This window comes from Giraffa tippelskirchi, chromosome 7 (genome assembly GCF_054371585.1).
Source record: "Giraffa tippelskirchi isolate mGirTip1 chromosome 7, T2T-mGirTip1v1.2.pri, whole genome shotgun sequence".
In the NCBI taxonomy this organism is placed as follows: Eukaryota; Metazoa; Chordata; class Mammalia; order Artiodactyla; family Giraffidae; genus Giraffa; species Giraffa tippelskirchi.
Window position 1 is genome coordinate 145,066,245 of NC_137281.1, and position 120,777 is coordinate 145,187,021.

Below are 120,777 nucleotides of genomic sequence, written 5' to 3' on the forward strand. Positions count from 1 at the left end.
AGACCGGGCTAACCAATGAGCGTCTGGGTATTAAAGTGGAAGGCTTAGCTCCAGGAAGGCGGCACTTTGCGGGGGGGGGTGGGGGTCAGTGACCGAGGCTGCCTCGTCCTCTCGCCTGCCCACTATGAAGCAGACGGCCGAGGGAGCGAGGGTGTGTTGGGCTCGGCTAGCGACCAAGCTCCAAGCTCTGGGAGGCGACTTCACAGGGCCTGCAGCCCAGGGGGCTTCTGTGGAGCCTCACGCCGACAGGCTTGAAGGATCCCTGCTTCCCCAAGGATGCTGAGGGCAGTGAATGAAAACCCTCCTTCCTGTGGAGGCGAGCGTCCACCCCGCGCCGTGATGGCTGGCAGTGCAGCTTGCCCTGGAGCTCGCCTCTTCCCGCGAGCAGCACCGGTTCTCCAGCCGCAGCCGCGTGGCCCTCGGGGGTGGGATGGGGGTTTGGCCGGCCACCTACGCGGCTTCCTGCTGCCCCCTGGTGTCTACGGCTTTTTATGCGCAGGGCCTTGCAGTGGATTTAAGGACTGGACTTCGAAACTAGCTTGCTTTGCTAGCTAATTTGTCGTCTGAAAATAACGCGAATGCCTTAATTCCTTTGTTTTGCCGCCTAGACATCAGGTGGGACATTCATTCTTCTAAATCGTGGTTGGGATTTAAATTTAATCAGCTTGGATATTTCTGCCAGGTGCCCATCTTCCTAACTTCTAGTGAGGCAGAAGTTATTCCTTGTGAGCATACATCTTGCAGGTTTGTTCTTACCAAACCTAAAATTGCTTTAGTTTCTAGCGTTAAATGCTTGTCTGCCTATCTCTGCTAGGCGGAGCTTTGTGTAAATTTCACTTTTTTCGTTGTCATTTCTTGTTAAAATGGTGAGAGGATACAAATATTGTCTGTCAGTGGTGTCTGTTCAAGACCCAAAGTGACTGAGGTCACACTACATTGTTCACGCTTTCATACTGCCTTCATGTTAAGGTAAAGATGACCTTTTTGTTGTTTCTGACATACTTTAATATCGTGGAGACCTTCACCATGATGAGAAAACTGTTGTGTTATTCATTTCATAGGTCAAAGAACAGCTTATTTATAATATAAATGAGGAACCAAGGCCTAAAGTGTTTTAATCAAATCAAATTAATCAAATCAGACAGTTAGCTGATGTTAAAATCAGGATGCAGTCAAATTCTTTGAGCTCTAACTCTGAGCTTTACAAACACTGTGTGAGTGAATCAGTGAGTGAAATAATTGGGTTTTTAAGAGCCTATCCCAGGGACAGGGGAGCCTGGTGGGCTGCCGTCTATGGGGTCGCAGAGTTGGACACGACTGAAGCGACTTAGCAGCAGCAGCAGCATGGCATATCCCCTCCTCTCACCCTCAGGATCCTTAGGAACAACTAAGAATCATTTATATGAGAGATTTAACATGTTCATACTAGGGGATGAGAGATGGTAGGGTTTTTTGGAAATAGCTTATAAAGTCCTCACAGATTTCCATAATGGGAATTAATCAATTGAAATAAACAAAATTCTCAGTTTTATTTAGTGTGATAATCACATTAGAATTTTGAAGTCCATGGCTGGAAAATTCCATTGCCAGAATGATTTGAGGGTCTGTAGTTATGTCTTTTTCATGGTTTGCTTTAGGCTTTCTGGACCTAATCTTCAATCTAGACATGCTTGAGATTTATCTGATTTTAAACAGAGCAGATCAAGACATGCTGAGATATCTGAAGGTTGAGAAAACCACCTTGTAAAAGCACTACCTTAATATGTACACTCTACAACTTGCTTCTAGATGTGAGAATTTAGCAACGGTCTCTGGCACCGGAATTTTTAGGCCTCTTAGTTTGGTTTGTATCCTAATGTTCTTGTTTCTTCTTCTGTACTTACATAGATTTATTTGGCACTTTTAACTGGAATAACACAGAAGTATATATCAGAAAGAGTAGGAGGCAATTGGCTGGGAAATTCTCCTAAAGTGGTGGCTGAATAACATAATCTCCAGTAGGGGTGTTGGAAGAGAAATAGCAGACCAACATTAGGAGGATATTAATTTGACATTTTACTACCTTTCCACCCATACTGTTCACTTTATATTACACCTTCATTAGACCTTTAAAGTAATTTAAACCTTGTTTAATTACGGATTTTGGTCAGTAATTTTGACTGAATCTTAAGTTTATTGAGAGTCAAAGGGCCTTTTAAAGCTTAATGTCTTTTTTTTTAATGAAGTATTATACTTTTATAACTGGAAACCTGCAGAACCTTTTTTTAGATTTACCAGGACTTAAGACTTCAAACCAAATCATTTCCATTTCTTTGGTGCTAGTTTTCATAATTTTTTTCCCATTTCCTAGTAATTTCCTCATGGATGGGGGGTTGGAATATAAAACTATTTGTATATATGCAGCTTTAAAGTAGCCTGTTGTCTGGCAGAAAACTCGGACATAGATCACAGCAAGATCCTCTGTGACTCACCTCCTAGAGTAATGGAAATAAAAACAAAAATAAACAAATGGGGCCTAATTAAACTTAAAAGCTTTTGCACAACGAAGGAAACTACAAGCAAGGTGAAAACAGCCCTCAGAATGGGAGAAAGTAATAGTAAATGAAACAACTGACAAAGAATTAAGCTCCAAAATATAGAAGCAATTCAATACCAGAAAAATGAACAGCCCAATCAAAAGCAGCAAAAGACCTAAACAGACATTTCTCCAAAGACATACAGATGGCTAATAAACACATGGAAAGATGCTCAACATCACTCATTATTAGAGAAAATGCAAATCAAAACCACAATGAGATATCATCTCACTCCAGTCAGTATGCTGCTGCTGCTGGTACTGCTAAGTCGCTTCAGTCGTGTCTGACTCTGTGCGACCCCATAGACAGCAGCCGCCGAATAGACAGCAGCTGCCGTCCCTGGGATTCTCCAGGCAAGAACACTGGAGTGGGTTGCCATTTCCTTCTCCAACGTATGAAAGTGAAAACTGAAAGTGAAGTCGCTCAGTCGTGTCCGACTCGTCGCGATCCCACAGACTGCAGCCTACCAGGCGCCTCGGTCCATGGGCTTTTCCAGGCAAGAGTACTGGAGTGGGGTGCCAGTGCCTTCTCCACCAGTCAGTATGGCCATCATCAAAAAGCCTACAAACAATAAATGCTGGAGAGGGTGGTTGCATTCCCATCAACAGCATCAAATGCTGTTGATGGGAATGCAAACTGGTACAGCCACTATGGCGAACAGTGTGGAGATTCCTTAAAAAACTGGGAATAGAATTGCCATATGACCCAGCAATCCCACAGAATTAAATACCTGTACCCTCAATGTTCATTTCAGCACTATTTACAACAGCGATACGGAAGCAACCTAGATGTCCATCAGCAGATGAATGGATAAAGAAGTTGTGGTACACATACACAATGGACTATTACTCAGCTATAAAAAGGTATGCATTTGAGTCAGTTCTAATGAGGTGGATGAAACTATAACCTATTATACAGAGTGAAGTCAGGAAGAGAAAAACAAATACTGTATATTAACATATATATATATGGAATTTAGAAAGACGCTACTGGCAATCCTACATGCAGGGCAGCAAAGGAGACACAGATGTAAAGAACAGGCTTTTGGACTCAGTGGGAGAAGGCAAGGGTGGGATGATTTGAGAGAATAGCATTGAAATATGTACATTACAATACGGAAAAGGGATGGCCAGTGAAAGTTCAATGCACAAAGCAGAGTACCCAAAACCAGTCCTCTAGGACAACCCAGAGGCGTAGGGTGGGGGCGGGGGAGTGAGAGGGGTGGAGTGGGGTGGGGACGGGCTGGGTGAAACTGCTACAGGGAGGTTTAAAAGCTTTAAAGCTAAACCTACGTCACTCCAGATTAGCCTGAAATTACTTTCACAAAAGAAAAAGCTATCTCCCCACCTCTCTACGAGGTTAAGCTCCCGAGCTCCCTAAGTCATTCTCAGCTGCGCTGCAGTCCCCGGGAAGCGAGCGCTGCCGAGCCAGACGACTCGGGCGAGCGCTCGCACGGTCCCACAATGCCCCGCTCGCGCCACCATGAAGGCGGAGAGAAAAGACGGCTGCCCGTGTAGGGAATCCGAGGCGAGCTCCGAGAAGTGCGCATGCGCACTGACCCCGGCAGACCCTAGCAACCAGAGCAGTGACAGTAGCAACCGCCGGAATGGTAAGTACCCTCTAGGCCTCGCAGCCAAAGCTCCGAGTAGATTGGAAGTGGAAAAGGGTAACTGTGGAGGGTTGAGGGTTGGGGAGGTCCTCGAACACCGGAAGGGAGCGGGTAGCGGATGCTTGCTCAGTGGATTCAGAGGCCTGGGGCGAAAGAGAAGCCTTGGCATTGGGTTGTCCGGGGGTGAGGGCGGCCTGGGCAGAGAAAAGGCAGGGCAAAGAGCAGAAAATTCTCGAAAAAGAGCGGATTAGAGTGGGACAAGTGATGGAAGGGAGAGTGTGAATAAGGATATCTTTTTTAATATAAGTAATTTACCCCCACCCCCACCCCCAAGCGAGATGGAGGGTGGGGTTGGTTAAGAGAGATTGTGTGTAACACTGATTGCGGCAATGTTTATAAACCTGTGATATGCCCATGTTGCACGCTGAACGACTCTCAGTTCAGTTGTTAGTGACATTGTAAAACCCTCTCTGATAGAACATATTAAGATAGTGTTTCTCAAATTTAAGTATGCATAAGTATGATTTTGGACTAAACTGGAGTGCTGATTATGAATTTTTAACATAAGTGGGGGTTTTCAGAAATGTGCATGTCAAGTGACTCTAAAATTAGAGAGCTCCCCCTGACACTTTGAGAAATATTAATCTCTTAGGTTTGAAATCTGTCGGTGGTCTATCCAATCAAATCTTTTTATGAAGTAATGATTTTTACCTAGTGATGCTCCTCATTTCCTACTTAAAGTGAGCACTGTCTTGCTTACATACTTGGTAGATCCAACTAGTAGTTTAGGTTGTTGGCTGGTTAAAGACCCAACCAAAGCTATTTAGCAAAGTATGTGATTGTCCTGCCTAATGCAAATATTTATTGTTGCTGCTGCTGCTAAGTCGCTTCAGTCGTGTCCTACTCTGTGCGACCCCATAGACGGCAGCCCACCAGGCTCCGCTGTCCCTGGGATTCTCCAGGGAAGAACACTGGAGTGGGTTGCCATTGCCTTCTCCATATTTATTGTTGTTCAGTTGCTAAATCGTGTCTTACTTTTTGCAATCCCATGGATGGCAGCAGGCCAGACTTCCCTGTCCTTCATTATCTCCGGAGTTTGCTCAAACTCATGCCATCGAGTCCATGATGCTATCTAACTGTCTTATCCTCTGCTACCTCCTTCTTTTGTCTTCAGTCTTTCCCAGTGTCAGGGTCTTTTCCAATGAGAAATATTTATAAAGAATAAGTTTAACTAGTTTTCTGCTATAGAAGTGAGCAGAAATTGAACCCTGGAAATTCAAATGATGAGGAAAACATGCCTGCCCTCAGCCACCAGGTTAAATGCTACTCTTAAAAATAGTTTTCCCTTCTGCATTTCTTACTATCTTCCACAGGCATTTAACTGAAAAAAAGGAAAGTTTAAAAATTCTGGAACATAGATTTATATTCAGATGAAGAAATAACTGGCCTTAAATAATTCTGGAAATAGGAACCATAAGAATTATTGAAAATCTTCAAATAGAGAATCAGAACTAGTAATCAAGTGAAGCTTGCTGAAGCTGCAAGCTTGTAGTTTTGGGGCCCTCTAGCAATACTGTCCCACGTAGTTTTTTATTTAATAAAATTAGCTTATAGTGTCTTAAAAACGATCATGTTTTACACCAAAATGCAGATTTCTGGCTTCTCTGAAAAATCAGAAATACCATATTTTACTATCAGACACATCTTTTTTCCTATTTTTGTATTACTGAAATATATCATGATGTGATATAATTGGGAGCATATTTTCTTTCCTGATGGTACATAAAGTAAGGGTGTTACTTTCAATTAACGAGAGTTTTCATATTTGAAGAAATGCGATATTAGGGTAACTCTGGTCCCAAGTCCCACCTGCCAGTGGTTTTCTAGAACCAAATAGTGGTTATCCTCTTTACACAGCCAGCTTTACCCATTAATGATGTCCATTTGTTATTTAGACATTTCAGGTTTTAACTCCTGCTACCTATAGGGAAACTAGTCACTTTATAGACCAATTTATAGGTAACTTGATTGCTTCCAACTTGAAAGTGTTCCTATAAGTGTCTTTTTTTGGATCCATCCATGGATTTCTCTAGGACTTCCTTAGTGACTCAGTGGTAAAGAATACGCCCGCCAAACAGGAGACATGGGTTTGATCCTTGGGTTGGGAAGATCCCCTGGAGAAGGAAATGGCAATCCACTCCAGCATTCTTGCCTGGGAAATCCCAGGGACAGAGGAGCCTGGCAGGCTACAGTCCATGAGGTTGTAAAGAGTCGGACATGACTTAATCACTAAAACAACAACAACAAGGATTTCCCTGGAAAATATACCCAGGAGTGAGATTGTGGGATCGTAGGATCTCTGCATACTTAATTTCCCTAGGCACTGTCAGATTGGGTTCCAGAGCAGCTATACTATTTCTTACTTCCTTGAGTGATGCATGAAAGTTTCTATTTCTCTACATTCTCACCAATTTTCTGATTTGCCTATATGAGGATGTATTTTAGTATCCCTTTGTTTTATTGCATTTCTCTGATTTTCAGTGAGTTCAAATATCTCATTGTTAGTCGTCATCTAGATTTCAGTTTCTGTAAATTTTCTGTATATATTTTTTGCCAACTTCTCCCTTTTTTCAATTTGGTTTTTAATTTCAAAAGTTCCTTGTATATTCCACATGTTAGTCCTTTGTTGTTTTATTTTGAAAATATCTCTCAATTTTTCTAACATCTCAACAGTGTTCTGCATTTGCTGTACTCCATCTATTTTAGTATTTATTAGTTTATTCTATTGCATTTTCTACACAGCTGATCATCTACATATAGTTTTATTTTTTAGTGTAATATTGATAAAGATCTTTTGTACCATATTAAACAGTAGCAGTGATAGGAGACAGGCATCCTTGATGTGTCTGGGATCTTAAAGAGAATACTATTTTCTTTTCTATTGAAGTATAGTTGATTTACAATGTTGTGTTGTTTTCTGGTATATAGCAAAGTGATTCAGTTACACATGTTTATAAATATATATTCTTTTTCATATTCTTTTCCATTATAGTTTATTTCAAAACATTGAATATAGTTCCCTGTGCTAAACAGGGACCTTGTTGTTTATCTGTTTTATAAATAGTAGTGTGTATATGTTCCTCCCAAATTGCTAATTTATCCCTCCTCCATTTTTTCCCTTTCATAACCATAAGTTTATTTTCTATGTCTGTGAGTCTACCTCTGTTTTATAAATAAGTTAATTTGTAACTTTTTTTTAGATTCCACATATAAGTGATATCATATGATATTTGTCTTTCTCTGTCTGGCTTACTTCACTTAGTATGATAATCTCTAGGTCCATCCATATTGCTGCAAATGGCTTTATTTCATTCTTTTATGGATGAGTAGTATTCCATTGTACATATATATATATACCACATTTTCTTTATCCGTTCATCTATCAATGGACATTTAGCCATGTCTTGGCTATTGTAAAATAGTGCTTCAATGAACATTGGAATGCATATATCTTTTTAAATTATGGTTTTCTCCAGATATATGCCCAGGAGTAGGACTGCTATATCATATAGTAGTTTTCTTTCTAGTTTTTTTAAGGAACTTCCATTCCATTTTCTGTACTGGCTGCACCAATTTACATTCCCACCAAAAGGGCAGGAGTGTTCTCTTTTCTCCACACCCTTGCCAACATTTATTATTTGTGGACTTAAATTTAAAATTGTTTTTGTTGAAGTATAGTTGATGGTTTTGAAATTAGGATGCCGGAGAAGATTCTTAAGAGTCCCTTGCACTTTGAGAACATCAAACCAGTCAATCCTAAAGGAAATCAACCCTGAATATTCATTGGAAGGACTGTTGCTAAAGCTCCAATACTCTGGCCACCTGATATGAAGAGCCAGTTCATTGGAGAAGACCCTGATGCTGGGAAAGATTGAAGGCAAAACAAACTCCAAGAGATAGTGGATGACAGAGGAGCCAGGCATGCTGCAGTCTGGGGTCACCAAGAGTCAGACACAACTTAGCAACTGAGTAACAATGTCAACAACAACAACATAGTTGATTTACAGTGTTGTGTTAGTTTCAGGTGACAGCAAAGTGAATCAGTATAGACTTTGTAATGATGGCTCTTCTGACCCGTGTGAGGTGATACCTCATTGTAGTTTTGATTTGCATTTCTCTAATAATTAGTGATGTTGACCATCTTTCATGTGCCTGTTGGCCATCTTTGGATGTCTTCTTTGGAAAAATGTCTGTTTAGGTTTTCTGCTCATTTTATCAGTGGGTTGTTTGTTTGTTTCTTACCATACCATGCAGCATGTGGGATCCTGTTTCCCAACTGGGGGTTGACTATGCCCCCTGTAGTGGGAGCATGGAGTCTTAAGCGCTAGACCACCAGGGAAGTCTCTGAGTTATTTTTTGTTACTGAGTTATATGAGCTGTTTGTGTATTTTGGAAATTAAGTCCTTCATCGGTCACATCATTTACAAATATTTCCTTCCAGCCCACAGGTTGTTTTGTTTATGGTGGTTTTGCTGTGCAAAACTTTTGAGTTTGATTAGGCCCCATTTGTTTATTTTTGCTTTTATTTCTATTACCTTTTTTACCTATGTTGTCTTCTAGGAGTTTGAGGATACTTGAATGTTACCTTCCCAATTTGGCCCACCTTGACCACCTTATTTAAAATAAATATCCACCATACACATATCCACACATCCTGATACTCTTTACCGAGCTCAGCCTTTTCTTTTTCCTTAGTAATTATCACCTTCTAATATACTATATAACTTATCTATTTATTTATTGTATCAGTTACCATCAGTCTCCCAGCAGTAGATGTAGATTCCCATAAGGGAGGAATCTTTGTTTTGTTCATTGATGTATCTGAGGCAAGTGGAAGAATGTTCGGTATATAGGAGGTAATCAGTGAATATTTGCTCAAATGAATGAATATATTCATTAAGCTGGTATTGGTTAGAGCTTTTTGATATAAATAAATGCATGCGTGCATGCTAAGTTGCTTCAGTCGTGTCTGACTCTCTGCAACCTATGAACCGTAGCCTGCTAGGCTTCTCTGTCCATGGGATTCTCCAGGCAAAAATACTGGAGTGGGTTGCCATTTCCTTCTCCATTTTGATATATAGCTTTTATCAAATAAGGAATTTTGCTTTAACCCTTAGTTAAAAGCTTTAATATCAGAGGTAGAACTTTCTCAACTGCTCTTTTTGCACTTACTGAAATAAATGTAATTTCCCCCTTTTAATCCATTTATAAATGGTTTACATTTGTAATAGATTTTTCTGTTGTTATACAAACTTTATGCCCCTGGCATAAGCCATTTTTGATCATGATCATTATACATCATTGGCTTTGGAAATCTAATATTGTGCATCTAAGATTTTTCAAATCTGTTCTGAGAAGTAAAGAGGGCCCCTTATTTGGTTATGGCATCAAGATTATCCTAGTCTCATAAAATAAGTTGGCAGCTTTCCCTCTTTTTCTTTCTGGTTTCTGAAACAACTTGCATAACAAGGAATATCTGCTCCTTGAGAGGTTGATAGAACTTATTTGTAATTTATGTAGATTTAGGGCTTTAGGGGAGGAGGGTGTGGGTAAATTTCTTTGATTATATTTTTAATTTTCAAATAGTTATTGGTCTATTCATATTTTCTGATTCTTCTTGTGAGTTTTGGCATTTTTGTTTTTTTCTAGAAATGTATACTTTAGATTTTCAAACTTATTGCCATATATTTGCTTATAATATTTTATTTTAAAAATCTCTGTGGTATCTGTGTCATCTCTCCTTATTTATTCTATATTTTTAATTGTATATCTCTCGTTTTTGCTCAGTCAGGCTTGCCAGAAACTTAAGAACCAGCTTTTAGTTTTGTTCATCTTTTTTTCCTCTCATTCTGTTTTTCATTGATTTCTTCCTTTCTATTTCCTTCTGCCTTCATAATGTACTTTTCCAAATATTGTGAATGCTTAATTTATTTGTTTTCTATCTCTTGCTTTCTCTTATTTTTTAAAACTTATTTTATTCAAGTATAGTTGATATGCAATGTTGTGTTTACTCTTGCTAAACAGCAAAGTGATTCAGTTATACATATATATATATTCCTTTTCATATCATTTTCCATTATGGTTTATCACAGAATATTGAGTATAGTTCCCTGTTCTCTTATTTTTAAATTAATGTATTTTAAGCATAAATTTCCTTTTAAGTGATATATTCCTCAAATTTTTACATTCTTTGTCTTTAATTTTATTATTTTACTTAAATTAATAGTTTTATTTTTAACTTGTGTTATTTATTAGTGCATCTTTACTTCAGAGCCATAATTCCTTTTGTTATTGTTTAGGGTTCTCTCTTTTATAAAATGAGCTCCAGCAATGATTCAAAGGATGTCTTCCTTTTCTTAACCTTTAAAGTTTTTAATATCATATTAAATTGAATCTAAGATACTATTGATTATAAAGTACAACATTATTTTATCTTCTTCTAAGAAAGAAAAGTAATGATTAATGTTGTTGTACACCAGGAACCAACACAACCATGTAAAGCAATTATCTTCCAATTAAAAAATAAAAAAATAAGAAAAATAAGAAATTGGAATTAAACTGTGACATAATTTCCTATCACTTAGAAATTTTATTTTTTATTTATTGACAGAGTTATTTTAAATGTATTTAGGCATATAGATTTTTATCATGTGTTATCCTTTGATAAACATGAAAATGAATATATATGGTATGTGTATTAAATAAGATGGTTAATATTTTTCTAAATCTTCATCAGTGCCACCTAGCTGCAGCAATTATAAATTTTTCCTGGCTGTAAGATGTATCCAAACTTCAAAGATATTAAAATGTAAAGGAAGATATAAATCTTAGAATAATGAAATAAGATATATTTTAATATCAGTGTTGACAGTTCTGTTTTTTGTAAACCACGTGAAAGTAAAGCATATGACATGATACATTATGATTTCATTAATTTCTCTGAGAGGTGTTTAAGTAAGTATTTCTGATTTTAGGAAATTAAAATATTCTCTTTTCATATAAAGTCTCAAAAAAAGAAATCTTTTTAATGGTAGATGCCAGGGCTAATAATTGTTGTATGAAAATTGAGTCAACAAATCACACCAATAAAGATAACCTTGTTTTTTTTCCTCTTTTTTAGGCGAAAGCAACAACAATCAAAGAAGCCCTAGCCAGATGGGTGAGTTTATGAGTTCTTACTTCTAAAAACCATATTAGGATAATTTTTGGACAGTTATTTAAATCTGACCCTTCAATACAAGGGATCTTTTGGTATTGAAACTGTTTAGTTATCTTGATGGTGTTAGTGGATACATGAGCCTACACAGGTGATAAAACTATATAGACTTAATACACACATGCAGACACATTCACACTCACATGTACAAATGAGTACAAGTAAAATTGGGAAAATCTGATTAAAATTAGTGGATTGTATCAATATCAATATCTTAGTTGTGATACTATAATTTTGAAAAATGTTACCATTAAGGGAAGCTGGGCAAAGTGTATAAAGGCTCTTTCTGTACTATTTCTTATAACTGCACATGACTCTTCAAATATAGCAATAAAAATTTCAGTTAAAAAGTCTGACAATTGGAAAATTTAAATCTGGAAAGGCTAATTTGTCTGTTACTGTGATAGCTGAAATCTCTATGTTCTTTTTCAACTTTATCATTATTAAACCACATATCATTTTTAAGTGATAGAGTGATATGTGCTATGGATTATCTAGGTTTTAGATAAATGATGGTTTTAGCCTCTTGGAGGTTAGAACAGAGACAGTCAATGTGAACAAATGAAAATCATGCATAGACAAATGGAAAAACCTCAGATAAAAATTCTAAAATGATATCAACATGACTGATCGTCAGGGAAATACAGATCAAAACCCCAAAGAGATATCACTTTATACCTGTTAAAATGACTGTCATCAAAAATATGAAAGAAAAGTGTTGGTGAGGATGTGGAAAAAAGGGAACCCTTTTGCACTTTGGTGGGAATGTAAGTTGGTATAGTGTTATGGTGGAGTGGTTAATATAAACACTGTGGAGATTCCTCAAAAATTAAAAGTAGAACTACCATATGATCCAGGAGTCCCACTTCTGGATGTATATCTGAAGGAAATGAAATCACTATCTCAAAGAGATATCTTTATCCCCAGGTTCATTGCAGCATTATTCAGAATAGCCAAGACATGAAAACAACCTAAATGGCTATCAGTGGATGAATGGATAAAGAAAATGTGTATTTGTGTACAATGGAATATTACTCAGCCATAAAAAGAAGAAAGTCCTGCCATTTGTGACAACATGGAAGGACCTTGAGTACATTATGCTAAATGATGTAGTCAGATAGGTAAAGACGATTTGAGGTTTTTTCATTTCTGATCTCACTTATATGTGAAATCTAAAAAAGCCAACTCATAGAAACAGATTACAATGGTGGTTACCAAAGTTGAGGAATGGAGGAAATGGGGAAAATTTGGTTAAAGGGTAGAAGCTTCCAGTTATAAGATCAATAAGTTCTGGGAATCTGTGTATAGCATAGTTAATAATACTGTATTATATACTCAAAAGTTGCTAAGAGAGTAATCTTAAATGTTCTCAACACACAAAAAGTTTATTGTATGGGGTGCTGGATGTGTTAACCTTATTCTGGTAATCATCTTGCAATATGTACATATATCAAAGTATCACATTGCATACCTTAAACATAAATAATGTTATATGTCAATTATATCTCAATAAATCTGTATAAAAAGTAGTGATAATTTTGTACTGTATAGAAATATTGAATCACTGTGTTGTACACCAGGAACTAACATAGCACTGTAAGTAAATTATGTTTCAACAAACAGACAAATTCCTAGAAAAAGACACTAGATTTGTGGTAACCAGAGGCAAGGGGTAGGGATAGGGGAAATTGGATGAAGATAGTCAATAGGTATAAGCTTCCAGTTACAAGATAAGTAAGTACTCGGGATGCAGTGTACAAATAATTAATATAATTAACGTTGATCCCATCACATCATGGCAAATAGATGTGGGAAAGTGAAAACAGTGACAGATTTTATTTTCTTGGGCTCCAAAATCACTTCGGACAGTGATTGTAACCTTGAAATTAAAAGATGCTTGCTCCTTGGAAGAAAAGCTATGACAAATCTAGATAGCGTATTAAAAAGTGGAGACATCACTTTGCCAACAAAGGTCCATATAATCAAAGCTATGGTTTTTCCAGTAGTCATGTATGGATGTGAGAGTTGGACCATAAAGAAGGCTGAATACCAAAGAACTGATGCTTTTGAATTGTGGTGCTGAAGAAGATGCTTGAGAATCCCTTGAACTGCAAGGAGATCAAACCAGTCAGTCCTACAGGAAATCACCCTTCCTGTTCACTGGAAGGATAATGAAATATTTGAATTCTTGTTTTTAGTGCTTATAAGTTTCTTTATACCCTAATTGCAATTTAAAAATTCCTTTCTGTTTAGCTAGTGAAAAATCTGTTTTGTTTCATAAAAAAAGTATGGAGTAGGCTTAGTATTCAATACAGTTTCCTTGAAGCAGATATTAGGATAATATAATAATATTTAAATTAACAAATGGTTAATAACACTTGGTTTATAATAACAAGTGGTTGGCCATTTGGTTTGGTTTGTATGTTTTATTTCTAGATTATATTATGGCTATAAGTCTTTAAGATTATTTGAAGATATCATGCTCATTCTTACTCTCATTAACACAACATTTATTAAAGATGTCAGTCTCCCATCTCCTAACCTATGGCACACAAAAAAATACTGAGTGGATGTGTATTAGATGTCTTTCAACTGATTATATATTTTCTATTATTGATGTGTTATGATTTGATTTAAAAAAAAAAAAGCCTCTTTTGTGTCTTATATCACACTAGTTATAGAAAACATGAGTTTGAGCATACTCCGGGAGATAGTGAAGGACAGGGAAGCCTGGAGTGCTGCAGTCCATGGGGTCACAAAGGGTCAGACACAACTTAGCTACTAAACAACAACAATAGAAAACATAGGAAAGCAACAAAAACGGTCCCTGAGCTGCAGTATCTTCCTGTTTTGTTGGAGAGATAGAACTAAGTATTGAGGTACTTAGGAAATATTATTACGCAGCATATCCTGGTAATTAAAATTTAAATTGTATTAGGTACTGAAATTAAACTGTAACATAGAATGTAGTAGTAAGTTATTATAGAACAAATAAATTTGACCTTAGCTTTGTCATAAAGAGAATACCTTCCCAAATTCTTGGTATTTGGTGGTTGTAACTCAGACTAAATTGTATATAGGAATAGAAAGATGAGATGACAAAAACAGCTGGTCTTATAGATCTAAATCTGATACTTAAGAAAAGTTTGTTTAGGGACAAGGAATCCTTCCCAGGAAAATGTTTTAGTTGTTGTGTTTTATTTTTGTTTATGAATTGATAGACTCTTAAAAGATTTAAAAAACTACAGAAATAAAAGTGATTTTCTTTCCTCTTTCCCGTTTGGCTGAGACCTGACAGGGAATTATCTGAATCAGCCATGTACAAGCTAGTTATCAGGTTCAGTAAGTAAATGTTGTCAATAAGTGTTCTGTCAAGAATGTACAGAATTACTGAATTTTAATAGCTATTTTGTAATAAATATTGAAAAGCCTTGAGAAAATCTGGCCTTTTTAGTTCCACATTATGATCTGGGATTATTTTCTTCCACATTAATTTTTATTATAGGAAGAGAAAACCAGCCAGAAGCCATCTGAAGCCAGAGAGATAAAGCTGTATGCCCAGATTCCCCCTATAGAGAAGATGGATGCATCCTTGTCCACACTTTCTAACTGCGAGTAAGTGCTTGTCTTTTTTCATCCTTTCTAGTATTGCTGTTAAGTTTCCCTTCCTTTTCTAAATACACAGACTAAAAAAATCTATTTATTTTCTTGGTTTTCTTTTCCCTTCCTCCCTCCTTTCCTTCCTGTGATATTCCCTTTGGCAAGGCCAAACATAAAACGTTATTGGTTTATAGGGTCATTAATAGAGTAGTCCTAAACTATCCTGTATCATATTTTTTTTACAGTATGAATTTTTTTGGTTGTGCTGGGTCTTTGTTGCAGTGCATAGGCTCTTGGTTGCAGCACAGAGGATTGTCTCTAGTTTTGGTGCACAGGCTTAATTCCCCCATGGTTCTTAGTTCCCCGACCAGGGATCGCACCTGTGTCCCCTGCATTAGAAGGTGGATTCTTTACATAAATTTCCTTGTCTCTTAGGAGAAGCTAAATAACACAATAAAACTATTTCTCTGTCATAAAATCTAGTAGTTTCTCTTGTAAAATTATCCATCAAAGTCAATACTATACTTACTCAGAAGCATAAAAGTTACCGCTTTTGAAAAATTTCTCAAATTATGAAAATACATTGTAAAACATCTAGAAAATATTAAAAACACAAAGAAAAGGAAATATCAACCAAAATTGCACCAGGTTTTGAGTTACCAGGGTTAGCATTTTTTTAAATTTCATTTTATTATTATTGTTATTGGTTGCTCCGCACGGCATGTAAGATCTTAGTTCCCTGACCAGGGATCGAACCCATGCAATGGAAGCATGAAGTCTTAACTACTGGACCACCAGAGAAGTCCTAACATTCTCTGTAGAGCCTTCTAATTTTTTTTTTCTCATTGGCACTAAGTTACACTTACTTGTAATCCTATTTCCCAAGACTTTAAGTATCAGATCTATGTTTATTATTTTAACTGATTTCCTGAATATTCTGCATACTTTTTAGCAGGGTTCTGTGACTAATTTGAGGCAATTATACCATGACACCTTGTAACCATGCTCTTAAGCTGCAATGTCTTGTTAGGGCTATAGAATGTTATAGAATCACTTGGGGTTCTTTGTGATATCTTCATCCTGTATTTTCCTCAGTGTGGTTCCCTGACTACCTACCTAAGAACCAACTTGTGCAGCAGATAAGCCCCACTTCAAATTTATAGAAAAAGAATCTACTGATGAAACTAGGTATCTGCATTTACAATAAGCAATCTGAATGACTCTTAAGCACATATTTGTGAACACATGCATTAGACTAATGTCTATCTTTGGAATTAAAGGGAAAAGCAAACATAATTTAGTTATTGTATGCAGCTTGTCCCATGTGATGAGAACACAGTGTATTACATAAAAATCCACCTTAAATGTGTTTTTTGGCTTCAAAATCATGATTTCAAAGAGCATTATTTCAAAGAGGTCAAATATCTTTTTATCAAACCTTGAGAAGCTTCTATACCTCACACCAAAGTACCCTAGAAACTGCTTGCGAGTCATCCTGTTCATATTTTTGCTGACAATCTTTGGGCAGGTTGCCTATACAATTACAGAATTATTCCCCAACTAAATTCCCACTTTTCCACTCCATTTTTAACTTTCACTGGTAATTCTTGGGAGTGGGGAATGACTAGAAAATACACACATATGACCAATAATTTACAGTGTACAGTAATTGCTTTTACTGTTTTAAGCAAAAAAAAAAAGAATAATTCCTCTTCATATCAAATTAGAAGGATAAGATCACATGTTCTAGGGTCAGTTTTGGGGGGGTTTAAATTTGGATCTGCTACTTTCTGGCTGTGTAATATTAGGCAAATTGCTTAACATCTTTGTGTCTCAGTTTCCTCATTTATAAAATATGGTTACCAATATGTAGTTCATAGGATCATTCTGATGGTTAAAACAGTTAATACATGTAAAGTATTTAGAAGAATACTAGGCACACATGAAGTGTTCAATAAAATTAGCTTTTATTATATCCTTTGCATGAAGTTTACTAAGATATTAAACATTTTTGTCAAGAGAAGATTAATAGTGTGTAATTATGCTCCCTTTGAAATTTTGTTTTTATACAATTAAAGTATATATAGGGAAAAATATAGAAAATATATATATAAACTGGTGAAAGTATTTCTCTCTGGGGGAATGTCTGGGGTGGTTAGGATTACGTGACTTTTTATAATATACATATCATGGACATTTTCCAAAGTTGGTCTGTATGGCCCAATCTTGTTTGTTTTAGTGGCAGCATAGTATTTTGTTATCTGTATTCCTCAGCTGATGGGTGTTTATAAATTTTTTCCCCATTTTTTTGCTATTATAATAATACAATAAACAGTTTAATTCATATATATTTGGCATTAGTATTTCCATAGGATATGTTCCTAGAAATGAATTACTGGGTCAAAGAAAACATGCATTTAAAAAATTTAATAGAAAACACCAAATTGTCCACAAAAAGGTTTTTTTAATTTTATACAGTGAATGTTTATTAACTTTTGTAATCAGGGAAAAAGTATGAAGATTTCAAAATGAAAGAATGCATGCCATGTCTGAGAGGGGAAAAAAGGATTCAGTGTGAAAACGAAATGTCTGAGAGCACTTGAGGAATAATTTCTGTTATACTATTAACTTTTTTTCTTATTAATTCAAATATTCTTTTTTTTTTTCTCTTTTAGGAAGCTCTCACTGTCTACAAACTGCATTGAAAAAATTGCAAACCTGAATGGCTTAAGTAAGTGATCCACAGTAACAGATGGTTCTAGGATTTTTTTAGTTATTTGGAATAAACATTCCAGAGACACTGCATAATCCTAGAAGCTGGCACCTGTTTCAACCATAGTAATTGTCAGATGATAGAAAGAATATATAAACTATGTGTCTTGTTTGACTATCCAAAGAAAATTAGAGATAACATGAAACCTGAATAGTTTAAAGACATTTTAAAGCTTGTAGAGTTAGAATTGAAGTATCTTAACTAGAAAATCAAGTTTTTATTATCTGTTTTTGTCCAGATTTCTCTTGTATTTCATACTTGCTATATTTAAACTTTTGTTCCTCACATCCTTGTTTTTCCTATGCTCCTTATCTTTTTTAGTGGCATTGACTTCTTCCCAGTTGTCAAGGTTCCTTATGCAAGTTGCCTCTGGGCTGCAAGCACTTAAAGCTTCAGAAATTTATTTCCTCACAATTCTAGAGGCCAGAAGTCTGAAATCAGTTTCACTGGGCCAATATCAATGTTTTAAGAGGGCTACAGTTTCTCTGGAGGCTTTAGGGGAGAATCTTTTCCTTGCCTTTTCTGGGTTCTAATGACTGCCGCATTTCTTGGCTTGTGACTGTGTCACTCCAGTATCTGCCTCTGTGATCATATTTCCTTCTACTGTTTTGTCTCTGTCATATCTTTTTCTGTCACCCTCTTATAAGGACACACATGATTGCATTTAGGAAACACTTGGATAATCAAGGATATTTTCCCTATCTTAAGATTCCTAACTTACTCTTATCTGCAAAATATTTTTTCCCATATATGGTAACATTCACATCCAGGGATTAGGATGTAGATATCTTTTGGTGAGCCATCATTTATCTTATAATATTTCCCCTTTATTTACCTCAAGCCCTACATCCAGGTTCATCACTGAGTCCTGTTAAATTTATTCTTTGAAAGAGCTCTCAAATAATTTGTTGCGTTTCCATTTCCAGGAGCTACAGCTTTAATTTAGACCCTCATCATTTCCCCCTTAGGTCATCTTTTTCAAACGTTTTTTACCACTTCCCACAATAAGAAATACATTTGAATTAATAACTCAGTACATATGTTCATAGGGCTTCCCAGGTGGCTCAGTGGTAAAGAATCCGTCTGCCAATGCAGGAGAAGTGACTTTAATCCCTGGGTTGAGAACGTCCACTGAAGGAGAAAATGGCAACCCTCTCCCATATTGGTTGGAAAATCCCATGGACAGAGGAGCCTGGTGGGCTACAGTCCATGGAGTAGCAAAGAGTCAGACACGACTTAGTGACCATGCACGCACATACATAAATATACATATCAAATATACACATACTCATATGAACTGGATTAAAATTTGTAAAACAGTATTTACCCTTATAGCATAGGTTCCATTATTAAAAATTTTTAGTGTGATTTCATGGTTTTTTAAATGTTTGTCACAATCCACTAAGGTTTTTTCTGTTTGTTTTATTGGAGTATAGTTGATTCACAATGTTATGTTACTTTCAGGTGTACAGAAAAGTGATTCAGTTATACATGTGCATATATTCATTCTTTTTTAGATTCTTTTCTCATGTAGGTTATCACAGGATATTGAGTAGGTTTTCCTGTTATTAATACATAGTAGGTCCTTGCTGACAACCCATTAAGTTGATTTCACATGATCCACAATTTGAAAAAACACTGCCTTACAACTTTTGTGATGGCCACCCAATTGATCTCTGTGTCTCCTATCTTTCTGCTCTTCAGTTAACCTTCAGCACTGACACCAGAGTTTTCTTTGTGAAAATATTGTTCTATTTATCATTCCTCCAGACCAGAGACCTTTAATGACTCCCCTTTGCCTGCTGCTGCTGCTGCTAAGTCGCTTCAGTCGTGTCCGACTCTGTGCGACCCCATAGACGGCAGCCCACCAGTCTCCCCCATCCCTGGGACTCTCCAGGCAAGAATACTGAAGTGGGTTGCCATTTCCTTCTCCAGTGCATGAAAGTGAAAAGTGAAAGTGGACTCCTAGTGACCCCATGGACTGCAGCCTACCAGGCTCCTCTGTCCATGGGATTTTCCAAGCAAGAATACTAGAGTGGGTTGCCATTGCCTTCTCTGCCCCTTTGCCTGCTGCTGCTGCTGCTAAGTCGCTTCAGTCGTGCCCGACTCTGTGCGACCCCATAGACAGCAGCCCACCAGGCTCCGCCGTCCCTGGGATTCTCCAGGCAAGAATACTGGAGTGGGTTGCCATTGCCTTCCCCGCCCCTTTGCCTAGTAAAGGCCAGATGCCTTAAAGTTGCATTCAGAGTCATTTAAAAGCTTGTAACATCCTCTTTACACCCAAATATGTCATTCTTTTTTATGACGTTGTGCACTTGTTAATGCAGTGCTTTTCATTGAGAACAGCCCCTTCCTGTAACAGGAAAACCCTACAAGAAACAAAATTAACATTAAGAATGCAAAGTTTAAATGTTATTTAGAGGAAAATCTCTAAAGACTTCTCTAATTTCCGTTATCATAATTACTCTTTCTTGGAAACATTTATAACAGTCTACCTTGGATTATAATCCAGAAAGTGAAGAGGAACTAAAGAGCCTCTTGATGAAGGTGAAAAAGCTGGCTTGAAACTCAACATTCAAAAAATAAAGATCATGGCATCTGGTCCTATCACTTCATGTCAAATAGATGGGGTAAATGTGCAAACAGTGTCAGATTTCATTTTCTTGGGCTCCAATATCAATGTGGACTGCAGCCATGAAACTAAAAGACACTTGCTCCTTGAAAAAAGCTATGACAAACCTAGACAGTGTATTAAAAAGCAGAGACATCACTTTGCCAACAAAGATCCATATAGTCAAAGCTATGGTTTTTGCAGGAGTCATGTATGGATGTGAGAGTTGGACCATAAAGAAGATTGAGCACCAAAGAATTGATGCTTTCTAACTGTGGTGTTGGAGAAGACTCTTGAGAGTCCCTTGGAGTGCAAGGAGATCAAACCAGTCAGTCCTAAAGGAAATCAACCCTGAATATTCATTGGAAGGACTGGTGCTGAAGCTGAAGCTCCAGTACTTTGGCCACCTAATGCATAGAACTGACTCATTGGAAAATACCCTGATGCTGGGAAAGATTGAGGGCAGGAGGAGAAGGGGTCGACAGAGGATGAGATGGTTGGATGCCATCACAACAAAATGGACATGAGTTTGAGCAGACTCAGGGAGATAGTGAAGGACAGGGAAGCCTTACATGCTGCAGTTCATGGATCGCAAAGAGTCAGACACGACTTAGCAACTGAACAACAGCTTCAAATATTTATTTTGAAGATTAAATGAGTCAGTGTGTATAAAGTGCTTAGAATAGTGCCTGGTGCATATAAATGCTCAAGAAATAGTAGCTGTTATTATAGTTAGGGGTATGTTCTGTCTCTTTAGATAATGAGCCCCTTAGGGCAAGCACCATATTTTATTAATCTTTTAATCTTCTATTCCTAATCTCCGTTTCCCCATGCCCCTGCCTAGTACCTTACTCAAAGTTGCATTCAGTATTTATATAGTGCTGGAGAGGAAGTGTTTACTATTAGAGTTGTATTTAAAATGATTCAGTCTATTCCAGTTTTCACTGACTCATTAAACAATTTGAGGTATTTCATTTTCTTCTCTTTCAGTTTCTTTGTAATTGAAATAACTTGCTTACATGAGGCTGAATTGATAACATTTACCAGTATGAACAACATGCTTTTCTTTCATAAAAACATGACTCTAACATATGAAATTGGGTAAACTTCTATAAAGGGCTGGTAACTCGTATTCTCTTTGATCACTTGGTAATGACTCTCAGGAAAATCACGTTAAAAAGAGTTCCAGAAATTTAGTGGAAAAGAGTACCTTGATCAATTATTGATGTCTAATGTAGACATGGAAAGAGAGAGGATAGGTGTTTGTATCATGTATTTGCTATACTAGACACATCTCACTTTAGTTCTGCTTGTAACAAATGGTATTTCTGCAGTCTACAGAGAATACACTTTGTGACTATGAAGCAAAATGAAGCCAACTGATCCATATAAAATACTGAATATATGACTCTAGCTTGCCTCCTACCCCTTTCCTTTCATGAGCACTATGTCTTACCTACTATGCTAATATGAGAAGATCTGAAATAAACAAGTATTGCTATTTAACAGGGGGGTTTTAAGGCAGATTAACCCTAACAGCTGTGATGAGAAAATGGTATGACATGAGTACGTTCACACTGAGGCTGAAAAGCTGTACAATATGAATAATACTCTCATTTAAAGATTAGAAAGTAAATATTGGTGTTAAAACAGTATACTCCTTCAGTTTACTAAATAAATAAATATAACTTTACGATAATGTTTTGATTTTCCTCAAGACCTAAAAAGTGTTTTCCATATAGTCGTGTTCTACTTATGCAGCATATAAAAATATGGAAAATATGTAATTGTGTAATGTTAGAACAGTTAATCTATTAACTTTGATATCATAATTTACCTCCCTGGACAGCAATAAATAAGATCCTTTTAGCCCTCTCATTGCCATTTCATGTGCATTTTTTAGAAAGAGTTGTATGTATTAAGCTAGATATTATCTTTGAAAGATCTGCATGTATCTGTTATCTCTGATCTGAGGTCATTTCTCAATTCTTATCTTAGTTGACCTAAGTGCATTTTGACATGATGATTTCTTTTTCTTTGCAGCAATTTCTTTATTGGGTTTCTAGGATACTATACCCTTTTGATTTCCTCCTGCCTTTCTGGCTGCTTCCTCCCAGTCTCATGTCCTCAAAATTTTTAATGTTGGGATATCCCCGGCCTCAGTTCTTGAATCTTTTTTCTGTCTTTACCTACTCCACATTCTCATCCAGTTCATGGCTTTACCATCTGTATGCTGATGGTTCCCAAATTTATAGCTCAAGTCCATACATCTCCTCTGAACTCCAGCCTTACACATTCAGTTGCCCGACATTTCCATTGAATGTCTACTGGACATTTCATACTTAACAGGTTCAAAACTGAGTCCTGCTATCCTTCCCCAGCCTTTGTTAACCCAGCTTCTTGTGTGTCTGTATCAGGCAGCAACAACTGCATTCTTCTAGCTGCTCAGGCCAAATTCCTTGGTAATTTCTTCTCTCCTCTGTTACATTCCCTATAAGGCCTGTTTTTTTTTCTAATTTCATTTCCTATTACTCTCGTCTCAATTCTCTCAGCTAGGTTGTATTTTGTGAATACTTCTGCTATGGTCCTGCTATGAAGCCTTTGCAGCTAAAGTTCCCTGTGCATGTTTTTCCTCCAGATAGCCTCATGTCTACCTGCTTCACTTCCTTTGAGTCTTTACTTCGAAGTCACCTTCTATCTAACATGTTGGATGCTTCTACCCCCTGCTGTTTCATTCCTTTTGCCTGGTTTTCTTTCTGCTTTATACTTGTCATTATCTAATGCACTTAATTGTTTTGCTTACTGTCTGCCAGAAATTAGCTCCATGACAACAAGAATTTGAATCTGTATTATTCACTGTTACATTGCAAGTGCTTATAGCTATGCGTGGCACATAGTAGATGCTCAATAATTATGTATTGAATGAATAACTTTTTGAATAAAGTTTTTATTCTGTGTTAAATAGAAAAAGATAGCTTTAAAGAATAATTGATTATGTGATTTTCTTATATATTTAATTTCCACATATTTATAGTTACATGTAAAGTATATTAGTTTACTAGGGCTGCCATAACAAATCCCACAGACTGGATGACTTACACAACAGAAATTTATTTTCTCATAGTTGTACAGGTTAGAAGTCCAAAATCAAGGTGTAGGTACAATTGATTTCTTCTGAAGCCTCTCTCCTTGGCTTGTGTATAGCCATCTTTTCCCTTTGTCTTTGTTTCTGTCTGTTTTCTAATCTCCTCTCTTATAAGGGCACCAGTCATACTGGATTTTACCTAAAATGTCATCTTACTTTAATTACCTCTTTAAAGGTTCTATCAACAAATAGAGTCACATTCTGAGGTACTTAGGGTTAGGACCTCAACATATGGATTTGTGGGGGACAATTCAGCCAATAACATGGGGTTTTATTTCAACTATTTTGCAAGAATTAGATCGCTTATAAAATATTAATACCTTGTTCTGAAAATTAAATGTTTCTCATCAGATAATTTGAAAATTTTATTAAATTAAATAAATTAAAACCAAAGCTTATATAACTATAAATGCCTGATACCTATACACACATACATCATTTATTGTATACTTACTATGGATTAGGCATTATGTGAATATTTTATAGACAATTATCTCATTTAGTCCTTATATTCCTATAAGATAGAGCCTATGCTTCCTCATTTTACATAAAAGAAAATTGAGTTTCTGAGAGATTTGGTTACTTCCTTGGAGAGCTTGGATTGGATTTTGTTCTTAACCTAGGGACCTAAAGGAAGCAGAAGATATTAAGAAGAGGTGGCAAGAATACACAGAAGAACTGCACAGAAAAGATCTTCACGACCTAGATAATCACAATGGTGTGATTACTCACCTAGTGCCAGACATCCTTGAATATGGAGTCAAGTGGGCCTTAGGAAGCATCACTACAAACAAAGCTGGTGGAGGTGAAGAAATTCCAGTTGAGCTATTTTCAAATCTTGAAAGATGATGCTGTGAAAGTGCTGCACTCAATATGCCAGCAAATATGGAAAACTCAGCAGTGGCCACAGGACTGGAAAAGGTCAGTTTTCATTCCAATCCCAAAGAAAGGCAATGCCAAAGAATGGTCAAACTACTGCACAACTGCACTCATCTCACACGCTAGTAAAGTAATGCTCAAAATTCTCCAGGCCAGGCTTCAGCAATATGTGAACCATGAACTTCCAGATGTTCAAGCTGGTTTTAGAAAAGGCAGAGGAACCAGAGATCAAACTGCCAACATCCGATGGATCATTGAAAAAGCAAAAGAGTTCCAGAGAAACATCTATTTCTGCTTTATTGACTATGCCAAAGCCTTTGACTGTGTGGATTGCTATAAACTGTGGAAAATTCTGAAAGATATGGGAATACCAGACCACCTGACCTGCCTCTTGAGAAACCTGTATGCAGGTCAGGAAGCAACAGTTAGAACTGGACATGGAACAACAGACTGGTTCCAAATAGGAAAAGGAGTACATCAAGGCTGTATATTGTCACTCTGCTTATTTAACTTATATGCAGAGTACATCATGAGAAACGCTGGGCTGGAAGAAACACAAGCTGGAATCAAGATTGCCGAGAGAAATATCAATAACCTCAGATATGCAGATGACACCACCCTTATGGCAGAAAGTGAAGAAGAACTAAAGAGCCTCTTGATGAAGGTGAAAGAGGAGAGTGAAAAAGTTGGCTTAAAGCTCAACATTCAGAAAACTAAGATCATGGCATCCAGTCCCATCACTTCATGGCAAATAGATGAGGAAACAGTGGAAACAGTATCAGACTTTATTTTGGGGGGCTCTAAAATCACTGTAGATGGTGATTGCAGCCATGAAATTAAAACACGCTTACTCTTTGGAAGGAAAGTTATGACCAACCTAGACAGCATATTAAAAAGCAGAGACATTACTTTGCCAGCAAAGGTCCATCTAGTCAAGGCTATGGTTTTTCCAGTGTTCATGTATGGATGTGAGAGCTGGACTATAAAGAAAGCTGAACACAGAAGAACTGATGCTTTTGAACTGTGGTGTTGGAGAAGACTTTTGAGAGTCCCTTTGACTGCAAGGAGATCCAACAGTCCATCCTAAAGGAGATCAGTCCTGGGTGTTCATTGGAAGGACTGATGTTGAAGCTGAAACTCCAGTACTTTGGCCACCTGATGCGACGAGCTGACTCATTTGAAAAGACCCTGATGCTGGGAAAGATTGAGGGCAGGAGAAGAAGGGGACGACAGAGGATGAGATGGTTAGATGGCATCACTGACTCGATGGACATGGGTTTGGGTGGACTCCAGGAGTTGGTGATGGACAGGGAGGCCTGGTATGCTGTGGTTCATGGGGTTGCAAAGAGTCAGACACGACTGAGCAACTGAACTGAACTGATTGAATTATGGATGTTTTAGAACTGTTATAGAACAGTATTATCCAATAGAATTATCTGTATTGTCCCAATATAGTTCCCACTAGCCATTTATAGCTATTAAGCTCTTGAAATGTGGTTAATGTGACTGAGAAACTGAATTTATGTATAATTTTAATTAAATTAATACAGTCCTATCACTTTATGGCAAATAGATGGGCAAAAAGTGGATACAGTGTCAGATTTCATTTTCTTGGGCTCCAAAATCAATGCAGATGGTGGATGCAGTCACTTTAATTAAAAGACACTTGCTCCTGGGAAGAAAAGCTATGACAAAGCTAGACAGTGTATCAAAAATCAGAGACATCACTTTACTGACAAAGATTCATATAGTCAAAGCTATGGTTTTTATAGTAGTCATGTATGGATGTGAGAGTTGGACCATAAAGAAGGCTGAGCACTGAAGAATTGATGCTTTTGAACTGTGGTGCTGGAGAAGACTCTTGAGCATCCCTTGGACAGCAAGGAGATCAAACCAGTCAATCCTAAAGGAAATCAACCCTAAATATTCATTGGAAGGACTAATGCTGAGGCTGAAGCTCCAATACTTTGACTACCTGATGCAAAGAGCCTACTCATTGGAAAAGACCCTGATGCTGGGAAAGATTGAGGGCCAAAGGAGAAGAAAGTGATACAGGATGAGATGGATGGATGGCATCACTGACTCGATGGACATGAGTTTGGGCAAACTCAGGGAGATAGTGAAGGACAGGGAAGCCTGGAGTGCTGCAGTTCATGGGGTTGCAAAGAGTCGGACTCGACTTAGCAACTGAATAACAATGTGGTTAGTAACTACCATATTGGATAGCAGAGTTATAAAAGTTTTAAGTTGTGAAAATTAAATGTATAGCTTATGCATAAGTAATCATAGTAGATTTTTAGGACAGAAATGAGATTGCATGTTTTACTAGAAATCTTTTAAGTTTGAAAAGTAATATGTGTACATGGTGTTACGCAAATAAGTTCAGAAGAAGCTAAATTAAAAATATCTTCTTCTGCCCATAGACTGATTCTCAGTTCCTCCCCCAAACCTACCACTGTTTCTACTTTTTTTTTCTTCCGGAAATAACCTTATAGGTAGACAAAAGAAACATCCTTTTAAAAAACACAAATATACTTCTTTTTAAACCAAATTACAATCTAATTATTCTAAAAAATAAAAGATTTTTAAACTACTAATTCACTTGATTTTGCTTCTAATCTTTTGTGGAGTGAGGTGGGGACTATACATGAGAATGTTTCTATTTTCTGGTAAAAGTCCTCATACTATAAGAGATTTGAAATGTATATGCTCCCAAATTTAAAGCTCAAATCTTCTTTACTCTTATCTGTGTAATATTTCTTACTAGCCAGTAATTTAAAACCATGCATTTCAAATAGCTAAACATTTAAAATTTAATATTGATGTGATGTGCAATTGTAGAGTTTACCCTAGAGATAGATCAGTGTTTTTTCCTACTTGATTACCACTTTTTGTTAGTACAGCCTTTCTTATTATATAAGGATATTTATTATATAAATATATTAAAGCTTTGTTATATTAGATTTGTAACAATTGTGTGATATGATTCTAATAAAGCAAAATTGCTTTCTTTCCTCTACAGAAAACTTGAGAATATTGTCTTTAGGAAGAAACAACATAAAGAACTTAAATGGACTGGTAGGTTGTTATTTACTACTTAAAAAAGCATACCCTGTTTTTCTTGAGTATATAATAATACTTGTCTGTTGCAGAAACTTTTCAGAATAGAAAAGCAAATATAAAAAGTACCTATATAAAAAAAATACCTATATAAAGAAGATGTGGCACATATATGCAATGAAATAATATTCAGCCATGAAAGAACGAATTTGAGTCAGTTTTAGTGATGTGGATGAGCCTAGAGCCTGTTATACAGAGTGAAGTAAGTCAGAGAAAACCAAATTTAGAATATTAATATATATATGGAATCTGGAAAAATGGTATTAATGAACCTATTTGCAGGGAAGGAATGGAGTTGCAGATGTAGAGAATGGACTTGTAGACACAGTGAGAGAAAGAGAGAGTGGGATGAATGGAGAAAGTAGCATCAGCATATATGCACTGTCATGTGTAAAATGGATAGCTGGTAAGAAGTTGCTGTATGACACAGGGAGCCCAGCCTGGTGCTCTGTGATGACCTCAAGGGGTGGGATGGGGGAGGAAGGGGAGGCTCAATAAGGAGGGGATATGTGTATAATTATGGCTGATTTGCATTGTTATGTGGCAGAAACCAACAGAACATTATAAAAATTAAAAAAAAAAGAAAGAAAAGTTACTCTTTGTAAACAGGGATATTCAGAGGTGAATCGAAGGGTTCTGTGCTGTTCACTTCCAACAAACAACACACTTCATCTATTCAGTCTTTAAAAGGAAGCATTACCCAGCAAGCTAACTTCCACAGAGCAGTTTTAAAACTGCTCCCATTTGCAAGCACTGAGATTATTGACAGTAAAACAGAAATCCTGTGGGCTGGTTTAAAAAAAAAAGTACCCATCAGTTCAGTTCAGTTGCTCAGTCGTGTCCGACTCTTCGCAACCCCATGGACTGCAGCACGCCAGGCCTCCCTGTCCATCACCAACTCCCAGAGTTTACCCAAACTCATGTCCATTGACTCGGTGATGCCATCCAACCACCTCATCCTCTGTCGTCCCCTTCTCCTAACATTTTGATTGACATCTTTCTTGCCTTTTTTTCTATGCTTTGAGGAGAATGCAGAGAATGAAATCATACTATACATTTTGTTTTGCATCTCTTTTTTTTACTTAATATACAAAGGTAATTTTTCCATGTCATTCATTCATTCAGCAAATTCATACAGTACATTTTCTGAATGCCTTTTAGCCAGGCATTGTTCTAGGCACTAGAGATACAGCAGGATATAAAATAAAGTCCCTGTTCTTATTGAACTTACATTATAGTGGAGGGAAATAGACTAGAAAATAATTGTGTGATAATAATACATCAAGTGGTGGTGAATGCAATGAGGAAAAGCGAGGCATATAAGAGAACATGGATTGATGGGAAGTCCTCTCTGAAAATGAGAATGTAGGCTTATAAAGCTGACCAAGGAACCAGTGCTCCAGACCGGAGAGGGACAGCAAGTGCAAATGTCCTGAAACTGAAGCTGCTTGGTTACTTGAGTAAGAGCAAAAATGTCGATGAGGGAGAGCTGCCCTCGGTGAGGTTGGAGGAGCCAAGAACCAACCCTTATAGGACATGATAAGATTTTAGATTTTTTTTCCCAAGTGGCTTACAAAGCCATTGAAGGTTTTTGATCAGAAGACATTAAGTTTTTAAAATAATTTGTAGCCATATTCTTTTTTTAATGACAGCATAATATTCTATTTTATTGATATACCATAATTTATTTAAATACGTTACTCATTATTCATTATTTCCAGTTTAGAGTTATTATAATCAATGCTATTATGAGTCTCCTTTTAGTTATATTATTGCATACATCTAAGAATAATTCCTTGGATAAATTCCTTGAAATAGAATTGTGGGATCAAAAGGTATGAATTTCTTTTAAGACTTTTGTGACATATTATCAAGTTACCCTTTGGAAAGTTTGTACCAATTTATACCATCACCAGTAATGTAGGAAGGTTCCCATTTCCCCTTACCAAACGTGGGCTTTTTAAAATTTTTGACAGTGTATTTTATTTGCATATTTACTGGCATCTCAGTTTCCTTGCAAAGAGGTTGAAATGAAAGAATATTGTAAAACTAGGCAAATTCAGAAAAGATGAAGCTAATTTCTTTTTCTTGTGTATGTTCCCCCAAAGACAATAACTTTTAAAAAGTGCATATTGTTAGATACTTCATAAAAACTCTGAAATATTTTGTAACTCTGGTCTCCTGTTCCCCCACTCCACCTCAGTAAGTCTAGTTTGTGCTTCATCAGAGTCATTGAGGTTGAAACTGGTTTGTTTCTGAAACTGGTATACTACAGAATAGTAACTGCCCATGAGCAGACAGGCTACAATGGCTACCACCATCCCACCCCTTTACAGAAACAGCCAAAACACCTGAATAGGATCAGTGTTCAGAGGAGCAATTTTGGAATTATCTTGAATTATCTGATCATATCCCCACACCTACCTGTCTGCTTACCCACATAAATTCATAAAATGCTTGGAAATTCTTAGAGATTACATTCTGAAGTTAATAAAAAGAAGTTTTTTTCCCCAAAACAATAACCAGTAGATGAATTGTTTGCTTTCTAGCTATATATAATTAATAAAATCCTAATGATCTATAAAATTTTTTTTATATTCTAAATGAGTGGTAAATTTAAAGACATTTTGCTGTTTCTTCATTCTGTGAGCTTTAGATGGTAAAATGTCATATATGCTGCTGCTGCTGCTAAGTCGCTTCAGTCGTGTCCGACTCTGTGCGACCCCATAGACGGCAGCCCACCAGGCTCCGCCGTCCCTGGGATTCTCCAGGCAAGAATACTGGAGTGGGTTGCCATTTCCTTCTCCAGTGCATGAAAGGGAAAAGTGAAAGTGAAGTTGCTCAGTCGTCCGACTCTTAGCGACCTCATGGACTGTAGCCTACCAGGCTCCTCCATCCATGGGATTTTCCAGGCAAGAGTACTGGAGTGGGGTGCCATTGCCTTCTCCGAAATGTCATATATAGGGGGACATTATTCATAATGGGTAAAGTATTAAATCGTAATACAAAATTTCAGAATTTGTTACACTTCAGGTCGGACATGACTGCATCGACTTAGCAGCAGCAGCAGGCTAAACATTACTTTGAATTTTCTATAAAGGAAAAGTTTGCAAATACACCCCCAAATTTTTAGGACCAATATGATAGATGCTGGATGTTCCCCCAGGTATTTACTGAATGCTAGATTCTTAAGTACTGATATGGTGTATAAGTTCTCCCATGAAATGTAATATATACCTAAAAACCAACAAGAAATTGTAAATATAGGATTAAAGGCATGAATGGAGATATCTAGCTGAACCATCACTTAGATCTCTTTCTATAAACTGCTATCAGTAACCCCCAACAGTTGCTTTTTTCCCCTTAGTTTGTGTATGTGTGTGTGTGTATACATATACCAAAAACAACTTTTAATCCGTCCAAAAGCTTTCTACTTATGCACAGATTGAAGAAAAATAAGTCTGCATATGGATACAGAAGCTGGATTTAAGACAGGTTCACATACTAACTGATTTATTCATCTAGACACATCAGCCTCATAGCATGATTTGAATAGCTGCCTCAGTAACTTACAGATAACTACTCTAATATATGAAACATGGAATGTTAAATTGAAGGAAGGGAGTCTATATAAATATAAACTACTTAGAACTGTTTGTTGTTGGATTTCCGCATTCAGTTCATTTCAGTTCAGTTCAGTCGCTCATTCATGTCCGACTCTTTGTGACCCCATGGACGGCAGCACGCCAGGCCTCCCTGTCCATCACCAACTCCTGGAGTTGACTCAAACTCGTGTCCATTGAGTCGCTGATGCCATCCAACCATCTCATCCTCTGTCATCCTCTTCTCCTCCCACCTTCAACCCTTCCCAGCATCAGGGTCTTTTCCAATGAGTCAATTCTTCACATCGGGTGGCCAAAGTATTGGAGTTTCAGCTTCAGCATCAGTCCTTCCAATGAATATTCAGGACTGATTTCCTTTAGGATGGACTGGTTGGATCTCCTTGCAGTGGCTCCTTAACTTTCACACTTCAGTTCAGATGTCACTTCCTCAGAAGAGACCCAACTATCCTATCCTATCCTAAAACAGAACAGAACTCTAGTAAATAACTCTTAACCACTCATAATTTTTCCCATTTTTCTTATTTGTTTATTCTCTTTCCCTCTCTCTATCTCTCCTTCTCTTTCTCTCTGTGTCACACACAAATTCTGGTAAGTGTATCAGTTTTGTTCATCAGCATCTACACTGGTGCTTGATACATGTAGTAGGCACTCTATAAATATTTATTGTGACTCCAAATATTTTATTACTGTTTACAAAAACTATTAGGTTAAATTTTAAATTCTAAGAGTAATAGATGTAATTGTAAAAAACAAATCAAGCAATTCATAAATAAATGAAATACACTGTGAAAGTCTTTGCTCTCCCTACCTTAGCTCCATGAATAACAGAAATAATATTTGTATACTTTAAATTTTTTTCTGTGTACAGACATCTGCGTATGTGTATGTGCATGCAAGTGTGAGTGTGTGTGTGTGTTATATTTGTACTGATATTGTGCATATTTTTCATGCTATTTTTTAATCAGGAATATCCTTCCATGTAAAAACAGGCAGATTTAATGCATTCTTTTCCATAGCTGTTGTTTTCTACTTTATCAGTATATATAGCAATGTGTTTAACTATTCCAGTACAGCTGAGCATGTAGAGTATTTCCATATATTTTATTGAGGAAGGGGGTCTTTCTCTCTCTCTCTTTTTTTTTTTTTGCTATTACATATCATACTATAGTGAACATCTTTTTGCGTATATCCTTTAGCAGTTTGAATATTTACATAGGCTAGATTCCTAAAAATAGAAAAGCTGAGATTATTTTTGTGCATTTAAATTTTGACAAGTACCTCAGATTGCTCCCACCGTGCTTATGCCATCTCCATCTCCATCAATGGTATAAAAATGAGGATTAGCCCCTCCACCCTCAATATCCCTGAGTATCCATATTTTTAATATTTGCCAATATGATAGAAACAATATGTTGTTTTAATCTGTATGATTTTGAACATCTTTTTATATATTTATTTGTTATGTATGTTTCCTCTTTTGGAAATCTACCTAACATATTTTTTACCCAGTTTCTGCTTTTATCTTTTTCTTCTTAAATTCTAGGCACTCTCCAACATTCCTAATAATTATCCAGTATTGATAGTTATGTAGCAGACTCTTTACATGCATTATCTCACTTGAAATTCACAAGTAGATAATATCCTTATTTTAAGATAAAAAATCCTCAATCTTCATTTTCAGATAAAGAAACTGAGGCTCAGATAGTTATATAAAGTGTCCAAGTATAGTGAACAGGCACTGTTAAACCCTGTCGCTGAGATAAGTAGTCTGTCAATAGTTATTGCAGTCTTCAATGCATATTTACTTTGTCCCAACTATTCTATATCAGTAAAAGAGTAAATTAAGCAAATTGGCTATTTGGAGAATTGTTCAAGTTGGCTATGTGAAAACTGACCAAGAGTCCTCACCTGCACATGTAAAATGACACTAAATAAGTGGAAAAACCCTAGAATTGAGCCTAAATTTTCTAATTAGTATTTAATCACTATTTTTTTCTACTGCCTCACATGTTCTAAACTGGAGATATGAGATGGATGGGGATGCAGTGCAATGAAAATGTATGTAACAAAGTTTAAATTACCTGAAGACTGATGCTATATATGATATAGTAATTAGATCCTTTGAGAGAAGGTATCAGAATTTATCTGAGGGAGGCTAGTTAAATCACAAAGTTCTAATATCAAAGTGCTGGAATGGACTGATTTAAAATTTTTACTTTTAAACTGTTATTTCTTCTACTTAGAAAGTTGAAATTAAGATAAACTGTGGACCTTGGGATGACACACAGAACTAACTCAGGCCACTCCATTCTCAGCTTTTCCCCTTGGTTCCATCTGTATGGAAAATGCATTAATGATCTTTATCCAGAGTACATTTATTCTCTGTGTAGTCTTTGAAGTGACAGGTACCAGAACATAGACCTGGGTCCTACATTCTAGACATTACCATGCAGATGTAGGTAAATTCTTTTGGGTTAAGAGGGGATTGAGGGAGTACCCTGGCGGTCCAATGGTTAATACTCCACTCTGTCACTGCAGAGTGCACAGGTTCAATCCTTGGTTAAGGAACTAAGATCCTGCATGCTCAGCCAAGAAAAAAAGGGAAAAAAAAGAGGACCTTGAACATTGAATTGATTCTGCCTAGTAGTTTTTGTTCTTTAAGGAACAAATAATCATTACATTTTGTCTTTTGTATATGAAAGAAAAGGTTTTGTGCTACCATCGATTGTATCTAGCATTTAAAAGTCAGTATGATACAATCTTTATATTGTAATGATGGGGTTTGAGTTTTATACATCAAAAAATAAGAAAAAGAGAGAGATGAATTGATGGATAGGTAGCAGGATGGATAGATGGACAGATATGTGATAGGAAAATATAATAAAATGTTACAGTAGAAACTGGGTAGTGGATATATGGATATTTACAATAATATTCTTTCGACTTGTTTATGTTTGAAAGTTTTCATAACAAATATTGTGGAAAAAAACACCCTGAAATTTAGACCTAAGTCTACTTTTTTCTTATTTTGCTGCACCCTGCGACATGTGAGATCTTAGTCTCTTTTGCTGCACCCTCTGCCTTGAAGGCACAGAGTCTTAACCACTGGACCGCCAGGGAATTCTCCTAGGTCCACTATCTAATAGCATTGTTGGGAATTCCCTGGTGGTCCATTGGTGAGGACTCTGAGCTTTGACTGCTGTGGGCCCAACTTCCATCCCTGGTTGGGGAACCAAGATCCCACAAGCTGCATGGTGTGGTCAAAAACAAAATAGCATTGTGATCTTAGAAAAAGCCCTTACTCTATGTTAGAAATTAAATAACATGATTTTCCTATTTTAAATAAGGATCAAATAATACCAAGTATAGGAAAGTAATTTGAAAAGTATACTGTTCAATAAAAGTGATAAAATAGTACTATTATTCCCCCTCTTGATGATTCCAGTAGCTATTCTCAGTTCAGATTAGTTTGAAGAAAGGAAGAAAATGTTCTACATGGCTTTCTTAATGAGAAAAAACTCCCATACAGCTTTCAGCTCTCCTGCCAGTGGACAGGAGGGTCTCAGTTCTCTCTGAAGGTCATTGTCTTTATGTTTTTATATAAAAAAATAAGCATGTAAATCAAATTGCTTTCTTTTTCAGGAAGCAGTAGGGGACACATTAGAAGAACTGTGGATCTCCTACAATTTTATTGAGAAGTTGAAAGGGATCCATGTAATGAAGAAACTGAAGATTCTCTACATGTCTAATAACCTGGTGAAAGACTGGGGTGAGGCTGGCTTTTTGCTAATCTTCTACCTCATGTTTATAGGAAATAGCCCAGTGGGGAACAAGATACAACTGAGGACATTTCTTTCTCAGCACAGAGGGAAATAGCTATATGAGTTCCTATATTTCATCTAAACACTTGACATTTACATTTAAATGGTTACTTAGAAATGGTTGTAAGGTCCTGGTCCTATTAATCATGAAAAAAAATTTCAATTATTGTCCAAAGGCTAAAAGGAATCAGTTTAATAATTCTTAGGTGGAAGACTGATTTAATGTGTAATTAGTTTTCTTTTTTGTTGTACACCATCCATTTAGCATTTTAAAGCCTTGCTGTGTGCCTTGAAGCATGCCAAGCTCTTGAGATACATAATTGAATAGGACACTATCCCTGCCCTCAAGGAGTTCATGGCTTAGTGGGCAAGATTATGAGTTAATAATTCAAAAACTGTGTGATACATTCTACAGTAGAGGCTTGAATGTGCTTAAGGCTTTAAGTATTCAGAGATGAAGGGATGGGCAGAGACAAAGGCAGTTTAATTTAGCTGATACTGATGCAGTACAGTATAGAGGAGACCTACCACTGGAGGTTGATTTGTTGATTCTGAACCTCATTTCTTCTTTGTATCCAATCCTTATGCTAACACAAAGGTAGAAGAGGTATGTCACCATTTCTATAATGTCTTCAGAGAATGGCTTCCTATGGTATAATCTCCCCTACTTCCTTCAAAATCTTAACAAGTTGGTCTAAATAGTCACAAACTGAGAGCTAGTGATATTGGAATTCAACCCCTAAAGTCATAACAGTAAAACTTGCCATTTTAATATGTAATGTATTCTTTGTACTTGTAGCTGAATTTGTGAAGTTGGCAGAACTGCCATGCCTAGAAGACCTGGTGTTTGTAGGCAATCCCTTGGAAGAGAAACATACTGCTGAGGGGAACTGGATTGAAGAGGCAACCAAGAGAGTGCCCAAACTGAAAAAGCTAGATGGTGAGTGACTGTGGGCCAGCTTGGAAATATTTTCTGGGTATAAGAATTGAATTTGTAGCATGGAATCATGAAAAGCAGCAAAGCTAAAGAAAATGATATGTTCTCTCTCTTTTCCAAGGCCATTTCTGTCCATAGGAAATTTTATGGTCCCAGTTTGGGTCAGAATGAGATGAAAAACTTCTAGGATCATCCCTAAACCAAAAGCTTATGAGAAATCTGGGTTTATTCTCAAGTCCCAAAGATATTATATTGCAAAATAATTAGACATAAATGGTAAGCAGTTGCTTTTTCACAATTGGACCAAAATTGTAGTGTTTTCTCTCCTTCTCCTCCCTAATTTTAGTTTCCCAATACCTAAGATTGGAGAAGGAAATGGCAATCCACCCCAGTATTCTTGCCTGGAAATTTCCATGGACAGAGGAGCCTGGCGGGCTACAGTCCATGGGGTCACAAAGAGTTGGACACAACTGAGCGACTGAGCACACACACTCAATACCTAAGACAGGTGACAATGTCAAGAAAAATCCTTGACTGATTGAGTTCAAGTCCCAGTTCTACCACTTAATAGTTTTTTTGTCATTGTGCTGGTTAATAATTCATCTTACCAAACTTTCTTCTTTTGTCATCTAAAAACTAAAAATGATAAAAATCACAGACCTCTCTTGGTCATACCTCCTCCCAGTGGTGCTATCAGGAAGCCATTCATGCCATATGTTCCCTTTTTCCCCTCTGGTTACTTATCAAAGGGTAAAAAGGTAGACTGCCTTTTGTGGGAGGTATAGGAATAAACAAGAAGAGGCAAACAGGTTTCTTAGATACTGGTGATGTTCTATTTCTTAAATTGTATGGTAGGTAAATAAAAATTGATTCTGTTATCCTTTAAATTATTTATATTGTACCTATATGAAAGAATGTTCATAATTTAAAATAAAATAGAAGAAAAGAGAGGGTATATTAGAGTCTTGGACTTTAGCCTTTTTATGTTCAACTTTGGTTGGACTCCAAAACTATTTGAAATCATTTGTCTTCCTTTCTGATTGTGCACAGAACGTGAATCCCTTCCATTAAGAATAGAAAAGAATCTCTTATGTAAACCCTGAATAGACCATGCCACGTATAGCCTTTTGGACCAAGTATTGACTTCAGGCCAGTATGAACAGCCCCTGAAAGAATGACCTAGGTCTACCTTAAACCAGTGAGATAGAACATACATGGCCAGGGCTGCTCACAAGCCTATTTTTGCTCCTCTTCAGTTGCTTATAAGAAAAACTGAGAGATGTTAAAGAGCTAAGATGAAAAAGACTATACCAAATGTTAGTAGAAAATGGAGCAACTAGAACTCTCATAACCTGCTGGATGGCAACATAACTTGGTATAACTTTGGAAAACTAGCATTATCTACAAAAGCACTACACACACACCCCTTATGACGCAGTTACATACCCCAGAAAAAGAGTGTGGACGTTTACCAAAAGGCATGTATGACAATGCTTATAGCACCACTATTTTAATAACTGTAAATTGGAAACAACCCAAATGCCCACCAACAATAGATAAATAAATTATGACATATTCGTACAATGGAACATTAAAGAACAATGAGAATGAATGAACTACAACTTCACACAATGTACATGAATGATACAAACATATTGTTGAGCAAAAGAAGCCAAACACAGAGTGTATGCAATATCATTCTATTCATACCAATTTCAAAATCAGGCAAAATAATCTATGGTGTTAGACATTAGGATAGAATATACCTTTTGTTGTGGGACAATGACTAGGAGGGGGCTTGAGGAAGTTTGGGGGATTCTGATAATGTTCACTTCCTAATCTGGGTGCTAGTTACCAGATATGTCCATTTTGGATACATTTATCAATCTGCATACTTGCAATTTGTGTACTTTGTTTGTGTATTTCAACAAGACATTCACTAGCCCCCACAAACAGATGCTGTGGGAAGTACAGAGAGGTAAAACTCTGCTCCTTGCCATAAAGAAGAATCACACAGGAAGAGGTACTGGAGTTGGTTGTTAAAGCTAAGGCTTAGATGGGAGGCGTGTTGGGAAGGCCATTCCAAAATGGAGGAACTTTGTTAACCAAGAGTCCAGAGGTATATTGTTTTGCAAGATGAGTTTGGGAGACAGTTGAGTTGATCAGTTTATGTGGAGTGGAGGGTCACTGATTGAAGAGGTAAGACAGAAGAGTTGACTAAGGTCAAATTATGGGCATGCTTCAAGTGCCAGAGCTCAGAAATGGGTTTGCCCAGTGAGAGCCTGAAGATGTATTTTGTTTTCTGTTCCTTGGTTCTTTTTATTTTTTCCAATTTATCCTCAATGTTTAATATCTGGGGAGTAACATGGAAATTCAGATTGTGGCAATACTGGGATTGCATATTTTATTGTGACAAATGAGTATTTCTTTGTGTTTAATGTACAGACTTTTTCTTGTATATAGGGCCTTATTTTTCTGCCTGGTACCTGTAGGTGTTTTTATTTGCAGCTCTTCATTTGGGGAGCTGAATATTTATAATTACCTAATCAGCTTGGAAATTCTTCTTAGAGGTTTTTTTGGATAACTTGAAATTTAAAAGATTATTTTGTGATATCATTTTATTATGGCACACTTCACAGCATCCTCAGGTTTACAGAAAAATATTTTCATTTTGAATTTCACAATCTCTTGAGAATGACCAGAAATAATTTTCTTTTTCATTCTAGGTACCCCAGTAATTAAAGAAGATGAGGAAGAGGATAACTAACACTACATTTTCTACTTGGTGTTAACTTATTTAAATGTCATAAGAACAATAGATAAGTTTTGTATAGTTGTTTATTTTAAAGATTCTGTGTGGGGCAAATGGTTCTTAAAACAAACCTCTCATTCCTATCTTTTATTCTCTTAAACCTATTCAGTATTTCTTCCCCACAACAACACCAACCTTATATATTCTAGTTCTCTTTTTAGGAACTATACATTTTCAGTTTTTGTCTTCAGTCCCAGTTACATACTGTGTGGCCCCATCTACTGAAACCTTTATAGACCAGTCATTTTTAACAACAAAAGAAATGTGTTGCTTTATTCAGTTTGTTTAAATTTTTTTTTAGACCAGGCATTTAAATATATACACTTAACTATTGAATCTGTAGGCCATCTTTCCTGAAGGTCCATCTCTTTATGACTCAGAAGCACAAATATGTCATGCCTTTGGTTTGGGAAGAGTTCCTCTTAGAAATACAGCAGCAGCCCTAGAATCAAGACACCAAAGTCAAATTGGAAAAGTTAGGGTGAAAAAATGAAAAATTAGTACCTTGGAGGCCTTATAAGCCCATGTTGTATTTACTTACCTTTTGTTCCACAAGTGTGTGCATTGTCAACTGGAATTTGCATTGTGTTGACCTGCATGTCCACTCAAGTCCTGTACACAATCAGCCAGTTGTTCTGTGATCCAGGTCAGTGGTTAAAATGACTGTCATGATCACTCCTTAGACCAATACTTTGGCCTTATTACACATGTGGACCTGATCTTAGGCACACTTTTTTGGTTTCCTTATTTGTTAGATAAGGGAATGTATATAAGCAGTAGTTATATTTGAATTCCTAGCTTAAATGTTGGCCATTCATATTTTTTAAAATTTGCCCTAATAACTTCAATCTGTTGACTGTCACATTGAAAGAAGTAATTGTTGTAAAGGTATAGAACTTAAAAGACTGGATTTGGTATCTTTCAATAAGTCAAATTTAGTATTTCAAAGTATATTTTTAGAAATGTTTAAGTTAAACAGCTCTAAAAATAAATTATGTAAATGGTTGTGGAAGGAAAAGAGATGTTTCATTATGGAATCCCAGGCAAATGGCAATATTTTTAAGAATTGCCTCTTCTGTGACGGATACTAGGTGATTTAACCTCAGAACTGCAGAGCAATAGCTGGATGCAGAGTTTAGAATTTATCATATAAGAAAAATTGTTTTTGGAAAATGCAAAATATGGTAGTCAGTAATCCAGATGAAGTCCATAGTAGGCCATGACTGAGTCATTGATAGATGGCAAAAAAGAAGTCGAGGCCCTCTGCCAAATTGTGCCTAAAGTCCCTCAACCAGAGACTATTAATGGTTGCTATTAATATTTCCCCATTTACTTGTGTAAAACCAGTCAAAGAAATAAAAGTAGTCCTGGCTTTCAGAAGTTTTCAGCTATTTTAGTAGGAACTACATGATTTCTCTGAATCACTCTGATCAAAAGGGACCACTGCTTTGACAATCAATTCTAAATAAAAGTCTAGTACTTTTCTAGCTTCCTTTTGCTCTTCCTTAGTTTGATAGGAAGAAATCTTTGCTCTGACTGGCTTATACATTCAGAGCCTTTGAGTATTTCTTTTCCAAACCATAGGCAATGAGAACTACCCTTGGTGAAAAATATCATATTTAAGGCCCATAAACTAAGAGGGAAGACGATCTTTTCTTGTACTTTGCACTTCATCTAGTAGGTAAGTTTGAAGCCATATTGCTATGCATGGATGTATTTTCAAAAGTTACGCTGGAAGTGAATATAACAGGGAATGAATGAATGACTTCATATTGAATTTATTTATAAAATGGCTTACACTGTTGATGATTGATTTTTTTTGAATTCTGTAGTATAGAAACTAATTTTTTCTGTTTCTCCTTTTTAAAAAAATTTTTTTAATTGGAGGATAATTGCTTTATCTCCTTGTTTCTTAATGTCTTTTAATCACTGATAGTTCTCAGAGAAGTGTAAGGTGCTTTTCTGTGTTCATTTCACACACAATTTATAATTCAGTTTTACTCAACAAATATTTGAACGACTTCTGTGCATCCTTTTCTTAGAGCCAGAATTCATGTCATTAGAAAATGAAAGATAAGGTATATGAAAAAGTTCAGAATATTCTTTCGAATAATTCTTTATGTCATCCTTTACTGCTGCAAATTTAGCTGATAGTAAATGCCTTTGATTTATGCTTCTTGGATTAGATATTTGACCTACTTGAAATGGATTCTGTGTTCCTTGTTTAAAGCATAATGCCATTTTAGTGGATCATTCAATTTCTTCTATTCCTGTAGTGATGGAATCAGTGAAAGTGAAAAGTGAAGGTCACTCAGTTGTGTCTGACTCTTTGTGATCCTGTGGACTGTAGCCCACCAGGCTCCTCTGTCTATGGAATTCTCCAGGCCAGAATACTGGAGTGGGTAGCTGTTTCCTTCTCTAGGGGATCTTCCTGACCCAGGGATCGAACCAGGGTCTCCTGCATTGCATGCAGATTCTTTACCAGCTGAGCTACCAGGGAATCAGTACAGTATTTTAATTTTTCACAGGAAATTTTATTATAGCCTACAGAGGAATTCAGCTTTCATATGTGCCCTAACTCTAAGCTTATGTTTGTATTACCTAGTGAGGTTTTGAAAGATTTTTGTGCTCTTTGTAAATAGGAGTATGTTCCTTTAAACCAGAGTTTCTCAACCTGGCACTATTAATATTTTACACTGGATAGTGTTGTGGAGGATGGCTGTTCCTTATAGTATGGGATGTTTAGCAGCATCTCTGGCTTTTACACACCAGATGCCAGTAGAACACTCTCCCAAGTTGTGACAACCAAAAGTGTCTTTAGACATTGCCATCTATCCTCTGGGGCATAAGGGTGGGAACAAATTCACCCCTGGTTAAGAACCAGTGCTTTGTAGCAACATTCCTTTTTCCAAGGTCCATTTGTTTTCATTCTGTAGTCATATGCTACCTGAGTTGTTTCAGAGAAGGTGATGTATTTGATAATCATGGATGGAAGAACATGGTTACTGGTGTTTTCCTTTGTAATGCTCGTTTTAATAATTTTCATGTAACATTAGAAACTCAGGGCTGGAAGGCTCAACTTAGTTTTTCAGCGGGGTCTCTACTTTTATTGTTTAGCATTCTTACTTATCTTAGGACAATAAGTATTAATCTACCTCTCCTTACTATCAACAGAATCCAACTTTATGATAGATTTTGCTTTGTCTCTGAAGTTTAACATTTTGAGTATACTTTAGAAAATGGATCATCATTCTTTAGGTGTTCATTCTTTATTCATTCATTGTCCAATAATGCACAAATTTTGTAGACTGTAGCAGTCACTAAATACAGAAAAATATTGTATAAAATTTGGTAATTATATTTGAAAGTAGCTGGCATAGACACTGATTTTGCATGTGATCAGAAGAATGTCTGGTCATGATAATTGGCCAGTAACTTGGTATGGTTACTGGGATCTGTTCCACAAATAGAGGTGGTATAAGACATGTTAATGTGGTTCCTGTGTAGAAAGAGAAATTTTGACTTGAATAGACGCTTCTGATACCTCTTACCAGTTGGCCTGAAGTAGAATAAGGAGGAGTTAAGAAATGAATCTTAACTGTTATCCTCAGAGTTGGTGATGTGTAAGTTGAGTTGAAGGTAGTTGTCTGTGTGACCCAGAATCTTCCAGCTGGATTTTTCTTAGGACTAAATGGAAAAAGCGTAGGGCCTAGAAAGGATGGATTAAGTCACTAACTTAAAAAAAAAAAACTGGGGGGGAAGTGTCAAAGCATCGATCATGAGTAGTCTGATTGTCTAACTGCAATCTGTCTGTTCACAAAGACCTTACATTGTAAATATTGGCAAAGGGAGAAAAATAACTTAAATTGGAAGTTATCCTTTAGCAGAAATCAGTTCCTTTGGCATGCATTTTCTTTATTTGGCCTGCTTAATATGTCTGTAAATAACTGAATATAAAACAAATTCAGTGCAGCAGAGCTGATGCTTCTGACACAGCTAACTTGACCATATTCCTTTATCTTCACTTTAGCATGAGTGTTTTTAACTATAAAGTAAGTGCAATAAAAAAAAAAATTAAGGGTATGTTTTTTTAAAAAAATCACTGAACTTTTAGAAATCCCTCATTTACATCTCCATTCCTGCCTTATTATCAACCAGCGACTACAAAGAAAGAAAATGAACAAGTAGACTGTCTTACCTTTTTCTAACCTAAGATAAATTTTCATTTGACATTTGGAGGAGTCATAATTGGATTCTAGTTAATTTCCCATATTGGGCTGGTTAGAAGTAACCAGCCAACCAAATTATGATCTAGCAAGTTTAACACGGTGGGGGAGAGGAAGCTATTTTACAGTAGATTTGCACTTTAAAATGAACTGGATGTTGGTGAAAAGTACTCTCAAAGGGCAGATGGGTAAATACCTAGCCTGCATGTGGATATTAGAGAATTAAAGCTCATCCTTGCTCGTTCTGAGCCCACCAGAGCAGTAGTTGTGTGTCAACATAATCAGAGTCAGGATTTCCTTATTTCCCTAGTTGGTGTCATCTTCCATGTCTGCTACATGAGGTCATCCCTCTGGGAGATTTATTAAGTAGAATTCTGCTACTCAGAATGGAAATTTTGTGAGTTATCTTTCCTACATCTAGATTTAAAAAATTAATTTAGACGTTGGCTAGATTAAGTTGTGGCTAACGTTACAATGGTGGGATGTTCTTTGCTTTTTTAATCAGCAGGGTACCTGCCTCTGAGGTGCTATTGCCTAGAGTGATCAATCTCATCAAAAGACCAGCGAGTTGGTAGCTGTAGAGAATATACACATAGGCAGCTCCTTCTCCCAGGGTGTCAGTCATGGTCACGAGCATCATTCCAGAATCTTTGGCTTCTAGAACCAACTCCATTCTGAAGAACATTTTAACATGTATTAACACTTTGGTAATAATCTTTTATATGCGGGAATTTTGTAGCATGACTTTATGACTAAACTTATTGTGTTAAATTATTTAGAAATGTTGAGTTTTCCGAATGTTATTTTGAGACTTGTTTTAAAACAGTAATAAATTGTGTTATTTTATAAAAAATCTATTTGTATCTTTTTTGGTTACTGTCCATTAGTTTTAACTAATATAGAGCAATTATGTGAACTGTGAATGATATTCAGTTCCAAAGAAATTCAGTCTTTGGATAACATTCCACATAGCTGGTGTGTGACTGAGAGGGAGAAAAAGAAGGGGGGATTGACTCATTTCTTTATGCTAAAATTATTTTTTGGTAGTTTACTACCAGTGATAATCTCCTCTCTCAGGTCTGTAAGTCTTACCCAGAATTTCTCTGGGCACCATTTCAAATGACTTAAGATCCTGGAAGAAGCACTTCCAGAGACAGCAAGTTACTACCGCACTTGGCCATTGCTAGTCCTCTCCTCACCTCCAGAAGTGTACAAGGTTAAGCTTGGTTGATAGGCCCTTGATTTGTTGTCTGAAATGGCCTGGTATTGGCCAGCTCTTTTATGATACACAAGAAACAGGAAGAGCCCAGCAATAGTAGTAATATAACACATTTTCCCAGCACATATTCTGTGCTGTCAAATATAACTTTGGTCACAGAATGGGACTGTAGTGCAGTTTCTACTTCTTTATTCCACAGTTCTTTTGTTAATGAGGATATGTTTCTTGCTGTTGTCCTCCTTTATAAAGCAGAGTTTGAGCCTATAAAGAGAAAACTTTAATTCAGATCATAAATAGCACATTATTTTCATTCATTGTTTTCTAGATTAAAGGGTGAGCATCTAGAATTCTGACATTGTTTTCTGCCATATATATGTATTGCATTAGTATGTATGTATGTGTATGTAGATATATGCAATTATTACATATAATGAGAGAATCCTAAGTGATGACCTTCCCTCCTAAAATGCAATCAACTCTGCAGCCACAAAAAGATATGGTGTATCCCTATATACAGATAAAGTATGTCCATATGGGGTAAAAAACATGAAGAACCTATTACTTCTTTTTGTTGTGAGTGTAATGTGTGTATATGTGTATGGTGGAAAGAGGGAGTATGTTTATGATGGCGTATTGGCGAGAAGGTGGGAGTGAGTGTGTGAAGACAGGATTGTGAGAGGTGAGGAGAGTGTGTACCCAGTGCCAAGCCTGTGGGAATGGAGGAGGAAGTTATGAGTGGGGAAGAGGGGGAATGCAGACATGCTTATGGAGGTAAGGTAAGGTCAGCAAATGTGTTGCAGGGGTCAAAGATGTGATGTGTGTGTTGAGAGAAGAAAGTAAGATGGAGGAACAGACATGGTAAGTGCGGACATGAATGAGTGTACAGAAAAATCTCTTAGACCATATACCAATTATCAGCCTTTATAAATAAGTTTACCTTGTGATCGTTATGCAGACCAGCTATAAATTTAAAGCCTTGTTACTATGGGAAAACTCCACTGAACTCTTATGTTCATTTAGTCACTTCTGGATTTACTAGAATTTCAAAAGATGGACAACTTCAGTCACTCTGTGGAACCAAATAAACATGTTTCAACTCATACTTCTCTTTTTATATCCTCTTGATATAAGTGACTGCTGTGATACTGAACCATCAATTTTATACAAGTATGGTGAGTTATTATTCCTGCAGTGAAACATTTTTAGCTGAAAAAAGATTTAAAAGAGCCATGGGGGGGGGGGGGTTGGAGGGGGAAGCATTGCTAGATAACCTCCTAAACTCCATTTCAGGATTTTCTAACATTTTATAGTAAGTTAATATTTAGTTATGTCTATTTTGCCTTCAAACACTTGTCTGGTAGAAAACATGCAAAAAGGGAATATATTGAAAGGTACTGCAACTTCAAATTACATAGCATGATATAAAGCTTAAAGTAAAAGAACTGAGGTTTGGGGTTTTTTTCAGTGACATGGCAAAGTTTTCCTAAGACGATCATAGAGATTACACTGAAATTTTTCATACATGTCAGAAAAACAAGACAACAGAATTTAAAAAATATTTTTATTAATATACATGTATTTGATAACTTCAAAGTTATAATACTTAGAACCAGCATGAACAAGGTAAACTACTCTTAAATGATAAAGATTTGAAATGGGGGAATAGATACTGAGCTGGTTCATATTAACCTCCCTGTTCTATTCGTATCTTGTTCAGGGAAAACTTGATTTACACAACTCTGTAAGTGCAGTATTTCTAACACCTCATTTTGCAGCCTCAGAACACGTCTCAATTAAACTGTTTAAAGATAAAAAATAAGAAATTTGCACTGTAAAGTTGAATAATATCTAATTCACATTTCTTTCCATTAATATAAATCAGGAACAATTTACAGTAAACACAAAAACTACTCACGATAGTAGTAATAACAACAGTTCACATTTTTACTCAACACTTCTTGTGTGAGCCAGGCTGTGCACTAAACTTCTGAACATACAATTTCACATTCAGTTACCTCTGGGAAGTGTCACGAGTTCCCGTGGTTTTCACAACTGATGATGCCATGATGACAGCTTGCAGCACTGACAACATGCACTGTCCAAGCCTGTCCCTGGCATTGTGGCTGACATGACTCACTTGTACTGCAGCAGCTCTGGTGCTCGCTTGCAAGCTCTTACCAATGTTAACGTGAATACGCAGGTCTGACCTACCCCAGAAAAACCACCGCTAAGTCTTTACCACTAGGAGACCTACCTGCAGGACAGCACAGAGACACAAAAAGCAGCTGTGATCTAGGTCTGCGCTAAAGCCCGTTTTCTCCGGACTCAGAAGCGCCCCTCCAGACCTAACTGCAAGAGGGCGGCTTCAGCCTCCTCCTCCTCTGCCTTGGCCTCTTCCTCACGGATCTGCACAAGCAACTGGAAGAGGTTAGGGGCTGGCCCTTCCGCAGCCCCGGTTAGCCATAGCTGCCTTCGGATGGCCCCGCTGTGGCTGGCCCCCGCAATGACTTGTTCCAGACGGGCTTGGTTCACGTTCTCTTTATCTATGGCCCCCTTCTCCACCACTTTCTGCAGCAGAGGCTCCAGACGAATGACATAAGCCGATAATTTTTCTCCCGGGTTCTGGTAAGTGTTCAGAAATCTGACCTGCACATCCCTGGAGCTCTCCACGCTTCCAAACACCTGCTCGAGCGCCTTCAGGCATTCGGCGGTGGTAATATCTGGGTTGTTGGTCTTGAGGATGCGGATGACATCAGCGGCAGGGCCTCGAAGACTCTCCATCAACCGCCGCCTCTTTTCTATATCAGACACCTGCCACTCCTCTATGACCTCATTAGCGTGCTCCAGCCAGGGCTCAAATGTCTCCTCCCCAGGTCCCGGGATGTCCCTCCCTGAGAACAACGTCAGCTTCTTGTACCATATGGACTCAACAAGAGGCTGAATAACATTATCCAAAATATAGTTTAGCATCTCTGCTGGCATATCTGGGCCTGGGGCCGGAGCGGGGTTCTCAAACCCAAGGACACGGGCAACATCTTGCACAGTCCATCCCTCTCGGGCTAGGAAGAGATGCAACCTTTCTAGAAATTCAGCGTCGGAAGTCGGAGGCTTAAAGACTACTTTCCAGACCCCTCCTTTACCCGGCATCTCCCTGGGGATGGCAGCGTAATCCACAGTACCAGTGAGCTCTAACAAGGCTGCTTTGGCATTCTCTTCCCTCCAGAACATTCTCCCAAGCACTCGATAATGCACCTGGGGCATCGCAGCCTGGAGGGTCTCTTCGATTTCAGCCTCATCACAGTTCACCGGGATCCCCCAGACCAGCAGGGCTCTCTGGGAATTCACATCCATCCCTCTACACCAGTCTTCCAACAGTGTCATCGCCATTTTCCCCAACTATCAAGGGCCCCTGATAGTTGGGTTATCAGGGGGTTAGATACGAGTTAAGACTGTGGCTCCCTGTGCTAAAGGGCTTAGGACGACAGCGGACACGGCCCTGAAATTTGCCCGAGAGAGTCAAGCTTCACGCAATCACAATTAACAAACGACACCAGAGTCCGGCTCTCGTCCTTTCACTGCCCCCACCTGCTCCGTCCTCCGCGTCCTCGGAGCAAAGCTTGGGGGATGCTCAGTCACGCGCCCAACGCCATCTTGTGTCTCCGGTGGGCGTCCGCGGGCCAGGTCCCGCACCTGCAGGCAGGGTGTCGCGTCTCCGCGCAGAGGCCCGGAAGGAAGGCAGGCGGAGAAGGCAGGAGACGCCGCGCTCGGAAGCGGCCGCCGGCGTGTGATCCCGGGGCGTGGCCGCCCGTTCTCCGCAGCCCAGGCGCCGGCCACTCGCTACTGCTCCTTCTGGCATCAACCCGGCTTCCGCGGTCAGAGCTCGGCTTTCAGGCGCGCGAGGAGCCACTCCTCTGCAGACTGCGAACTGTGCCGCCCCTGCAAGGGGAGACCGTCCAGAAGTCGCAGCGAGGCCAGCCCAAGAGCGGCTTCTTCGCTGGAGCAGGTATAACCCTCTGGGCGGCGAGGACAGTCGGATACCCTGAGCACCAGCAGCCGAGGCGCGGGGAAGGAGGCGGAAGCGAGGCTAGAGGCGGCGCCGGCGAAGGCAGGCCGCAGCGGCTGCGCGTCGGCTGCGGCGAGCTGACACGGGACGGCGTAGAGAGGCTGCCGGCCTGACTGACCCGCAGCCAGCCCCGGCGTTACTGCGGCAGCGAGGGGCGGGGCTGGCCGGCGAGGGGCTTTCGCCCCGCCCCCGCAGCCGAAGCCTGCGCGAGCGTAGTCAAGGCAACAGCGGAAGACTCCAGACCCTGGCGCTCCGACGGCCTGCGGTTGCCATGGTGCCAGCAAGGGGCTCGCGGAGCATTCTCTGATGGTGCATTTCCTTTTTCACACTTTCCAGATTTTTTTTTCCTTTTTAAACAAAGCACTGTGTTTAAAAGTTTAATATAATTCTGGAGTGAATTGAAGATGCTAAGTCTGTCAAGGAAGACTTGTCTTAACTCACGTCGCTCCTTCAACCAGTCCAGTTCAGTTCAGTCGCTCAGTCATGTCCGACTCTGCGACCCCATGGACTGCAGCACGCCAGGTCTCCCTGTCCATCACCAACTCCCGGAGTTTGCTGTTCAAAAACAGATGCTGTACCAGTCAATCGATCGCACTGTGCACCCTCCGCGAACTTCATCCCAATGAGACTAAAACGCTGGAAGTGTGCAGTTTTCCTGTCAGACATTGAGTTGTGACTTTTTCTTCTAAAATTTTGTAAGAAGATCTAGATCTATTAAGTAACCTTTGTAGCTAGGCAAACACTAGTGTGTTATTTCCCCTGTCCTGGCATCATTGACAATGGGCTGATAAAACAGAATGCTTATGGTTCAAAAATTTCAAGTAATCCCTTGCAAGCAAACCAAGGCCGATTTACGTCAATCCCAGATAGTGAAAATCTCCCCTAAAGGACACAGCATTCAACTATGAATTTTTAAAACCTTATTTAATAAAAGGTTTAAAGATACAGAAGAACATTCAAAAGTAAATAAGTTACATAGGTACATTACAATCACATCAGCAAGATTTTCTTTAGTGTGTTAATTTTTTTTTTTTATAAAAAGCACACAAAAAATAAAATCTTCAGTCTGGTCTATCACAACTGTACAGCAAAAGAGGTAATATTTATATATATGTACACTATTTTAATATGTAACAGTCTTTTTAAAAAAGAGTGCCACAGGCAGCAAACACACAGAAGGCAGTGTCTGATTTTTTTTCAAAATAAAAGGAATATACTTATTTATATGCTATTAAAATATTTGTACAATAATTACAGACTGTCAAGGCTGTTCCTGTGCTCTGTCCCCTCCAACAAGGCCTTTGACTGAGAGATAAATGAGGAAAAGGTGAAACAGCTGCAAATTGTTAGAGGCAAATATTAACACAGCAAAAATATGGGGAGGACATACAATTGTTTTATAAAAATATGCATACTTCCTGTAAACCTAAGGAGTTAGGCTTGCCAGTCTGGTAATAAATACCATCCAAGAAAAGTGAGCCTCAATAAAAACATTTAAATAGCTGAGGCTTGAATATGTGTTGTATTCCTCCTTCATCTTAACATCTGGCATGTGAGAAGAAAGAGGTTAGGTCACTGAGGCAGTTAAATATATGGGATCCCTTTAGACATAAGCAGCACACGACCTCTGTGCTAGGGTGGAAGTGGGCAGCAGAAAGGATGGGTGTATACCTTAGCTGTGAGGGGGGCGGCTGAAGGCATGGAGGACAGTGCTGAAGCACTGTCTCCGTGGGTGGGTAAGAGACCTCAGAGATGGTCTAGAACACAGGCACTAGGTTAGTTTCATGCCCTTAGCTGAGTGTAGATGGAGGCTGAGAGATGGATATGTGAGATAGTATGGGGAGAACCTTATAAAGCTGAAAGTGTTTATTGTTAAACTTCTTAAAGCAAAGAGTTTTGAGTATAAGAAAAAAAATACAAGCCGAACATGTTCACAGGGAGAAAGCACCATAAAGGATATACCTATGCCAGCTTCTATGGCTGCACCTACTTTATGGTAGGTCACGTGCCACAACTGCATCTGTTCGCTAAACATTTCACCTTTTACACTGCATTCTAGATATAAATTCATTCTGGAACATAAACCCTTCTAAAATACGATGTTGGGTGGGGTTAATACAGAAAGGTACCATCTTGATTTTCTCCATCTATATTCACCTGCTTATGTCTCTGTGAGCTTAGAAGAGGAAAATCACTCTAGACAAGGGAGGTTTCTGTTACCACATGTCCAAAAAGTGGCCTGAAACTAAATGCGATTTAAATAAAAAAAACCTTGGGGAACTTAAGTAGCACTTTGGGGCAAAGCTGCAAAGGCACTCATATTACACATGTGATTTAGAAAAGAGCCTAAATTTGCTACCTTCCTGTTTTGGGAGATTTTTGCAATCTTGGGCTGTTGAGCATGTAGAAACCTATGGAAGAAACTCACTGGGAAGTTAGGGGTCTAGGTAGTCATCAGGAGTTGAGGAGGGAGGAGAATTTTGTTACTCCCAGAGCTGGGCTCCTATATAACTATATTAATACAGAAAAGAATGCAAAAAAAAAAAAAAAAAAAAAACCCTGATAGTGCATAGTTTAGAACAAAACTCCCCACTCCCAGCTACCAATATGATGCCTTTTAGGCTATCTCAGAAGAATAGCAAAATGAATACTTTTTGGCTCCTCCCTAACATGTAGACCTGTCATATATTCACTTGGAACTTCTTTTTACACAACTAAAGTTGAATAGAAAGATCAGAAAAATACCTCAGCCCTCCTATGGGACTGGCAAGTGAAGGGGCCTCCTGAATCTTCTAGCCCTTTCACTTCAGTGACTCCACACCAAATATGGCTTATTCAAGCCAGAAACAATCAGAATTCTGGCTTCCAGCCAATCCCCTCAGGCAACTTGAATGTTCAGCAGGGAGAAGAGGTAGCAATAAGAACTGCATTTGAACTCCCTTCACCCTGCTAGTCTGTGGTTTGGTGACACCTTCCACCTGCTTTCAGTGCTACTATCATTCCTATTGGCAAAACTTCCAGAGCAATGGGGCAAGGGACTTTAGGGTCTTGGAAATAGGAGTTTGGGGGAGGGGGGGTGCCAAGAAGGTGCCTTGTTTTGGGATAAATGCACTTGGGCCTCTGGAAAGAAGGAAGCCCCTGGTCCCTGAGAGGATGTTAAAAATTAAATATTAAGAATAAATAAATAGCTCCCAAATGACACAAGTCAAGGAATGAAGGCTCCTGTCCAATCTGGCTAGGAGACCTCCCCCTCCCAGGGAAGGATCCAGAAATCTCCAGCATGCAGGACTGAGGGCTGAGCTGTGGATATCAGCTAGACCAGGTAGGGTGGGGTTAAGGTGGTAGCTGCCAAGGGCAGGACAAAGGCAAGCAGGGAACTTGCACCAAGGAGAAGCAGGTTGGGCCTAGGCTAAGCTCCGTTAGCAGCCCCCAGGGCCTAAAGGTATTTGGCAAAATGGTGGGAAACCAGAAAAGCCAAGGCCTGTCAGAAGCTCCCTCAAGCCTAACCCTGGAGAGACTCTGCAAATTCCATCCTGTGCACAGCCCCTTCCCTCCAGCAGGCTGAGAGCGTGCAAAGAGCAGTGGCTCCTTCCCCGAACATCCGAGAAAACCTTCCTGCCCCGGCAGGCTGCTAACAAGCAGCACAGGGATGAGTACCAGTCCTGGTCTCTCTCCCTGCCGCCCGCCCCGCTCTGGCAGCCTCCCTCCCGGGGAGAAGGTGGCCTCTCTAAGGACACAGTTACCGGAGCAGCACGGCCTGGACACTGTCATGCAGGAGCCGGCACAAGGGCCAGGCTGAGCTCCCTCTCGGGAGATGGCCACCACACTCCTTCCCAGGGAATTCCTCTTTCTGGGACTTGGGGCGGGCAGGGCCTGGGTAGGTCCCCTGGGGCGGGGGATGGGGATGAATGCTGCCAAGGGGGCGCACTTGTGCTTTGCTCTCCATGGTGACCGATGGCAGCAGGGGGAACAAAGACGGAAGCAGCGGCTGCGTGGCGGGCAGAGGTCCGTGTGAGAGGCAGCGATCAATCGTGGCGCTGGGGCCCCTCCCCAGGGGCAACCCCAGCGAGCAGGCACTCTCCTAGTTCCTAGTAAGCGGGGAGGAAAACTTCCGACAGACCAAATGCAAGAGAACTGGATCCTGCAGCCCTTTACACTGCTCCTGGGGCCTTTATAAATAAAAAGGGCCGTTTATTGAATTGTCGTATTCGTTTTGCAGAGACAAGTCCGCGCGATCTCTCCCTCCGCAGGCTCGGGAGCCCCAGGCGTCAGCCCCTCTCGCCCGCACCGCTCTCCTCCCGCAGGGCCGGTTGGTGCGGGGAGGCAGCCGCAGTGGCCGCAGCGGCCGCGGCCTCTTTCTCCTTCTGCCTCAGAGCAGCTGCCTTCTTCTCCTGCTCGGCGTGGCTCTTCATGTGGGCGCTACGACTCTTCACCTTGAAAAACACCCTGTAGCCAGACAGGAGGGGCTCCAGTCAGTGGTCTGTCTTCCCCGCTCTAGGACCATCGGGCTAGAGCACTTGCGTGTGTATGTGTGTGTGTGTGTCTGTCTGTCTGTCTGCGTCTGCTGTCGGGGCTCCCCGGCCCTTCTGGCTTGCCCGGTGCCACGTGGCCTAGCCCCACCCTCCAACAAAGAGACCGACGGGCTCCCGGTTCAGTGCCATCATTCCTCTTCTAAAAGCTGCCAGGGGACGTCACTGCCCTGGAAACCCCCTGGGCCAATCAGGAGGCGAGGCGCAAGCTGTGACTCCTCCTACTTCCCCCTAGGAATGGCCACCCACCCCTCCCCCAACCGCAGCCAATCTGCCAGGTACCGGTGGAGACTGGGCCTGCCATCTTACCTGCCGCACTTTTTACAAGGGAAGGTGTTCTCCTGATTCTGGGTCTTATTAAAAGTCTCTATTTTTTTCTTCTTCTCCGAAAAAGGTAGTGCCCTTCGTGACTTGCCTGGCCCCTCCCTTGGCTTCTCTGAGCCCTGGCCACCCGCAGATCCAGGGGCGTTGGACTCGTGGCTTCGGAGGATGAGGATGTCATTGGCCTGGAGAGGGTCAAATGAGGAGAGGTAAGAGATTTTAGGGAAGTGAGAATCCCAAATTCTGGAAGATCAGCAAACAGCAGGCTCGGAAAGATCGCTGCACTCCTGCCCAATGGTCCCCTAGCATCCTCTTGAATCTTTCCAGTGACAAGGCACTCACTGCCTTTTTGGAAGCCCATTCCATCTTTGACCAGCTCCGTTTTTACAAATTGCTGGTACAGTAATTTGGTGGGACAGCCCCAGCTCTATAAGATAGGACTTCCTGATGCATCTGACAGGGGTCTTGCTTAATGACATGGCTTCATGTTTTCAGTATTTCGTCTATGACATCATTCCATAAATGATCTTCAAATCTATGTAACATGCCAGGTCACTCAGAGGGTATAGAGGGGACAGAAGGCCCTGCCACCAGAGAACTCAGTCTGAAGCGACAGACACACAGGCAGCTAGCTCATGACAATAGGGGCTACCATGGGGAATGCCAAGCAGGTAACAGAGAGCACAGGACACCTGATGAAGACCTGGAGGTGCTGCTCAGGGTATGCGAACCACAGGCCTTGGGATAAGGGAGACCCAGATGGCCATTAGAAGTCACACGCGTGTGCACTGGGTCAAACCCCATAGGAAAGCATGCATAAAAGTTCAGCAGAACTCAGTGGAGTGTGTATACAGAGAACAGCTCTTAGAGGAGTGCTACCAAGGCTCAGAAGGGAGCAAACCGCTGTGTGTCTACAGTTTGGGAGTGGGGTTTCCTGCAAGTGTGTAGGTATACAATACAAATTAAACTAAGACTCTCATACTAGTTCCTCAGCAAAGCCTTCCCATGGCTCTCTCTCTTGTGGGGGCCTCTCCCTGACCAGGAACAGCTCTGGCCAGTAGGTCTTGCTTCTCAGCCTGTGATGTTCTGGACAAAACACTGTACTAGCAGGACCTGGGGTGGGACCTCAGGCAAGTCACTTAGCATCTCTGAACCCAGTTTCCTCCATCTGCAAGGTGAGGGTCAACACTGCATGGGGTTATTATGAGGAATGAATGAAATGATGAATAGGAAAGCACTTTGCAGACATGAATGAGGTGCCATTATTGTTATTCCCATTGTCTCAGCCCCATTTTAGACACTTTTGCCAAGGACGCAGCTCTCTTAGGGGGAAGCCCTGTTTGAACTATAAATCAGGAGTGCTTCCTCAACCCTCCCATACACCTTCTGGATTTTCACAAAGCCTCTTTCCTCTGTCTCAGATACAGAAGCAGAATAGTGTAAAATTAATAGCAGATTCTGGAGTCAGGCTGCCTACTAGCTATCTTATCTTGGGCCTCAATCTCCTCATCTGTAAAATGGGAATAATGACAGTACCTACTACCTCGGCTTATGAGGATTAAATGAGTTAACAGCATAAAATATTTAGTACACTTCCTGCCACGATGATGATAATCATCATCATGTTCCTGTTCTGCCCTCCCTCCCACACCCCAAGGCCCAGCTGCAGCCGTCCTCCTTGGCCCTGGGCTCCCCCAGGGGAGGCCAGACTTACCGACTCATTGGCCTGTAGTGTCTGTGTGGCTTTGACGGCCGCTGCCCGCCGGCTTCGCTCTCGCCCCTCTTCCTGCTCCCCCTTGTCCTGGGTCTCTGGCATCTCCTCCTCCCGCTCCTTTCTGGTCTCCTTTTCTTCCTTCTTGGGCTCTAGCCTCTCTTCATTTGGGGACTCTCTTCTGGGAGGAGGCACCCTCGGGAACTTCTGGGAAGTCTATGGGGGATGAGAACAGGGCAGTGAGCCCACAGCGTGGTCACACAGTCACATACACTAATTCTGATCCAGCGAGGGGCTCACCAGCCCTAGCTAGTCCTGCCCACCTTGCTTGGCCCAGCACAGCCTCCTGTGCTATGACCCTACACCCTTCCACAGCTAGTATGCCTGTAAGAGGAGAGGCTTGAGGGCCTGGGAGCCCTTAGAATGAGACCAAGCACTTGAGGTGGGGCTGGGGCATGGAAGGAACCTGCCCATCCTGCCCCACAGGCCACCTGTCTTCTTGGGTATATCCAAGAGGGATTCTTGGGGTAGGGTGGCCTGGAGGGGCCAGGCAGCCACTTTGAGCTCCATTCTAAACTATCTTTGTAACGTTTTCTATCTCTCTATCCTCTTCCCATCTGCAAAAATGGGAACTAAATCACTCCCTGTCTTAGAGCAGCATGTCACCAAGTGTGGACTTACGACCCCAAGATGATATTAGGTGGATACATGGACACAGGATTAAATAACATTCTCTTTTCAGTTCTCTTTCAACCCTGATTATGTCAAGGACAAAGCCTCAAATTGGCATTAATGTGTCTTTTATACTTCTCTAGACTTAACAAGGAGAGGTCAGGCCTCATCTCAGAGGTTTGGCAGGTGGTAGTACCTGGCTAGAATTTTATAACATTGTTTGGTTTTCATATATATATTTATTTTTACCAGTACCTTCTGTGACAAGGAGCACTGGTTTTCTATTTATGATGGTGATATAAAGTTTCCCTTTAGAGTCGATTTAAAGAAAAATAAGTAATAGCACAAGTGGTGTGTGGACATGACAAAAGTACTAATGGTGACATGTGGTAGGATGCAGATATAGCAGAATTCATAAAGGTGACACAAGAATGACTAAAGTTGAGGAAACAGTGTTAGAGGTCTGCTATGAGGGGACAACAAACTGAAACTGGTACGAACACTGTGGGAAATATCCCCAATGTTCTGCATCAACACAGTGTATCATGACAATGACACTGGCAGGTAGAGAGGGCAACCCAAAGGTCCAGGGCCAGTGCCCAGGACATCAACTCCCTGGGCTGTCAGGGGCACTGCCTTCCTCTCTTCTCCCGTCCAGGGAGTCCTGGAGAGCTTGGCCTCAGGCTCCCAGTTCAGCCTAAGCAGCTGAAGCTGGGAAGGGAGTCACCTTAATATCCACTTCAACCTCTTCCTGGGCCGACTTTTCATCACTCGTATCCACATCCCCAAAGGTTAGCGTCCCATTGCGGCCAATCTTCACTTGCTTCTTGTAGGTGTAGTAGAACTCCACGCACTGGGCCACGGTCTTGGTCTGGATCTGGTTTGAAGCCAAAACTGATGTCAGAGTTCCTGGTTCAGCTCACCTGACTGGTGGCACTACAGCCTTTCTCACTTCTGCATGGCCCACCTTAACTTTAGTAAACGCTAAATCCAGTAAACCCAGGAAATACAAGCACGTCTCCAATGTCTGCTGTGCACAAACCACTGACCAAGTCAATTAACCAACACTTTACCATTTTTTTTACATAAAGCTAAAAAAGGACAACATGGAGCCACTGGGGAGATTTGAATACGGATTACGTATTAGAGAGTATTACTATGTCAGTTTAAATTTCTTGGGTGTGATAATGGTACTTTGGTTTTGCAAGAGAATACCTTTGTTTCAGAAAATATTTAGGTCAAATGTCATGCTGTAACTTTTAATGATCAGTTAAAACAGAGAACACGTGTATGTGAGTTTATCTATGGACACTGAGAGAGAACAAGTGTGGCAAGTGTTAACAACTGGTAAATCTGACAGATACATGGCTGGTCATCATACTGTTCTTTCCATTTTTCTGTAAGCTTGAGATATTTCAAAATGTAAAGTTAAAGGGGAAAAAGTCTGGGCACCATTCACATTAAAAGACAGGCTAGACCCAGTAACACGGCCTCTCTACATTAATCCAGGCATACGATTTCATTCTTCTTCAGGGAGCAGTGAGGACAGAACTGTCCAACTCCCTGATGTCGGGGAGGAACTCAGGGGAGACTAACACGAAAGCCCTGGAAAACCTGCAGAGGAAGCAGGAGGTTAAGTCTTGTCCTAACTCTGTCACTGAATGGCTGTGTGGCCTAAGGCAAGTCTCTTGGTAGGTAGTGAGTAGGGTGAGACCAAATGATCCTCCCAAGCTCTGAAACCCTAGCCCTCCTGTTTCACAAATCCCTTCGGCCACTGGGTTTGGTTTCTGGACTATTTCCCCCGACCCCGCCACCCAGAGCAGAGTGTTTTCACTGAGTCTCCCTTTTCTCCCCAGGCTTTCAGACGGCTCAGCCAGTTGCTGGGCTGCACTGGGAACTGGGGGGTTCTGTCCACAGAGCCCAAGGGGTCAGTGAGGGCCCTCTGTGCATAAGCAGGAAAAAGACATGACTTATCTCCCAGGGATGGGCAAGTCACAGATTCATTAATTAGATCCTGTTTACACTTTTACTATCAATTCCCTCTGATCATCTGTTTGCCTGCCTAATGGTCTGTTCTTCTCATTAAGGCATTAGGGGCGCCTCAGCCAGCTTCCCAGGCATGCACTTCCCAGCAATACTGCCTAGTCAGGGAGCCCAGCAAACGACTGTCCTCACAACAGAGCCCTTGGAGAACTCGTCAGCACTTGGTCCAGGCCCCAGGGCGTCCCTGGCACAACCTACAATCCCAGAAGGAAAGAGCACACTCTGGGAAGCTATCTTCCTTCAGCTGTCTCAGGCTTTGTGACACAGAGCTGGTGGGAAGGAGCAAGTCCTCGGATTAGCAGAACACTCTCCCCAAAGAACACACGGCGGGGTGGACAAGAGGAATCTAGGAAAATTAGGCCTGGGTCTCCCCTACTCTGTCAGCTGAGTTCCTGGAAGGAAGCCCTGGGCCGCCCCAGCCTGACAGGAAGTGGGCAGAGGCCTCCCCAGTCACTTGCTAGCTCTCGATGCCCCTCCTCTCAGGGTGACCTCTCCTCCCACATACTAACTGTGGCCTTTGAAGTACTCCAGCGCCTCAGGACAGCTCTCCTCCACTTACAGCCCTCCTCCTCTTCCTCCTTCCCCTTAGGCAAGTCACTATTTTAAGTTCGGTGCTGCTGGGTCTGGTGCCCATTCAGGCCCCCCTGGACTGAGACTTCAGGGTGTGGCCACACTACCCTATGATGAGGGAAGGGTCTTAGAACTAAGGGGAGAAAAAGGCCTGATTATATCCCTTCTTGTTTTGTTTAGAAAAATGTCTCTGAAGCTACTAAGTGGCATTGACCTAACTGTTTTTTAAGAGGGCTTGGGAAGTAATTGCAGGCTGCTCCTCCCACAGCAGATGGTGGTGGTGGCTGTTAAGTCATTCAGTCGTATCCAACTCTTGCGACCCCATGGACTGTAGCCTGCCAGGCTCCTCTGTCCACGGGGATTCTCCAGGCAAGAATACTGGAGTGGGTTGCCATTTCCTTCTCCAGGGGATCTTCCCACCCAGGGATCAAACCCTGGTCTCCTGCATTGCAGGCAGATTCTTTAGCAGAGGGAGCCCCCAAATCCTGCAGGTGGCTCCTGCCCTTCTCTTGCCCCTGAAACAGAGCCCCAGCTTACCAGTTTCTGCACCAGAAAGAAATCCTTCTTGTAGATGGCAATGCCCTTGTTGAACAGCTTCCTCTCAGCCATCTTCCACTGGTCGGAGCCTGCAGGGCAAAGAGGGAGCCGCGGTAGGAGGGCGGGGGAGCACTGCGGGGGACTGTTCTGAGCAGCGGAAAAGCGGGAGGTCGTCCACCCATCGTCTCTGCAAGCACTCAGAGCTGGCTGCACGTCCTGCTTCTGCCACTTACTAGCCATGCTGCTTAGCCTCTGAGCCTCACTTTCCCCACTTGTGAAAGTGTGAAATGGGATCTAATAATAGAAGCCACCTCACAGCCAGTCTGTGGTGCAGACTGAGTAAAACCATGCATGCAGAAGCCTAGGTGCTCTGCCTGGCACAGATGGGACGCACCACCAGACAGGGCTCGATACCAGCGGCTACTATGATTATGCCACTTGGTTAATGTCCTTCTGAAAGCACAGTGCCCAGTATAAGTCATGGCACTCCCCAGGCTCCTGCTCCTGATACCCAAACCTCCTGGGCTTTTTTGCCTGAATGGGCTCCCACCTGCTCGAGCCCGTCTCCCTTCCTCTGCAGGGCACAGGAAGCCCCTTGAGAGTCACTCCAGCTCTGGGGTTCCCTCACGCTGGATCTTGGCTTAACTGCCCTCCTACCTCTCCACCCCTGCCCCACCCCGGGTTGTGACTCAGCACTGAGCCCCACTGATGCTAGAGACCCCTTGAGGCCCCCAGCCCACCCCGCCAGCCCACCTGTGTAGTGATAAGTTGCCAGTGGGTGGTTGTGGGGCCGCAGGGGCTTCTTCAGTAGCAGCTTATTCAGCGTTTCCTGAAAGGGAAGTGAAGAAAAGGTCAGGGCCCTGACAGGTTCTCAGTGGCCAAAATCCAGGACTCTGAGTAGGGTGGGCACTTAACTCTTAACTGCGGAGGGGCAATAGGTCTGGCAGGAGGGCAGGGTCATTGGGGTTGGGCCACTCGGGGTATCTCAAGAGAGAACACCTGGTCCCCAAGGGAGGCAGTCACAGATGGAGAAGGTCCTCAGTGGACAGCCCTCTCTGAGGGCGGGGGACCCACTACCCAGAGACTGGAGTGGACCCTGCACAGTGAAGTCTTGAGTCCAGGACTAGGGCTCCCTCGGGCTGACCCCCTACGACCCCCAACTTGGTCAGACCCTCCCGCCTCCCTCTGATCAGCTCGCTGACAGGCCTGGCTTCTGGACCACAGACACGGCTCCCTGCCAGCCTCCCCAAGGGGCCCTCCTCCACTGGGGGGCAGTGTCTCACCAGGATGTCTCCCCTGGACTCATGCAGATAGTGCAGGGCCAGCTCCTGGTTGGTGCCGGCTCCAGGGAAAATGCTGGAGCAGGCAGCTGTCAGCAGGTCTTCCACTGGGGGAGGGAGGAGAGAAAAGCACTTGCAGGGCTGAGCTGGGCCAGGCCGGGCCGGGTCGGGTGAGGGCCTACCCCACCCATGGCCCAACAGCAGGCTCTTGGGCCCCTTGCCTGCTGGCTCGTGCCTGCTCACCTTGCCTCTGCTTCTCCCGGCTGCTCTCCAGGATCTCCCATGGCTGCCACACCAAGTCAGCCTTGTGGGGGTCTGCAGCGGCCAGGGCACGGTCCCTCATCGAGGGGATTTCCGCTTGGAACCGGGAGCCCACATTGATCCGTCTGCAGGGGTGGATGGACAGGGAGTGAGGCCTCACTGTGTAGGGATGAGGAACCCGACTTCCTCCCTGGGGAATGGCGAAGGGGTAGGGACTGGGGAGTGGCTGAGCACGGCAAGGCTTCAGCTGGGTGTGAGGGAATCCAGCTTCTGTGAGGATAGCCTAGCAAGCGGCACCTGGTGCTTCCGGAAAGGCAAGGCCCAGAAGTTGCAAAGAGGAGAAGCTCCAGGTTTACAGCCAAGGAAAGAGCCGCTTAGACGTCCCTTCTGATTTTCTTCAAAGGCAAATTCAAACTGGGCTGGTCCCTTTGCCTTCCCTGTGACTTCCACACGGAAGCTGGGGTGGAGGGGTCAGTGAGACCCTCAGCCCACAGAACCCTCCTCTTCCTTGAGGGCCTGCCTGCGTGCACTGGGCCCCAGCTGGCCACCCTCACCCCCTGGGCCTGAGGCTAGGCTGCACTTACGGCTCGATGCTCACTGGGGTGGCCTCCCCCATCACAGAAAGGACAGGCGGGGTGACTTCGGCGCTATCTATGGGACAAAAGGTAGGTTAGGAGACAGCACCCTCCTCCCTTGAACACGGCCACCCTCCCCAACCCGGGGTGGCTGCTCTGCATGCACAGGAGCCACAGCGGTGACTCAGAGGTTCACGCTGGGCAATCAGGCACCCTGAGTCCTGGCTCTGCAGCCTGCAACTGTGACAACTAGCTGTGACTTTACCAAATACGTGGGTCCCTCCGTGTTCACACCTACTACAAGGGGCTATTACTACTTATCTCCCTAAGATGATGTCAGGGTTCAATGAAATCATGCACAAAGCCCAGCCCTCAATCAATACTAGCTACTGTTATTACTACTACTACCAGTCACACTACTAGAGCTGCCCTGGGAGCTCCCACACAACAGCATCAAGTCCAACATTCAACTACGGTTGCTCTAGTAAAAGAGGCAGACACTTCCGCCACAGGAGCGAGGCGGTGAAGGAGACCACTGTTTCGTAATTATCCCTTCACTTCCTGGCCAGGTTCGCTGCCTCAGTTTCTCCAAGCTAATCTTAATGCCCTATTCGATCAAGACACTCCCTTGGCTCCACAAACAAAATCTGCTGACTCCTCTCTGCAACCTGAGAGGAAATCTCAACTCCTCAGCTCAGGCATCCAAGGCGGTTCCCCTGCCAACTCTGCCTCCCGCCACCGCCTTGCCTGGACCGTCCATCCCTCGTGGCCTCTCGCGCTTCCTGCACGTTCCACCTCCAGGCCTTTGCACCTCTCCTTTCGTCAGACCAGCACGCCCTCCCCACCTGCTTCCTAGTTCAAGTTCAGCTCTAGCCCCACCCTCTTTTCAGTAAATGCTTTCCTCACCACCAGGGCTAGCAGCCTCTGCAGGCTCCCAAGCTTAAGGTCCGCTTCACTCACTGACCGCTGATCCCACTCTGCCTGGACGCTTGCTTCCCTGTCTCCCAGGCCTCCAAGTCAACTCCCTAGTGACCCAGCACCCTCTCTGGAACACACCACAGCGTCCCCCATGTTACTTGGTGCCCTCACAGGATCCGCTTCAGGCTTTACATCTAAGTGCAAGAAAAATACTCATGGATGGCAGGACCTCTTCTCTGTCGCCAAGCTGATCTCTACAGTGACTTTCTTCTTGCACGACCCAGGCAGGGAGAGAAGCTTCCAAGCTTCCAGTTGTAAGTGGAAGAGCCAAAGGCGCATCAGCTCAGGGGCGAGTCATTTCTCACCCAGACACCAGGGGGCACCAGAGAGCCATGTCATGATGAGGTCAGGGTCAGAGGTTAATGTGGTGACTCACCCCTGTCCTATCTCTGGATAGGTTTACTTTTTCTTAATCCTCTCTATCACCCTGATAGGATTATCCCCTTTTTCCAGGGGAAATGTGGAGTGGACAACATTTTTTTAGCAATTCACCACCCAGGTAAAATGTGTGCTCTGGGCCAAAATGACTGTTGAAGAGACCCAGGAGACAGAATCTCCCACGTAATATGAAGAACGAACGTGACACATCAGAGACGATGTGAAGTGCTTCACGTGTCTTAATGCATCTGAACCTCACCACAACCCTCTGAGGCAAGCTATTAGGCTGAACCATAGGAAACTGCTGTTTGTGATTCTAAAAATAGCTGAATACATACTGGCATTTCATCATTAACCAAATACTACAAACGTCCTCACTTCAATACAGAAGAAACTGAGACCCAGGGAGTTTAAATGGCTTCCATAGGGGATGTAACAGTGAATGGTGGAACTGGGGTGTAAGTCCAAGCAGTTGGGGTAACACCTCCTCTGCCCCACACCTACTTGTACTTGCACCAGGACAACCTCCTTCTCTCTCTCAGAAGACAAACAGCAGAGCCCCCTTCCCCACAGCATTCTGGCTCAGTCCCCAGCAGCCCTAAGCCCGAGTCTTCCCTGTCCACCGCCCTCCTCCCCTCCACACTGCGTGCCCACCACGGCTGCCAGGGGTGGGGTTGGCAGGGTGTCACTCACTAGACCGGAGCAGGGTGCGATGGGCACTCTTTGGTGTGATGGGAGGAGGGGCTGGGATGCTGCTGGTCGACATGATGGCATTGAAATAGAGTCCAGAGCCTTCCCGCACGGGGCTGAGGATGGGGGGTGGTGTGTAGGGGGGCAGCTCAAAGCTCCGCTCGGACGGGTGGTCGGCAAGGCGGACAGGGGAGCGCAGGTGGCTCTGGTAGGGGGTGATGTTGGAGTAGACGGGAGGGGCGATGAAAGTGCCCGCCTTGGTGGGGATGATCAGGGGCTCAGGTCTCGGCCGCTGCTTTGGTTTCCGCACTGAAGGCTCCCCCTCCAACTTAACGTTCATGTCCTCAGCCTGGAGAAGGAAACAGAACCAAGATGGCTCAGTGTCCCACATTCTGGGAACACTGAAGTCTTGACTACTGCTTGCCAGTCTCACCTCTGGAACTCAGTCTGCCTACCACACCCACCAAGGCAAGCCTGAGACAGGGAGCAGGGGTCAGCGCACTGTCTGTCAAGGGCTAAATAGTAAATATTTTAGGCTTTGTGGGCACACATTAGTCGATGCATAGTCTTCAGTCTTCTCCTGACCCCACCCCTACCCTCCCGCTCTTTTTAAATAATCCTTTGGAAAGTGTAAAAACCAGTCTTAGGGCTGGATTTAGCACACAGGCCACAGTTGCTAACACCTGCTGTGAAGTATGCTACAGGGCAGGGAACTAAGGTTAAGGGTGGTTAAAGGGCCCAGGCACTGAGACTGGATCACTTGAACTGGGAGCTACTTCCTTTCCTTACCACTTAAAATTACTTAACTCTGTGCATTCTCATTTTTAACATGGGAATAACAAATACCTACCCGATGGGGTAGCTAAGAGGACTAAATGAATTAATACACGGGATCACTGAGAACAGCACCTGGTACATAGTAACTAATCAGTACTGGCTGCTATCACTACTTAAACCCCAAGTTAGATGGAGGCCTGTATCGTGTGCCAAGACCCAAGCTGGGCATGTGCCCACATAGTGAACAGGACAGCCCTGTCCTTGAAGAACTTTGATCCTCATAGTCTTAAGTCCTACGATCACAGGCTAGCCTACTTGTGCTGTCAAAAGTTAGCCCTGCTGGCTTACACTTCTGCCTGTTTGGTATCCTTCATGGGCCTCCACAGAGAATAGAGGGAAGGGCTGTACAGGAATACAGGCCTCTCTTTGCTGCATCCCTACCCTTTTGAGAGAGAATGGAGTCCAACAGGAGTGAGCAAGCGACCTCGATCACCTCCCTAGGTGCACAGGTGAGGTTGGCCACACCGACTGAGTGGGCCCAGGCACCACAGGCTTTCTGCCCCTCCCAGATTCCAGCTCCCACAAGACCTTCCAGCAGAGGGCCCTGACTCCACATGAGGTCTTAGCCTTGTCTTTTAGCCATTTGCACCCTCTCTGCTGTTCTACAGACTAAGAAGAAATGACACTGTTCATTCCCCCCCTACTTAGGGGAACAATATGATTGCACAGGAAAAAAAAAAAAAATGCACTGGAGCCAAAAGCCCGCAAACTTGCTAGACAAGAAATCCAACATAAACTCAGTTAGCAGTAATGTTTTGTGATTTTATAAGGAAAAATGGATTTAAACTATTCTATTAATAAATTATTTGACTGGATTGATTTTTTCAGTGTGATAATAATACTATGGAAGGAAGGAAAGAAAGAAACAAAACAAAAGAATTCTTATGTATAATATGATGTACTTCAGATACAAAAACAAAGTATTTATGGTTAGAATAATGTATTTGGGATTTGCTTCAAAAAAAAAATCCAGTGGCAGGAAGAAGTGGAAGTACAAATGAAAGAAGATTTGTTGCATTTTGAAAACTGTAAAAGAGGGTGATGGGTAGATATTAGGATTCATTATACCACTCTGTTTTTGCACATGATCAAAAATGTCCATAACACAAAGATAGAGAAAGAGACGGACAGACCTCCCCAAAAGCTGGGTGTAGAGAGAGTCCTCAGGCAGGATATAAGAGATCCAAATTCCAGGGCTAGCTCTGCCACTACTTGGCTCTATGATCTTAGGTAAGCCCCTGGCCTTGTTGGGACCTATTTCCTCATCTACGAAATGGGCATGTTGAACCATGTAGTTGCTTAGGCTCCCTTCTGCCATCCTCAGGACAAGCTGCCCAGGCCTCCAGTCTCCACCACGAGTTTTCCCCTAACCAGAGAACAAGATTCCAGAGAGCAGAGACTATGCTGCTCATGAAAATCTTGGAGCTCTCTTACGTGTTACAGACACCAGGCATGCAGGCCAACTCTCCAGCTGAGAATGACTAAAAAATCCAGATTCAATACAAAGCCACATTTCTGTGGGTATCAAGAGAGCAAAGGAGTTGGCAAAGAAAGTGCCAAGGTCTAGGGAAAAGAGGAAAGCCAAAAAGGTGAGGCCAGCATTTGGAATTGTGTTTTCCCGAGAGATAGATGCTGTTATGGAAGAGACAACTGAGAGGCTGAAAAACTGAGCAGAGCTTTTAATAAATTAAAGGAGCCATCAGAATAAAAACTGGAGTTTAGAGCTTGCCAAAGAAGGAGAACCTGGTAAACCTGTAGGCTTTCAGCTTGGGACTCCAAAGGGCAATATCCTTGGAATAAAAGTGAATCAGAAATAGACTAGTTCTCAAATGGAATAATGCCTAGCTTCAAATTATCTGATTAAGTTAAAGCAATCTAGGATTGCTTGTGCTCTTTGCTACCTGTCGGATGCAAAGACAGATCCTCTCCAGGAGAGAACATCATCCAGAGTCTTTAATTATCTCAACAACTTTTCATATATAATGTCTGACATTCAATTAAAAATAACCAGATATACAAGAGAGCAAGATGGGATTTAAAAACAAGAAATAGCGGATAATAGACACAGATCCACAGGGATCTCATTAATGGAGCTATCAGATATAAACGTTAAGAAAACTATGCTTGGGAATTCCCTGGTGGTCCAGTGGCTAGGACTCAGCACTTTCACTGCTGAGGCCAGGTCAATCTCCAGTCAAGGAACTAAGATCCCACAAGCCATGCAGTATACCCTGCCCCCCAAAAAAAGAGGAGAAAAGAAATACATGCTTAAGTTATGCAACAGAATAAAAGGCATGGTTGAGAGTCTCATCAAAGAACTAGAAACTCTAAAAATGAACCAAATGAAAATTTAACAACTGAAAAATAACTAAATACAAGAGTATAATGAATGGGCTTAACAACCTATTATACACATCTAAAGAGAGAATGGGTGGACTGAAACATAGGTCAGGCTAAGGAAAAAAAAATAACAGAAAACATAGAAAATTGAATGACAGACAAAATATGGGATACAGTGAAAAATTCTAACAAAATGTGTAACTGAAGTCCCATAGGAGAGGAGAGAAAAACTGGAGCGGAAGAAATATTCAAGAAGCACTCCAAACAGGATAAATACAAAGAGAATAATATTTAGGTATTACAGCAAAACTGCTGAAAACCAATAACAAAAAAAAAATCTTAAAGCAACAGGGATAAAAAGATACTTTACATTCAAAGGAGCAACAATAAGGGTTATAGTGACGTCTCAACACTGTAACTATAATAGAAGCCTGAAAACAATGGAATGACATCTCTAAAGTGCCAAAAAAAGGAAAACAAAAACCTACCAACACAGACTTCTCTACGCAGCAAAGTTATTCTTCAAAAATGAACATGAAATAAAAACATTTTCAGAAAATCAAAGACTAGTAAGATTTATTACTAACAGACTCACACTAAAGGAAATACTAAGGGATGTTCTTCAAACAGCATATAAATGATTTGCGATGGAAACTTGGAGATACAAGAAATAAAAAACAACAAAACAATCTACATATATGAATAAATCTAAGATAAACAACTGAACCAAACAGTAATGTTACAATGTCCTGATAATGTTAAAATTTATTATGTAGAGAATGAAAATTCATGTCAATAATTCTATGAGTTAGGGATTAGGGGAAAATGGAGTTAAAGGGTTATAAGAACTCTGCATTGTCCAAGAAGAGGTAAAGCATTAACTTACATTAGATTTCAATAAGCCAAGAATGCATTCTCTAGGAAACAGAGAATTAAGCTCTAATGTTGTTAAGGCATTCACTTATGTAATAAGTTAACCTCTCTCCAATGCATCTAGAATGGTACTAGCTATGTAATATCTTCCAGATAACTGAGAAAATGGTCACTCAAATCCCTTTCTGTAGGGCTTAGTTCTCTCATAGAAATCCAGGTTAAAAAAAGGCTGCTAGGGTAATCACTAAAGGAGTAATACATTAAGTATATAACTAATAAATTAATAAAGAGGGGAAATGGAATAACAAACTCAATCAATCCAAAGGAAAACAAAAAAGAAGGGGGGGAGGGAGAAAGAAAAGGCACCTGGCACATTTAAACCGAAGTTTACCAGTAATTACATTAAATGTAAACCATATCAATGCTCTAACAAAAAGGCAAAGATTGTTAGAACAGATAATAACAAATCTTAAATTACATGCCACTTGAAAGATACACCTTAAGTAGAATGATATGGAAAGGCTGACAGTAAAAAGAAAAAGTACAGATCCCATCCTCCCACCCACACTAACCAAAAGAAAGGGAAATACCTGACAAAGCAAACTTCAAAAGGCAAAAAAACTACTAAAGATAAAAAAGAAACATTTCATGATAGTTTCTATTCCAGTTCTAAATGAGCATGCAAGGAACACTGCATCAAAATGTATAAAACAAATACTGACAGAACTAAGAAGAAATAGACAAAACCTCAATCTTAGTGGGAGATTGCAACACATATGTTTGTACTGACAGAACAAGTAAACATTTCTACACCCCAGAACAAGTAAACATTTCTACGTCCCAGCGCTCAGCACAGGGCCTGACCCATTTAAAAGGCCCAATCAAAATTTGTTGACTTGAAATAAAAGAGACTCACACACCCTGGATTTTCCTAAACAGTCCACATTTCAAGTATAAAATTGTTTCTTTGTCTTCTATAAGTGCCATTTGTCCAAAAATTCCATTTGGAAAATATAAATAATATCCCCACGGGGGCCTGAATCCCTCCTATACTGCCACGGTCTGCTTTTTCCCATATAATATCACTACTAAGGCATCAGGAGCACTCAGGTGTGGAGCTGTTTGCACAGGGCACCTCTCATACCTGAGCTGGGGCATCAGTCCCAGGGATACGGGTGGACCGCCGGCGGGTGACAATGACTGACGCCTTGTATTCAGCGGGGTTCTGCTCGGGACCCTTTCCATCCTCATCAACACCTCCAGCTTGGGCTGCCTCAGTTGGGTCCACTGCCCGCACAGGCACAGACACTGGGATGATGAGAGGTACCATCCCACTGTCCTCTCGTGCTCGCTTGGCTAAGGAAGGCTCAGAAAACTCCACCCCGCACTTGGTAGTTGAAGCCAATACACTTTTCCTCTTCTCCTCAGAGCCACTGGCATCCTGGAGAAGGGGAGCAAGAGGAAATGAAAATGGAGATGGTTAGAAGGTAAGTCCTGATCTGCTGGTCCAGAACCCCTAGTCCCATTGGACTCAGGCTCAAACACCCAGGATGGTTCCCAATGGTCCACGGCAACGTGGCCTTTCCCTGACCACCTTTCCCCCACCATATTCCCAAATATTTTTCATAACCTCCTTTCTGCCAGGTTCTCCCATCTTGGCTTGAAGCAGAAGTCCCCAGATGGCCATCTCAGGCCACAAATAGCTCACAGACGTATTTTGTTTGGCCTAGACAGTGAGCGGAATGTGAAATAACATCTACATACTCAAAACATATCTCTGCAAAAGAAAGTAAGCAAGGAACTTGTGGCAAAGGGTGGTCTTCGTTATCTATTTCCCCACTTGCAGCTGGCTGAAGTCAAATTCTGCAGCCTTCTACACAAAGGTCTGGCTGTATAGGTTTGGGGGATTGAGACCTCTCGTGAAGGAAGGGGCAAACACCGGCTTTGGAGTCAGATACTAGCTTCTATATTTATGATCTTGGGAAATCCCAGCTGGGCTTTAATTTCTTTAGCAATAAAATGGGGTAAAAGCCAGCATCCCAGCATCCCTCCCATAAGGTTTGATGAGAGACTACTGGTGATCAGGGATAAGAAACTCCAAGTACAACACAGGTACTCAAATTCTATTCATTCTTCTTCCCTGTTTAGACTGTCTTTTCTTTCAAATTAACTTTATTGCAAGATAATTAACATATAACAAAATGCACCTATTTTTAATTATAGTTTGGTGCAGTTTGACAAGTATAACCCCCTGTGTAACCACTACCGCATTCTTCTAGTCCTGGATCTGGAAATGGTTTCACCTCCCCCTACTCCCAACCTTGCAAGACCCAAATGAAGAAGGCAACCCACAAAGGTGCACTGCATTTTCCTGCCTGCAACCCCGTATGTGAATGAAGCCTGTCTTCCCTTCAGATGTGGATACACCTACATATCCGTAGAGCCTCTTTGCATGTGGGAAGTTCAAAACTCTCTGAAATGGGTGGGTTCTTTCATTTCCTTCAATGAAGGGAAAAAACTGCCCTTGTGGACCTGGAGTCCCTTGCTCTCGCCTGGCCCTAGACACAGCTCACCCTGCCCTCTGCCAGGTCTGCCCCCAACCCCTGCCACTCACCTTTGTGTTCTGCAGCGAGGCCAGCTCCACTGCTTTCTGGGCCAGGGTCAGCAAATTGGCCTCCTGGGATGCCCGGCGCCTCCGTCGGGTGCTCTGGATCACCCCACTCCGTAGCACCTGCCCACAGTCCCCTGTGGCCACCCCCCTCATGCCCTCCTCACCGCCCATGACGGGAGCCTCCCGCTCCCGACCATTGGGTGCCAGTCTCTCCCCATCGGACAGCAACTGCGACTCCCTCAGCTCCAGCGGGAACCCCAGAGCTTCAGGATGGGGCTGCCCCAGGGGGCCGGGTGGTGGCTGCTGCGGGGCCCAGTGATGTAGGAACAGGTTGCTGGCGGGCTCCTGCCCAGGCTGGGTGCCGGCCCCATCCAGGGCGGTGGAAGGCAAGACGCCCTCCTTAGAGAGGCGGCGGGAACGGCGGGGGAAGGCGATCTGGGCCTGAGGTAGCACAGACTGCGGGGCCGACTCCTGCAGGAGGGCCTTGCGCAGTTCCGGGTTCATGTCAGGGTTGGGGGGGAAGGGGTAGGGTGCCATGCTGTGGTGAGCCAGGTGGGACTGCCCCAGCGGCCCGGCCGACTGCAGGCCAAAGTCCTGGGGCTGCTGAGAGGGTGGTGGCTGCTGCATGGAGTAGAAGTTCTCGAAGAGCTGCATCTGGGGCAGGGCCGCCTGCTGCTGCTGCTGCGGCGGCGGCGGCGGCTGCTGCTTCTGGGGCGGGAAGGCCGCGACGGGGTTGGGGGGCGGTGGGCCCTGCCGGAAGACCTGCCGGTTCACCTGGTGGCCGAACGCCAGCTGGAAGGGCTGCAAGGGCAGCGTCTGGTTTGGGGGCTTCTTGGCCACATGGAAAGAGTTCAGGGGCGCCTGGGGCCGCCCCACCTCCAGCTGCACCTTGGGCGGCACCATCGGCCGCACGGCGTTTCCGTAGCGGTCCAGTTGCGGCCCCCCTCCCTTCTCTCGCTTCAGCTGCTCCGGGTGGTTGTAGTAGGTAGAGACCCCCATGCCAGGATGAGGGCTCCCTTTGGGTCCGCTGTAGAGGGGCAGGCTGTGGCGGTTCCACGTCGAGTGGGGTGGAGGCTGGCCCGGCTGCTGCTGCCAGCCGCTGTCGCTGACACCCCCGCCCCCTCCCCGCTCCGGGCCCCGCCCTGGAGCCATCACGGAGTTGGGCCACTTGACCGAGCCCACCTGCTGGGACAGCATGGTCCGCTCAGACCCGTATACCACAGAGTTGAGCAGGGCCAGGCTGTTGGAAGGGGGCAGTTCCACCGGCTGGGAATGGGGAGCAGCCCCTGCTGGACCCTCGTGGGCAAAGTAAGGCTCCTCCTTCACTCTGGACGGCGGAGGGGCCGGGGGCTGCTGGGGGGCTTGCAGGGGTTGAGGCTGCTCCTTGGGAGCTGGTTCTTGGTCCCCAAAGAGGCAACGCTTCCGCTTGTTCTGAGCCTTGGGCTGGGCCTGGAGGTTCATGGTGTGGCCAGCCGGGGCCCCCGGCAGTGAGACTTACTTCACTAGTCGCCCATCCCCTGGGGGATGGTCCTGCTGGAAGCCCGGCCCTAATCCAGCAGCCAGAGGGGGGGTGTCAGAGGGAATGCTGGATGATGCGGTCAGGCACAGGGAGAAAGACTGGTGGGCTCTTGCTTTCTGCGGAGAGGCTCTCGGGCTCCTCTACTCGTCCTGGGTCATGATGCTCCACAGGGCCTTGGAGCCTGCAGACAGAAGAACAGCAACAGTGTCAGCCACAGCCTCCCAAGGATGCCCCCAAAGGTCAGTACGTGTGTGAGGGGAGGGCCTTGAGGGTCCTGCGGCTCCACTGCCTCCTGGGGACAAGCTCAAGGCCACAGACTGACCATGGCGAGGCAGCAGCCAGGGCCTTGGGGGAGCTACCAGGAGGCAGCAACATCTCCCAGGGTGCTCTGGGACTCTACCCTAGTCCCACCACCTCGCCCTCCTGGTTAGCGTCCAAGACGGCTCATTTGGTTGTGTAACTTCCGCTTAGCACAAAGGTACCTGCCGAGGGGGCAAGCTGGGGCTGAGATCCAGCCCGAGCCCCTGCAGTCAAGCTGGGATCAGGGGTGGCAAAGGCCATATGGGGTTCCCTTCTCCTCTGAAGCCAGGCCTCAGCCCACTGGGCAGCCAAGCAGGTCCTCTCACATTTTGGTCCAGGCAGTGGCCTCTCCAACAGAGCCAGCGGGAGTTTTTTTCAGCCAATGCCTCCTCTGACACTTCATGCACATCTCAGACAGGAAATGGAGAAAACAGGAGTCGCTCCCAACTGTGCAGCTGCGGGGTCGGGAGCCCCACGAGGCCCTTGAAGAGTCGAGGCCCAAGACTAGGCTGCTGTCCTCTGCACATAGGTGAGGCCCCAGAAGGGTGTGTGTGCAGTCCTAACCCCACCCCTGGGAGGAGCTGCTGGGTGGGACTGTGGCAGCCACAGTCTTCCCCACAGGAGCACAGAACCTGTTTTGCAACCTGGGCTGGCAGGTTGACAGGACTCAGCCTGGTAGCTGGTCAGCAGTCCCCACCCACCCTCTTCCACCGCCAAAGAGCTCTTGACATCTTGAGCAAAGAACAGCATAGCTGTGATACTGAGGGGAGGCATATTTCTAGAACACAAGTCCTGAAGGTTTCTCCCTGACACAGCATGACCAACGTGCTCACAGTGTTCCTGTGTTTGCTTTGTAACTTGATTTAAAAGCAACAACAAACAACCCAGGTCACTCTTTTTATCCTGCTACTGAACAGAAGGCATCCGGACCAGTATTTTATAATTTACATATGTTTTTATTACTTGCATGCAAGTTATAACTTACACCTATACTGTGCATGTATTTTTGAAGACTTTTTCTTTCTTCGGAGAGGGTTGGTTTCATTTTTTTGTTTTGTTTGCCTCTCTGGGAAGTTGGTGAGGGTGAGAGCTACATGGCCCACCTCTTGGCCAAGCTAAGATTCGGATCCAGAGCCACTCAGTCTAGAAGGGAGGGGAAGGGAGGGAGCTCGGGAAGCTCCCCACCACCACCCTGGTGAATACATCTGCAGGTCCTGGCTGACCTTGGTGTCAGAAACTAGACGCCCCAGGTCACCGTGAGCAGCCTGGGGAGTTCGCAGGAAACCAGTCAAGGGGCGCAGAGGCGGGCTGGCTGGGTTGGGGGCAGGCTCTGGTGTGAAGCTCTGGCTACACCCAGCGATGCCCCGGGCCGCAGGGAGGCGGCAGTGCTATCGCTCCTCTGCAGGCTTCCGCAGCTCCCTTCCCCTCCCAGAGCGGCCGTGACTCACCCCGGCCCCCCTGCTGCCTTTCACTTTCACCCAGCACCCAGAAGGGGAGGAACTTCCTCCTCCATTTCCTTCCTCAGCTCCTGGCCCTGCTGTGAGTGAGAGCGGCTCTCCGAGTGGCATCCCCTTTGTCTCGCCTGTGGAAGCTGGGGGAGGGCGAAGAGGGTATCCGAATCACCCAGGCGCACCCCCCTACCCCCTGCCGCACCTCGGGAGGGTTTGGGAGGCAGAGAGCGCCGAGGCCACAGAAACCACCTTCTGAACAAACCCCTTTCTTTTGCTTTTAAACTCTCACGCCCTGACACCCAAGCCAACACATGGAGCAGAGAGAGAGAGACCCACAAGCCAGCCCCCCAGATCAAAAACAAGCCTGGGCACCAGGGTGAAGCTGCAGGGTGGGACTATCCCAGAGTTGGCTCTGCCTCTCCAATCAGAATGAAGCACAAAAGACAGAGGAAGGAAGGACATGCTGTGTGTGTGTGTGTGTGTGCGCACGCGCGTGCGTGCGTGCATGTGCGTGTGAGTGTGTGTGTAAGGGGGTATGAGGGGGAGTTGGCAGGTCCACGTACAAGACAGAGGAAGGAAGGACATGCTGTGTGTGTGTGTGTGCGTGCAAGTGTGTCCGCGTGCGTGTGAGAGTGTGTAAGGGGGGGTACGAGGGGGAGTTGGCAGGTCCACGTGCCTCCAGGAGCAGGGAGCCTCCCCTCCCCTGACAGGGCAGACACAACACCCCCCACCCCCATCCCAGCCCTACTGCCTAGTGAGCCTGCAGCACAGGCTTGGAGCTTGGAGGAAGGGAAAGCCCACGTGGCCCATGGGCCCGGATGCACGTGCGAGTGTGTGCCTGATGGAGGTGCACAGGCATGGCCGCTCAGCGCAGAGGGGTTGGGGTTGGGGCCGGGGAGGTCGGGGTGGAGTCTGAGAAAGGGCATCCGAGAGGCAAGGCTGCTTCTGCCCCAGTCCCACGCTGGCTCAGCCGCAGCTGTTTGGTCAGGTCTGGTCTGCCGCCCATCAGGGAGGGCCTTGGCTCCTCACACCACAGCAGGTTTCCAAAGCTGCTGGGCCAGGGACTGGTTGAGAAAAAAATCAAAGGAGCCAACTCTGGGGAGGCTGAAGCTTCTGCAGAGGCCTCCCTGTCACCCCCCACTGGAACGCTGCTAATAATGCTAAGAGCACAGATACCCAAGCCTGCGACCCTCAAAGAAAGATCATTATCTGGGGGGGATGGGGAAAAGACTGGAAGACCTGAGAAGCCCAGTGGTAGGAGGGGAGGACACACCAAGACAGCAGGGCTAGGAGAAGTAGTAGTATTTATAATAATATGAACAACAAGAGTGCACCATGCCAGGCAGATCCTAAGTACTCTGCACATGTTTAATTCCCACAACAGCTTTATAAAGCAGCATGAAGCCAAAGCATGAAGCATGGTTATTTAAACCTCTATTTTACAGGTGAGTTAGGCTCTGAAGGGCTGAATAACTCACACGGTAATGATCCTGCAGAGCCAGGGCTTGAACTCTAAGACCAAGTTCTTATTCCTCATCCCCAACACATGCCGCTGGGCTTCCCTCATAACAGTTGGTAAATCATCTGCCTACAATGCAGGAGACCCGGGTTCAATTCCTGGGTCAGGAAGATCCCCTGGAGAAGGAAATGGCAACCCACTCCACTATTCTTGCCTAGAGAATCCCATGGACAGAGGAGCCTGGCAGGCTACAGTCCATGGGATTGCAAGAGTCGGACACCACTTAATGATTAAACCATCACCACCAAGGCATGCTGCTAAGACACCAGGGCCCTCTCTGCATACCACCCTCCCAGAGCACAGCAAGAATTATCTGGACACGGATCTCCCTCCTCATTGGTGCTGGGAAGCCCCTTAACTGAACAGCTGGTGGGTAAACCTCTCCTATTCTGCCCCAGTACAGCTGAGGCCCTCAGACCTGCAGGAAGAGAAGGAAGGGGGGTGGGGGGGTCCACACCACAGAGGCGCCAGCAGCCGTGGGAGGTCCACCCACAGGAAGGACCTGAGACTGCACTGGTCACTTCCACCTCACTCTCAGAGCTGGACCCTCCAGCCCCTGCAAGCCCACCCCTGCCTCAGTTCTGGGTGCTGCTGGTGGGGCTTCCAGCTCTCAGAGCCCACTCATACTTCACAGCCTGTAGCTCTGCCCAGGCCCAAGCCACATCCTCCCATTTCTTCTGCCCCAGCCCTCCTCCTCTGTCCCTCAGGTGGAAGTCAGCCTGGCCTTCCTCACAGTGAGGGAGAGGTAGGAAGCCATCCTTTCTGAAGGTTCTCACCCGATGCAACCCTGAGGTTTCAGGGAACGGGGTATAAGGAGGAACTCCTGCAGGCAGCTCGCCCTTGGGACCAGCTGCAGGGCCTCTGACAAACGGATGCAGAAACACGGCAAAAGGAAACCCACAGACATCATGGGGCCCCAGACACTCACACCCACTCTATCAGTCTGTTTGACTGTCTGTCAAGGCTCTATGCGCTCTTGCCTTCCTCCGGGAGCCTCGCTGCTGCAACCAGTCCCTGACCACACCTCAGACAGCCCTGGGCAGAAGACACAGCCAGCATCTGATCTCAACAGCCAGGGACCTCTGGGGCTTTCAGGAGGACCTACGGTGAGAAACACTTTCTCTCTACAGAGGAAAGCAGTGTAGACAAAGAAAAGATAATAGCGCTGAACCCACACGTGTTCTGCAGATACATGAGGGAAGGTGCCAAAAAGGCTCCTGGGTGTTCTGTGCTCGTGGTGACACCATACCCTCCAAGGACGGCAACTCAAACATACAGTGCTCCCCACATGCCACCAGCGGCCCAGCTGCATGTGGGAGAGGCTGGGAGAGGCCAGTGAGCCCTCACTGGCCATGGGGCTAGGCCATGACCACTAAGGGGACAACCCTCAAGCTTGGGGCATTCGGTGCAGTCATCTGCGAGACAAGACTGTTGTGAGTCAAGGTTATAGAAGCCAGGAAAGGGGTGCCCAGCCCAGTCCCAGTGGCCTTGGGGCCTCAGCTCTGGCCTGGGGATGACAGGGGACGGAAGGATCCCTCCACCCCAGGACGCTAATGCTCCAAGTTCCTGCTCTTACCTCTGCCACCCCCGGCCCCACAAACTTAGCAGCAGGAAGAGGGGAGTCAGAGCTCATGCATCTCCAACGTGAGGCAAACAGACCTAAATACGGCACCCGACAAGGACCCAGATCTCTAGGCCAGCCAGCTCCATATCTGGCTATCTTAGGACAAAGTCTGAACTCCCTATCTGGCCCACAAGTCCCTGAAGACTTGGGCTTCTGTCATTTGTGTCAACACTCCATGCTGGAGCCATCATTCAGAGCGGCTCCTGCTCCAAAACCCTGTTCCCCCTTTGTTCCAGGTCTCTGACTAGGAGGTTCCCCTGACAAGTACACCTTTCCACCTTTTTCATCTGACCAAGTCCTACTCATCCTGCAGGTCCGATAGACACTGCTTCCTCTGGGAAGTCTCCCCTCATCCCAAGTCGGAGCCAGGGACTATACTCTGAGCCCATAATACCTCCTAAACGCCATGGCTGGGCTCAACCCACTGAATTCCAGATGCCTATTTCTTTGTTCCCCAGCAGACAACAAGCTCCAGGGGGCCAGAGTCGACAGATCATTGTACCTTGGCTCTCAGCTTGTACCTGCCTCTTAGGTTGCTCACTCAAGACTGCACCCAAAGTGAGTCAGAGCCCTGCCTGGGCAGAGCCACTGTTCATGCCCGTGTGTCCACCCTGGGCTCCTGCCCAGCTCTGACTTCCGGTCCCTCTCCCTGATGTACATAAGAGCTCCTGAGCACATCACCCTGTGATGAAATGAAGTCCAGCCTTTTAACCCCATCAGTGGCCCCAGACCCCATCCACTAAACGGAACACAAATCCTTTTCCAACTGTGGGCCCCTAAGCTACTTGTCCCCTGACTATCAGTCACTGCTTCACATGCAGGTCAGGACACGCAGGACAGTGGAGAAAGTGCTAGCCCCCACTGTTGTCCCCTGGCCCATTCTTTTTTCCTGCAAGGCTTCCCACTCCTGCCTAGACCAAGGCCAGGGACATGAGCCTGTGGATCTGTTTACCTCAAGCCCTGACATGGCTGAGCAGAGCCAATGTGTCTGGCTATGATGCCCAGGGCAGTGACGAGGGGCCCTCTCCAGAGGAGCCCGGCACAGCCCAGCTGGCCCTCCAGCCCAGGCTCATATCCTGAAAAGCTCTTGCTCAGATATTCTGGGGCCATTGGCTGCAGGTAGACTGGGCAAACGGCCCACAACTGCCATCTTGGGCCAGCTAGAGCTGCCCAGGCCCTAGGTAGACCTTACCTCTGGACACAGAGTAATCATTTGCAGTGCTGTGTGCTCCTCTCTAACTGGAAGTTCACACCCAGGCTGAAGTGCCCCATTTCTCCAAGCCACTGGACACACAAGTTGTATTCTCAGGAGGCATGTAAAACCAATAAGGAAGGAGACGCCAGCCACAGAGATGAGGACCTGCCTCCCACAAGTGTCGCTTCCCCTGGGGGTGTGAGAGAACAGCCCCATGATCTGCCTGTTCCCAGCCCAGAGAGTGTCCTCGGATTATCACTTCTCCAGACTGAACCTCAGCCTTGAAATGCAGAGGCCAGGCTGACAGGCCAGGGTGTCATGAGTCCCAGGGGTCCCAGCCGTCAAGCTGGACAGGCTCAGAGGCTTGGCCAGGGTTCGAGCTGCCTGCAGTTTGAGCTTGGACTGTAACAATGCCAACACGGAGATGCTTTTAAAGGGATACAAGTGAGAGGAAATCCTCTGCCATAGGAGGCACCCCTTATGGGGCTTCATTCAGGCATCTCTCTTTATCATCCCTTCCCCTACTGCCCGCACAAACACCCCCAGGATGTCTGAGAAAGTCGGGACACTCAGATCCGTTTTACAGCAGGGAAGCTGAGGCAGAGAGAAAACTTCGAGGTTGAGGCAGAGCCTGGAAAAGACTGAGCTCCTGGTCCAGCTTTTGTCCACACTCGGTGGGGATTGGCTTGCCTCCCTCCTGGGCAAGGGCCACTGAGGACCACAGGCAGCTCAGGAAATCCCCTTCTACAGCACTCAGGACTTCCGGGGGGGGAGGGGGAAAGTGGAAGCTGGCAGGCTTGGGCTGTCTCCAGAAGAGACAAAGCAAGTGTCCCTGCAGCCAGCCCTTCAGTGACTGAGCCTCTGGAGAAGGCTTCATGGGGACTTCACAACCGTCTCTAGGCCTTACAGGGTTCACGCCACCAGAGGCTGCTCCAGTTCCACCCTCCCCTTCTGGAAGGGCCTGGCTCCTCTTCTGGAATGGCCTGGCTTGCTGGCAGGTCTAGGGCAGGGCTCCCTGGAGTCTGTGCCTTAGCACCAGTGCCAGACTCTGCCCCAGACTAACATACAGAGAAGGCCACTCGCAGGGACCTCCCTCATTCTGGCCCTGCCCCGCCTGTTCCCCCCTGTAGCCGTGCAGGTCTGCCCACGGCCCCTTCATCCACTCAACAAGCATTTGCCGAAAACTGGCTATAAGCCAGGCTCTGAGGAGACACAGGAGATGAGGTACAGTCCCTACCCACACAGAGTTACCAGTCCAGTGCGGGAGAAAAACAGAACACACATGAATTATAATGCAAGGTGGCCTGTCCTGGGGCTCGAGATACATGCAGGAAATAAGTGACCCTGGGAAGAATTCCCTGGCTCTGAGCCTTGGCTGGAGCAGTTCACTCTGCCTGGAAGCCCTGCCACCACTCTGACAACCTGCCTCCCTTCAAAGCCTACCTCCTCCAGGCAGCCCTCCAGCACACACAGTTCTCACCCTTTCTGAATCTGCATGCTTTTACTCGGTGTTAACCACGAGTCCACAAGGCTTCTTCAGTTCCCTTCTGTTTCTGCAGCAAGGCTGGGAGAAGCAGGGCCTGGAGGCAATGTGGCCCAGTGGAGGGAACAGTGAACTGGTTGTCAGGTAACCGTGCCTGGTCTAGAACCCACCACTCATTGGTTTCTTCTGCCTTTGAGGAATTTAGGAGCGAGGGAGAGGGGGACCAAGGCCTGTGTCCAGGAATCACTTTTGTGAGAAGCGACTGCCACAAGACAGAGTAGCCACTAGCTCTGCTCATGTGTCCAATGAGTGTGAATATTACTTACTTGTACAACCACTTATTCCCACCTGAGAAAGGAGGAAAGGTTAGCTCTGAAAAGTAACTTGTACCAGGTCACAGCCTGAGGTCCCAAGGGAAGAGCCAGGACTCTAATCCAAGCCTGCCACCAGGTCTCTATCACACTCTGCTGCCTGTGAGTGTTGAGCAGTGGTTCTCAAACCCACCCTGAGAGATTGGTTCATGGGTCTGGTAACAGGGTACAGGCTCCAGGTGGGGAAATCCACGGTGCTTCCTGAGCAGCCCAGGTGGTGCCCAGGTGCTGGAGCAGAGGAAAGGCTAGAGGTCAGATCCTGGCCCAGGGCAGTTTCCAAGGACCTACTGCTTCTCACTCCCCTGGGAGCCACCTGCCAGGTCACCGTGCCCTGCCCAGGAGGCACGAGGGGTCCCAGGAGCCCTAGGGCTGACTGTGGCTCTTACAGGGCCTAAGCCCCACCTGAGCTTTTACTACCTGGCAGACACTGCTGAGTATACCGCAGGCAACATCTTATTTAACCCTCAGTCTTCTTTGTCCCATTTTACAGGTCTGGAATGATATCTATTTAACACAAAAGAAGGTAGTAATAGAGTAACAGAGGAACAAAAAAAGACATCAGACACAGTAATCAAACAGCAAAAATGGCAGACATATAATCTAATCTTTTCAATAATTATTTTAAATGTAAACAGATTAAACACCCCAATTAAAAGGCAGAGGTTGGGGAAATTCAAAAAAAACAACAAACAAACATGATCCAACTGTTAACAAGAGACACACACTTTATATTCAAAGACACGAATAGGTTGAAAGTAAAAGGATGGGAAAAAAGTATACCATGCTAACAGTGACCAAAAGAGCTGGAATGGTTAGGCTAATATTAGACAAAATAGACTTTAAGACAAAAACTCTTAGAGACAAAGAAAGATGTTTCATAATGGTAAAAGTGTCTATCCATCAACAGGATATTATAATTATAAATGTATGTGTATCTAACAACAGAGCCCCCAAAACACATGAAGCAAAAACTGTCAAAACTGAATGAGAAAACAGACAATTCAACAATATTTGGAGCCTTCCCTTTCAAGAGTGGATAGAACAATTAAACAAAAGATCAACAGGGAAACAGAAGACTTGAACACTATAAAGCAAATAGACCTAACAGATATCCATAGAACATTCCACCCGACAACAGGAGAATACACATTCTTCTCAAGGGGACACAGAATATTCTCCTGTAAGGATCATAAATTAGGCCATGAAACAAGTCTCAAGAAGTCTGAAAGGGCTGAAGTCATACAAAGTATGTTTTCCAATCAAAATGAGATAAAATCAGAAACCAAAAATAGAAGGAAATTTGGGGAATTTACAGGAAATGAAGGTTAGAAGTAACTTGTCAAGTTCTCACAGCTCAGAAAGGCCACTCCCTTACTGAGACCATGTTCTCCACACCTTCTGCACAGCCCTAGGAAGCCACACATCTCAGACTTTTGCAAATGCCTGGGTAGCCCCTCTCCCAGCCACCACCCCAGACACACACTGAAACTGACCCCAACCCCAAGCTTGATCCCAGAATCAAAACAAGCTGGGGAGGGAGAGCCCTTTAGAGCTATCACAGCTTGTTAACCAGCCCAGCTTCTCCCTGGGAAAATGGCCACAAGCAAAAATTTCACTCCCCCAGCCAATCTACAGAATGCCCAAAAGGCAGATCCTTCCCCCAAAGAAGGAAGCTAACATTTACAGAGGACTTCCCCCATGCCAGGCAGTTGACATATCCTACTCTACAAACACAGTCTCCCTACCCAGGCATCTCCTCATTGTCCCCATGCTACAGAAGGAAACTGAGGCTCTGTCAAAATCTTGTCATCTGCCTTTAAAGTCCCTGGTCCTAAAAAAAAAAAAAAAAAGTCCCTGGTCCTTTCATCATACTTCCAGAAAAAAGTCTCAAATCGTGTTGTGGGCTTCAAAAGGAATGCTACACATGAGAACCCCACAAAGCCAGCTGTGGACCCTCCACTTTCTCACGTTTCCTCCTAGAATTGCTGCTTTTCCTGGGGCCGTTTCCAAGTAGAGCATATTATATAAGACTCCCTCCCAAGAAATAACCCTAGCCCTGGTGTGCAGGAACAGGCTCCCTCAAAATCACAAGCATCTCAAGACCCTCTTGGAAGTTAGGAGAGCCCATAGTGCTTTGAGGTGGGAGGACGATGGGGGTGAGTTGGGAGCTGCAGAGTCAGCAGGATCACCCTCTGGAATAAGGGTCTCCACACCACATGGAGAAAGGTGGCTCGTGTCTCTCTTCAGAGCCAACCACTAAAGCAGAGCTACAGCTGGAGAAGCTAAACAGATTCCAAATCTCAAGGGATGTCGCAGTTCACTCGGTTCAATTCCACCAAGAGCCCAGAGAAGGAAAGAAACTTGCCTGCAGATACACAGCCAGGAGCAAGAATCAAGGATGCCAACAATGCTTCATGCCACCATTCAGGAGGTCCCACCTTTTGGCAAGACACGAAGCAGGGCTTGGAGCCCAACATCGCAAAAACAAGGCTTCTATTTCACCATCATCAGCACCTCCAACATTTCCAGAGGGCACTATGTGCCAACCATGGTGCTGAGGCCCCTACACCCATGATCCTGTTAAATCCTCAAGATAAGGTGGGTATGATGACACTCTCCCTTCTCAGCGAGGCACCTGAAGAGCTGTGGTCATAGGAGTACAGAGGCCAGGACTGGAACCCAGAGCCCTGTCTGCAGGGCCGCAGGCTCAGTCACCTGCTGGGGAGCACCTCAGGCTCTTTGGGATGGATGGCAGCAGCCTCTGGGCTGTTTCCGTCTTCTCCCTGGCTTCAGCTGGCCTGAAAACCGCTGTCATGTCCTGGAAGTGTGGCTGGTCAGGAAAGGTGAGTGAGCAAGGCCTGGGAGGCAAGTGTCTTTTGAAGATGAAGACGCTATTACTGGTGATCACCATCACTGGGCCAACTTGTAAAGCTCAACATCTTCAGTTTAAGAGGAAGCCACATCCCTCCCACACGCTCCAGCCCCACACCCACGGTCGGCCAACAGCTCTTTAAAAATAAAGCAGTGACTTGCCTCAAATCCCCATGGGGGCCCAGGCTCCTGTCCCCTCCCCCAGCACCCTGAAATCTGGGTAAGGTCAGTCCATGCTTGGGTTACTTATTAGTGCCAATGGCCCCCACCCAGGGCGCCGAGCATCAGCCCCAGCACCTCTCTGCATGGGACTCTCAGAGGGTTTCTTCTCAAGAAGTGAATCTCCAAACAAAGGTTGTTCACTGTGCATCCTGAGTAAAGGAGACAGATGCTCAAGGCCACCCCAAAAACCATTGGTCCAAATCTTGATTTCATGGCTGATGGGACTGAAATCCCGAGAGGTAAGGTGACTTGGCCAAGAACACACGGTCAGGGTCCGCAGGGGATGTTCTCAGACTCAGGGCTCTCTCAGACCTGGCACTGCAGCCTCTCCTTCTTGGGAGGAAGGGGGAGGCGGGTGTCTAGCGTGTGGTGTCTTCATCAGCTCTGGCTCTCCCGCCTAGCCCGCCCTAGAAGGAACTAAGACCTACCTGACGGCCTGGGGAGAGGGAGGAAAGGGAGTTTTTTTTTTCTTTAGGGAGTGTTTTTTTTTTAGTGGGGGGGCACCCTGCTGGTTTGGAGGATAAGAATGGGGACAATATGGCTCTCCAATACCTGTCAGTGACCAAGAAGCACAAAACCTTGCTGCCAGCAAGCGTGGGGGCTCTCAGCATGGCTGCCTGGGGCCTCCCAGATGGGCTGCGGAGCGGGCACAGTGCCAGCCGCCTGCCTCACTCGTCCAGCCGTCCAGTCAGTGTCCAGTCAGTGTCACGGCCTTTCTCAGGCCCCGGTCAAGATGTAGGGCCTTTGCCAAAAGCTCACACATTCCTTGCGTTTCTCTGGGTCTCTGAGCAGCTGCTGCAGGCCCTTTTCTCCTGTGTTGATTTATTCTTTATTGTTCCTGAAATACACCCAGAGGCCTTTGGCACCCAGCACCGGCAGAGCATCCAGTCCAAGCCCCAAGTACACACCAACCGGGCTCTCTGGGACCTGGGCCAAGTCAGTTGGAATGATGGGCCCTGGGGTCACACCCAGCAGCCAGGAAGGGAGGCCCAAGATCCCACCTAACCCCAGCCTGTGGCCCCAGAGCTGTTCTCAGGACAAACAGTGGCTGGGATATTTGGGGAGGAGGAGATGCTTGGAAGGTCTCTGGGAGGCCTAAACTAAACCTTTCCACTCCTCTCATGCATGAGTGACTTCCCCAACAATCCACCACTGCCCACCCCCAACCCCCCGACACACACACACACACACACACACACACAGAGCTGACCCCTATGTGCCTACTGACCTCCGCAGCAGGGCCTGGGGGCCTGGTGGCTCAGGCTGGGCTTCTGGCTAGCCTGTAAAGTCTGGAGAGAGAGGCCTCAGAGGGGTCTTCCCCACCCTTCCCTGCCCAAAATATCTCCCCTATCAGCCAGTCTAATGGTGCCTGAATTCCTACCATCAACACTTCATTCCAAGGGTCAAAGCATTGTTCCCTGAGCACATGAAAACAGCCCGGCAAGGTGTGGGAGCTGCCTGGTAAAAAGACAGGGCTTTGGGGTCAAACAGAAGGTGTCCCGGCTTCTCCAATTGCCTGCCTCTCTGTGGGCCTCAGTTTCCCTACCAGTAAATGGGCATAATATCTTTACCACATAGTTACTGCAGGATTAAATGAGGGTTTTATATATGTACACATATATACATATATATGTGTATATATATGCAGTGTCTGGCACAAAATAAGAGCTCGATAACTATGATTTCATTCCCCCTTGCGGGGCAGGGGCAGATCATTCATGATTCATCTTCAACACCTGGAGGGCAACAAAATGGCCTGACCCTTCCAGTTCCCCAGTCAGCTGAGAGAAGGACTGGCCAGGCAGGAAGAGGAAAGGGGGACCAGGAGTCCCGGCAACAGCATCAGCCTCTGCAGGCATCTGGCCCAGGGGCCCAGGAGAAGCACTCAGCACAGGCCTCCCCAGACCTTCCCAGCTGTGTCAACAGGGCCTGCAGGGACACCGTGGGACAAGAGCCCCGGGATGAAACCTGGCAGGGCTTCCAAGCACTTAATAGTGCCTCCATTCTCCTGGGCTCCCTCTCAAAGCAATAAAAGGGAAAGTGCCATCACCTGAGGGAGTCGGGGGTGGGGGGTGCAGTCTGCTACAGACAGTCTGGGCAGGAATGCTGGAGGCCACGGGGCCTGCAGGGAGCAAGGAGGCCTGCCCCGAGGCCACCACAGTGAGTGTCCCACAAGTAGAAGTGCTCGCCTGGTTATTTTTGGCAGCTCTTCTGCCCAAAGCCAGCAAGGAAAGGCAGCTGCTAGCAACATGGAAGGGCTGTTTATGCTCAAGTGTGCAAGCAGTGAGCAGGGATTAAAAAGAGCAGCAGTAGCCGCCGAGCAGAGGGGCCTCTGCCCATGTCTTCCTCTCCTGACTGTCCTGTTCGGGCCAATCTGCACACTGCAGAGCGCACAGAGCGTGGGTACTTCTGCTTTCAGTCAGATCCAGTCTCCCAACCGCAAAACTCACTCTCTCACACACAGACACACACACACACTCACACAGAGACAAATAAATAACTATGGAGCCAGCCGAAGACGGGGCCACACCCAGGAGCCGAGACAGTATTCCTCTGGGCTCTTCCTGCACTGAAGCGGCCCTTCCCTGTTTCTCAACTGGGAGGGGCAGGACAGTGGACCAGGGACAGGACACGGGAGCCTTTCCCCCTTCCTAAAGCGAAAGTGGGGACAGTCTATAGAACCTCAAGGAGCTCGCTGCCTTTCAGCTTCCCTGTCTGAACGTGAAGGACTAACTGTCCCAAAGTGTTTTCCAGCTCTGGGGTGACTCCTGGAAGCTGGGAAGCCCAGAACAACGGCCCCGGGCTGGCTGAGGAGGTCAGACAGAGCCAGGTCAGGTGGGGAGGAGGATCTGAGGCCGGCCAGGTGTGCCCCAAGAGCTGCCAGCAGGCTGGGAAGAAGAGAAGGTGGAGGAAAAGCAGGAGGAAGGGGGAGAGAGGCCAGCCCACACGCACTCTTGGGACTCTTGAGTTATCACTCTGGCTGTTTCTAAGCTCCTTTCTGAGCTCTGGGGCCTTCCCCTCCAAACAGCTGGCAAATTCTGGCAACAGCAAGCTGGCTTGGGGCCTCTGTCCACCCAGCTGCTGGAAAAAGCTAGGAATCGAAATCCCTCACCATTTTCCTTTCTCTCTTGACCCCACCTCCCTGGAGATGGGTGGCCTTCCAGAGGGAACCCCCTTCTGGCTGCAAGCCTATTTATTGTCCTTCCCTCTCTCCAAGCTTAGACCTGGACAAACCTGCCCTGGCCGCTCCCGTCCTCCGTTCCTGAGGCTCCTGGAGGAAGAAGCATTGCCTGGAAAAAAAGAGGTCTCACCACGAGCTCCCTGTGGCTGGAGAGAAAGGCAGAGGGTACAGGGAGCATCTTCCGCCTGGCCATAGTACCAGACTCTGTTCCAGGAAGAGTACAATCAACAACCACTGCCAGGGACGCCTTCGGCCTCCAGCTCCCTGTGCTCCACACCCATCCCCGAAAACCACAGCTAGCAAGTCGAGTCCCTCAGGGAGCCCTCGACCCTCACCCCTGCAGAACCCCAGCTCTCTTCCCACATGTGGCAAGTTTCTTCTTATATAATAATACCTTGGTGGCCCTCCCACACACACCCTCCCACTCTGCCTCTGCTACTTCAATTGCTGAAAGAGCCAAGGCTCTCTTAGGAGCAACTCCCACCCCAGGCTCCACCCCAAACCTCCACTGACATCACACAGAGAGACTTCAGGTGAAGCAAAGACAAGGGGACTTTTTCCCTAACTGAGAAAGCCGCCTTCCTCTCACCCACGTGAGCAGTTCAGCCTGAGGCCTGGGCGGGTAGGTTCCTGAGAGCACAATGTGATCTCTGGGAAGTTGAGCCCTTAACCCTCAGCTGCAGGGACACAACCTCTCGCAAAAGGACCCAGGCAGCAGGGTCTGGGCTGGTCTAGGTAGGAGTGTATCACGCAGTTCCGCCCAAGGTTTAGGGAGTTCAAACAGGAGCTTTATTTCCACAAGCCCCAGTGGCCTGGAATCCGGGCACCCTCCTATCACAAGCAGCATACCTTTCCTGCTCCCTTCCCTGGAAGGGGCTTCCATGGTGGCTCAGATGGTAAAAAAAAAAAAAAGCATCTGCCTGCAATGCGGGAGACCCAGGTTTGATCCCTGGGTTGGGAAGATCCCCTGGAGAAGGAAATGGCAACCCACTCCAGTACTCTTGCCTGGAAAATTCCATGGACAGAGGAGCCTGGTAGGCTTCAATCCAAGGGGTCGCAAAGAATCAGACACGACTGAGCGACTTCACTTCACTTCCCTGGAAGGAGCAAAAGGCACTCAGGAGCTGGGCGCGGTAGGAGTTGGTGAGATGCTAGCCATCATCTGTTGAGTACCTGCTACATACAGGTCAGTCACTTTGCATGCATGATCTTGTTCAACCTTCACAGCAACCCCATGAGGAATTATTATTCTCCCCATTTTATAGGTGGGGCAACTGAGGTTCAGGAAGGTAATCAGCGCTCAGAGCCACATGGCAAGCAGGGAAGCTGAAGAACAAACCCAGGTCGGCCGGGGCCTCGTTCACTTGTGCCTGCCAGGCTTCCTTCGGAATCACTGTCCAGCTACTGTCCACACGCCATCCAGGAGTGGTGTTCGGAGTGTGGGGACAGAAGTAGGTGTGGACAAGTTTTGCCTGATGGCTCTGGAATCTGAACTGCTGCTGCCCTGCTAACTTTATTGTTCCCAGGTATGTGACCATGAGGGCCCTATAAGTGTGTGTGTTGTTGGGGGTGGAGGGAGGGTGATCTGGATTCCAAAGAGCAGTTTCCAACACCGAACTTATGCTGTAATGCTTCTGATTCATAAAATGAGCTCACAGTCTCACAGTATCCTGAATGTTGCTTCGAATGCAAATGCAGATCCTGTAAGTAAGAACTGGGGATTTCAGCACACTCCACCCAGCTCCAGCCCAACTCGAAGAGTTTAGTTCAGCCCCATACAGGCAGGGTGATCCCATGCAGAAGCTACTCTTCCAATGGAACTTGACCCCTGGCTGCATTTTCTGGAGCCTTTGGCGTGTCCGGGAAGAATGGAGGCCCCAGGCTGTTTCTATACTAATGCATGCACACACAGGAAGGGTGCCAACTGGCCTGGCCAAAGGAAATGCCCAGGTTAGCAGATTCCCAGGCAGGAGGCTCCAGTACCCTTTCATTCTGAAGTCCCTTTGGGATCAGGATTACTGGGACACACTCTCCAGAAGGCCAGCCATTGGGCAGTGCCAGGAGACTGGGTTCACCAGTATCCGAATCACACATGGACCAACTCCTTTGAAACCAATGGCAGAGTATAAAATCCAGCAGCCAGACTCACTGGGCCCTCCACATGCTAAGTTTACAGTTTTTGGACAGAGATCTTTCATTCCCTTGTTCAGCTAAATACTAGATGTCGGACACTATGGGAACAACATAAAGCATATACTAGACGAGTTATGGTAATGCTGAAACGAGCTTTCACCATTTGATGTTTAGATACTAACCTGCAAAATCCTCACCACAACTCTATGAAGGTATAGAAACCCTAGCTCCCATTCTGTGTTTTGACCACCACCCTACAGTAGGTACACAAATTACTATATAAGGAGTATTCAGAAGGCTGAGGCTTCTCCAAAGAAATGGCATTTGAAACAGGATTACAAGGATAAGCCGGAGTCGCCCCACTACTTGTGGTCATCCTCATTGCACAGGAGCAAGGGCTCCTTCTGTGAGACCCAACTGCATCAGAGGGGTTGTCAAAGCCAAGATTCCTGGGCGGATCCCACTCCCCATTATGGTATTCTCTGCTCTGTGCTCCCCTCCCCCCACCCTTCTCCCACTCAGGAGGCCAAGGCCTTGGCTCCACTGGGCAGCCCTTCCCTGAGTTCCCCTACCACAGGAGGCCTTCAGCTAAAATCTGTAACTGCATATTGCCTTTTTATTTTTTCTCCATTTATTAAAAGCAGTGGCCCACAGGGCTAAACACTCAAGCTATTTTTAAACACCACATTTAAAAGCTGAACTCTCATCCCCACGAGCACTCCAGGGCACTCTTTCCAGTTGAGGGGGGTAGGAGGGTGGGAGGTGAGGGGCTGACAGAGCCAGGAAGAGAGTGGGTTCTCCCCGATGCTTGGAGAGGCCACACTGGCAGCAGTCAGGTTTTCCCAGAGCGAGTTGCATGGCTGGGGGAGTGGGAGAAGGAACCCTCCAGTTCTTCACTTCCCTGGCCCCTGGGAGCTACTCAGACCAGAGTAACCTGCCAGAGGCCAATTCAATTAGAGAGGAGACTGGGCCAGAGACATGCGATGAGATGGTTTATCACAGTAATTGAATGTTTACACTCCTATTATTCACTGTCCAGAGCCGTAGGAAAAAAAAAGGATCCATAAATTTCCAACCAGGGATGGCTTCTCCTTTCCCCTTCCTCCTGAAGCCTTCTAACCACCTATGAAAACGGTACATTTCTCTGACGTTAAAGCGGCACGTGCCCAGCATCACTGGGAGGTTCTGGAGCAAGACAGATGATTTCCTTGCCTCAGCCGGGGCCCCACAAGCAAGGAGAGGCTTCTCCGCAGAGCTGCGGTTCATCCTCCTTCATCAAGGCTCCAGCCTCAGTCCTGGAGCTGCAGGGCCCAGCAGAGGCCAGACCTCCAGGAGGCCACCAGGCAGGCTCCCTCTGCTGGAGCAAGCCAGACCTCCCACCCCACCCCCACCCCCGCCCGTCACCACTGCCAACAGGGATCCCCTGCACACACGTGCCTAGGTGGCCTCCATAGTCACCCAAGGCCAGCCAGCTCTCACCCAGCCCACCGTTCCCTGAGTAAGGCTCCACAGGCTGGCACCCAGGTCCCTGTGGGACGGTGGAAGCAGGAAGTAGCCACTAAAGTTTGTGACCGACAAAGTTTTAAATGGGGGAAGGAACTTCCCCTTTCATCCTTCCAGCAGCTCACTCGGGAGGCTGGGCTGGAATGCCCAGGGTACCCCACCCCACCCCAACCCCCGCTTAGGCTGGCAGGTACCTCCTCCAGGCCTGCCTTCCTGAGACTTCCTTGGGGCTGAGGCTTGAAAGCCCCAGGCCTTTAAATCCAGAAGCCTGGGTGGGGAGCCCTGGAGGTGCAAGCGCTCCTGCATGAGTGAAATGAAAGACTTGTGTGACCACCTCCACCAAGCCGGCCATACGCAGGGTCCAGAAAAAGACCCGGGCTCCCGAGCTCCGCATGGGAACCACCAAACGCACCACCACCAGGTGAGGCGGCTGGAGGGCTCCGCAAGCCCGAGCGGCGCGGGGCGCGCGGGGGCGACCGCGGGGTGACAGGTCCGAGGTGCGCCAGCAGCGCCAGGGTGCGCGGGGTGAGGCCGCTCCGCCCGCCCGCAACGCTCCAGCTTAGGCCTCTGCTGCACCAGCTCCGGTTCCCCACCACCTCCGTCCCCAAAACTCCGGGCGCGGGCGCAGTTTCCACGTCCACTCTCCGGTGCAAGGGGAAGGGCTCCCAGGCCAAGTTCCCGCAGCTCGCGAGCCACCCCCCACCCCTCGCCTCCCGGAACCGGGCTAGGTCATGCAAGTGAGTCCCGTAGGACACCACGTTTCGCTCAGGCAGAGGAGGAGCAGCCGTATTCCTGAGCTTGCTGCGACCGCCAGCGTGGGCCCGGCGGCTTGGGAGGGTTTTCCTGCCCGGGCCGCGCCCGGGTGGGCGGGGGCCGCGCGCGAGCTGCGTAGCTGCACAAACACGCCGCTGCGGGCCCGGGGGGTGCGGGCCGCGGAGGGGCGCGCGGCGGGGCGGCAAACGCACGCACACGCGCGCGCTTCCCCCGCCGCCCGGGCAGTAGAAGTTGCCGCCGCCCCGCGCCCCCGCTCCGGGCCGCGCCTGCAGACCTGCAGCCCGCGCGCCCAGCAGCCGCCTCTGCTCGCGAGCAGCCCGGGGTCCCTTGCCCACCGCCGCCGCCAGGGCGGGCTCTGCGCCGAGCCGCGTGCAGGCCTCGGCCGCCGGCCTGGCAGCCCCACTTACCCCGCTCCGGCCCGAGCTCCCGCATCGGCTGTCCTCTTTCCGCCGCGGGCCGCCGCCTTGGGTCGCCTCCCAGGCTCCAGCCGCCTGCACGCACTCCCGATTTTAAAAACAAACAGGCGCCTCCGCCGCCGCCGCCGCCCCGCGGCGCTCGCAAGGTTTCCGCCAGCCCGCGCCTCCGAAGGCTGGGAAGTTTGCTGGCGGGGCCCGGGCGGGACGCGCGGGCTGTCACCCCTTGCTTGCGGCGCAGGAGCCTCGACGCACCCCGCGCCTGTGGTTTCCGCCTCGCGATCGCTCTCCCTCCCTCCGTGTCACCCCCAGTCCTGCGATGCAGTGTCAGGATTGCACTGCTCTGACTCATCGGTTGAGCTCACAGCTTGAAAAAAAAAAAAAAGGAGAGAGAGAGAGAGGGCGAGAGGCAACAGCGAAGGAGGAGGACTCTCTGGCGTGCTACAAAGGATTGCACAACTCCGGGCTGGGAGCGGAGCGCCAAGCGGCCGGCCGGCGCGCGCGGCACGGCGGCGAGCAGGAACCAGCTCTACCACTTCATCAGCACAACTGTCTCGGGTCGGCCTCCCAGCCAGCAGGCCCGGCGCCGCCCACTTCCTGAGACCAAATAAGGCCGGGGAAGGCGTCTTTAAACCTCCGGCGGCTGCCCGGGCTGGGGATTTCCAGCAGACCTCACCTCCACTCCAGAGTCCGTCGCCACCCTCCCCCAGCCCAGGAACGGTGCCCCCCGATGGCTTTGCTGAAACCAACAGGCCACGCGGCTCTTTCCCTTCACACCAAGGTCAGGAGGAGAGGGTGACGAAATGTTTGGAAACCCATCGGGCCTGCCAGGAAAGTCTGTGTGTGATGCTGGGGAGGACACAAGTCGCTTTCTTCCACAAAGAAAAACTCTGGTTTTGGATACGGTAGGGCACGCGCAGTCCTCTCCAAGGCACTTTATTAACAGTCTCCCCCAGTTTCCCTTTTTGGCTAGCAGTGTTAAGGTTATTGAGAGACTGGTCCCAGCTCCTATAAAAGACCCATGTCTTGATTGCTGCTCAGTCGCTTCAGTCGTGTCCGACTCTGTGCGACCCCATAGACGGCAGCCCACCAGGCTCCGCCGTCCCTGGGATTCTCCAGGCAAGAATACTGGAGTGGGTTGCCATTTCCTTCTCCAATGTCTTGATTACCTACATGTAAAAAGTGCCTCGGTTTAATTCTAGCAACTGAGGCTAGAGTTGGGCAGCTTTGGGCTGCGTGCCTGTAGTTCCCCTACCTTCCCTGCCATCACCTGATGCCATCCCCTGATGCCTCCTCAACTGGCCGGGAAGATGGGAAACATTTTTGCTACTCAGGTGGTTCTTGCTGGCCCCCAAGTATCTTTACAGTGAAGCTCTAGAGCCAGGAGTAAGTCCTGGGGAGGGAGCCCATTTTCCCTGGCTCTTTTCATTTGTTTTTGTTTTTCCCAAGGAGATGGGTCAGAAGGAGATTTTTCTTTGAAGGAAAAGCCACTGAAGAATATACTGTGTCCTGGCAGCAGCCGCTTTTCCCCTGTGGCCCGTCCTGAGAGGCAGGTGCATCCTTTGCTTTCTCAGGGGGAAGGGGAGGGGCAGCAGAATGTGATTCTCACCGCTCTTCTGAGCCTGCAGGGCAAGGCCCTTCCCCACCACCGCCCTCCCCCTGCCCCCAGTGGATGACAGAGACAAATACTGGTACCTTCTGCCTAGAAACCTTCAAAACCCCACACTTGCTTCTAAGAGGCATGACCTTCCTGTCCTCTTCCACCCCTTCGCTGGTGGGAGCCCCTGTGTGGAGCTGGAGCTCACACCTTACCCAGAAGGAAAAGGGCTTATTTACACATATGTCACAGTAATGACAACTTAGTTTTATCTGCAAAATAAAGATAATTATGTCAGGGGACTGGACCTGATGACCTCTTAAAATTCCTTCCAGTTTAAAATCCGTGATTCTGTGATTGCCAAAAAATGAATAGAGGAGCCAGGGAAACCACCTCCAACAATGAAAAGCCCAGGCTCTCAGATTTAGCATCTGCTCTGACAGTATTGTTCCTGGCAATTCTCAAAGTATGTCCCCCACACAGCCTACTTAACAACCCTATGTGTGTGAGAAGTATCATCTCGCTCACTTTATGGATGGGAACACTGAGGTTCAGAGAGGTCGAGTGACTTACACAAGATCACAAGGCAAGCCAATAGTTTGTCACCTCTGTTCATCTTCCCATCTCCCCCAGAGGAAGGCAGTGAGTCACTGAGGGATTGAAGTGCTCAGGCACGCAGGCCCCCAAGTAGAGGCTGGACTCCCAGGACTCCTGGCAGAGGTTCTGTGCAAAATCTTTTTTGTTTTTTCCATTTGTCTGATGTTTTCCTTCCCACTGACACCTCATCCAAGTGAGGGAACCAAAGCAAAGCCACACGGTCTCCAGTGCTCACTGCTGCCAGGTTCCTCTGCAAACCTGCAGCCATCCTGACCTCCCCCTTGGGCCTGGTCCCCAGAGGTGGGCTTGGGCCAGCCCAGAGCCAGCCCCGCAAGAGCCAGTGCAGACCAGCCCAGGGATGTTCCCCTCCAGAACCCTGGCTGGGAGTACATTCCTAAAAGAGCCTGCCACCATGGAGCCAGAGCCCAGCCTACAGGGAACAAGTGGGAGCCACTCCAAAGGGCACTGCTCAGCCTTGTCCCGCCAGGACTCCCTCCCTGTCCCATGCCGGGCTGCCGGGCTGGGCCCAGGAAGCAGCAAAGGGAGCAGAGGTAGATGGCAGGATGCATGAGTAACCGAAGTCAGTGACCTGGAACAGCCCTGCTCATCTTGGAGTAGCTCTCTCACTCACAAAGGAAGAGAGGGAGGAGAAGGGGCATGTGCGTGTGGAGGGGAGGAGGGCCCAAGATTGTCCCAGATGGTGCCTGCCTGGCAGGAGAAATCTCCCTCCCAAAGGCCGGCAGATGAGGATGTGTAAAGAAAGTTGCAGCTCTTCCAGGAAGGCCCTGGAGGTCAGTTTTGCTGCAGATATGACAGTGCAGAATCACTGACATGTGAAGTGAAAGTTTTGGTTCTAGAAGCTCTAACTCTTCCTACAGGGGCAACTAAAAAGGGTGCCATTTGGGGAAGAAAAGATAAGAAAAAAGAGATGGTCCAGGGACCTTATCCAGAGAGTGGGCTTTTCTCTACCAGCAAGCTACAAACTCCAGGTCCCAGGGAGTGCATCTGCTGAGAAACACTCCGGGAAGCAAAGCACCCTAGACAGGATCTCAAACTCTGGGTCCCAGTGACCATAGAATATGGCATTCAAGAGGCTTCCAGGAACAGCATTGGCTCTCTGGACTCTGCGCTGAGTTACCCTTCACTGCCCTGAGTCGTCATCATTCGCATCCTCTTCTGGGGCAACCTGAGACCATGAAGAAGCTTGCACGGGGGAATTCTGTGGTATGTGAATTCTATCCCAATAAAGCTGTTACTAAAAGATAAAAGAAGCTTCCAGGGAAGCCAGGTTCTCACCACCCGTCCACCTGCCTCCATTAACCTTGTTTCCATCATTCATTTAAAAGAGCTTTCTTCATCCCAAACCCCATGCCTGCTTTCCAGTCCTTTTTCCATCGTCCTTTCTCTGTCAGGACTTTCCATCCAGGCCAGCACTCACAGTGTGTTTAAGTGAATAACCAACCTTTGCAGGAATGTGGGGAGTTGAGAGTACAAATACCTTTGAGGAAACCTCAAGTCCACCTTATGTCCCTAAGGTGCCTTGTGTCCTCTTGTCACTTCCCTTTTCAGAATAAAGGGACTACCTACCTCTGGGACCTCATGACCTATAGTTACAACAGAAGAAAGACAAGGCTGTATGTAGAAAGAACAGGGAACCAGGACTGAGTCTGCATCCTGCCTAACTAAAGCCAATCCACTGTGTGATCTTAGGGGGAGTTGACACTTAGCTTCTCTGAGTCTTGAGTTCTGGGTCCCTATGAGATGCATTGTAAAGTATTAGTGACACAAACCATAAAAGAATGCCACTTTCTAGGGATTTAGAGAATCACAAGGACAAAAATGGTTTTATAGCTGTATCATGCTGTGTACCTATACGAGGTTACAATTTTTTTTTTTTACTATTTTATCCTAGATCCTCTTCTCCTCAAATTAGCTTTTCCCTTTCGAGAACCTCGTCGAGATTCTGTTTCCTCTGAAAAGCCCCCAGTACCACCCCATCAGCCTGGGGTGACCCTCTCTGCTGGGCTCTGCCCAGAGAGACTCTTTCCAGCACTGACTCTGTGTCCCTTCCAGGTGTCTCTCCAAGGCTTCTGCCCAGCTCCTACACTTTGTGTCCTTCCCTCCAAGCTTTTCCACTGCGTGCCCACCCATCCCCAGTAGGGACACTCCTTTGACGCCTGTGCCTTCTCTTCACACCCTTTTTTTGGCCACGTCCTTTCTGAGGGAGCAAAGAGCTCAAAACCCCAGCCATGAAGTTAAGGCACCGTGTGCTGAGAAGTCCCTGCACTGCCTTCTCTTCTACCCTTGAAAACCCAGGGGGCCCTCCGCCTGAGTTCACATGGACCTCACCTATTCCGGGGCAGGGCCGTGCCTGCCACAGCAGCCCACAGCTGTCCTCACCCTGTGGCCCACCCACCGACCCCCACCTCCACCTCCCTCTCTCGCAGGCCTGGGCCAGGTTCTGAGTGCCTTTGTCAGGCCCGAGAGGGAGCTTCTGCAGATGTCCCCAGTTGCTGCTGTCACTCTGGGACAGACGTCTGGCCGGGGATAGGGAGAAGGACAAAACAGGTGTGGCCGCCAGGGAGGGCGGGCCAGTAGGGCCACAAACAGAAACGCCCTTTCTTCACAGAACCAGAGCTTCCAGCTTCCCAAAGGCCTCATTTCAGCACAGTCCAACGCCCCCTGCAAAACCAACCCCAGAACAGACTCCTTCACGGGCTGTTCTTTGGAACTAGGCTTCCCTACCTTATGGCTGTGGGTCAAGAGGAACAGGACCCCTGAGATCCAGCGTATGCACTGGGCAGTTTTCTAAAGCCTTATTTTTAAATGAACACAAATACAAATGATGCACCTTGAACTAGAAGCCAAAATTCATATTCATGAGAATGTACAGGTTAAGAGCACAGGCTGAGACCTGAATCCAATTCTTGGGTCACACTAGCTTGATGACCTTGAGCAACTTACTTAACCCCTTGGTTTTCTCATGTGCAAAATGGGGATGATAAGAGCTTAAAACAATGGTGTATGTTAAGTCTTTCCTAAGTATTGGCTGCCATTTTTTCTCCTCTCCTAACTGATCTAGTCTACGATATTTATCACCTATACAGAGTGATCAGAGTGATACAGAGTGATCACATCCCTTTTCAATAGCTCCCACCAGACTTTCCTGATGGTCCAGTGGTTAAGAATCTGCCTGGTAATGCAGGTGACGCGAGTTCACTCCCTAGTCAGGGAGGAAAAAGGATTCCACATGCCACGTGGTGTGGCTGAAAAAAAAAAAAGCTCCCATTCCCTGCTGCAAAAAGCTGTTAGCCAGACTGTTAGGCACTTGTGGTTCTGTAATGATCTGGCTCTGCCCTACTTCCCAGCTCCAGGCCCACACAGTCAAACAACATGAAGTTCCCCAAGACATCTGCTTTCTCACATACGCTCCTCCTCCTTGCATCCACAGGTAAACCTTACCCTGCTCTTGACTTGAGCTTAATGGCAGTTCTTCCGGGAAGCCTTCCTTGACTCCTTCAAGCAGAGGACAGCCACTGTAGTGAACACTGCTGGAGACTCCCCGCCCCCGCCAGATCCCCTTTTAGCAGGCGGGTACGCCATTCCCCAGCTACTGTTGTGTGTTGGCTGCTAAGGGCTCACAGTTGCCCCTTCTCAAAGGGAACCCTTGCTGGGAGAGAGCACTGCAGGCAATGATTGACTGGGGGGGGGGGGGGCAGGGGCGTCAGAGAGGGGTGGGTCCAAAAGATGGGACCCCTTTCCCTCAAGGTGGGATCATATCTGTGCTGGTGCAATGCCAACTGCAGGGCTCCCTATGGCATCTGGCTGAAGCTAGCTCCAGCTGCAACACATCCTTCCTTGCTTAGCTTCTTCCTCAGCCAAGATCCCCTTTGCCCACTCCCTTCCTCCTCCGCATGCGGGCTCATGCTTAGTCGCTTCAGTCGTGTCCGACTCTTTGTGACCCCATGAACTGCAGCCAGCCAGGCTCCTCTGTCCTTGGGATCCTCCAGGCAAGAATACTGGAGTGGGTTGCCGTGCCCTCCTCCAAGGGATCTTCCCGACCTGGGGATCGAACCCATATCTGCCTGTGTCTAGTGCACTGCAGGTGGATTCTTTATCCACTGAGCTACCTGGAAGTCCTCAGAGAGCTTCCTATCAATCCCAGGCACCTCCAACTGTCTCAGTCTCTGCCCCTAAGGATCAGACCAGCCGCGCTCTCTCCTAACTCCCATGACATTCTGTTTTTCTTGCCTCCATCCCTTATACATTGTTCTACAGCTGCCACCTGTACCACCTCCCTACTAGGATCAGAGCTTCTGAAGTGCACAGCCCAAGTCTGAGTCACCTTGTTTCCCTGGTGCTCATACATGGTGAATGCTTAGAAAATTAAAAGCCTGTTGATAAATGCACAAGTAAAATAATATTTGTAAAAATTTGAGGTAAGCAATTAGATGTAACTATTACAATCACTACTTTATTACTATTCTGTTTCTTCCATTCTAAGATGCACATTTCCCCCATTTTAATATCTCTGAAATCAGGATGCATCTTACAACTGATAGCACATCATGGTTTAACTAGCAGTATTTTCTTTTTCATAGTTTGCATAAAATAATGGTTGTTGTATAATCATTGGCTTCTTAGGGTCAATGGTATATGGTATTATTATTATTATTATTTTTTGCCACACAGCTTGCAAGATCTTAGTTCCGCGACCAGGGATAGGACCCAGGCCCTGGTAGTGAAAGTATTGGGCCCTAACCACTGGACTGCCAGGGAATTCCCTGTATGGTATTATTATTATTATTATTATTACTACTACTACTACTACTACTTGAGAGTGGATCTCCTGGGTTCTGGGGACTGCAAGGCAAAGCACACAGAGCTAAGTCCCCATTACATGAGCTCAGTAACTGTCAGGCAAGCTCTCATAAAGTGACTTGTATTTTCCCAGAGGTCAGAAGGACCCCTGTGTCCGGACATCTCTGAAAATTCCCATGAAAGCAGGCCAATGTGATGTGAAACAAGCTCTGAACAAGGAGTCAAGAGAGCAACGTTCTGGGCCTAGCTCTTCCTTTAATTTTCCAGATGACCCCAAGCAGGACTTATCAACACGTTAACTGAGCATCTACTAAATGCTTGACGTGATGCGACCCCAGCGGGTCCACCCAGCACCCCGAGTAAGCCATTATCCTCTTTTTTATAGATAAGGTTAAACAGTTCTTCCAAGGTCAGACAGATGGTACTTGACCACCGGGCTTTCTCAGTCCTGATCTCTGCTATATGAGGATACCTCCCTGGGCCTGTTTTCCCAGAAAAATCATCAAGTAATGAGGGGTCACAGGCTGGAGGCTCACAAGCCAGGCTCATTCCCAGATACACTGCATTGGACCTATATAATGTATTTTATTTTTATTGAATTAAATGTATTTCCAAACATTTATTTAAATCAGGAGACGTAAGTTAAAAATAGGGATTTCTGGTTTGTCATTAAAAAAAAAAACAACAAAAAAGGAACATTGCTTACATTGGGCCCTCCTTCTCGGGGGTGGAGTCATGTAGCTGTGCCAGGCACTGTGATGGGAGGTACACGTTTCAATTTTCCACAGATTCCACCCCTTCCTAGGCCGTGGGTCACTGTCATTTATCATCTCGCCTATGGTGTTCTCTTGCACCCAGCCGGCCTCTGTTATTGAGATCCCCCTACTCCCTACCGGCCTTTCAGTGGGTGACCCTTAAACCAGATGCACTCCGGTGCCCTCTGCAGCCCTTACCCACCTTTGGCTCCTCCCAGAATCTCCCAGCACAGCCTCCCTCCAAGGAGGTCACTTTACTGAACCTATTTCGGAACCAGCAGGCAAGCCCCTGCCTGGCACCTACCTCCTCTCTGCCTCCATCACAGGCACAGCCCCCTCGTCATTGGTACCTCCCACCCCCAGCCAGAGCCTCCGTCCCGGCAGATGTGGAGAGGAGGTAGCCCAGGTCGAGGGGCGGGGCCCCATCCGGGAGGCAGGGAGGAAGGCAGAACTTGGTATTTCCCAACAGGAAAGTGGTTCCGAGGAGATAAATTGTAAGCGGGGGAGGCTCCGCAGTCACAGATGAACACAGTTTGACACATAAGGAAAGACAAACAGTAAATCATCAGGAGGAAAAATGCTGGGTCTCAGCAGCAATTTGAGATATGCAAATTAGAACACCATTAAGGACCCATTATGACCCGAGTCAACGTGAAAATAAGTAAATAAATTAAACAAGAATGCTGCTGTTGGCAGGTCATCAGGAAACAGCTGCAGGTACACTGCGGTGCGGCTGTAAACTGCTCAGATCCTTCTAGAATGTGATTCCGCATTGTGTTGCAAGAGTTGAAGGCTTGATCAGGTTATTACAGTCAGGAGACCAGATCCCATGAAAACAACTTAAAACTACCACCACAAAGGAGTTTTTATAAAAGAGGCTCATAGGAGCCTGTATTTAGACTCCCCCCAAATGGAACTGAACTGAACTGAAATGGAACTCCATTCAGATTACAGTATGGTATGGTAACAGAATGAAATACAAAAGGATTGACACAAGGAAACAATCTGATGAAACCACTCGATGAACTCACGTTAAGTGACAGAATCAGAACAAAAAATAGTAGAGGAGGACTTTTTAACTATGTTAAAACTCCATAGGAACATTTTGCAGCAATCAGAAAATGCTGAACAGTGCAAATTGCCAAGGTGTAATGTTTATTCTGTTAAGTTGATCAAGATGGTTTAAATAATAATGATGATAATAATGATGATGATATTGATGATGTAAAGGCCTTTGGACAAAATTGCCTCATCATAAAAATACCCCAGCCCAGGTTCCAGGCACAGGTAGGTCCTGCCCTCTGCCTTGATGAGGAAGGAAGAAGGAATGTAAACTGGGAGAGGAGGGGTTATGACCATGGGCAGGAGAAGGGCCCAGAGGCTTCCTTTATCGGGAGGGCTCTGAAAGACACTTCTGCCCAAAAAACAAAGTGACACAAATAAACCCACACCATTTAACCTCCAGAGTCCTGGGTGCTAGCTCTTAACTGCTGCATTTGCGCTCTCAATTTTACTAATACCTCATTTCAGCAACTTCGTAGGTGACACTGGGGCTCTTTGTGGGCTAGCCTAGGAACCAGCCCAACCACCATTTATAGCATTGTTTCTATGGAAATGTGTTTCAAGCTACAAGAAACTGAGCTGCTGACAACCCTGGGGCACACATGTGGTCTCTAAATTAGGGAACTGAGACGAGCAGTTATTGCTGGGTCCTGGGCTCAGGAAGACAGCGTGTTACTTAGATTCTGTATCAGTTAGTACACCAACCAGCAATGATCCCCTTGGAGTTGGCTCGAGATCACTGCAGTGGGTGGGAATGGGACCACAGCATCAAAGAATGAATACTATATTCAAGGGAAGCACGTGGATATTCCTTATCTCTGCTTCCACACCCACGCACAACCTGAGTGACAACCACGCACAAGCCTGTGTGACATGAGGACATGAAACTGGCCGAAGTACCCTCGTGAGTATCCAGTCAAGCCCTGGGCCCACACGCTCTCCAGTTTCCCTCTGACCCCGGCAAACCTCCAGCCACAGTCTGATCATGGAACAACAAACCTCAAATCTTTGAGAGTTTTGGAATTTGGCTTTAGCGCATGTAGGCTTGTGATAAACCCATCTCTCCACACATTCTGTTGCAGTGGCTTCTGCGTTAGCAGGCTCCAACCTGCCCACTCGAGGTCTGCCCAGGGCTCTCCTGGCTCCACCCACCCCGGGACTCCAAACAACACAAGGAGTCTCCATTTCCTGCCTTGGACTGTGCTAGTCACAGGGAAAGAATGATCGTGGGCCCTCCAGACACTCCATGTGACAAGAAAGTTCCCCACCGAGAAGGCTACCTAGCCAGAGTCTGTCATACAGAGTGAAGTTAAGTCAGAAAGAGAAAAACAAACATCGTGTCTTAACACGTAGATGTGGAATCTAGAAAAATGGCAAAGATGATCTTATTTGCAAAGCAGAAATAGAGATACAGATGTAGAGAACAAATGTGTGGATACTGAGACAGAAAGCTGGGGGGGGGGTGTTGGGGATAAATTGGAGATTGAGACCGACATATATACACTACTGTGAATAAAACAGATAACTAATGGGAACCTACAGTATAGCACAGGGAAGCCGACTCAATGCTCTGTGGTGACCTAAATGGGTGGGCACGTGTGCTCAGTCGCTTCAGTGATGTCTGACTCTTTGTGACCCCATGGACGGCAGACCACCAGGCGCCTCTGTCCGTGGGATTTTCCCGGCAGGAATACTGGAGTGGGTTGCCATGCCCTCCTCCAAGGGGTCTTCCTGACTCAGGGATCGAACCCATGTCTCCTGTGTCTCCTGCACTGCAGGTGGATTCTTTACCATTGAGCCACCAGGGAAGCCCAACCTAAATGGGAAGGGAATCCAAAAAAGAAGGGATAGATGGCTGATTCATTCTGCTATACAGCAGAAACTGACACAGCAGTGTAAAGCAACTATACTCCAATTAAAAAAAAAGAAGACAGGGAGAAGGCTACACACAGGGAGGCAAATCCAAGGGGGAGTGGTGGGTAAGAAGGCCGTTCACTAGGCGTCTCAAGGTTCTGAGATGCCAGAGACACAAGGTGGTCAGAGACGGTCAGAAGACAGTCAGCTGCTCAGCCACAGGCCACAGCTGCAGCTGCAAGTCCCAGCAGAGCTCTTGGCAAGATGGGAGGGGTCAGAGGGCCCTGCAGGCCAAGCCAGAGAGAGACTGGATGAATGTGGGGGCTTCCTTCCTGAGCTTGGTTAAAGTGAAGTCGCTCAGTCGTGTCTGACTCTTTGCGACCCCATGGACTATAGAGTCCATGGAATTCTCTAGGCCAGAATACTGGAGTGGGTAGCCTTTCCCTTCTCCAGGGGGTCTTCCCAACCCAGGGATTAAACCCAAGTTTCCCCAATTGCAAGAGGATTCTTTACCAGCTGAGCCACAAGGGAAGCCCCCCGAGGTTGGTTAAAGGGCAACTCGAAGTTTCTAAGTTTCAATACTATAATGAATATGTGCAACCCTGCAAACACCCAAGACACAAACTCACTGGGGCTCCCCCTGGGTGAGGCAGGGCCGCAGAAGGTCAGTTTGCAAATCACACCCTCTCTGCTGCCTGTGTGAATTGCAGAAGAGAGAATCTGTCTCCTACTGCAGCTAGGCCTGCGGGACCAGGCAGAGGTGAGTAGGCAGCTCAGAGCCAGAGTCTCAGCTTCAGGGCCACACGTGCTCATTGGGCTGGAGCCCTGGAAACCCAGGTGCGAACCATCATCTGGGACTCTGAGGCCACTGGGGATCGCCTGCACCAGGCAGAGTCCATGCTGGGAGCCCCGAAGTTACGTAGTTAGTCGGCCTATGAAGTCAGGCCTCCTGTTACTAAAAGACTCAGTTAGCCAATCTGAATTCTCCAGCCCCCGCAGTGCAGTGTGCTGATAAGACATACCAGTTCTTTCTTTCAGGTGGTGGCAGATGGGAGGTTTGGAGTTCCTCCCCAGGGGCCTCCTTCCCACCCAGATCCAAAGACATCGATACGTTAAGGTCTTTTTTTTAAAGAAAAGTATATGTAATATAAGTAAAATATATATAAGCTTATACATTTATATGTTACATAAGTATAAAATATATTAAAGTAGGACAGCAAAGAGCTCAAACCAGTCAATCCTAAAGAACACCTGTGGTGTGTGCTGTGCTTAGTCGCTCAGTCGTGTCTGACTTTTTGTGACCCCATGGACTGTAGCCCACCAGGCTCCTCTGTCCATGGGGATTCTCCAGGCAAGAATACTGGAGTGAGTTGCCATGCCCTCCTCCAGGGGATCTTCCCAACTCAGGGATCGAACCCAGGCTTCCTGCATTGCAGGCGGATTCTTTATGTCTGAGCCACCAAGGGAGCCCTGAATATCCACTGGAAGGACTGATGCTGAAGCTGAAACTCCAATCCTTTGGCCACCTGATGCGAAGAGCCAACTCATTGGAAAAGACCCTAATGCCGGGAAAGACTGAGGACTGGAGGAGAAGGAGGCGACAGAGGATGAGATGGTTGGATGCCATCATTGACTCAATGGACATGAGTTTGAGCAAACTCCAGGAGATAGTGAAGGATAAGGAAGCCTGGCATGCTGCAGTCCATGGGGTCGCAAAGAGTCAGACACAACTTAGGGACTGAACAACAACAACAAATATAAATGTTGTATAAATATAATATATATTAAAGTATATTGATATAATGTTATAAAAGCATAATAAAGTATGTTAATATATAACATGTTATATTGATATAAGTATTGTTGTTGTTATTTAGTCTCTAAGTCGTGTTCTACACTTTGCAACCCAATGGACTGTAGCCCACCAGGTCCCTCTGTCCATGGGATTTCCTAGGGAAGAATACTAGAGTGAGATATTGTTATAAGTATCAGTCAGTCGGTCAGTCAGTTCAGTTGCTCAGTCATGTCCGACTCTTTGCAACCCCATGGACAGAAGTACGCCAGGCCTCCCAGTCCATCACCAACTCCCGGAGTTTACTCAAACTCATGTCCATTAAGTATAATATATATTAAAGTATTACATAAATGTGTATATATATATATAAAGCAATTTTAAACACACAAATATTCCATTCATGACCACGTCACCTAAACCTTGTGTTTACCTTATCCCAATTTATACCATAGCCAATGTAATCAGTTTTTATGCCCTCATTAAATAAATATATGTGCAGCTTTGCCTATTAAAGCAGAAGCCACTTTTTCACCATAATTCTTCAACATTTTCCCATGAATTAATATCTTCATACTAGTCTAACAGTGGCACAACAGTCCACTGAGTCTAAGTATCACAAATTATGTAGCCATGCGGAACACTCAGGCTGTTTACAGTTTTTTGCTATTTCAAATGATGTTGTTACTAATATCTTTGTGCATATAGCTCTCTTCTTATCTAGAATTATTTCCTTAGAATAAATTCTCAATAGTAATACTAATACATAAAAGGAAATTAACATTCTTTATAGCTTCAAGTTCTACATTTTAAAGATATGTTGCTCTGTGTGAGTTATCAGGATTATCTATTTTCCAAAGTAGTTTTCTTGACAAACCTTCCAATCCTGCCAATCCACATCTACCCTTAAAGTCCACTTTTCCCAACTGCCCCTGTGGGTTTGGCATCTGGAGCATAAACCCTCTGGTTGAATGGATGTCAGAGGGAACTGCACTGAATCTGCTGGGGAGGGATGAGGAAGGAGGCCAGAGATGTCGGTGGGAAGGTGGAGGACTGGGATGGACAGGAGGAGGGAGCAGCTCCCATGGAGGCAGAAACAAAAGCAGATCTGAAAAGAGATTCCTCCCCAAGTGTGCCAACACCTCCCTAGGACATCAAACCCACCCCACCACCCAAGCTTCCTCTGGGCTGACCTTCCGGGTGCCAAGAACAAAGACACACTTCAGGGGGTTCCTAAAGGAGCTTTTAGAAATACAAATACTATGTGCTTTCGGGTTCTGCAAACATATTTTGCCAACAACAGAGGCCTCGCACTCACTCACTGGCAGTCAAGTAGGACCATGCATGTATGGACTCAGCCATTAAGGGAGAGTTGACTTGGAGAAAGAAAATCTTTTCAGAAAGAAAGGCTACCTCATCAACCATGGCAGGGAAGATGCTTCTCCACGGCTCTCTCTTTAAGTGGCATGCAGACCCCTGATAACTGTTCCACACCAGGAAGGCCCCTGAGAGGTAACACGGGTTCCCCTGTGAGGCATCATAAATTACACTGCCTGCCAGACTCCGATCACAGGCTTGGGGAATTCCTGAGCAGGAAAAGAACCACATGTGTCTAAGTATCTCATTTTACAGACAAAATGAGACCCAAGTGCCTGCTGGGGCTCCTGCTGCAGTCGTCGTCAGCGAGTGCTTGTCTGCCCCCTCCGACAGGAAGAGCTGCAGTGCAGCCTGTCCTGCTGACCACCACTCGGCTGAACAGGGCTTTCATTTTAAAACCTCAAGGTCTCCTCTCACGGTCGGGTGACTCGTTCTCCCCATTTCCTTCTCTGTGCAAAGCCGGCAGACAGTGCGGGGCATGGACACTGAGGGGTCGTCCTCCAAGGGCAGCTGGTGTTTATCCTTCTTCAGGGGTTGGGCTGATGGGGGAGGGAAGTCTCTGCCACCTTCAAACCAGCTCCTCACCACCGCCTCCTCAGAGTCCTCTCCAGGATGAGGGGGACCCAGCTACTGGCTCTCTGTGGCCCTATATCCCCTTCTTCCCCTCACCCAGGTCTCCCTCAGGCTCAGAGCAACAGTAAAGCCCCCAGGGTATTGGCTCCATCCGCAGGTGCCAAGGGAGACTGTCAGCTCACCCACCACAGGTGCCCCCGACCTAGGCCAGGTCCTGGACCTGCCCCCCACCCCAGTGTCCTCACATCCCCTCAGACCACCCTTCCAGTCACATCACAGACACCTACTGTGTGCCAGGCCAGGGAAGAGCCAGGCACACCTGCGGCTGATGCCAGCCTCCTCCTATGGGGAAGCGCGACTGCAGAAACACTAGGCTGGTGGCTCAGGAAGGCAGCAAGGAAGCAGGTGACTTCTGGCCGGCTCTGTGGGCATCCGCCAACAAATGGGCAGGGAGGATGTTCCAGGCAGGGGGACAATGCCACACAAGGCACAGGGGCTTGACTGCCGTGCTGAGGAGCAGAGACATGAAGGGCGGTTCGAGGGAAGTGCATGCGGCAGGAGAGGTAGGCTGGGGCTCCCAGGGCCTCGGGCGCCTTTCTGAGGATGGTGAGCTTCCTCCTGCAGGACTTGGGCAGCCCTCAAAGGCTTTTTAAGAGGGCTGACATGATCTTGCCTGGAGGATTCCATGGACAGACAAGCCAGGCAGGCTACAGTCCATGGGGTCGCAAAGAGTCAAAATGACTGAGCGACTAACACTTTCACTTTCACGATCAAAGCTGTGTTTCAGTAAAATAACTCAGATCCCTCAAGACTTCCTTTTCTGCTTTAGTGTTGTTTCTAACGCGATTCCGTTTCATCTGGACAGAAATGGGCAAATTGGTGCAAACTGGGCCGGAGCCAACATTGGCCAGGAATACTCCTGCTCGTCCCTGCTGGGGGTCACCCTGACCCCACATTGGTGAGCAGGCCTCAGGCTCAGGCCTCACCCCCAGTCCAGGATGCAAGAACTCGGCCCTTAACACACTCAGCTGCATGGAGGCAGCAGCTCCCCACCAATAGGCACCAGGGGAAAAAATCTCCTGTAACACCGGCAGCCACCGCAGCCATGAGTCCAAAAGTTCAAAACTGCATTTTTCCCTTTAAAGCAAATGAACTGCTTCCTAAGTTTATTGGAACTGAATGACCAAGATTTCATGCAAAGTGCCCTTACTTCAAAGAGTTATAACCAGAGGACCTGGGGGCAGGAAGGGAGCTGGCGCTTACCTAACCAGCACCTTCTCGTCTGGATGAAGAAATTGGGCAGGGATTCGACTGGCGATGCTGACAGTCACAGGTAGATGAAGCCCTAGTTCCTTTAGTTCTTTCTCAGCCAGGATATTGGCTTAAATGCCTCCAACAGGTTGACATCGTCAGAACTTGAGAAGGTCCCAGTCCTGTTGCTTTGGACAGCATGGGCACCAGGGACTTCAATCATTCCACACACCAAGCAAAAGTGAAAGTGTTAGTCGCTGGGTCGTGTCTGACTCTTTGCAACCCCACAGACCATAGCCTGCCAGGCTCCTTTGTCCATGGAATTCTCTAGGCAAGAATACTGGAGTGGGTAGCCATTCCCCTCCCCAGGGTATCTTTCCAACCCAGGGATCGAACCTAGGTCTCTCGCACAGCAGGAGATTCTTTACTGTCAGAATCGGATTCTTTACCATCTGAGCCACCAGGGAAGCCTTCCACAAACCAAGCCTGAAGCCAAAACTCCAACCTCCAGTGGAAAGCAAGATAGCATCTCCCAAACACCTCATGGCCCCGTGGGTCTTGCCCAATCCAGAGAAGAAACAGAATTCACGCTGTAGCTGCCTGTTAGGCAGAGAGAGCCAAGCCTTGGCCTCAGTCCTTACAAGGCAGCGCTGAAGTTTTCCAAATGTTCAGGGAGGATCCAGATGCTGGGATGAGCTCTCTTTTCCACTGGAATCATTCAGATTCCAGAGGAAAAACCCAACTGCTAATGAAACGCTCAAAAGCACAAAAGGATCCTAAAGTTTAGCTGGAAACTAAAGGATTCAGAAAGACGTCCCAAAGGACTAAGATCAAAATGTGGATATTTTCAGTGGCCTAAGAGGGATGCCCTGTCTCCACCTTCTATGACCTGCACTGTCCAATCTTCCCAGTTTGAGGGTTAGGATGAGCTCTGGCTTCCATGATGGACACCTGTTCACTGGGCCTGTGCGCCCATCCCCAGGTTTCAGGAACCTGGCGCTGTGAGTCCTTGTGGAAGGAAGAGTTTCACTTGCCACTGGGAAGCTGTAACTCCAGGATGTATGAGAACATGGGAATGTGACCTAAGCCAGCCAACCAGATGCTCCACCTGGGCTCTGCCTCTGGATTGAGTGACACCACAAAGAATCAAGGAGAGTTCAAAACTCATTCCAGAGGTGGTGGCAGCATTCAGGTTAGCTGGCAGCCAGGCCAGTGGCATCATCACTTTGTCTTTGGTTCCAGCTACCCAGCTTCCCACAGATCCTGATAGATTTCTGAGCCTCCTTCTCCAGATTTCCAGGGCATTCAGTGAGTCACCAAATATCCTTCCAATACATTCCTTTTCTCATTAATTTAGCCACAGTCAGCTTCTGCTGTTTGCAGACCAAAGACCTAGACTACCCCAGCATGTCCTTCGACCTCCACACTGACTCCTCTGGCCCCCCGAGACAACACTTTTGCTCAAGCTTCTATCCTTTCCTCTGAGAAAAGTCTCATTTAAATACCTGTACATAAGAGAGGATTATAGCCACGTTATAATCACAGATATGAACAAAAAGACGTAAATGCTGAATAAAGCAATCCATCCTACCCCGGTTCTAAGTAGATGCCCCAATTTGGGGAATTAATACCAGAAATTAAAAGCATTACCACTCTCTTGGACTCTTCTCTGTTTCCCCATCAATTCAGGGCAGGGTGGCCTTGGAGTCAAGAAACCTGAGTTCGAGAACTTGCACATGTCATTCCAACCCTGGGGCAGGTGGTATCTGTACCACCTGTTTCTCCGAGAGGTTAAATCAAATGAGAAGACACTACTCATGGCAAAGCTCCAGGAACTTTTAAATTCCTACGTCGATCATTCTTTTCAGTCCTCTCTTTCTTGATGTCCCCAGGGATGAACAGTTGATCAATTTCAACTCAATATAAGACATATGAAAATGTGTACCATGTGCTGTACTTGGTGAATAAAATCATGGTCTCTGTTGTCATAAAATGCAACGCTTCCTCCTCCTTTGGCATCTATAACACCATGCTCTCCTGATGTCCTTCCTTTCTCACCATTGGTTCCTTCTTAGTCTCCATTGCTGACTCCCCTTGTACTGTACCCCTTAAATGGTGATCCCCTCACCTCCAACTGCATGCTCTCCATGGGTGATGCCATCAGCTCCCCTAGCTCCAACTGTGTCCTGGTGATTCCCAAGTGTCTGTTCCAGAATGTCTGACAAACAGAGGGGGCTAATGGGAGGTAATCGGATTTGTCTGGAACTTGTCTTGAAGCTGTAGCTGCACAGTAAGGAATCATTTTTACTTAAATGATATGTTTATTGATTACTTAAATGATACATTTATTGATAGCCTGCTTAGAGTCCATGGGGGAAGCAATGCTTCCCACTGCCATCCTCCAGGGGTTTATCTTGCCCCCAGATCCACATGTCCAACTGCCCACTAGAACTGCTTTCTCGAATGTTCTGCAGGTGTCTCCAATCCCCTAAAACCTGCTCCTTCCTCTTTATATTTCAAGTAGAAAGCAAACACTCCAACTTCTCCCTTGCTCTGTTCATTTGGTTGGTCCTCAAGGCCTGTCAACCCAACTCCCACAACACCTTCCTAATCCAGCTTTTCCCTCCCGCACCGCTCAGGCTCCGACTCTTTTTCATCTCGCCCCAGGGACCCCACTGACCTCCCACAGTGACCTCCTCACTGGTCCCTTTGCTGCCCAACTTCCTCATCTCTGGTCAGTCCTCCACACCACAGTCAGTGATCTTTAAAAAGGCAATCTGATCCTCTCTCTCACACACACACACACACACACACACACACACACACACACACACACACACACACACACACACACACACACACACACACACACACACACACCCATCCTCCACACCACAGTCAGTGATCTTTAAAAAGGCAATCTGATCCTCTCTCTCACACACACACACACACACACACACACACACACACACACACACACACACACACACACCCATCCTCCACACCACAGTCAGTGATCTTTAAAAAGGCAATCTGATCCTCTCACACACACACACACACACACACACACACACACCCATGGGATCTCAGGGGCTCCCACTGCCCTCACAGTAAGGTCCCAATCTCTCTGCAGACGCCAATGGCTGGCCCGTGATCTGGCCCCCACCCGCCCCTTTCTGCACCCCCTCCCACCAGCGCTGCACCACACCCGCTGCTGTAGCTCCCGGAGCAGACCGTGCTGTGTCATGCCTCCAAGCCAGGCCCTGCCTGAGTTGCTCCCTGTGCCTTGAATGCCCTGATCCCCTTTGCCACCTGGTGGACGCCTACTCCTTTCTCAGGACGTGGCACAAACACCATCTCCTCCAGAAAGCCTCGTCCTCATTAATTCCACAGCCCTCATTGAGCACAGGTACCGGGCAAGGCTCTGGGGCCAGGCTAGACCTTGCCCAATGGTCCCGCTCTCCTCTGGCCTGGCCGAAGTGACCCCATCCCGCTTCTGAGCCCTGCAGACCCCTGAACACTTTCACACTGACATCCGTGGCACTAATGGCTCTTAGCTTTTGGACGTGTCTGTCTCCCTCAGAGATTGTGAACCCCTTGAAGCGGGAGGCTGACTCTTCTTTATCTTTGCATCCAAGCACCTTGCATATGGCGTGAGTGACTGAAAGAATGAAGAATGGGAAGGGGAATCATTCTATAAACCGTGACAGGCAGCGTTCCACTGCTACTGGGAATTCACATCCAAAATGCTAGCTGGGTACATCAGCACAGGCTTCTTGGAGGAAATTCTGAGCCTTCCCCCACCTCCACTGCAAGTGAAAATGGGGATCCGAGAGTGGCTTTGGCTAAGTTGTCCCAAAGCACATGCTGTTGGGAGGCCACAGAGGAAGCAGACGCAGGCTCGTGGGGTAGATTCCTCTCAGGCCTCTTACAATTGCCAGCAGTAGGGAGGCTGGGGAGGGGAGACATGGGAAGGAGAGAGAAGGAGAGCAGATGGGAGCAAAGTGTCTGACACGCATGGCACTGCCCTCTCCCAGCCTTACAGCAATGACAGGTCACCCAAAGCTTAAGTCCTCCCTCTGCAATCCTGCAGTCTAAAACCCACTCCATGGATCTCTGCATCACATCCGACTCACCTGTTCAAAGAACCTTTCTTGCTTAACCTCCTGTGGTTATTTCCTAAATTATAAACCTGCTGTCTGTTCAAGGGTGAGCCTGGGCTAAGAGCCCCGAGCCTGCTGCCTGCGGGATGTCACAGTACAAGCATTCAGCATGCTGGGTGAGACTGTACTGTTTGAACACACACATATTTCATACTACAGAGCCCCCAAGTTCAAGCCAACCACTTTATCTGCTGCCTGACCTTAGAAACAACAACTTCTTCCAGAACTAGAGGAACCGCCTAAGATGAAGTATCAAGAGCTTGTGTGTCTGCTGGCTGCCTGCTGCCCTACTAAGGGACTTTCAAGGTTAACCTTGATTGCATTCTTATTTTTCACTTTTCACACTGACTTTATTTTATTGTTATTTATTAGCTGTAACAAAAAGGATCTTGATCTTCGTTGAGGCATGCGAACTCTTAGTTGTGGCATGTGGGATCTAGTTCCCTGATCAAGGATTGAACCAAGGACCCCTGCACTGGGAGCTCCGAGTCTTAGCCACTGGACCACCAGGGAAGTCCTGACACACTGTTTAGAATCTGATCCTCAGAAAATGCAACTCCACCAAACTACATTTTCTTAGCTGACAGGTCCCTCTGGCTATAAACCTATCTCAGAAGCTGACTGCCAGCCTCCTGGAGTGAAGGGGCAGGTGGGATCTCTCATTGGGCCACATGCAGTGTTGAGAAAACTGCAGCTGTTCTACAAATGTCCAGTGAAAACAGTCAGTCTTGCATTCATTGGCTTTCCCAGGGGGTGCTAGAACACCGTTCCTGGGCCTTCTAGCACCCCATTGTCTTCCTAAAGAACTGGCTTTCACCCGGCTTTTGGTTTCGTTTTTCTTTCAAGTGTCTTCTTTTTAAATCTTTGTGTACTGCCTGAAGGAAACTAAAGAGAGCGCTGTAAACAAAACCCTTGGTTTACAAATACTGGAACTGATGATCATGATGACTAAGACGATCGATGCAGGATGGTGAAAGAAAATGGAATGTGCGGGTTGCGCCTGACTGAGTTCCACTGAGCAGCTGTGTAGTCTTAGAGAAGTCACTTATCCTCTCTGAGCCTTCCAGATAAAAATGAGTTACCTCAGGTACCCTTTCCCGCTTTAAATCCTCTGAGATGCTGTTACTACGGTTACTATAAAACAGGATGAGAACAGTCCCTAAGGTCCTAAAGCTACAAAAGGCTCAACAGTTCTAAAAACTGATTATTTTGTGAAACAGCAGATTTTAGACAATGTGGGTTTATTAAGTGCAGTTTATGCACAATTTTTCAGAAATAGTTTTCTAGGAAAATCCCAGTTTCACCCTTATTAAGTGCATCAAGAAACTTCAGTTAAAAGCTGAATTCAACATACTGACTGAAACATTGCATGCAACAGCAAAACACTGGAAACAACCCACATGCTCTCCAATAACAGACTAGTTAAAGAACTTCCCTCGTGGTCCAGTGGTTAAGAATCTGCCTTGCAATGTAGGGGACCTAAATTCGATCCTTAGTCAGAGAACTATGATCCCACATGCCACGGGGCTACCAGAGCGCCACAACTAGAGAGCCTGTGGGCCATATGATGCTGTGAAGGTCCCGCGTGCTACAACTAAGACCTGACGCAATCAAATAAATAAACATATTAAAAAAAAAACAACAGTTAAATAAATGATGGCATTTTCATACAGTAGAATGCAATTTAGCCAACGGAAAATATGAAGCGGCTCTACGGGCACTGATATAGAACAATCTCCAAGACACATTAAAAGTGAAAACCGCAGAATGCAGAACATTGTGTAGAGTATGCCAGCATTTGTTTATATATTCATATTTTCTTCTATGTGCAGAAGCCACATCTGGAAGCATGGCTGAAAAATGACAAATTGTAGTTGCCTAAGACAGAGACACTTAAGGATTGAAGAAATGGGTAACATTAGAGGATGGGAAATTTACTTTTTCAAAATATTACGTTATCAAATTTATCAATATTTTCTTATGGGTTCTGTTTTGTCCTTAAGAAGGTCTTCCTAAAAATAATAAAAACTTTTAAAAAAGGTCTTCCTTCTCTCAAGGTTAAAATACAGAATTATTTTTCTAATTCTATTGCCCATTTATATTTGTTTATATCCATATCAGCTTCCCTGGTGGCTCATTAGTAAAGAATCCACCCACCAAGCAGGAGATTTGAGTTTGACCCCTTGGTCGGGAAGATCTCCTGGAGAAGGAAATGGCAACTCACTTCAATATTCTTGCCTGGGAAATCCCATGGACAGAGGAGCCTGGTGGGCTACCATCCATGGGGTAGCAAAGAGTCAGTCACGACTTAGCAACTCAACAGCAGCAGCTGTTTAGTATATATATATATCTGTACAGTAATCTATTGTCTATATTGAAACTATTTTTGAAATTTACTTTACACTGTATGGACTTTTCTGGTGGCTAAAATGGTAAACAATCTGCCTTGCAATAAAGGAAACCCGAGTTTGATCCGAGTCGGGAAGATTTCCTGGAGAAGGAAATGGCAACCCACTTCAGTATTCTTGTCTGGAGAATTCCATGGATGGAGGAGCCTGGTAGACTACAGTCCATGGGGTGGCAAAGAGTTGGATATGACTGAGCGACTTCACATTATATATCTTAATCCATTCATTTGCTGATGGGCAACTTGGGTTGTGTATTACCTTTCTGAGAATAAAACTAAGGGGAAAAAAAAAGAACCTATCAGATTTTTAAAATTTATTTATTTTCTTTTTGGTCTCACCACTTGGCATGTGGGATGTTAGTTACTCAACCAGGAATCAAACCCACAGCCCTGCATTGGAAGCACAGAGTCTTAACCACTGGACTTCCAGGAAAGTCCCAACCAGATTTTATTTTTAAATAAAAATTTTAAAGAATCTAGCATATGGGGTGCATTTTATGGCATGTGAATTATATCTCAATTAAAAAAGAAAGACTCTAGCTTATATGGCAAGGTTGAGATTAATAGCAAGAGAACTGAGTGGAGCCAACAGAATCCTTCCAGTTAAGCCTGATGTTAGGGTTCAGCCAGGATCTCCCCAAGACTCAGCTTTACAGTATAGTCTAGTTTTATAGGTCAATACTTGTTTGGGCAAATCGAAGCTGCAATCAACCAGGAAGCATCTCTTTGCCTTCCTCATAATTCTCGTCTGAGAGTTCCCCAGTTCTTTCTATCAGTTAGTTCCCTTGGAGGACCAGGCCAACCCAGGAAATGAATGGTCTCCCCCCACCCCCCGCCCCCAGCCAGTGCTCAGACTTAGGATATCCTGGGGCAGGTCAGCTAGGTTCAAATCAAGACAAGGAGGAGCCAGTGCTGAAGCTGGACAGACTCTGTCTAGCACCCACAGGGAAGAGGCACTGGAAAAGAAGCCGAACAATGAGGTGCAAAGCCAGGAGGTACCAGAGAGAGGCTAACAGGCGGAAGGAGGAAGGTGGCTAGATGTTCAGAATAAAGACTGGGAACCGCGGTTCTTGGTGCTTGGCTTGGGTGTGTGTGCCTATGCACAGCCAACAATATCTTAAGACCACTGAATCTGCTGCAACCTCACCATCACCACCATCATCCTCCTCACCAGACATCCCCAGGGAACACCAGGGCTGGGAGGACAAAGATATATAAAACAGGGACTTCCAGTATAGTTAAAAGTGATAAAACTGATCCACCTAAAAGCACATTTATGAAGCCAAATGAAAGATATGATTGAAGCTATGATCCAAAGCTGAAAGTCCTTTAGACCAAGTTTCAAGGTTCCTCCATCAGGGGGCCCCAGTGGATGTTACTGGAATCTCAGGGAGAGGCCCACAGGGTAGAACAGAGGAAATTCTTAAAGAGAGAAACAAAGCTAAAAAGGAGAGCAAGACTAAGCCAAGTGGGAGAGAGGAAAGAGAAGGCATTCCAGACTTCCGGGAAAGCATGAGAGGTAGGAACGCTTGCCACCAGCAGTTTGGACAGACACACAGAGCGGGTCACAGGGTCAAAGCAGAGGGTTAGGGCAGGAGAGCGGTGGAGGCCAGACCCCTGCGTGGGAGGCCCCGACTGCCAGCTTAGAAGTTTGATCCTTACCGTGCAGACAGTGGGGAGCCATTGAAGGTTGCTGAGCAGGAGGGTGACCCTTGCAAACAGGCGTTTTAAGTGAGATTACAGAAGAGCCCTTTATCCCAGGCTCATTCAAAGACCTGTGTGTATTTCAAGTGGCCCTTGAGACAGAAAGTCGTAAAGCACTGCCCTGTGTCGTGTAGAAGAAGAAGAAAAAAAAAAAACGTTTAAGGGTCTCACAAAGAGATGCTTCAGTGAAAATGAGAAAAGAAGGGGGGCACATTTTAAAGAAGGAAACAAATTTGCAGGACAGAACTAACAGTCATCTGGAAAACTGCAGCACTTTCTTCAGAGTCTGGAATGCCCTCTTTTGGCTGGAGTGGTTCTGCCTCCTATTTTGGAGGTTAGTTGTGATGTCAAAACACAGGCTTGTGGTGCAGGGAGGCGACTGGGAGGAGGCAGATGAACAGAAATATAAATACTGGGCCCGAGAGCATAAAAGGCCTCCACAATAAGACCACCGTCTTGCAGGGGGACTTCTCCATCTGCCTCTCTCAGTGGAGCCTCAGAGTTTTTGTCAAACCTGCTGGGAGCTTCTTAATTACCCAAACAGCTTCTCCTCTTAAAACAATAATGTGATTTTTTAAAAATCTGTCAAGTTTTGATGCAGAGTTTTTTCGGTATTGTTCCTACTCGTGCACAGTGAGGCAGGAGGCAGGGTTGTTCTGGGGCCACAAACTGGGCAGTCACTTTAGGCCATAAATCAGCATTTACGTAAGGTGGGAGAGGAAGTCAGGATTAAGTTTCCAGTCTCAAACTGGGCTGTGTACAACTGCAAGTTTTGTGAATACAGAGGCAAAGCTGAGCAAGCCAGGGCAAGGGCCTGAGTTAGGCACAAAAATCAGCCAGGTTGAACTGATGACAAGCGCGGGCGACTGCTCCAGGTGGTTCTACGATTCCAGGGGTGGAGTGTCTGAGTCCTTTTCATTTTTTTTTAATAATTTAATTTCTTTATTTATTATTTTTGGCTGCGTTGGGTCTTTGTTGCTGCACAGGTTTTTCTCTAGCTGTGGTGAGCGGGGGCTGCTCTCTAGTTGTGGTGCTCAGGCTTCTCGATGTGGTGGTTTTCCCGTGTTGCGGAGCACAAGCTCGAGAGCACTGGCTCAGCAGTTGTGGCCCTCGGGCTCAGTTGCTTCTCAGCATGTGGGATCCTCCTGGACCAGGGATCGAACCCAAGTCCCCAGCAATGGCAGGCGGATTCCCATCCACTGAGCCACCAGGGAAGCCCTGAGTCCTTCTTTCTTTGGCCTCTGCTAGAGGTTCATCTCCTCCGCTCTCCCGCCCACAATCCCAGGGGCCCCTTGGGCACTTTTAGTCTCTGCGCAGTCTACATGAAGACAAAAAATTGCAAACTCAAGGCTGTCTTTCCTCCGGAGTCAGAAGGGAATGCTCCCTTTCCCTCCCCTTTAGACTAGTGCTACCAGTGGGCTCTTACTAAAGTAGCCCTGGTCAGGTGATACAGTTAACCAGGACCTTGACAGTCAAGATCAGTAAAAGCCCAAATGTACACAACACAAGGAGTTGTGCAACTCGTGGGAACTCCTACCTGCGGTGTTTTTGCTCTAGCCCTCTTTCCCCTGTGGCAACTGTGTCTGGATGTCCCAGACTTTCCAGAAACATCCTGATTTCACGTGGTTTTCCTTGAGTCTCTGGAAGCACGTAGGTGTCTGCCAGGGATTATGCCCTAATGTTTTGGTTGGACAAATGGTCACTGTGCCCGTGACATGCAGCTGGCATGAGGTTGCAAAACAGCGTTTTCCCTGTGGGTGAAACTCTGTTCCTTGGTTAGGGAGAAGGCCAGGCATGGTGAAGCTCCAGGGTGCCGGGCCATCGGTACCCGTCACGGAGTTACACAGTTCCCTCAGCAGGGCCAAGTGCTGCCCTGGCAGAACCTTCCGCCTAGGGCACAGAAAGAGTGGGCTGAGATTTGGCATGTTGGAAGAAAGGCCCAGCATGCAGCCTGTCCATGTTTGTGACTGTGTTTTAAATCTCTTTGCTACACTTAGCCACCTCTGAGGTCCTCAAGGAAAACCTGTTTGCCTTCTTTCCACACTTGAAGGCTTAGCTCCCTTCCTGCGGCACCGCGGCTCAGAAGGTGTGAGGACCCCCCCCCAACCCTGGTCTGTGTAGCCGGGCTTGCTCAGGAAGGAGGGAGGGGTTCCTCTGGAGAAAAAGAACATGAGTCACTCCTCCACCCCCACCCCAGACACTGGCCACAGACAACAGTCTCAAAGACCCAGCACTTTTCCCTTTGCCCAGAACACAATAAAGGAATTAGGGACCCACCTACTAAGTTTCTACATCTGACACTTGACGGCTTAAAGTCTAGTTCACTAGCACAGTCACACAGGTCTGACGTGTCCTCTTTGCAGCCAGGCCCCAAGCCAGTCACCACGCAATTTTGCTAATTCAAACTGCTTTCCCGTTTAGGGAGGTCGATAGCCATCTCCCATCTCCTTTTCCTGCTGACGTCATCCCACATTTTCTACAGGCACAAATAAGGGCACAATTTCTGGGACAGTTTTCAGGCTGCCTGAGGTTGGGAGTGGAAGGATCATGCCCTCCCAGGTCCACTCAACTTCTCTGGCTATTTGGCAAATTATCCGAGGTGAAGGGAGAGGCGAGGAAATAAATCACCTCGCTAAGGTGAAAGGCTGAAAAGAACTCGGCGACTGCAGCTCAGACCCAGATCTGTCCTGGGTATTTGCAATGCAAATGCGCGTTTTGTTCGCTGCCACCGAGGTCTTGCACAATAGCCTGTGTATAAACATCCAGGCCAACAATGCCTGACTGTGCAATCACGCTGTAATTACAGGCCGGCAGGAAGCTGCTGCTAGGAACTGCTCCATTCAACTTCTAGACATCCCATGTCGGAGTCTCCACCGCACCGACGAACATTCCTGCACACACCAACGCGTCCCTGACGCGGCCGCTGCCGCTCCAGTTGCAGACTCCAAGCCCCAGAGCCCGGGCGCCACCCGCCCGGCCCGCCAGTCCCAAGCTACTTTGCAGGGATGTCATAAACTTCTCAGCTGTTCTTTAAAAACAACCCTACGCCACGAGGCTACCGAAGGCGGCGCGAACCACCATCGAAGTTCCCAAGCACATTCCTGCAAGCCCTAGCAGTTTTGGAAGAACAGAAAAAGAGCGAGATGCCTCAGAGTCCATTGGAAGCGGGTTTGGGAGTTTTATATAGAAAACACTCACATATGTATGTGGGTGTGCTGACAGTTTTTATGGCTAAATTGCAAAGTGTTAGGCCTTAGTGATTACTGTCGGGCTCGGGACGTGGTGTAGGAGGAGAAGGGGGTGGGGGGAGTCAGAGGAATTCGTTCGAAGGGGACTTTGGGGCCGTTCTGGGTTTTGCCTTTTGGAAATGCGTAGGGGTGTTTCCCAAACTTCCAAGTGGCTGTGCTCTTCGTCACTATCCGGCCAAGCAAAGAAAAGTGGGGGGGAAAGTTCCTTTAACTTCCTTCCTGCAACCTCAGCGAGGGCTGCGACGAGTCAGAGCGCGCTTCCCTGGGAAGCCGGGCAGGGGCTGGGGGACGGCTGAGCCCAGCCTGTCGGGATAGGCCCCCCCGCCCCCGCGACCCCGGGCGGAGGACGGGAAGCCCCTTCCCTGCACCCCTGCGCTCGCCAATGGCGCCTGAAGAGGCCCAGCTGCAGCCCCGGGCTGCTTTGAAACCCCGCGGCCAAACAGGGTCGCAGCCCGGGGCCCGGATCCCGGCCGCAGAGCTCGCTCCCTGCAGCGGCCCCCGCACGCCACCCCAGAGCCGCCGGCCCTCCTCGCCCGCGCCGCCAAGCCCGGGCCCCGAGCGTTTCGGGGGCCCCTCGGCGGCGCCGCGGCTGCGGGGGCGGGGGGTGCGCCGAGCCCCGAGACTCACCTGCGCGCTGGATCCCAGGGCCGCTCGGAGGGGCGCGGGGCGCAGGCGAGCAGGGCCCGCAGACTCAAACTTTGTTGCTCTCGGGACGGCGCAGTCGTCACTTCCTCGCGGAGCGGGTGGCGCGGCCGGGCGGTGACCCAGCAGCTCGCGCGGTGGCGCGCCGGGCCCTGCAGCCGCCCGCGCCCCCGGCTCTGCGCGCCCTCGGCCGCGGAGGGAAGAGGGCTGCGGTCCGTCTGCGTCCCTCTGGGGGAGGCTCGGTACAGCCTGGTCGTTTCCGCGCGTTAGACTTGCAGGATCGGGGAAGATGGTGTTGGGGTTCAGGGGCCCAGAACTGGAGTTCCAAGAAAAACAAAGGATGGGAAAGGAGGAAGAGAAAGTTTTTCTGTTTGGTGTTGAGGCTAGAAAATCATGTTAGAAAACACGGGGCTCTGTGTTCGTTTTTGCTTTGCTTTTGTTTTGATTGCACCAAATAATGCCTAAGCTGGGCCTTAAAACTCGGGTCTCCTCTCCCCACATTCCCTCAAAAGATCGGCACCCTTGTCCTTCGTCATTTCCATGGATTATAAGGGCGCAGGACGTACAGCGTTTATGACTTCAGGGGGCAATCTCAGCGCCCAAGTTAGGGCTGCAAAATAGTTTCTGTTCTAATCCTCCCTCGCGATTTCCACCTCCTCCTTCACACTCAACTCACAGACCTCTTCGGGGCCTGATGCAGTCTGTGTTTCGTCATGGACCAAAGTGACTTGGAGGGTAGGGTGGCGTCCTGACAAAAGGAGCTTCAGGCAGTAGTAACTCCGAAATCTATCATCGCCCAAAGTACATTAGCTCACGTTATTAAAAACTGCAACAAAAAGCCATCTTTTTAGTTTCCGATAAATAGCAACAAAGTAGTTTAAACGGCAGTCTTTCGGGAGGTAGTCTTTCGGGAAGAATTCCTGATCCGGTAAAGCTGGAGAGAAAACCGGTTAGCCTTTGCTGTGGTTTAAAAAAAAAAAAAAAAAGCAGACATTTGAAACAGCAGTGGAGGGCTTTCATAACAGAAACATTAGCTTCATTGTAACTTGCGAAAACAGGGACCTTTTCAAAGGTGGTTCAAAAGCATCAGTTAGGACTCAACAATTTTCCCTTTTCCCCCAAATACTGCTGCTACTAGTACATTGGCCAGATCACAGAACCGCCTGTTCCGAGGTTTCATCTTTTTGCTAAGGCGCAGGAAACCGCAGAGTTGAGTGAAGGCTTTGTCCAGAAAGGTGGATGTAAAACTGATAGAAAGTGACACCTGAGAAATGATCGTCAGGTCTGCATTAATACCGAGTGGGAAATCGCGAAGGCAGACTCACCCAAAGGTTAGGAGTATGAAGACAGAAGCTCTCCTAGCAACACATAAGCCCCCACACGGTAGCCCTGTATGCACTGCTCTCATTGCTACCGAGACATTATTAATGGCATATTTTAAATAACCACACGTATCAGGTGAGAAAAACAATCTTGCTTTGAGAAATAAGTTCGTTACTAGACTCTCAATCATTATAAATTCTCTGAAACTTTTATGACACACTATTGGGGGGGGTGGAGGGATTGTCCATTTCAATTGTGAAATAGAAGTTAATTTCTCAATGTGCTCTGCTTAAGGCAGGCAATGATAATCGAGGCGTAGAGAGAATATGCTTCTGAAAACAATCTTGTGGTACTCCATCTTCACTAGAACAAGAGCAGAATATTTCTTTGTTCAGTATTGTGATTCTGAATTCTCAGTCACAGTTTCATGAATATTCAGTATTACTGCATGCCCAGGAATAATTAGCAGACAGTGTAAATGTCTGAAGGATACTTATGCATGCACGGACACGCATCGCTTTTTCTCTGTATAGGGTGACATATTTGCTGGAGTCTCACCACGTTCAGAAGCTGTTGCAGGCACCCAGAAAACAGCCCCCTGCTAACAGGGGTCCCCTCCCTTCTGGTATTCATGCCCTATACAATCTCCTCTTCTTGAGTGTGGGCTAGACTAATCGACTCAATTCTAACAAATCACGTGTGGCGGGAGTCATGTGATGTCACTGCTGAGACTAGGTTATAAAGAAAACCTAATGCGGCTTCCATCTTGGGTGCTCTGTTTCTTTTCTTGCTCTTTCTTGGATCACTCACTGTAGGGGAAGCTAGTTGCCATGTCGTAAGGCAACCCTGTAGATGAGACTCAAGGCCTCCCAACAACCACAGGAGTTAGCTTGAGGAGGGATACCTACCCCTGGTCCCCTCCCAATCAGCCTTCAGGTGAGGCCTTCAACACCAGCCAGCAGCTGCCTCATGAAAGCCCTTGTGACAGAGATATCCAGCTAAGCTGCCTGGATTCCTGACCCACAGAAATTGTAAGGTAGTAAATATTTGTTGTCTCAAGCTGCTGTGTTTTGGAGTAATTTGTTACAGAGGCACAGATGACTAATGCACAGGGAAAAGAGAAGTAAATCATTAGGGGTCCAATAACAAGCTCACACGAATTTCCTGGTCCCTCACCTGGAAAGCAGCACGTAGAGAAAGAGGCAGGGTCCTAGACCAGTCTTAAGTGTGACAAGCAAAGCCTAAGAACAGAAGACCCAGTCCTTACCCTTTTTACAGGACAGAGGTCATGCTTAATTTTAAAATAGGTCAGAGAGTGTGTGTTGCTGCTCAGTCCCTGGCAGCCCTGGTATTGAGTGTCATCAACCTGCTAGTGAGTGCAGATGTCTTTGTGTCACAAGAATTAACATCTGTCCAGGTGGCCTCTTCCTCCTCTTCAGGGCATCTGCTCTGATCCCCAAGGCCTTGGCACACCCAGTGACTGTGGAGTCAGACCCTGATCCTGGAAGGGAGCTCAAAAGACGGGCCTTCAACCCTGGCAGCCAGAAGAGATAGGT

At 45.7% G+C, this 120,777-nt stretch overlaps 3 protein-coding genes and 2 long non-coding RNA genes across 8 annotated transcripts; 3 read left to right on the plus strand and 2 right to left on the minus strand.

Moving 5' to 3' along the window:
• The first annotated feature begins 4,155 nt into the window (after positions 1-4,155).
• DNAL1 (dynein axonemal light chain 1) lies at positions 4,156-43,861 on the plus strand. Of its 2 annotated transcripts, none has more exons than XM_081509048.1 (8): positions 4,156-4,185; positions 11,366-11,404; positions 14,967-15,076; positions 17,737-17,792; positions 27,492-27,547; positions 34,855-34,981; positions 35,833-35,973; positions 38,697-43,861. In XM_081509048.1, exons 1-8 carry the CDS (start codon positions 4,183-4,185, stop codon positions 38,735-38,737), a joined length of 573 nt encoding a protein of 190 aa, XP_081365174.1. In that variant the 5' UTR covers positions 4,156-4,182; the 3' UTR covers positions 38,738-43,861. The 2 variants fall into 2 exon arrangements, with proteins under 2 accessions (XP_081365174.1, XP_081365176.1); XM_081509050.1 differs by having other exon boundaries at positions 4,157-4,242.
• A 538-nt stretch (positions 43,862-44,399) lies between these two features.
• PNMA1 (PNMA family member 1) lies at positions 44,400-48,433 on the minus strand. 2 transcript variants are annotated; one of them, XM_081509047.1, is made up of 3 exons: positions 46,482-48,433; positions 45,165-45,296; positions 44,400-44,488 (listed from the first exon to the last, which is right to left on the minus strand). In XM_081509047.1, exon 1 carries the CDS (start codon positions 47,612-47,614, stop codon positions 46,553-46,555), a length of 1,062 nt encoding a protein of 353 aa, XP_081365173.1. In that variant the 5' UTR covers positions 47,615-48,433; the 3' UTR covers positions 44,400-44,488; positions 45,165-45,296; positions 46,482-46,552. The 2 variants fall into 2 exon arrangements, with proteins under 2 accessions (XP_081365173.1, XP_081365172.1); XM_081509046.1 differs by lacking the exon at positions 45,165-45,296.
• Positions 48,434-49,195: 762 nt separating this feature from the next.
• MIDEAS (mitotic deacetylase associated SANT domain protein) lies at positions 49,196-117,990 on the minus strand. 2 transcript variants are annotated; one of them, XM_081509034.1, is made up of 14 exons: positions 90,311-90,440; positions 90,050-90,196; positions 69,500-71,196; positions 68,030-68,326; positions 62,839-63,184; positions 60,799-60,865; positions 60,197-60,339; positions 59,957-60,060; positions 59,427-59,502; positions 58,674-58,762; positions 56,251-56,400; positions 54,855-55,067; positions 53,129-53,325; positions 49,196-52,736 (listed from the first exon to the last, which is right to left on the minus strand). In XM_081509034.1, the coding sequence occupies exons 3-14, from the start codon at positions 70,955-70,957 to the stop codon at positions 52,559-52,561; spliced, it is 3,318 nt and encodes a 1,105-aa protein (XP_081365160.1). In that variant the 5' UTR covers positions 70,958-71,196; positions 90,050-90,196; positions 90,311-90,440; the 3' UTR covers positions 49,196-52,558. The 2 variants fall into 2 exon arrangements, with proteins under 2 accessions (XP_081365160.1, XP_081365159.1); XM_081509033.1 differs by lacking the exons at positions 90,050-90,196; positions 90,311-90,440 and adding an exon at positions 117,884-117,990.
• Positions 52,992-69,313, plus strand: LOC145513266 (uncharacterized). The gene is made up of 5 exons (XR_014059252.1): positions 52,992-53,097; positions 53,214-53,349; positions 68,314-68,372; positions 68,530-68,997; positions 69,165-69,313. It is a non-coding gene; the product is annotated as an uncharacterized LOC145513266 (long non-coding RNA).
• On the plus strand, positions 90,702-96,098 carry LOC145513267 (uncharacterized). The gene is made up of 3 exons (XR_014059253.1): positions 90,702-90,960; positions 91,505-91,604; positions 95,701-96,098. It is a non-coding gene; the product is annotated as an uncharacterized LOC145513267 (long non-coding RNA).
• Positions 117,991-120,777: the final 2,787 nt, after the last annotated feature.

Bases quoted from the DNA above. Each gene is read 5' to 3' on its own strand.
- DNAL1 (XM_081509048.1), top strand. The intron at 11,405-14,966 runs GTGAGTTTATGA...TTTTTATTATAG, and splicing joins AAGAAGCCCTAGCCAGATGG to GAAGAGAAAACCAGCCAGAA. The intron at 17,793-27,491 runs GTAAGTGATCCA...TTTCCTCTACAG, and splicing joins TGCAAACCTGAATGGCTTAA to AAAACTTGAGAATATTGTCT.
- PNMA1 (XM_081509046.1), bottom strand. From the start codon at position 47,614: ATGGCGATGACACTGTTGGAAGACTGGTGTAGAGGGATGGATGTGAAT.
- MIDEAS (XM_081509033.1), bottom strand. From the start codon at position 70,957: ATGAACCTCCAGGCCCAGCCCAAGGCTCAGAACAAGCGGAAGCGTTGC. The intron at 60,866-62,838 runs GTGAGTGACACC...TTTGTCCCATAG, and splicing joins TCGCACCCTGCTCCGGTCTA to ATAGCGCCGAAGTCACCCCG. The intron at 59,503-59,956 runs GTGAGACACTGC...CTTCCCTTTCAG, and splicing joins AGTCCAGGGGAGACATCCTG to GAAACGCTGAATAAGCTGCT.